This window comes from Carassius carassius, chromosome 33 (genome assembly GCF_963082965.1).
Source record: "Carassius carassius chromosome 33, fCarCar2.1, whole genome shotgun sequence".
NCBI lineage: Eukaryota > Metazoa > Chordata > Actinopteri > Cypriniformes > Cyprinidae > Carassius > Carassius carassius.
In genome coordinates, this window is record NC_081787.1 from 19,895,269 (window position 1) to 20,039,447 (window position 144,179).

General features: G+C 39.3%; 2 protein-coding genes across 2 annotated transcripts; one reads left to right on the forward strand and one right to left on the reverse strand.

The window, feature by feature from the left end:
* Positions 1-12,226: 12,226 nt before the first annotated feature.
* Positions 12,227-76,783, reverse strand: LOC132113932 (short transient receptor potential channel 3-like). The gene is made up of 13 exons (XM_059521991.1): positions 76,515-76,783; positions 62,367-63,132; positions 60,271-60,321; positions 56,154-56,339; positions 49,963-50,127; positions 41,989-42,205; positions 38,322-38,555; positions 37,884-38,148; positions 18,608-18,803; positions 17,147-17,356; positions 14,722-14,805; positions 14,516-14,591; positions 12,227-12,527 (listed from the first exon to the last, which is right to left on the reverse strand). Exons 1-13 carry the CDS (start codon positions 76,673-76,675, stop codon positions 12,376-12,378), a joined length of 2,763 nt encoding a protein of 920 aa, XP_059377974.1. The 5' UTR covers positions 76,676-76,783; the 3' UTR covers positions 12,227-12,375.
* A 45,304-nt stretch (positions 76,784-122,087) lies between these two features.
* On the forward strand, positions 122,088-124,258 carry LOC132114304 (Golgi-associated plant pathogenesis-related protein 1-like). Its single transcript, XM_059522415.1, has 5 exons — positions 122,088-122,216; positions 122,295-122,316; positions 123,061-123,270; positions 123,721-123,798; positions 123,936-124,258. The coding sequence occupies exons 2-5, from the start codon at positions 122,310-122,312 to the stop codon at positions 124,091-124,093; spliced, it is 453 nt and encodes a 150-aa protein (XP_059378398.1). The 5' UTR covers positions 122,088-122,216; positions 122,295-122,309; the 3' UTR covers positions 124,094-124,258.
* The last annotated feature ends 19,921 nt before the right edge of the window (positions 124,259-144,179 follow it).

The window sequence follows — 144,179 nt, forward strand, 5'->3', positions numbered from 1 at the left end:
AAAAAAGAGTGAATTACAGGGACAAGCACATCAGCATCATGTATTGCAATAAGTTTTTACTGATGGAATTGTTATTACAGATAATGGACTAATATTTTGGCCAAAAGCAACAGCTTAAAGTTAAAACATATTAATGGTGGATTTGTTTCTTACAAACACAGATTTTTGTTTCATAAGACATTAATTGATGGGATGTAGTCATGTGGATTACTTGTGGATTATTGTAATGTTTTTATCAACTGTTTGGACTTTCATTCTGATGGCACCCATTCACTGCAGAGGATCCCCTGGCAAACAAGTGTTGTAATGCTGTATTTTTCGAAATCTTTTAAAATAAAAATAAAAAAACACTACGTCTTGTGTTGTCTGAGGATGAGTAAATTGTTTTACTATTCCAGTAAACACCAAAATGCTCACAAGTTGTTTAAAATGTATATTTTCAGTGATATAAAAATGTTAGATTTCTAGGCCTCAGGGAGAACTTGCGAATGCCATGCAAATGCGGCACTATTTCAATAATTTTCAAACCTTCTGTTCACCGTGACTTGCATGTTTCAACAGTGAAAGGATGGATAAATGCAAACAATTTTATCTCTATGTAAATCTGTTCGTCATACTTGACACACAGGCCCTTCCTGGCTTCCGTCAGTCTTTGAGACGCTATTTTCAGTGATTAATCAAGAACAGGTTCTTCCTATCACCTGAAGTGCAATGTAACCATAACAAGCAAATTAAATTATATAGTAAAAGTCTAGTTGCACCCAGCAGCTGATTTGTCCTGAAAACATGAAAAGTGCTGAAATCTAATATTTATTTTCAGGTTCTGATTTAAGGCATTAAGGCAATTTAAAGTTAGACAGAACAACATGACAAGTCAAAAGAGACAAAAATAAAGACTTTTAGCTTATAAAAACACATGCTGCATAAGTTTTCCTGTTTAACTGCCCCAGTGACAGCTTTTTTGCCTTTTTTTCTGAGAGTGTACCTGGGACTTGTCACAGCACTTACTATCGTTGCTCTTAACCCAGCTCTTTTAGAGAACTACAGACTGGTATCCCTTCTACCTTCCACTGCAAAAACACTTGAATGAGTTGTGCTTAAGTCTCTGACTTTCTCAAACACAAAAACCTCCTGGACACCAACCAGTCTGGCATCAGAAGTGGCCATTCAACCAAGAATGCCTTGCCCTCGGTTGTTGAAGCCCTAAGTCTGGCAAGAACGGCTTCCAAATCTCAATACTTATCTTGCTGGATCTGTCCGCTGCTTTTGACACGATTAAACACCAGATCCTCCTGTCAACTTTATTGGCAAAGGGGAATCTCAGGAACTGCACTCCAGTGGTTTGAGTCTTACTTCAGAATTATGTGAGTTCTTCAAATGAACGGTGCATTATAGTGCCATCCCAAAGAGACACAAAGTCACTTTCAAGGACTTTTGGATTTACTGTTCCCTCCTGGTTGAATAACTTGCTCATCTCGATCCAAGCAGCTGAGTCCTTAACAATCTTTATCTTCTTGCTTATCTTTTTATTTATTATGAAAAAGAAAGAATCTTGCTACATGTAGGCTAACCAAGACTTTTTACAGTTGTAACATATTATTTCCTTTTTGTTGTTTTTGATTTATTATATTATAATTTTACTTATTTCCAAATCGCTTGGTACAAAAGTGTAAATGTAAAAATGTATGATGAAAGTGATCCACCAATATCTTCTATAACAGCAAATCATCAGGAAAAAAATAAAAATAAAAAACAAAAATGTATCATTTACAATAATTAAAAAACCCAGATTTAGCGTGAATAAAAATGAAATCCATAGTGAATTAGTCTTCTGGTAGGGCTTGATTACTAGACTGACATAAAAAAACTGACAAACATGAATCATAACTTTTATTATATTAATACAAGATAATACAGACAGAAGTTCATTTCAGCATACGTCCATGCAATCAGGTAAAGTAAAATATATGTTCATACAAGCATGCTCTCCTCCTTTCTTTCTTGTCTATTGTCACTGTTAGTTACACCACCCGAAAAAAGCATCCTTCAAACACTGAGTTCAGATAACAAAACACCTTTCAACACCCAGACTATCATGTTACAGTTCACCACTAGCACTCTGCTTTCTGGATCCTCATGAAATGTTTAAGTGCAAATTGTTTGGACAGTTTTAAATGAACTGGACTTCAGTCATATTTTAAAGTGATGCCCAGTCCTAACAATATAGCTCTTAACATTACTTACAGTATATACCAATGTTATTTATTAAGTTGTTAATATGATGTTTCCTTGAATGAATGTACAGGAATAAAACCATTAAATAGCATTCACTTGTAATGGATAAAAGAAGATAGCTATATTTCATGTAAATCATTAATGAGAAGTGCTGAACTCTGTAAAGGCCATCTGTGAGCAATTTTTCTACACCCACGCAAATCAAACAAACCTTCCGAGGTCTAAGCCACAAAGTTCAAAGTTCACTGATCACATACTCATTAAAATGCCAACAAGAAGCTTTCTATGCAAGCATGCAGTGCATTGCAGAACTGAACAAGATAAAGACATGAGCAGCCATTCACAAAGTAAAGAAACACAGAATTCTAAGACATTATACTCTATATAAGGGAGACTGGAGCTTAGTTGTCATAATTTTTACTCCAGTAATGTTTTTACGGAGAATGGTCAGAATTATGTAAAAAAAAATTAAAAGTTCAAATATCTATTTATAAACTCTATAGCAATTCTGTATTTTTTACAAGAGTTCACATCTTGCAGTACTGTTATTAATTTTTTTTGGCACAGAATATAAAAACTAAATAAACTTTTTTTATCTCACAATTCAGACTTTGTATCCTACAGTTAAGAAAAAAAGTCATAATTGTGAGAAAAAAAAGTCACAATTAGCCTACTTTTTTTATGTGACAGTGGAAATGAGCTTCCATATATTTCTCATTCCAGCTGAGAAGAGTTAATTTAAGTATGTCCAAAATTTTGTTTCTAAATATCATGAGCATCACAGAAAGGTAAACAATGTTAAACAAGGGCTGTAACACTAGTCTGGGTATTGAATTGTGGTTTGTAATCTGAACTCATTGTTTGACGCATGCTTCTTTGTGATGTGACAAAATAAAAATAAAGGTAGGGGATAACTTGTTTTGAATGGTTGGGTGTGTCATGAAACATACACATGCTATTCATGGAGATGAAAAAATAAAGCATACAACACAATAATAAAGGATTAGACATCCTTTAGGATGGGTAGCACTTCCATCAGACTCTTAGATTTGCTGGTGTTGTGTGATACATTAGTATTGTGTTACATACAGGGCTGGAAATGGGGAGGATTGGGGGACGTATAAACCGTCACGTCTGCAAACATAAAGAAGTTGTCCCGGCTAGTATGTGAGGATGCTGCAGCTGACGGACCGTTTATTGCCTTTTCTCACAGCAGCTGGAATATATGGCGGATTGTAATCCAGAAAGATCGAAACGACAATCATCAGTGACTGGAGATTCACTCATAGTCAAAACCAAAAGAATTTGTACTAAGAAGTGTCTAATGACTGAAATTAAAATATAGTATTCCAGATTTAAATGTGCATCTGATTACAGATACTTGGAATTAATTTGTACTAAAAAGATTTATTTCAAAGAGAACAAGTTGTAAGGAACTTTAATTTTCATTTTGGGTTACACAATAATTTTCTTCATGTGAAATTTGAATGGTGGGATGATTAGACTGTACATAAATCTACATGTAATGCTAAAAGGCTACACACTAAATACATGCAATGCCGATGTTTTTATAACATAAACAATTTGAAAACAAAGTAGAAGAATATAATAATTATTGCCATTGCTTGATGTGATATGAGCTAACTGATCGTTAGATTTAATCACCACTGATAGAGCAATTTATTGTAAGGTTTTTCCTCAGTTGATCAGAACAAAAGTGGCAGTTGTTACTTGTTCAGATATGTAGAATATGTGAATCCAAAGTGCAGTATCCACACAGTGAGGTGATTGACTGCCACACATTACACACAACAACCCACTCAGAGAAGATAATTACACAAATAGCTGCAATTGCAGGTTTTCAAACAGAGATGGCGACAAAGAGGCAATATTTACCGACCACAGCTTTAATAAAAGCATAGCTGTGGGATATTTAGCTGCACAGTGTCAACATTTTTAGATCGGCCATATGTGCAGCTAATGGAACTACTTCTGTATCAGTGCACGTCCTGCTCTTCACAAAACAGATTGTGAAAACAGACTGCAGTTTTTGTTCAGTGCTGCGTCATTCAAGCTCAGATCCTCTCATTATAACAAACAAAGTGTAGAGAACTGCATTATTTATAACAGAAGTTTGTGAGATCGCGATGAACTATGACTGACAGCTTTTTAATGATTATAATGGTTTGAGTTTGCAAATGTGATACTGATATTATACAAGAGTTTTATGCATTTTTTTAAATTTTATTTTATACAAAAGTTCATATTAAGTGACTTATATTTTAGGAACACTCTGTTTCATCAGAAACCCCTCGGCCATCCTGACATATACACTGAAAGCAAACTTATAGAGATCACAACTAGTTATATCGTGTAGCTCTTTCACAGACCAGAAATTTATGAGTTGGGGAGACCGGGGACAGTTGCAACAAGGGATGGTTGCAACAGGTCATTTTTCTCCAATCAGAAAGAAGCTAGAGTGATGACACTCACACTGCACATGCTCAGTTGGATGCCCCTCCCTTGCAGAGAAACATCAAGGAGATTCCTGAGCTGCTCCAGGATTTATTAAAAAAAACTGTTTTTGAGGTATGAAAGTATTTATTTTCTTGAGCTTTGTTTTTGTTAAAATGCTGTAATTGTTTTTTGTGATTCAGTTCAAACTTATATGGTTTAAATGAGTGATATGTTAACTTTAAGCTAATATGGTTAACATGTTTCAATGCCACCTTGTTTAGCTAGCACATGAGGTTTTATCATGGCTGACAGGTAAGGGGACAGTTGCAACAACTGTTGCAACTGTCCCCGTACAATGCATAAATATAAAAACAGACCACATAGCAGTATTTTTAACATTTTAAAAGTTCTTTCATAATTTTTGATTCATCTGCACACAAGTTTTTACTTAAATATAATATAGTTCATCAAGTTTATGTGTGTGTGCGCATGTGTGCAGATGTCTGTGGCCATGCTTTGGTGCAACTGTGTGTTTATGTGCAGAGGAGGACACAGTGAATAGTTTAATTACCTATAAATATACATATATTTATCTTTCTTTTCAGTATGCCCAGAGTGAGGAAGAGAGTCTCAGACAGAGGGGTCCCACTCCATATTTTGGAGAGAGCCTCTAACCTTATCAAGGATGAAGGCAGATCAGTCAGGGCAGTGGCGAGAGAGTTTGCCATGTGTCACACCACATTGTACAGGTTCCACAAAAAGAAAGGGAGACTGCAAGCAGAGGGACATGATAAGTTACCAAGTGTTGGCTACTGGAGCAGCAGGAGAGTGTTTACAGATGAACAGGAGAAGACCGTCAGGCAGTATTTACAAAAGGCAGCTGACCTATACTTTGGGTTATGTCCCAAAGAGGTAAGAAATTAGGGGAAGACTGTTTTATTAAGGGACATATTAATATGAGAGAGAAGTCTGAAAACAGAGAGGGAGGGAGAGGATAGAATTAGGCCTAAAGATAATATGATGGATAGTTTTTACATATTTAACACTTTTATTTCAGGTTAGGAGGTTTGCATATCAGCTGGCCACTCATTATGGGTGCAAATTTCCTGAGCAGTGGAGAGAGACTAGTATGGCTGGAGCAGATTGGTTTTCAGGATTTATGAAGAGGAACCCCAGTCTCTCAATTAGACGTCCACAAGCCACAAGCCTGTCAAGAGCATCCAGCTTTAACCAGGTGAATGTAGGAAAATTCTTTGACAATCTCAGCAAAGTTCTTGAGAAGCACAAGTTCTCTCCTCAGAACATTTGGAACGTCGATGAGACTGGCGTTACAACAGTCCAGACACCTGACAGGATTGTGGCCAGACGTGGGGAGAAGCAGGTAGGTGCTCTTACCTCAGCTGAGCGGGGCACACTGGTCACAATGGTTTGTGCAGGGAATGCAATTGGCAATACCATACCACCAATGTTCATTTTCCCACGGGTCCATTTCAAGTCCCACTTTATCCGAGATGGGCCGACTGGCTGTATAGGGACAGCCAATCGCACTGGATGGATGCAAGAGGCTGACTTTATTGTGTATTTAAAACACTTCCAGTTGCACACTCGTAGCTCCCCAGAGTGCAAAGTCCTGTTTATTTTGGACAATCACCCCTCACACCTTTCCATCGAGGGTGTCAACTTCTGCCGCAAAAATGGCATTGTGCTCCTGTCATTGCCTCCCCATTGCTCCCATAAAATGCAACCTCTTGACAGGACTGTCTACGGGCCATTAAAAAAAGCAGTAAATTCTGCCTGTGACTCCTGGATGAAAAGTCATCCTGGGATGACAATGACCATATATGACATCCCAGGCATTGTCAAGGAGTCTCTCCCTGTTTCAGCAACACCATCAAACGTGCAGGAGGGATTCCGCTGCACCGGTATCTGGCCATTCAAAAGGGACATTTTTAAAGACCATGAATTTTCCCCTTCTCTGGTCACTGATCGGCCTCTACTCCCTACCTCTGGGTCTCCTTCAGCTGCTCCTGCGGCCTCCACGTCTCCACCAATAGCTTCACCTGTTGCCACAGCCTATGCGTCTTCACCTGCTCATGTGCCTCCTTCAGCAGCTCCTGCGGCCTCCTCCTGGCCAGCAACAGCCTCACTTGCTCCTGAAGCCTCCACATCTCATCCGCCAGCCTCACCTGAAGCTTTCACGTCTCTTCCGCCAGCCTCACCTGCTTGCTTTTCTCCAGAGGCTATCCGGCCACATCCCAAAGCAGGGCCCAGAAAAATGACCACCAAAGGCAGAAAACGACGCTCCACTGCCATTCTGACTGACACTCCAGAAAAGATAGCATTGGAGATCGAGAAGAACAACATTTTTCTCAAGAAGGCAAAAAAAAGACTTGGAGAGAAAAAAGTTACAAAAAAAGGGGGAAAGAAGAGCAAAAAACTGAAGAACGTAATGCCTGAATCAGAATCAGAATCAGATGAATTCTGTATCGTTTGTCTCGAGAATTATTCAAAGTCGAGGGAAGTCTGGTTACAGTGCTGGAGCTGTAAATCCTGGGCACACAAGGATTGTACCCCTGGAGGTGATGTGTACACATGTCACAACTGTGACTCTGACTGAATCCAGAGTATTATATTATTGTTGATATTACAGTTTTGACAGTTGTTAAAATGAGAGTTATTGCTGTAAAGTTATCGTTAAAGTAGATGCAAGATGCAGTTATATTGTTGACATTACATTGTAAACCTTTGTTTTGCTAAAATGAAAAATGATAATAAAAAATATAGTTAAAGAAAATGTTTTACATGACAATAGGCTAAATAAAAGTTAATTGCCTCACAAATCGTTCCATTCTTCTTATTTTACTAAAAGCCTACTGTATTTGATATCATTTTGAATATTTTACATCTGCACATAAGGCCTATTCATCTAGAAAAATCTATAATTGTCATTAATCAAAGCTGATGAATAAATATTTGATAATATTCATTTAGCTAAAACTGACATATATTGTATTTGTAACATGTTGCAACCATCCCCAAACAGTGTTGCAATTGTCCCCGGGCACGGGGTCAGTTGCAACATCTGACTCCTTACATTCAAATGCAAATTGTGAAAAATGTAGATTCTGGAACAATCTTTAAATGGTTTAGACTATTAACAGACAGATGTAAGTATATTGTATAAAAAATTGGTTTGTCTAATCCAAACCATCTCCGAGTAACAGAGCCAAATGCAAAAAGTGTTGCAACTGTCTCCCCCTATTAAGAGTATTTTATTCAAATAAAATGAACTGATTTGCCTTTAAATAAATATACCATGATTTTGAAATTAGTTTTGAACATAGATATGTATAGCTAGATTCTAGCTGTTTCTATGGCACATTTTACTTAACATAAGTAACCAGTCTGCCATACTGGAACGGTCACAGCATGTCTAGTTAAACGCATGTATTAATATCTATCTGCAACAGACTTAAGCATACGATTTTGCTTAACTAAGACAATATAAAATTTACAATACAATGTTTTTTTATGTTTATTCTTTAATTATCGTGGGTTCCGTTTACTGTTATTATAATTTCTATATTTCCAGTGTTTTAATGCAAATCACCGAAATCACACTAGTTTGCAAAAATTAAATAAAGACATCAAACTATATTTCACATTTAATATTTAGGTTACACTTTATTTTAAGGTCTCCTTGTTACAGTGTAATTATATATTTAAGTACTGAGTAATATTAATTAACTACATGTACTTACTATAGGGTTATTAAGGTATAGACTAAGTGTTACATGCATGTAATTATGCATAATTGTTATAATAATAGTAAGTACATTTAAACATGTGTAACAAGGACACCTTAAAATAAAGTGTTGCCAATATTTATTTGAATATTTGTAATATTTAGTAGTTTCATTTAATATTTTTCTTTACACAAACTGTGAGTAAACTGTATATAGTAACTTTTTTTGTAAATGGTATTTTAGTGCTTTTGAAGGCTGTTGGTCAGTTTCCAGGGACGGGTCTAGTCAGGGACATGAATCGTCCCCAGAAAAGTGACTGAATGGTTGTAGCTTCAAACTTAAAAGTTGTGGAAGTTTGTAAGAAGTTGTGGCCTGTATAGAAATAAAAGAAATTCAAATGCTGGATTTCAAATGCCTCATATTTGTTGTGTCTGATAATGGCAAAATAATATAAAAAAATGATTTGCATTTCTTCAAATAGCACAGCTCTTTAGTCACTGACTTGTATTGTTTGCAGACCCTTTTGCCTATTTGATGTCACAACTGAACCATGGGACATCATGGATAACTTCTCCAGAATGTTCTGCTGCTATTCCTGAGGGTCAGACCATGACCATGTGAGGAGTTCAAAGAAACCGACTTTTGTATAAACCTCTCGCAAGAAGTGCATGACTTTAGTTATGAATTTGTAGTGTGTAGACATCAAAGCATTTGTTAAGAACACAGATGAATCTGCATTACATTTAGGATTGTGTAAAACTGTAGTAATGGCACATACTCTTTCTATTTGCCATTTATATCAGGACTGCCCAAGTTTAGGAGACTTAGATGACATACTTATATATCTCTCATTTTTGTATAAACAGCATTTCAGATGTTTCTTTGAAAATTCCTTAGGAGAAATATAAGTAGACACAAATGAGACTTGAGAAATATTTGATAGGGAAAAAAGAGTCAAAACTAAGAATGTGGTGGAAGAAACAATATCTCTTTATTGTCTTGCTCTCTATCAAGACTCCATTATAGGAATATTTTATTGCTCAGAGTTTGCTCTTTCTAAACTCAAGAGTTGTAATTCTCACGTATTTCTAATTTTAGTATCAACCGTGTCTCAGATGTTACTCCTAAAATTCCTTGGGAGACAAGTTTGAGAAGCAGGACACTCAAGCAAAAATCTCCATTCGATCTTAAAGTCAACTCATTTATGTCTAGGAGAAATATTTGAGATTTTACAGAGATCTCACTTTTGATTTTTCTCTCTTATGGGTGGTGAAGGATCCTGAAGAGCCTCCACATCCCGGTGAAAAGCCCTCATCATTACAATAGAGACAGCTTCTCAGATCTGGCTCCATTCTGATAACATTTATACTTTCTATGTTTCACTTGTAGACCTGTGTAATGTGCTCACAGTAAATGAATTACAACCCATATGTTTTCATGAATAGATTTTATATAGAAAACATAAAAAACGAATTTGGAGTCTTTCATTTCTATTGTACTACAGTAATATATTTATATATGTTGTAGTTACATTTCTCAGAATTCTCTCCAAAATCCTTTAATTGATAATTAGGCCTATATGAAAATGCATAGCTTAAACAACTAACAGAATAAAACAAAAATGCAAGCAAAAACAAGCTGACAAAACAAATATGAATTGCACATATTTTCTCTCTCTCTCTCACACACACACACACACACACACACACACACACACACACACACACACACACACACACACACACACATAATTTTTTTTCTGTAGTCCTGCTCTGATCGTACATATATACTGCCTACTTCTGCAGATATACTGTCTATCATGAAATATACCATCTACTGATTTTCATTGGGCTATACATATAGAAGAGAGCCTTGATTATTATTATTTTTTTTTATGATGGAGAGTTGCACTTTGTGAAATGAAATTGCGCCCTCTATGAACCAACCATTAATAATGACACACACACACACACACACACACACACACACGCACAAAAACCTGAACAGCTGAACAGCATTGATTCGCAACATTTAGGTTCAACCTAAAATTTAGTTTGAGCTTAGATTTTTACACAATACAAATGTATTTTAAATAAATAATGATCCACACAAGCCCATTTCTGCTCAGACATCACAAAATCTAATCAAAATCTAAAAGAATCAAAAGCACTTCTTAAAGGAATAATGCACAGATGAAAGCCGTTTGGACTGTTTTGATGGTTTTAGGTAATTTTTGAAGTTTTAAATTATGAATCACCATTGACGTTCACTGTAAGTAAAAGTTCAAATCTTCCTTTTGAATTTCACACAAGAAAATATAGGTTTATATACAATCATATATGTTTGGTAAATGATGATTTTTATTTTTTGGGCAAAATATTGCTTGAAATAAGATACAGGCAACAAGTCCTGAATGTAATAAACACAAAGCCAATAAACAACTAATTACCTTATATTCACAAAGTTGAAGTAATTGTAATAAAACAACACTTGAAGTAACTGTAACAGTGAATAATGCTATTAATAATAATTTGTCAGATGATGACAGCTGTGATGTACAGATAAATATTTACCCTGCATAGATTTGTGCTAGAAGCTCTCAGAAGGTTTTCTGGGCCACTAATATTTCATCTACTTTGTAGCTTTAAAGTTACACTATACAGTTTCCCAAGGAATGCTGGGAATGGATAAAGACAGGATGCAACAAACATCCATGCCTAAAGCTGGTTGACAAATACTGTACATTTTGCTTATTGAAATATTCATAATTAGCTCTAATTTATATAAAATGCATGATATTATATACACACAGATATGCACAACATAAAACAACTGAATTAAAAAAAACTGTAACAAATACAGCAATTAACATAGGACAAATTCAAAAATATCCTCCAGAATCTTTGATTATACAAACACTCCAAACATATTTCAGTGCTCTACAGGTACTGAAGGTGATGAACACTTGCATACTGAATACTGCACTTCCATTTATTATTAAAATAGGTGGAGGTAAAATATCCCACGAAATTAAAAATATTTAGGCCTAAACTCAAGATGTATGCATTTGAATTGCTTGTAATTTTCCATCCATTTGCATTTCACAAACAAACCAATGAAACGTAATGTGATGCATATTTGTTATACACAGAATAGACTACAGATTTCTGTAATGGTACTAATAAACTGAATGCATTTTTAAGTACAGTACAATCATTTGGTTTCATCAATAATCAATCAATAATAATCAATAAATCAATCAACCAAAAATAATTTGTTCCAGACTATATTTAACTTATATAACGTATTGAATATTGCTTATTCATACTTTTTTTAACTGAAGAAATGTGTTTCAGAATGAACAGATTTAAGCATGATTATTTAAATATTAAATGTTATTTATTAAATAGATGCAAAAAGTTAATAAATTATAAAAATTTAATAAATATTACATGCAGAACAGGGTTATTATAGTTAACAAAAACTGAAACTAAAATGAAAACCATTTTGTTACTTGAAATAAAATACAATTTAATGAAACACTGGGGGGAAACACTAGACTTATAAATAGTAAAATATGAAATAATAAAAAGTATAATAAAAATGACAAAAGCACACAACAAAATTAGTAAAACTAAAATTAGATAAAGTTTCATTTATGTATGACAGACAAATATGCATCACATTAAGTTTATTCATTTATTTCTCACACTCAAATAAAATACACAGCCAGCAAAAAATCGATCCATCAAAAAAAAAAAAAAAAAAAAAAAAAAACAACACAACAGAGTGAATGCACATTTTCACTTATATTTAACAGTAACTTAAAAGTATAACTATAATTTATGCCCTCATCTGCCATTGTTCAGACAAATCTGAAAACAATGGCAAATGTTCTGCATATTAAAGTGGAAATGTAATAGAATGACTTCACCCTTCATTGGCTTGGTGCGGATGGACAGGTCGTGGGGTTGAGTTTGTCACTGAGTTTCTGAATGAGGAGTGAGAGCTCTTCTGTAGCCTGAGATTTCTCCTCTAACAGTTCATATCGCAGACTGGAAATATCCTGCTTGATCTCCTTCAGCTCACCTTTAGATCACACACACAAATATATATATGAAAATATGAACACTGTCAAGAACCTTTAGGCGGGAAATGTGCATAATTGTCATGTAAATAAAAAAGGTCCTTAATAGGCTTCGTATTCTGTAAGCAAAATATACAACCCGAATTCCGGAAAAGTTGGGACGTTTTTTAAATTTTAATAAAATGAAAACTAAAAGACTTTCAAATCACATGAGCCAATATTTTATTCACAATAGAACATAGATAACATAGCAAATGTTTAAACTGAGAAAGTTTACAATTTTATGCACAAAATGAGCTCATTTCAATTTTGATTTCTGCTACAGGTCTCAAAATAGTTGGGACGGGGCATGTTTACCATGGTGTAGCATCTCCTTTTCTTTTCAAAACAGTTTGAAGATGTCTGGGCATTGAGGCTATGAGTTGCTGGAGTTTTGCTGTTGGAATTTGGTCCCATTCTTGCCTTATATAGATTTCCAGCTGCTGAAGAGTTCGTGGTCATCTTTGACGTATTTTTCGTTTAATGATGCGCCAAATGTTCTCTATAGGTGAAAGATCTGGACTGCAGGCAGGCCAGGTTAGCACCCGGACTCTTCTACGACGAAGCCATGCTGTTGTTATAGCTGCAGTATGTGGTTTTGCATTGTCCTGCTGAAATAAACAAGGACTTCCCTGAAATAGACGTTGTTTGGAGGGAAGCATATGTTGCTCTAAAACCTTTATATACCTTTCAGCATTCACAGAGCCTTCCAAAACATGCAAGCTGCCCATACCGTATGCCCTTATGCACCCCTATACCATCAGAGATACTGGCTTTTGAACTGAACGCTGATAATATGCTGGAAGGTCTCCCTCCTCTTTAGCCCGGAGGACACGGCGTCCGTGATTTCCAACAAGAATGTCAAATTTGGACTCGTCTGACCATAAAACACTATTCCACTTTGAAATAGTCCATTTTAAATGAGCCTTGGCCCACAGGACACGACGGCGCTTCTGGACCATGTTCACATATGGCTTCCTTTTTGCATGATAGAGCTTTAGTTGGCATCTGCTGATGGCACGGCGGATTGTGTTTACCGACAGTGGTTTCTGGAAGTATTCCTGGGCCCATTTAGTAATGTCATTGACACAATCATGTCGATGAGTGATGCAGTGTCGTCTGAGAGCCCGAAGACCACGGGCATCAAATAAAGGTCTCCGGCCTTGTCCCTTACGCACAGAGATTTCTCCAGTTTCTCTGAATCTTTTGATGATGTTATGCACTGTAGATGATGAGATTTGCAAAGCCTTTGCAATTTGACGTTGAGGAACATTGTTTTTAAAGTTTTCCACAATTTTTTTACGCAGTCTTTCACAGATTGGAGAGCCTCTGCCCATCTTTACTTCTGAGAGACTCTGCTTCTCTAAGACAAAGCTTTTATAGCTAATCATGTTACAGACCTGATATCAATTAACTTAATTAATCACTAGATGTTCTCCCAGCTGAATCTTTTCAAAACTGCTTGCTTTTTTAGCCATTTGTTGCCCCCGTGCCAACTTTTTTGAGACCTGTAGCAGGCATTAAATTTTAAATGAGCTAATTAAGTGGATAAAAGTGTAAAATTTCTCAGTTTAAACATTTGCTACGTTATCCATGTTCTATTGTGAATAAAATATTGGCTCATGTGATTTGAAATTCCTTTAGTTTTCATTTTATTAAAATTTAAAAAACGTCCCAACTTTTCCGGAATTCGGGTTGTACTTTTTTTAATCTTATTAATTATTTATTTATTTTTCTTTCAATTATGAGGTGCAATATGGACAGGTCTTTGTGATATTCAATCTTACATAAACTTTGAGAATTATTATAATATCCTAGTCATACTAGCTTTATCACAGAATCATTTTCTTTTCTTTTTTTATATCCAATTGATTGGTTTTATGGCAAATGTTCCCATTTATTGTTTTTAGCAGTTATATAAACAAGAAGCTCATTGGAAATCACACTTCACCTTCATTCACTTCATCATTTTCTTTGTCCACTTGTGCTTTCAGTACATAGCGTTTGATGAGACGCTTCATAATTTGCTGTGTGAGGGAATCAGACAAAATGACGATCAGAGAAATTGATAAGGGTGAAATCTGCAGTGACGATTCATCATATGAGTGAAAGAGAGAGAGAGAGAGAGAGAGAGAGAGAGAGATGATGAGGTCTTGCCTGATAGCGTGTGGGTTGATTTAGGATGCTGTTGAAGCTGTGAGAGTCCGGCATCCTCATGCTCGACTGGGGGAAGAGGTTCAGCTGTGAACATAGAGAAACTGATTGATTAGTATCTAACTACAGTTTTAAGTGTGTAAGTACACATTCAGAAATTGATAACATTTCAGAAGCAATTAAATGTAAAATAAAATTATCTATAACTTTTGGTCACCAGAGGGCGCCACAAACCACTGAAATCACTAAAGAATTTCTCAGCATTGCTGTTAGTGTTAACTAAACCATGGCAAAGTGTTTCCAGTAATTGAAATAAAACGGAAACAAAATTATATATATATATATATATATATATATATATATATATATATATAAAATTGTATTCAACAATAAAACTATAAAGAAATATTGAAAAAACAACAATGAACAAAAATGTCAAAAGCATGTAATGAATTTCCTCAAATTAATTAAAATGCAAGCTGTATATCACTATATACTATAATAGCACATACTGTAAATACTACTAAAAAATGCTCTGGTAATTCTCTAGCAGTAAATTATCCAGTTAAACACATTTCCGTTAACCATAAAACAATGCAATGAAGTTCAAAATGTAAAATACATGTTAAGCACCTGTAAAAAATCTATATAAAGAAATTATGAAAATCCCTTCATATTAATACAGTACATTGTGTAAACTAAAGTGCAGTTCAACAGTTCTTACTGTAAAGACAGGCTCAAACAACAGCCTGTGGTAGTTGTCGGAAAAACAAAAACTACAATCTGTTGCGATTATAATTGAATTCATAACAGCTTGAATGGCTCTGTTCATGAGTGAATGTTAAAAGAGCAGTCATGCAGGCAGTCTCTTCTGTGTCTTGTAGATGGGGGTCTATCTCTTCACGTGTTTTTGACAGTTTTTCAATTACGCAGCCCACAAGAGACGCTGGCCTGTTCAGAGTGAATAAGACGGAGGCCTCTGCCACAGATTAATCACAATAATGCAGTTACTCTTGTGGTTTTGTGGACATGTGCTCACGCTCACACAGGAGATGAAGTGACATTTGCCCTGAGGAAGCAATGATCATCTCTCACCTCTTCATCAGAGTTTGCTCCCCTCTGTTCCACACTGAAACAGCACTGATTCTCTCTGCAGGCTAAATAAGGACAAACACTATCCGTCTTTTTTTTGTGGAAATGCTAAAAAGCGGTGTGGCTTGGGAAATGTGGATAAGTAAATGACATAGGGAGGAATTATCTGGTCTTTATTGGATGGATAGATCATTGTGGCTTATTTTCACTGAAAAAAACAAAACAATCTTATTGAGAATGGAGGCTGAAAATTTATGGTGTTCAGTGAATTATCACACTGAGAGCAGGGCAGATGGGAGGAGATGTGCTTCATCCTTTAAAATCTGAATGGAAGGTGGAGAAATGTGTTAAGCTTTAGATTTCAGTGAGAGGAGGAAAGATATCATGCATCATTCAAGAGCTCTCTCTCTCTCTCTCTCTCTCTCACACACACACACACACACACACACACACACACACACACACATTAAAGTCTCTGGATGGAATTGAAATGGAATGTCTTTTAAATAAAAATTCAAACCATGAATCTGAATTGCATTAGCAATTCAAGAATGCAGAATTATAATTTAAATTTTAAAAAGTGGAATTAAAACAGAATACAAATGAAGTCTGTTATAGAAGTCTACTATAGAAATAAATCTTAGAAGTTGATTTATCAGTAATTTCATTTTTCACTATGACTTACCTTAAATACCAAATATGTTATTATACACAACATATGGGGTATTTCCAAAATCATTAGTTCATATTGATAATCATATTTAAAATGGCAGCTATAAAAAAGAATTTTTTTTTTTTAGAGAAACATATCATGGTATTTTGTATATTTAAATGTATTATTGTATATTATATAATGTGTTTGTAATTAGACTCATAAATTAATTGCGTACATATCTACTATTTGAGGATTAAAATGTAAAAACTATACGAAATTCTATAATTGTATAATGAAAATGTTTTATAAATTCAGTTTTAAAAATTGTACTAACTAGGAATTGACTAGGATTAAATATAACCATATTAACTGAACACACACACACACACACACACACACACACACACACACACACACACACACACACACACACATATATATATATATATATAGTTAGAGAGAGAGAGAGAGAGAGAGAGAGAGAGACTATTGTATATTGCTCTGTTGTGTTGAATTTTCATTGAATTCTAAATCAAAACATTCCTCTTCAACTTTCTGTGTATTTTTGCCAATTCAATTCAAATTCACACTCATAAACTGAAAAATGCCTTAAATTCAGTATCTTGTGCAACCCTGACACAAATCAGTACATACAAACACTAAACAGCAGCAGACACATACCCTGGACTTCGAGCTGTCCATGCCCAGCTCCACGTCTTTTTTCAGGTGGCGCCGGCGACACCGGAGCAGGTTGATCAGTCTCTTCATACACAGATAGAAAGACTTCGGACTGGGGATGATGCTGAATGGAGGCGGGAGAGTCTTGCCATTGTCAAAATATGAGAGCCAGAGTTTAGACCGAGCAAACTTCCACTCCACATCGGCATCATCCTGCGGGAAACAGAGTGTTAGATCCTGTATATAGCTATTAGAAATCATCATACTATAAGAAGCCGAGGCTTTGATATGACTAGGAATAAGGGTTAACCCTTATGTTGTGTTATGGTCATTTTGATCCAAAGACAATATTCTTTCTCCAGAAAATGCTACTTAATGTTATCATATTGGACTAAAAATGTACTGATTTTGTCCTGAGATTTTTCTCCACGTTGTTACTCTTGTGGTGTTCCCATTCAAAAATATAAATAAGTTTGATAATATAGCATAATGAGATATTTTAAAATGCCAGTCATTTTTGACTGGGAAAACTGAATTAAGTAAACGATTCTCAGCAGAGCATGGCAAGGGTTAAGCTGGGGTTCAGTGTATAAGAATTACATTTTTGGTCAGCAATAAATGCTAAATGCCTCCTCTCCAGAAATGTGAAGTATGGGCAATTTGCACAAGAATAATTGCGAGAGTCTAAACCCAGTCTGTGGTCCTCAAAGACTCTAAGAGTCCTTCTGAATGATTACAGTCATTTAAACAGCAGCATTAAAAGCTTCAGACATCATTTTCTCCCAGGGGACTATTGGAAACACAGATGACAAGTCTGATCTGATTTCAGATGTATTTTCACCAAAGACACCTTTAAGGGAAAAGTTCACCCAAATATGAAAATTTCAAAGATGTAGATGACTACAAAATAGGAGTACATTATCTATAATAACTCTTCCTCCAGAGAAAATGTCCATCCCCTGTTGTCTCTCACATCAAAATCCACTGACATTTTCGATTAGAAATTAAGCTCTGAGCACAAGTTTTGTTGGAAAGAAGAAAGAAGTCATTCATTCATATTAATTAGTCTGGGCAATCACTGCTTGACACCTGGAGTATATAAGCTCTGAACTCTTTCATTTTTTGCAGTCTACGACACTGACGTTCCCCTTCCATCCTCCCCACCACCACCAGGTTGGCCCTGTCCATCCGTGGGGGTAGGTTCTGCCTCGGCACTGATCTTCAGACAGGAGCCGCCGAATCTGCTTCCCCATAATTAGGACTAAGGACAGGGTCTATGCCAAGGAACTCTTCTATACAACTATACATGAATCATTGTAACTCACTACCATCTGTCAATACTTTGCAGAACAAATACAATGCAAAAGCTCAAAAGTGTGTACTTTTTCTTCACCAAAAGAGTACATACTTTAAGGGTGTAGTATATGTAGGCAAACTGGGATACTGTATTGGAAAATCACTCACCTCTATTTCCTGGTATGAGCTGTTTATCATGGCAATAAGCATGTTGAGCAGAACCACCACCATGGTAACATTATAGATCCCGAACAGCACGTAGCCAATGTTTTCGATAAATTTATGATCATATTTTAACACCACAGAAGACACCTCAGACAGCCCGAATATGGACCAAAAGAGAGTTTTAAAGCTTTCCTCAACCCTGTGAACAAAGACAAAAGGGAATGGAGTCTTAAATGTCGATGTGAAATACCCGTAACCCATTTTACATTTTTGTTTTAGTAATTTTTTTATGTATGTCTTTTGTCGATTATATATATATTTATAATTAATATATATATTATTCCATTCATATATAATTTCTATTTTATTTTAGGGTTATAATAAAACCCATTATATTAAATAATAAATTTTTATGCTGTTTTCTGAGCACAGAAAAATGTAGCTGATTACTGTTTGGAATAAAAGGATTTTAGATGGAAGAGTAGTTTGTGATATATGACATCGCCACCACAGCTGTTAAATTTATCTGGTCACCTTTATTTCCTACAAATACAAAAGCAACAGTTATTCTTTTTCCTGTCGGATTTTAATATTCTTCCACTATTTGGTATTGTGGCCATCCTCTTCGTCTGTTCTTCATTATTTTGCGAGCTTTCTTGCTGTTGGCTGAGTAGAAGTCAATGTTAATTTCATTGCTCTAATTAAGGAATGTAACAGGCTGGATTAGAGAATATTTAATTATGTGAAAATGAGCATTAGACTATGTGGAAAAAGCTGCTGCGCACTGAAATAAACATGATATTTATTTAATATGACAAATGTTTGTAAAGTCATGTAGCCTACACTCATGAACCTTTTTTTGCGTAAAGCTTTACCAGACTGAATTATGTTTTTAAACTTCATGTTTAGCTGCCTTTTTCTTTTCTTTTGCCTGTAGGATACCTTGAAAATTAATATTAGTTCAATAACTTACCGTTCCCCAAGTTTTTAGCTTTAAAATTGAATAGTGTTTAAGAATTAAAGTTATTTATTGACTCTGAGGTATGCTGATGTCTTTTTGTCACTGCTGTTGCCATGGTGAATCATAATTTCAGAGCTCTATTGATCATGGCTTTTCATAGTCGTGGTGCACGCCAGCGGCGTAGCCACGAGGGGGCCTGGGTGGGCCTTGGCCCCCTCATTTACATGTCCGGCCCCCTCAGATTTCCAATTGGTTAAAATAAAATAAATAAAATCAGAAAATGTTGATTTGTCAGTCTGATTGATAGATTCACCAATCAAAATGCTGTGCGGTAAAATGCGGCTGTTTTCAAATTTGATTTGATTAGCCTATGTCACGTGTTGTAGGCCTACTTAACTTACGCTGTCATCTTCGCTTGCGTGTTGATCATTAATATTTGGTGACAATGGCAACTGCCACGCAAAGTACGATATTACGCTTTTTCAAAAAAGCACAGAAAGATGAGCGAGAAGGAGAAAATGTGCCATCTACATCATCTGAGTCTGCTTCTGCCACAGCGAGTGAAGTGGCACCTGAGGCTTCTCAGGACACAGAAATGCCTATTGCATCACAGGAGTGTAGCGGTGAGACTTCCACGACACAGATCGGCATAATGCCCAATGATTTGTCTGCAATTGATGAACCGCCTTCACAACCAGTGATGAACACATTTCCTTACACTGAGTTTGCCGGAAAGAATCGTTGCTTTTCCCCAAAATGGTACAATGAGTTCACATGGCTTGAATATAGTTCAACAAATAATGCTGTGTTTTGCAAAGCATGTCGGCATTTTCCCGATCCATGTGCAGAAAAAGCATTCATCTGTGATGGATTCACAGACTGGAAACACCTCCGTAGGTCATGTATCAGACACCAAGCCAGCAAATCTCATTCCCTTTCCGTTTGTAAATATGAGGGATATAAAGCCACCCGTAAAACCCATGGTACTGTTTTAAACCAGCTCTTTCGGGATGACCGCACGTTTGTGGAGAAAAACCGCGAACAATGAATTGACATTGTTATGTTCTGTGCAAAACAAGGCATTGCTTTACGTGGCCACAAGGAAAATGAAGAGGCCTTAAATAAGGGCAATTTTTTGGAACTGTTTAGCTTAATTGCCAAGCATGACCCAAACGTGCAAAATCGTCTCAAGGAGATACCAAAAAACGCCAGACTAATGAGTGCAGAAATTCAGAACGAGTTACTTGAATGTGCAGCCTCGCTACTTCTACGAAAGATCAAGTCTGAGTTGCATGAGACGCCATACACCTACTACGCAATTATGGCAGATGAATGCAAGGACATTTCGAAACGCGAGCTTGTGGCTGTGTGTGTAAGATACGTTCATGCAGGCAAAGTTAAGGAGAGAGCGGTTGGATTAGTTGAAACGGGAGATATGAGTGCTAATGGAATTTCTGCTAAGATTTTGCAAGTAATTGAGCCATTACAGTTGGATCCATCTCTTTGCGTTGGCTTTGGCTTTGATGGGGCTTCTGTTATGTCAGGTAACAAGGGTGGGGTGCACTTGATTCTAAAGCGTACTTTTCCAAATGCCTTGTACGTGCATTGCAACTCGCACAGGCTGAATTTAGTTCTCTGCACCGCAACGAAGGTATCTGGCCATGTCGATACTTTTTTTGATACTGTGAACTCTTTGCACACTTTCAAGACTGGTGTGCACAGGCATGCCCGTTTTTTAGAGATCCAGAAGGAGCTTTATCCTCACAGAAGGTGTCTTGAACTTGAACGATCTACAGATACAAGGTGGAGCTCGAAATCTGGCTCCATCGGCAAAGTACTGACGTTGTTTGATGTAATTTTAGAAACGCTGGCGGAGTTCTCCGAAACAAGTGGCCAAAAGAAACTAGAAGCTGATTCACTCATGCATCAAATTCAGACAAAAAAAATTTGTATTTCTGGTGACATTTGGGAAACTATTTGAGACCAGCGATGTTGCTACCAGGGGTTTACAGAGCAGCACAATATCAGTCACCGACTGCCTATCGCTGATAAAAAATCTAAGGGACATGTATGTACAGCTCAGAGAAAATGTGCAAAATGATTTCGACAAAGTTTTAAAGTTGACTGATGAACTGATGGAAAAGAATTCCATTTCCAACTGGGATGTCACCAGCACCAGAGTAAGAAAGCTACCGGCTCGACTGAAAGAGTCTCTGGTTTCATGTAGTTTAGGCAAATCCACAGCCATAAAGGACAATTCTGATCTCAACAAACTATGGATTGATATTTTAGACCGACAAATCAATGAACTGAACAGCCGCTTTCAAGAGGATCAATGCGGATTAATGCGTGCAGCTGCTGCGTGTTTGCCCAGCTCTGAATTTTTTTCAAAAGGCGAGCTACTGAGGATGCCCTGCGAACACTATGGCGTTTCATTTGAAGAAGCCGAACTAAGCATTTTCTTTCAACTTATGTGCAGGAAAATAGACGATGGCCACTCTTTCTCTTCCCTCATGGAGGTTTTGGACACCTGCCCCTCTGATGTCTTCCCAAACATACATAAACTCTTAAAGATAATGGTCACACTGCCAATGACTTCTTGTAGTGTCGAAAGACTATTCTCAACAGTTGGAAGAGTCAAATCATCTTTGAGATCACACATGACAACTTCGCGTTTAAATAATCTTTCCCTGCTGTCTTTTGAACGAGAACTGGCGGATTCTTTGGACTATGATGACATCATTGACATTTTTAATAATCGCCCCCGTAGACTCCGCCTTGTCATGTAAAAGGTAATCCCATGGTTTAAATTATAGCCGCTGAGCTATATTGTATGCTGTTATACTGCTGAAACAGTGAAGTAAAAATGCTGCGACTTTATGCTGTATATATTCTGCTTTTCTTCGAACGTAAATTGTTTGATTTTGTGGACTGAGTATGATGACATCGTTCATCGTTGACAACATTTAATATTCGCCCTCATAGAGTAAAAGGTTATAATCACCTTGCTGTGTGCTGTTATGTCTGTTCTGCTGAAACGGTGAAGTAAATATGCTGTTTAAAATGTGTACAGGTGTTAAGCTGTTTTATTTATAGGTGTTTATATACATATATATATATATATATATATATATATATATATATATATAATGAAATGAGTTGCCCCCTCATTTTAAGCTGGGACCCCCCAAAAATCAAATTCTGGCTACGCCCCTGGTAAAATCAGTCAACCTACTCAGAGTTGATTAAACTAATAACCCCCCAAAAAACTTGAAGTTTCCCATCTCAGGAGTTATTTAACTCAAAGTTCAAGTTTCAACTCAGAGTTGGTTGAAGCTCCTTATTGAAACAGGCCCCTGATATGTCTGAGTGTGTCAGATAAGAGAGAAATACAAAATGTGCAGAGCGGTGGGTCCCCAGGACCGGTATTGAAATACACTGATCAAGACAATAAGATAAAATTTTCTGGAAAAACTAGATAAGGTAACTAGAGACTAGATAAGGAGAATGACTGCAATGCAAGTCTTCATTACATCTTTGGAGATCAGCTGTGAAAATGAATCTTCCACTCACACGGACGCAAGAATGATAGGATTGAGTAAACGACTCCAGACTTGTATTTTAGGAGTCTACTGTGAGCATGTCCAGTACACACACACACACACACACACACAAGTCAACTTGTAGGTTGACTTTTTTCATAACCTCTTACTTGCTATAAAACAATCCTCATCATGTTGGAGGTACTCTAGTGTGAAATGAGCTCCAGCATTTGACAGCCTCACATTTGATAGGACACCAAGACTTCATTTCACAGGACTGACACTTCCACTACAGTATCTCCGCCTGACAGACCACAGAGCCTTACTCTGAGTGGAGCTTTTGCATGTGGTATATCTGTGACCATGATCAAAAGTTTTTGCAGTGACATAAATGTGAGACCATCCATGTGTATGGTTGCTTTTCAACCAAGGGAGTGGGCTCTCTCATAACTCTCCCCAAAAACACTGCCACGAAAAAAGAATGGTATCAAAAAATCCTGCAAGAGTGACTTCTTCCAACGATCCATGAGCAATTTGGTTAAAGATACCTGTGCATTTCCAGCATGATGGAGCACCATGTCACAAAGCAAGACTGATAAAGAAGTGGCTTGAAGATCATTACATTGAAACATTGGATCTGTGGCCAGGCAACTCCCCAGATCTCAATGCCACAGAGAACTTGTGGTCAGTCCTCAAAAGGCGAGTGGACAAACAGAAACCCACAAATTGTGATCAACTCTGACTAATAAGGCAAGAATGGATTTTAACGTGCTGGAAATGTAGGTTCATGCCAAATCTTATAAACTATCTTTTAGGCAGCAGTTAGGGCAGTGTGGAGGATCCTATGATAGTTAATAATGAGATCAAGGTCATCAAGATAATTTATGAGCATCATCATTCCATAATCAGAGACTGGGATGTTTAGAGATAACCATATCGAATAACTCAGACGAGACTTGGAAAACCTTGTCCCAAAACTCATAAAACACGTGAATATAGGTCCACACATTATAATTACAGAGTGTACGAAATGGGGTAGGCAGGCATTTCTTTTCGTTGGGGATTAAATATTGTTTAGCTCTTCTGTTTTTATTAGTTTCAGTGGTTCTAGTTTCCCTGTTTCCTTGCCTTTGTGTTTTGATCCCTGGGGCCCGTTTCACAAAGGAGGTTAAGTGACAACTCTAAGTATGTTAACCCTGAAATGAGGGAAACTCTAGTTTTCTGTTTCAGAATGGGAGGTTTGTAAAACCCCGAGAAAGCAGGATAAGTCAAGCCTGTTTCTGAAAGAGAGCTAACTTATACTCAGAGTCAGATACCATGGTAACTTACTCTATGAACCTAACCTGGTCAGGAGCAGGTTTTCTTCGATAAACCCAGAGTTTCTTTCGGTCTCCTCCCCCTTTTTAAACACTTCAGTGATGCACGCTGGAAAAATGCTCTTGCACTAAGAGTTTTTTTTTAATCTTCTTCTTTTTCCTCAAGTTCAAATATAAAAAAAGAGGGGGGGGGGGACTAAATTAAGTGCATTTTACTTAAGTCAAATTATATGTCAGTGTGGTAATAAAAATAATCTTAATGCAAATGGGAAACAAGATTATTCTGAGTGTCTATTACAAATACTGTAGCTCCACCCTCCATCGACACATAAGGTTAAATACGACACATGTGAATAACAGCTTCAATGGTGTTGGCAGTAATGTTTTGAGCACGGAAAACTAGCTTGTAACGCGATTGATTGGGTTAGAAGGGTTTTTCTTGGTAAATAGACTATATAGAGGTGGTGTTGGAGCAGTGGATAAGACGCATGCCTTTGGTGTGAGAGACCCGGGTTCAAAACCACTGTGAGACACCAATGTGTCCCTGAGCAAGACACTTAACCCCTAGTTGCTCCAGAGGCGTGCGACCTCTGACATATATAGCAATTGTAAGTCGCTTTGGATAAAATCATCAGATAAATGTAAATATATCACGATTTTCACTGTACATTTTTTCTGTAAATAGGATCAGTCGCTAAGAAAGTATGTTAATTCCACTTAGTGTAAATAGCCACTTCATATTATTATTTTATATATATTTTTTGCCCATTACTTCTTGTAGTGTCGAAAGACTCTTCTCAACAGTTGGAAGACTGTTAATCTAATTAATCTAATGTTCTGCCAGTTTTCACCTGTGATATTATAACACTGATAAGAATTACATTTGTATCGAGTCTGAAGTATGCAGACGGCTTTTTGGCGGGAGCTGTTGCCATGGTGAATTGTAATATCGGCGCTCTATTGATAATGACTTTTTATAGTTGTGGTGCACGCGCTTAACTCAGAGTCAGTCAATTTAGAGTTGATTAAACCAACTCATTTCAGCTGTTCTGTAACCGAAAACTCAGAGTTTCCCATCTCAGGGTAAGTCAACTCAGAGTTCAAGTTTAAACTCAGAGTTGGTTGAACCTCCTTAGTGAAACAGGCCCCTGGACTGTCTCTCCTTGTTTATTAGTGTTTGCTGCCTGCCCTGACCTTCACCTGACTTGTGGATTACTCTTTTGTCTTTGCCCTGGATATACTGGATATTGTTCAGACACCTCCCTTCATTACAATAAGCCTTATGGATAAGTTAGCAGTGTATTAATTGATGGGCAGTATTTTTGGACATTATCGGAACAAACATTTTTTTTTTGTAAAAGTAATTGCTATAAAGTATTTAGAAATGTGTTGGTCAGGATGGACACTGCAACAGCGGACTATTCATTTTCTGAGGTTTTACTATTTAGTTTATCTTGATTGTTTTTTGTTGTTGTTTTATCAATAATAATTTAATAATTAGCGCAAGTATGTGTCCTATATAGTCTGATAGACCTGAAATTAATTCACCTGAATTAAGCTGTCTATAATCTTACTTTCTTCAAAAATTTTAAATAATAAAAAATGATATCTTTATATAGCTTTGACTGCTCAAACCCCTGCCCTTTTTCAAAATGCATTTGAATTATAATTAAAATGTGTACAAAACAGTAACAAATGCTGAAAGTAAGAAAATTCCTGTTTATTTTTTACACATCTGTCAGTCTGAGGTGTTGCCATAACGTGTTGCTATAGGTTGTGTGTGTTTTGTTTGACTGACTGATATTCCACAAACCTAGGCTCTCGAACCATTTATGGTTCTTTCAGTGAGTTGTTGAATGTAGATTTGTAATTCTGATGTGTTATGTAGTTCCTGCATATAGGCACAAGGGGGCAATTGGTGAATATAATCCTATTCAGTGTATGCAAAGGAATAAGAAAATAAAAAAAAGTAGAACTGCCGGTGCATTCCAACTGGGATATATCGCCCTCCAAGGGGCACTTCAGAGTGAAAACAATCATGGCCACCATATTGAAGGGTCATTCCAAACCGAAGTGCTCAAAACTGGCCACTTCAAATGGCCCTTCAGAATGAAGGATTTCAAAGGGTACAATTGATGGACATTTCGGGCTCCCATGATCCTTTGCACAGATTATTTGCATATTGTAAGTGAAAAACCTGATGGTGGAGGCCATAAAAGAGATGTCACCACCTAAGAATTGTGCTGAACTTGAAACAATTCTCTTCATGGTCAATAATCTTTCAAAGTTTGCACCAAGCCTTTCAGACATAAATGCACCTCTAAGACAGCGTGACAGTGAGTTTGTATGGGAGAAACAACATGATGCAGATTTCAAGATGAAAGACATGATTACAAGGGAGCCAGGACCTGTGTTAGCATTCTTCAACACAAGCAAAGACCTCACACTGCAAGTGGATGTCTCCAAATATGGATTAGGCGCAGTGTTGCTTCAGGAATGTAAACCACTCATATATGCCTCAAAGTCACTCACAGAGACGGAAATAAGCTATGCTCAGACCGTGAAAGAGCTCCTGGCTATCTTCTGGGGCTGCAAGAGATTTCATCAATATGTTTATGGATGGCACATAACAGTAGATTCCGATCATAATCCCCTTAAAGCAATCGTCAGAAAGCCACGAACTGCAGCACCACCAAGACTGCAAAGGATGATCTGGCAGTTACAAAAGTAGAGTTTCACCATTGTACACATTCCTGGAAAAGATATTCCAGTGACTGACACTGTTAAGAAAATCAATGCCTTGCACTTATCACAGCCTCAGTGAGAAGATGGATGTTCAAGTACATACTGTAATCACTGCTCTCCCCGTCAGTGATGCGATGCTCAGCAATATTCAAGAAGTAACAAAAAAAGATGCCCAAATGTCCACACTAAAAAGAGTGATTAAAGAAGGATGGCCTGCCGAAAGAAAGGGATGCCCTACAGCCATCCTAGAGTACTGAAATCATAGGGATGAGTTATTGGAGATGGGTGGTATAATCTTCAAGGGTGAAAAGATAATAATCCCCATGCAGCTGAGAGAAAAGTTGCTTAAACGCATTCATGCAGGACACATTGAGAAATCAAACAGTGAGCTAGAGACATTCTCTTCTGGCCTGGCATGTCCAAGCAGATCGCCAGCATGGTTGAACGGTGCTCCATCTGTCCTGAGCATTGTATGTCAAATGCAAAAGAACCACTCATTTCCCATCCTATACCAAACAGTGATGATTATAAAGTGGTGGTACATTACTACAGCTGTTACTTTGATTAGGAGAAGCACAAGAGCATCACAGCTGCTGCAGTGATCCTGAAACATGGTATCCCTGAAAAGGTTATCTCAGACAATGGGCCTCAATTCAGCTCAAAAGAGTTTGAAAACTTTGCTCATACTTGGGCCTTTGTGCACGTCACAAGCAGCCTGCATTACCCACAGAGCAATGGGCTCAGTGAGAAGGCAGTACAGATTGCAAAATCATTAATGGACAAAGCAAAAGCAGACAAAAAAAACCCATATATCAATCTAGGCGGATCGCTGCTCTAAGAAAATAAAAAAAAGATATTGTCACTACCATTGCTATAAATATGTTGTTATATTTTTGTTCTTATGTATGCTGATTGTTTCATGGCCTTAAGGATTTGCACAGCTGCAATATTTTGTTCATTGTCATAGTATGTCAAGCTTTCAAAGAAAGGGGATGTAATATTCAAGTTGTTGAATGTACATTTGTAATTCTGACGTGTTATGTAGTTCCTGCATATAGGCACTAACTTGCAGTGGGTGAATAGGATGTGATGCAGTGTATGCAAAGGAATAAGAGAATTAAAAAGTAGAACCACAATTGTTGAAGCTGATTCAGGAGTCTAGTCATCTTTTCACAAATCAGGGCCGTTACTGTTCACACTTTATGTTACCCTTGGGAGATATCATCAGGAAACATGGTGTTAGCTTTCACTGTTATGCTGATGATACTCAGCTCTATATTTCTTTGAGGCCGGCGAAACATACCAACAACGGAATCCATAGTCGATATAAAAAACTGGATGACGAGTAATTTCTTACGGCTAAATTTCTTACTCTGGCTTGCTTAGTTGGGGACACATCATTTACAGCGATATCGTTGACTTGATTGCAAATGATTGCACAGATACTATCTAAACTGAACTGAGCTTAATGATGACATCACTGAATTCAATGATGAACTGCCTTTAACTGTCATTTTGCATTATTGACACACTGTTTTCCTAATGAATGTTGTTGAGTTGCTTTGACACAATATTTTTTGTTTAAAGCGCTATATAAATAAATGTGGCTTGACTTGACAAATAATACATATGGGTAGAAACAAGGGAAAAATAGACTTTTTTTCATCAATAATCAAAGCTAGTTTGCTGATTTATAAAAAATACATATATTATAGCCTATATTATACCCTAAATACTATTTTAAAATAATTAATCAATGCCTGTTTTAATGTATAATGTATAATATGTATAATACAACAACCAATCATGATCTGACACAAGAAGTTCAAATTTCATTGGACAATCTGAAGTTGAGCAGTAATTTTCCGTTCTTATTCGTAATTGAGTTGAAAATTGGACAGACAAACTTCGTGGAACAATCTGGATCTGCGGTTTGTCTAATTTTATAAATCAAACTCCATCACTAAGAAAATGGATGCTAACTGACTACAAAGCACTGCACACAACCTTGCAGCACCAAAAGTCACATTAATGGAAAGTAGTGTTCAGTTCACTTTATGAGTGCACTATATGAGTACTTATGTACATTGATACATCAATGATACACCTTTGTGACGAGTGAGGTGGGGCCGAGGGACGTGGGAGCGAGGCCGGTGGAGTGATTGGAGATGAGCTACACCTGTTCAACCCACCGGTCTCGAGGCCCACGGAGGAGATGGAAGGATATAAAACTGGAGCGACGACAGTGAAGGAGGAGAGAGGACCAGGCCTGGACTTTATTTTAGGTTTTGGTTTTATTTTGTGCGCATCAGTCGTCCGTGAGGGGCTGGTGCGCTGTTTTGTGTTTATTTTGATTATTAAAGTTTCATGTTGATTGTCCGCCGGTTCCCGCCTCCTTCTTCCCGATAATTATAAAGTTTAATTCATTACAGTGGTGCCGAAGCCCGGGAAAAGGAGGGACGTGCTACTGAAGATCCCTCGCCGCTGTGGTGATTCCGCGGTGCCATCGAGCAGGCGAGGAGGATGCCGCCATGGACGCTCGAGGCGGTGGACTGGAGCGAGTTGCCGGGGACGGGCGAGCTCACTGCCGGCCGCCCGCGATGTGGAGGGACGGCTGCCGTCCGTGAGGGAGCGGAGGAGTCGGCGCTTTTCGCCATGGGGCCGGAGCCTGCTGCCTCCGTGAAGGTATCCGGAGGAGCAGGGAACGGGGGACTCCTGCCGGCTGCCCAAACCCAGAGGAGCCGTCGCCGTCCACCGGGCGGCGGAGGAGTGTCGTGCCATCCGCCGAGGGCCGTCCAGTGCCACCGCCAGGCACCGCGGAGGAGATCGCCCAGCTGGTGGAGGGCCGAGCAGCAGTGCGTCTGGGAACCAGAATTTTTTTTTTCTCTCCCCTCTCTCGTCTCTGTCGCTCCTCCTTCCATCTCCGTTTCTCTCGCCTCATCTGTCCTACCCCCAGGTTCCCGCAGGTCCCCGTGAGTGGTCCCCCCCGGAGGGAGGGGGGGGGGGGGGAGTGGAGCGCAGTCGACCCACCGGTCTCGAGGCCCACGGAGGAGATGGAAGGATATAAAACTGGAGCGACGACAGTGAAGGACGAGAGAGGACCAGGCCTGGACTTTATTTTAGGTTTTGGTTTTATTTTGTGCGCATCAGTCGTCCATGAGGGGCTGGTGCGCTGTTTTGTGTTTATTTTGATTATTAAAGTTTCATGTTGATTGTCCGCCGGTTCCCGCCTCCTTCTTCCCGATGATTATGAAGTTTAATTCATTACAACCTTTTACTATTTCATGAAACTATCATAGTTAATGAAGCCCAAGTGCAACCTACAGGCCTATTGTTGGAATATTATATTTAAAAAAATGATAATTACGAAGCATTATGAAATTTTCCTATGCTCATCAAACCTGCATTAATTTAATCAAAAATACAGAAAAACTTTAATATTGTGAAATATTATAAAAAATTTAAAAGAATGATTTTTTATTTTAATATACTTCAAATTATTGTTTATTTCTGTGATGCAAAGCTGAATTTTCACGAGTCATTACTCCAGCGTCACATGATCTTGAGAAAATGCTGATTTATTACAGTCTTGTAAACATTTATGCTGCTTTATTTATTTATTGGATCCTATTAATAATAATAATTGAAATAATAAAAATAAAGTTTTATTTTTTTAGCAGAAAATCTGAATATTACAAAGATTTCTGAAAGTGACACTGAAGACTGGAGTAATGATGCTAAACAAAAATCAGCTTTAAAAATCACAGGAATAAATGGCATTTTAAAACATATTCAAATAGAAAGCATTTATTTTAAATAGTAAACATATTTCACAATATTACTGCTTTTGTTGTATTTGGACGAGTGGACGAGACGCTGCGCATGACACGTGACGTGCTTTATCAAGGGCCCGACCCGACCCGGCCCGAGGACGGTGGCGGGAAATATTGGCCCGGCCCGGCCCGGCCCGTGGGTCGGGTCGGGTCGAGCCCGAGCTCGAGCTCGGGCAGAGAAACTAAGCTCTAATCTGGATTAAAACTCCAAGATGACATGGTCTAGGAAAGGTATAGCCATGCTGCAACGATAGTAGTGCTTCACAGTTTCAGCAGGTACATTTTCTCTGTGTGTCTGCCTTCCAGCAACACGTGGTTGACTGGTAGGCTGAACATCGACCTGAGCAGCCATCCTGATGGCTTGCTTGTAGATCTGGTTGAAGTCATCCTCAATTATCTCACAAAGCTCCTTGTAGATATTCTTGACCTCATCTACCATGCTAAATGCCTCCACGATGTCAACTGAGGTTTTTTGCAGCTTCACTGTGATGCCTGTAAGGTGGGACAAGACTTGATAGACGGTGAGGAAGGTCAGGATGAAACCGAAGTTTTGGAGCCCAGACAAGAGACTATAGGCCTCTGCTTTGTACTTGCCCTGCCATACAGTGGTGACATCTTGGCTGTAATCTTCTGTATGGAGACCAAGTGCAATGACTTCTAGAGCCTTAACAATGAAGACGAAGGCACTATAAAAGTGGCTGTATGCGTCATGTCTTTCTGCCCATCTTGTGCGACATATGTCAATCAGTGGTTTCCTCTGTCCCATAGAGTGTGCATCCTTATGTACAACCTCCATGAGTAGGTGTTCCCTCTTTGGGCTGTAGGTGAAGAATATGATGGTAGACTTCATCTTGTCAATCATGTTGCGCACAACTGGAAGAGCACAGGAGCGTGCAATGACAAGGTTCAGGCAATGCCAATTACAGTGCATGTACACTGCTTTAGGTGAGTCCTTCTTGATCAGAGCCTGGACACCAACATTTTCACTGCTCATGTTGCTGGCACCATCATACCCCTGGCCTCTGCAATCACCAATCTCTATGTTGAGGTGACTCAGCACATCTTTAATTGAGGTTGCAATGTGGCTGCCTGTGATTCGTGGCAGAGAGCAAATCTCCAGCAATTCCTCCCTTATATTAAGGTCTTTGTCAACAAACCTTACACACAATGGCATCAGCTCTACATTATGGGATGGGATGTCCCCTCATCAGCCATGACTGTATAGATCTGTGCATTTTTTACCTCGTCCACAATCTGGGCCTGAATTATTCTCTTTCCTATCATGTCAATCATCTGATTTTGGGTTTGGGGCGATAGGTAGGTGGCATTTCTGAGCTTTGGCCGTTCCATGTCCTGCTTCAGCTTCTCATCATGGTTTGCAAGTAGTTTCATCAGTGCCAAAAAAATTCCAGGATTGCCAGTAGAATTCTGCGTCTCAGATGTACCTCTAAGTGCAATGCACTGGCGACCACAGTATAGTACACTCTCTGCTACAGACTTGAGTACCGTATTTTCCGGACTATAAGTCACACTTTTTTTCATAATTTGGCTGGTCCTGTGACTTATAGTCAGGTGCGACTTATTTATCAAAATTAATTTGACATGAACCGAGAGAAATGAACCAAGAGAAATTAACTAAGAGAAAACATGACCGTCTACAGCCGTAAGAGGGCGCTCTATGCTGCTCAGGGCTCCTGTAGCCTACACTGAGCAGCATAGAGCGCCCTCTCGCGGCTGGAGACGGTAATGTTTTCTCTTGGTTCTTGGTTCTAAATAAATGCGGCTTATAGTCCAGTGCGACTTATATATGTTTTTTTCCTCATCATGACGTATTTTTGGACTGATGCGACTTATACTCAGGTGCGACTTATAGTCCGAAAAATACGGTATGTGCCTGTTTTCTTTGATATTGGCTTTCTTCTTACTGTCCATAAGGACAGAGATTTGGGTCTGAGGTTTTTCAACTGACTGGAGAAATTAAGTTTTTAGAAGGCTTGTTGTGGTTCCTGAGTAAATGGTATTTCTGGCCATCAGACATCTTACGCACACTCTCTAAGATTTCTTCAACCGATTTTGTGGCCTGAATCAAAAATCCTATATCATTAAATATCTCCTGACCTTCCATGACAGGGTGTGGGTCTTCTTGACCTTCCCTGAGCTGTTGCATTTCACCTTGCCCTTCTCTGAGCTGTCGCATTTCACCTTGCCTTTCTCTGAGCTGTCGCATTTCACCTTGCCCTTCTCTGAGCTGTCGCATTTCACCTTGCCCTTCTCTGAGCTGTCGCATTTCACTTTGCCCTTCTCTGAGCTGTCGCATTTCCCCTTGCCCTTCTCTGAGCTGTCGCATTTCACCTTGCCTTTCTCTGAGCTGTCGCATTTCACCTTGCCCTTCTCTGAGCTGTCGCATTTCACCTTGAACTTCCCTGAGCTGTCGCATTTCACCTTGCCCTCCTCTGAGCTATCGCATTTCACCTTGTCCTTCTCTGAGCTGTCGCATTCCACCTTGCCCTCCTCTGAGCTGTCGCATTTCACCTTGCCCTTCTCTGACCTGTCGCATTTCACCTTGCCCTTCTCTGAGCTGTCGCATTTCACCTTGCCCTTCCCTGAGCTGTCGCATTTCACCTTACCCTTCTCTGAGCTGTCGCATTTCACCTTGCCCTTCTCTGAGCTGTCGCATTTCACCTTGCCCTTCCCTGAGCTGTCGCATTTCACCTTGCCCTTCTCTGAGCTGTCGCATTTCACCTTGCCCTTCTCTGAGCTGTCGCATTTCACCTTGCCCTTCTCTGAGCTGTCGCATTTCACCTTGCCCTTCTCTGAGCTGTCGCATTTCACCTTGACCTTCCCTGAGCTGTTGCATTTCACCTTGCCCTCCTCTGAGCTGTCGCATTTCACCTTGACCTTCCCTGAGCTGTTGTGATTCATCTGTAAATGTACAGTATATGCATTGGTCAGTTATGTAGTATAAAGTGAATCCAACTGTTTCATTATCTGAAATACACCTGTATAGTTTACTTGCAAAGTTATATGTTCCTGTTATCCAGTAACAGTTGGCTTCATACTTTTTGGAAGACAAACAAGGTACTTTACATTTTTTTATTTTTATTTTTTATATTAATAACAAAACAACTATAGTTTCACATGCAATATATGTATGATTAGAAGCAGTTTAGCCTAGCCTATAACATAAATAAAAAATATTTTGGTGTTTTTATAATTTTGTGGTTTATAGATCTTAGATGGGAAATTCACTGTATATCAGGAACAACCTCAGCTACCTTCTGCTCCAGTGGGGTTGACGACTGTTAGTTATCAAATGTTATAGGTTATATAGTAAATATAACAACCTTACCCTGTTTACCAGTTTTTTTTTAAACATATGTTCAATATTCTGCGACAATGACGCTGCTGCTTGCTTTCTCTTCCGGCTCTCCTGCTCTTTTCGCCCCATACTCACTATTTGGTTGTACTGCCTGACATAAAAACAGTCAAACACCTTTTTTTGAAGCTTTGTCAATGACTAAACACTCCAGTTTCATTCATTAGATGTATGTAAATCCAACTTCAAATAGATTGGTGTAAAAAAATCTGAACATTTTAGTAACTAAGAAGAATTGTATTAGGTTTAGTAACAACATGTTTGTTATATTGTTTACATGGTACAATTTCTGGTTAGCCACGTTTTTTGTGCTTGACAAGTTTTATGATTTCAGTTCACTGCTTCTGATTTGATTCAATATTGACTCATTTGGATAAATATTAGGTAGGCTACATAAGATATAGGCATTCATTTTTTTAAAGAAAAAAAAAAAACTCACCTAATCAGTCCTATCAGCTGGTAATAATTTTTAGGTTACTGAAATATATTGCGTTTTATTATTATAACAACAACTGTATTTAATGATATGAGTAAAAATATAATAAATATGTAATATAATAGGCCTACAGATAATTAGCTAAATATTCTCTATAGCTCTTTTTTTCTAGCCAACTAACGTGCTACATATATGGTAATTACATGGTTTTCCTTAGGTAAATGTTATGTGATATAATTGTTCTCCAGCAGTTTATTGAACTCTTTGCGCATTGAAAAAAACTGATTGATCGATATGAGGAGGAATATACATTTCGGTAAGTAATGTATCTTTCAACATTGTTCATTCGTGTTTATTTACTATTAGCTAGAGATGATCCTGCCACTATCGGGATCTGTCACGTCACATTAACAAGCGCCAAAACTTATTGCTTGAATTTTCTAATAAAATTGACAGAATCTGAGAGCTGAGATTATTTTTTATAACATAAGTATCCTGCTCTGTCTTGTCTGACGGTCTCTATGTTGTCTTTGCTTTGCGATTTTACTGTGTGTGAGAAAATGGATGTGTGGCGTAAGAGCGTGTGGAAAGTGTCAATTCAGTGTGTCTCATGGTGAATGCGTGAGAGTTGGCAAGCATCATAAATCAATGAATCATTCCAGATAATTTACCTCAAGTGGTCTGCTTTAAAGTTCTCAGAGGAATAAGACACGCACGGAAGGAAAGGCATTTCCATTGGTTCCAGTCTGCCGGTATTGGCCAATCAAAAAAGTCGATATTGCACAGCCAATATCACTGAATTTCCCAATATGTTTTATTATTATTATTACGTTACGTTTATATGGCTATTATATTGTAAACTATTGAGTGGATAAAATACAGAAATCCTTTTAATAAAAAAAAAAATATACAATAACCCCCCCCCATCATTCAGAGGCGATGCTTCTTCACAGTTGCTTTGAAAAGTGTATTGCGAGAAGAACTCTCTCTGAACTGCATGCGCGGCACACACACACACACACACACACACACACACACACACACACACACACACACACACATCCAGCTACAATAATCATATTAATTTGAAACAGCAACCATATTTGTCACAAGCATTGATTAAAACAATGCTGACAATAATCACATTAAAAAAAAAAAAAACACGACTTAAATTTTCGAACCTTTGGCAAGGAGGGGGGGGGGGGGCGCATATATATTGCCACTATTTTACAACTCTCTGCATGTCCCTTGGAAGACTTTGACCCTAAAATATATACTAGGGATGCACCGAATATTCGGCCACCGAATATTTTCGGCCGAGAATGGCCCAAAAGTGCATTTTCGGTTTTCGGGCCGATAGACTTTTATCACCGAAACAACACGGCCGAAATGTTGTGATGACGCAAACAGAAACCGCGACCTGCACGTGCACCTGCATAGCGCAGACCACGAGCTCCCCGCGACATTCACTTCACACCAGAGGGTCTTAGAGAACATTCTCTCTATTCTTATTCCTTTATTCGCAGCACTAAAGCGTCTCCTAACAAAGAGATTGAGACGGACCACGAAGTGAGAACAAAGAAAGGTACAGTCTTATAGAGTCTGTTAGCACACGTCTCACTGAGATCTTTTCGGATCCTCTGCACTTCATCGCGAATGTGCTTGATCCGCGTTATAAAGACCATTACTTGGATGCGGAAATAAGGCAGCGCGCACGAGAAATGATCCAGGCCGCGCTGGGTGCGGAGAACCCGCGTGGAGACGGAGAAGCGCCAAGCGCAGGAGACTGAGATCAGAGCACAGAAAAAAAGACTCGTCTCTGTGCACCAGATGAGGGGCATGCACCCTCGGTGTCTGATGTGTTCAGTGGAATTCTGCAAGAAAGTGCCTCAAATAATAATAATACGTTGGCTATTTTGTTCTTAGGCTACTATATATGTGACATATTATTATATTATATATGTATATAATATAATATATATATTATATTATTATGACATATTATTTTTGCTAGATTTCTGCTTTAATTTGATAAAAATGTTTATTTATGCCCTGGCCCTATGTAAATACACTCTCTCAAATATTTCTCAAATGTCAGGCAGATGACAAGCTCAACTGCTCAACAGCTAGATGGTTATCTGTCTGAAGTCCCCATCCCCAGAAGTGATAACAGTCTTGCCTACTGGAGAAGTAATGCACTTTCTAGTCCTACAGAGAACAATTTCAAATGCACTTGACCTAAATGCACTTTGTTTTTATGAGAGAACAGTTCATTTTAAAACCTTTCTGCAGGCCAGTAGGCCTGTACATTATTATTTAATATACACATGAGGGGGATACATTTTTAGTTTTAATTTAATTTATACTGTGCATTGTTGCAATGTGCTTAATAAATATTTGCATAATTTGTAATTAAGTATTTTTGTTTTTTATAATTTATGTAATTGTAATTATCTTTGAAACTTTAATATTAATTTATGCAATTGCAATGTCTTCATTTTAGTAAAATTATTACACGGTCATAGCAATAAATGCAATGGTACTAATAATTGGCATAATTTCTTTCGGTGTTTCGGTTTCGGTTTTCGGCCTTGGTTTTCTCTTTTTCGGTTTTCGGTTTCGGCCAAGAATTTTCATTTCGGTGCATCCCTAATATATACCGTATTTTCCGGACTATAAGTCGCATTTTTTTTCATAGTTTGGCTGGTCCTGCGACTTATAGTCAGGTGCGACTTATTTATCAAAAATAATTTGACATGAACCAAGAGAAATTAATCAAGTTAAAACATTACCGTCTACAGCCGCGAGAGGGCTGTAGATGGTAATGTTTTCTCTTGATTCTTGGTTCTAAATGAATGCGACTTATAGTCCAGTGCGACTGTTTTTCCTCATCATGACGTATTTTTGGACCGATGCTACTTATACTCAGGTGCGACTTATAGTCCGAAAAATACGGTAAACCTGGTTAACTCAACTTGTGTATTTGAAAATATGTAGTTATGCACATCTCTAATTATACATATTTTAATATTTTCCTCAAAATACGTTGCAGTACGTGCATGTCACTCACGTGGTGAAGGCGGGGTTAACCTTTGCCCCCAGGTAGTAGGAGTAGAGGATGAACATGCCAATCATGAATGCGAGGAAGACCATGATGAAGAGGACCATGAACTTGAAGATGTCCTTCACCGTTCGTCCCAGTGAGATTTGCAATGGCCCGAAGCTCTCGTTGGCCGGCAGGATGTAGGCGATGCGAGAGAAGCTCAGGACCACAGCGATAGCGTACAGACCCTCAGAGATCAGCTGAGGATCCGATGGAACCCACTTGTCTCTCGCTAAAAGAACAGGAAATTACACGTGTAGAAAGGAAGTATCAGGTAGTTAGCTGCCTCTGAATGACTTAATATTAGCTAAACTATAGTTTATCCACAGGTGTCCAGTGTTATTTCACTATCACTGATATACCTTTATCATTTTGAATCTTAGCAGTGCTCAGATTCTCTCTCACCGTATGTGAAATATTTGATGTCCGGTGGCAGCATGACCATTGAGAGGTCTGGAGCGTCGATCTTCTCATCCACATACTTCTGGGCTTTCATGGCCTGCAGGAAGGCGAAAAAACGTGCGGTGAATGCTGCAATGAAGATGGAGAGCATCCCGAAATCCAGCACATTCCAGAGCTGCATGACATATTCCCTCGGACCCTCCGTCCAGAGCTCCTTACACTCCGACCACATCATTCCTGCAGAAAACAGAGGCGTTCTGATGGTCAACACAGCAGGAGCTTATACCAGTATTGTATGTTATCTGGTTGAAAACAGAAATAAGCTTATTTCTTATTTTTAATATATAATTCTAAATTGGCATATTGATTAAAGGAATTTCGCGATTTCAAATTGTAAATGTATAATTTATTTACTAAAAACCTATAAAATGTTACAAATTCTGGAGTGAACTCATGTGTTTTCATATGAGATATATAAGGACAAAAGGGATGAGGAAGAGATAATGAGATAGAGAATTAGACAAATCAAAGAGCCTGAGGAGAACACAGTCTGATAGGAAAATTATGATGGAGCCTCAGCGAATGCTGTTAAAATGATGAAGTATATTTGAATTATATTTTTAATTTTAAGTTAGAAAGATACCAAAGGAAATCCAAGTAATGAAAATACTTCACTCAATTCACTCACACTGAAAGCATGGTGGGATTTAAAGGAAATTTTAATCTCCAAGACTAAATGTTTTATTTCAGCAGAAACCATACGAATCAGTGAGAACAGCAGCAGGAGGTTGTGTTGAAGGGAGAAGGTCAGGGGTTCAGGTTCAGAGAGTCATACTGAGCCCTCAACCATCACCACAATATAATGAACCTTCCCACACACAGTTCCCCAATGTTACACTTATATAAGCACTGTAATCACTGTAATGTGTCTGGACACACATTCTAAACACATAGTTTAAAAACATTCTATAAACACATTTTCTGAACTCTTATTCTGATTGCACACTTGGAATGAACATTCCGAACAGATTTTGAATGCACTATGAACAAACATTCTAAAAACACACTATGATTGGACCCTATTTTAACGATCTAAATGCAAAGTGTAAAGCGCATGTCGCAGGTGCACTCAGTGCGTGTCCAAATCCACTTTTGCTATTTTAACCGCGGAAAAACAGTTGGTGCGCCCGGGCGCATGGTCTAAACGGGTTGTCCCTATTCTCTTAATGAGTAATGTTTTTTGGGCGTAACGTGCAATAAACCAATCAGAGTCTCATTTTCAATTCGCTTTAATAGCCAGTTGCGCTAATGCCATGACGGATGTGCTATTTACACAGCGGAATTTGGCAAAGGCAAAGACAGAACACGTCTCCGAGATGAAACGGAGCTGCTCGTGTGCGAGCAAATAGATAGCCTAATTCTGATATATAATTAGACTACAAAAAAATCTTATGTATTGAAATTCTTTAATTTTTTATATTTGGCATGTTTGTGTGCTGCTGTGCATCCCTGTGTTTAATAAGCAGCGTGTACGCTCTTTAAATAACAAAAAAAAAAAAAACATTGCGCCAGACTTTAGACCAGGTTTGAGTAGGTCTATGGCGCAGTCTATTTTCAGCTCCTTAAAATAGAAATGTGCCTGAACACGCCTCTTTTTTAGACCAGCACACCCATGGGCGCAAAAATGAGCGCAAATGCATTTGCTAATTAAACGACGTGGCGCTGGACTGGAAAATGCGAACAGCGTCGGACTGAAACTAGCAAACACACTTGCGCTGCACCTTGCGTCGCATTGCGCCGGGTGTATTATAGGGCCCTAAGAATTCACATTCTGAAAACACAGTATGAGCAAACATTCTGAAGGCACATGCCCTTTATTATGTTACACATCACCTCATTGATTAACAATAAACAATGTTTAAATGACTAGACTTAAAATAAAGGTTTTAAAATGTTTCTTAAACTAAAAAAGTAATTATCCATAAGCTTAGCAGAAAAAAAATAATAATAATAATTTTAAGCTTAGCGTACATTACATGACTCAAAGCTTACAGTGTGTACTTGATTTTTTTTTTTTTTAAGTCACACTTCTAATGGACTTCACACATATTTGATGGTTTTGAACACAAGCACATTTAGGATGCCTTTTGCACTCTAATATTTCAAAGGTGTTGTCACTGACTGAAAACCCGTCTATCTGTCACTATCCAGGTGGAAGCCAAGCAACACTTCTGGATTTTTGCACCATGTAAGCAAACTCTAAAGCAAAGTCACATGGTGTCATGAATTATTAAAAGACATTGCAGCAATAGCACATCATATTTGGTGACGCTGACTCAATGTTCAACTCAATTTCAAACCTAGAAGAAAAAAATAATACAAAAAAGCAAAACAAAATAAAAACTATTAATCACCTCTTAAAATGAAAAATAACAGATGCAAACATCACATGGCATGCAACATGTATCAGCGTCATCTAATGCGTTTCCCCAGCATCTTGCCCCATTTGAAACAGTGAAACATTTTCATACATCAAATGTAATGTGGTGCACTCAGCGTGTGTGAACCCTCTGAACCACAAACAGAATGGGAAAATGTTCTAAACCCAATATAATCTGCGGTTCACCCTCTCAGTGATGCATTGCCTGCAAAAAGCCTTTCATTAGAGCCTTTCTCAATGCGACAGTGATGAATGAACATGCCTCATTTTAAATGATTCAAGAATAAAATGCTGAATGGTGATTGTTTGCTTGTTTTGTGGGCTTTTTATTTATTTATTTATTTTTTGAGTTCCTTGAAACGTCCTCAGAGATAAGCTTCAGTCTAGTTCAGGTATCACTGTTTCCAAAAATAACTAACTAAATAAATAAAACGTCACATGTGCTTTCAACATTGATAAGATCATTTCTTGAGCAGCAAAAGAGCATATCAGAATGATTTCTGAAGCATCATGTGAGAGTAATGAAGCTGAAAATTCAGCTTTGGTCACAGAAGTAAATTACATTTGAAAATATATTTATACAGAAAACAGTTACTTAATAAAAATGTACAATTTTAGTAAACTCCTTTTTTGTACATTTCACTGTGACACATACAAAAAAAGAAATTGTGATATATACAGTAATGTTTTAGCACTCTACTTGCGGGTAATAGTATTTTGTCAATGGAAAAACTACTGTAATGCTACTGAAAACTGTTATAAACATCACTACTTTCAGAAAGTTACTACCCAGCACTAAAACAAAAAAAAAAAATGGAAATGAGTGTTTAAGAAACCACATTTCCATTCAGTGCAGAGAACACTGGCTCTAATCCACTCAAACTCTTTATCGGTCTCATCAGGTCGAATCATTGACAGGTTCATTGATCATCCTGCTTTTGGTCCTGAAGTGAGGAACTCTATTTCTGACAGTGCAGGGAACAAACCTTTTAGTCTCTTGAATAAATGTCCCATGCTACTAAACACTGGCAATTTTATACATGAAAGAACAACCACAAATGAGATCTCTTCAGTCTCTCAATTGCTTCTCCTTGACAGTAATGAAATGAAATTCTCATCAAATATCTATAGCAAATCTCTTTTGGTCTAAATGCTAGTTGTACAAAGGGATCATATAGTACTGAGATCATATAAATTAAATAATACTGATTGCAAATGTTGGTGCATTACCTGCTACCCAGATCATGATTAGTATTTCTGTCCAGGAGAATTGTGTGGTCTTGACTCTGAAGATCTGGAGTGGGTAGTCAGTGACTGTGACGTTGGGAAGGGTGGTGATGCCTTCAAACCGATCGGACGCGTTGAACACCAGCAGACACAGGAAGATGATAAAAGAGGCCGCATGAGCTACAAACTTCATAAAAGGACTGCGCAATATTTTACCAAGCTGAAAAAAAAGAAGGAAAAATAAAAACACAAATGGAAAAGGTCAACAAATATGTTCAATAACAAGCACAAACTCATTATACTGGAAAATAAATTGAAACATTTACTTTGAAACAATTTTCACTAAGCAATTGCTAGTTAATTGCACAAATAATGACAAGGAATTGGCAAGTAACACAATTAATTAAATGTGAAATTTGAAATAGAAAGACTCTAATAATATTTGTTTGTTTTCTTTTAAACTTTAAAAAAAAAATTTACAGCGTAGTTTTGCATGAATCTTAAACATGGTAGATGATAGCAGTTATTTTATTATTAGAGATACTATTATAGTTTTTATAAATATTTTAAATCAGTTTTCATATTTATATTTTCTATTTTAATTTTAAAGTTTTAGTAATTTTTGTTGTTATGTTTTTTCAATATAATGCATGTCTCTATAGTTTTTAATTAATCCTTATTTCAGTTTTATTTTGAGCTATGTTTGCACATCTAGTTAAACTAAATTAATATAAAAATTGTTGCCTTGGCAAACACAATATACATATTATACATATAATTTATATAATATATAATATATATATAGATTTATTTTTAGTTAATGTTTTTTTTATTTCAAGTAACACAAAAAGTTTTTAATGGTTTTGTGAAAAATTTACTAGACAGAAAAATAAAGACTGTGATAGCACCAATCCAAAAGTAGCTGTGTATTCCAACAAAATAAGTTTTTTTTTTTGTAATTTATAAATTGCAATTGTGTCACCATATTACCAGGGTAATTATAGCTTACTGAAGCTAAAACCATAAAAATAAAAACCTTTTGTCAAGGAAATAGTTCTAATTTTTCATTTAGTTTAACCTGATGTACTAAATAACTAACTTAAAATTACTAACTTCAGTTTACTAACTTTTTTGTATTAATTATATATTATATTATATATTAATTTTTATTATTTTTTTTTTAAATAGTCTTAATTTAAATTGTATTTTTAGGTAACTATAGCAACAAATGTGACTTCACAAAGATCACATATTCAAAGAAAAATATTACTTAAAGTATATTAATAAAAATAGGTATGTCTAAACTGGTACTGTACCCAGACATGTTTTTATAATTTTTAATGATTGTGTGGTTTTAGAATTTTACATTTTGAATTTTTAAAAACCGTAGCTTCACCAGAATGGTATGAAACTTGGTGACTTTTGTGTCACCTTTAAGAGCCAGTTGCACTCGTGCCATGCTGGATTTGCTATTTACATGGCGGAATTTGGCAAAGCCAAAGACAGAACGCGTTTCCGAGATGAAACGGAGCTGCTTGTGTGCGAGCAAATAGATAGCCTAATTCTGATACATGCGATGACTATACATTATGACATGTAGGCATATATATAGAATATCATCAAAAAGTTGATTTATTTCACTAATTCCATTCAAAAAGTTAAATTTGTATATTGTATTTATTCATTACACACAAACTGATATATTTCAAATGTTTATTTCTTTGATGATTATAACTGACAACTAAGGAAAATCCCAAATTCAGTATCTCAGAAAATCTGAATATTGTGAAAAGGTTCGATATTGAAGACACCTGGTGCCACACTCTAATCAGCTAATTAACTCAAAACACCTGCAAAGCCTTTAAATGGTCTCTCAGTCTAGTTCTGTAGGCTACACAATCATGGGGAAGACTGCTGAATTGACAGTTGTCCAAAAGTCGGCCATTGACACCTTGCACAAGGACGGCAAGACACAAAAGATCATTGCAAAAGAGGTTGGCTGTTCACAGAGCTCTGTGTCCAAGCACATTAATAGAGAGGCGAAGGGGAGGAAAAGATGTGGTAGACAAAAAGTGTACAAGCAATAGGGATAACCGCACCCTGGAAAGGATTGTGAAACAAAACCCGTTCAAAAATGTGAGGGAGATTCACAAAGAGTGGACTGCAGCTGGAGTCAGTGCTTCTAGAATCGCTACACACAGACGTATGCAAGACATGGGTTTCAGCTGTCGGATTCCTTGTGTCAAGTCACTCTTAAACAACAGACAGCGTCAGAAGCATCTCGCTTCAAAATGGACTGGGCTGCTGCTGAATGGTCCAAAGTTATGTGCTCTAATGAAAGTACATTTTGCATTTCCTTTGGATATCAGGGTCCCAGAGTCTGGAAGAAGAGAGGAGAGGCACACAATCCATGTTGCTTGAGGTCCAGTGTAAAGTTTCCACAGTCAGTGATGGTTTGGGGTGCCATGTCATCTATTAGTGTTGGTCCACTGTGTTTTCTGAGGTCCAAGGTCAACACAGCCGTATTCCAGGCAGTTTTAGAGCACTTCATGCTTCCTGCTGCTGACCAACTTTATGGAGATGCAGATTTCATTTTCCAACAGGACTTGGCTCCTGCACACAGTGCCAAAGCTACCAGTACCTGGTTTAAGGACCGTGGTATAGAGCTGAATATCTTTGCCCGACCCCACGGGTTCGGTCGGGTTCGGGTTTAATTTATATCATCTTGCAAGGAGTCGGGTCGGGCTCGGGCTCCGGTTTGCGAGATAAACGCAAAAAAATGTAATGTGTTTTGATTAGCACGAGAAAGATGCGAAAATGTATGCTGAGTAGGTTACGTTTTGGTTCAACCAGCAACTAAAGTAAAGTGTGGAAAAGTTTTGACCATGTTTATAATAAGAATAATGAGTGAATAATGACGCACCATCAGTGAGAGCAGGAACGCAATGAAGCCATCTACAGTGGATTCAATTATTTTCCTCCACAAAAACATAGGCTTAGCCTAATCTCTGTGAGTAAAGGTTTTTCAAATGATAAATAAATATTCATTGAGTCTTAAATGCATAATGTGGACAGAGTATATACGCTAATGTTGGCATTATTCTTTTATTAAATGTCAGCTGCTAGTAAGCAAATACGGCTGAGCCTTTATTTTAATTTCGTTATTGTTATAACATGTTCAAGCAAAAACTGTGGCAAAATTATCATTCAAATGCTATTTTTCTTAATTGCATTAACACTCACAGTAAGACACTTAAGATTGCATTTTCATTCAATGTCCCGCAATGAATGTAGCAAAATTCAATGTGCACATTGAAAATGCATTCCGAGCCGATCACGTCTCCGCCCCCTTCCGCCATGTCAATCACTATGGGAACAAGGCGGAGCTTGCAGACGGTCAAGAGACTCAATACTCAAGAAGAGGATTCAAGTGAGAGAACATGGACAAGACAGTTGGTCCGTGTACGTTTTGATCATTTCGGTTTATGGCTTTAATATTTCATTCGCACTTGTGGGCAGAGCTGAAACGCTGCTTTCATCTGATTGGTCGAATCGCTCCACCTTCAGCTCGGTCTTTTCATTCTTTCAGGCAGAATAAGAGTCAGTGCGAGTCAAGCACTGTAATGTCTCAAACCACCGCTCACTGTTAATTAGCATAATATTTCAATCAGATGTAGCTGGGCACATAATTCGTGCTGCTGAGACCTGCAAATTATTTCTAGGTTATAGTATTGTATGAATATTGTCCCACTGATAAATACAGTTCAAATAGTTCTGTCTCTTTGGATAAAAGTGAAGTGGAAATAAAAATCAATAATAGACTGAACAGTTCCATGTCTGTAACATTTACCACTCTCATCTTTTAAGTCATAAGGCACTAGGTATGTGTGTGTGACATTAATAAATAATTGTGAAAATTAATATAGTTACATTTCTTAAATAAATTAGTAATATTCGTTTTATTACATACTAAATTGAATGATGTTTCCCTTTTTAGTCTTCTTTGTTAGGCTTGAGAAAGACAACATATATTTACCGTGTTTTCCGGACTATAAGTCGAACTTCTTTTCATAGTTTGGCTGGTCCTGCGACTTACAGTCAGGTGCGACTTATTTATCAAAATTAATTTGACCTGAACCAAGAGAAATTAACCAAGATCTACAGCCTACAGCCGCGAGAGGGCGCTCTATGCTGCTCAGTGCTCTTGTAGACTACCCCAGAGCGCCCTATCGCGGCTGGAGACGGTAATGTTTTCTCTTGGTTCTGAATAAATGCGACTTAGTCCAGTGCGACTTATATATGTTTTTTTTCCTCGTCATGACATATTTTTGGACTGATGCAACTTATACTTAGGTGTGACTTATAGTCCGAAAAATACTGTTAACCAGTTTTGGTCATCCTACTTTAAAAAAGTAATTAGTTACAGTTACAAACTACTTCTCCCAAAATGTAATTGAGTTAGTAACTCAGTTACCACATTGTAAAAGTAATTAGTTACTCAGCAAAGTAACTGTGACATTATTTTTTATGTTCTACAACGCTATTACGTCCTTTAACATCTTTAATATATAAGATGTTTATATTAACTGATTGAAGAATAAAAACACTATGTATTTTAGAAAATGCTGTATTTATTTGAATTCAATAGATTGCAGTCTGCCATATGATATGCATAGAAATAAAAACATATAAAAAATAAATATTGAAAATAAAATTCAAGTGCAAAATGAAGACAAACAAATTTTAACTTGGGTAAAAAGAAACAAAGGGAAACCTGGCCATTAGTGCAAATCTCTGTAACTGTATATTAGGCCTAACATTACTGCATAATAAACAGAACACTATCTAACTCTTAAATATTCAGTACAGTAACATGTTAGCATGTGTTGATGTGAGGTGGTTCATAAGATTTGAGTTGCTTGAGGCAGAGGTGGATAAAGTCTTTTTTCCTGGGCATAGCGTGCATGTTACAGAAACATTCTTGCCTTTAATTTCAATAAAAGAGAAGTAGTGCCAGTACTTCCAGTTCGAGAACGCTATTATCGCTGACGCTGTCTTGTGTTTAGTGGTTGTCAGAGCTTGCAGTAATGATGTCCAATTCGTGAACGAATTATTCGATTTAACCGGTTCTTCTCAGTGAATCGGTTGAACCATTTCACCAAATCGAACTAAATCGTTTAAAACTGTTCGCGTCTCCAATAAGCATTAATCCATAAATGACTTAAACTATTAACTTTTTTTTTTTTATAAATAATTAATTTACTCAAACAGTACACTGACTGAACTGCTGTGAAGAGAGAACTGAAGATGAACACCGAGCAGAGCCAGATGATGAACAAACACGCCCACTGCTAAGAATCGGTTGCTTCGGTTTTCAGATCATCAGTACACTGAACCGAGAACTGTTTCTGTCGGACGCGTCAGATTTGAGAACCGATGAGCTGATTCTCGTTCTCGAGTCAAGAACCGGTTTCATCGTTTTTTTGAACCGGTTTATTGAATCGAACCGTCCGAAAGAACCGGTTTGCGGAAAAGAACCGAACTTCCCATCACTAGCGGATTTGCAATGGCGTCATCATCCCCACTCCTGCTCTCTCAAGGCAGCTGATGTGTAGCCAAAAGCATGACACCTCGCGCTTTATTTTACAACCAAATTGTAGTAACGCGACACTTTATATTCTCAGTAAAGATAACGGCGTTGCAAAGATGGGAAAAGTAATTAATTAGATTACTCCGTTACTGAAACTTAAACTCAGTTAGTAACGGCGTTATACTTAAATGCCGTTGCTCACAACACTGCTGGTAACATTATTATTATTATTTATTATGTGAGTAATTGACACAGACTAGAACTTTAATGTTTCACCAAATTCAGCTCAGATCTTCAGACTCGTCTGACTCGCATTGCTGTATAACTGGCCAGACTTACCTTGCCAAAAAATCCTATTTAATCTTATTTCATAAATGTAACTATATTTATTTCCACTTCACTGTTATCCAAGGAGACAGAACTATTTGTTTTTATCAGTAGGACAATATTTATACAATACTATAACTTAGAAATAATTTAAGGGGGTCTCTTGCAAGTCACAGCAGCACGAATTATGTGATTGAAATATTATGCTAATTAACAGTGAGCGGTGGTTTCAGACATTACAGTGCTTGACTCGCACTGACTCTTATTCTTTCTAAAAGAATGAAAAGAACGAGCTGAAGGTTGAGCGATTCGACCAATCAGATGAAAGCAGCGTTTCAGCTCCGCCCACAAGTGCGGATGAAATATTGAAGCCATAAACCGAAATGATCAAAACGTACACGGACCAACTGTCTTGTCCATGTTCTCTCACTTGAATCCTCTTCTTAAGTATTGAGTCTCTTGACCTTCTCCAAGCCCCGCCTTGTTCCCGTAGTGATTGACATGGCGGAAGGGGGCGGAGACGTGATCAACTCGGAATGCATTTTCAATGTGCACATTGAATTTTGCTACATTCATTGCGGGACATTGAATGAAAATGCAATCGTAAGTGTCTTGACTGTGAGTGTTATTGCAATTAAGAAAAATAGCATTTGAATTTTAATTTTGCAACTTATAAAGCGTTAAAATTAGTATTCATTTTACATATTAAAACTAGTGTGTGAAATGGCAAATTAAAATTATGTAATTTAATTTTCATTTTCATTTTGCACCATATGTTGCACAAATGTATTGGAAAATGTAAATGTAAATACAGAAATGCATTGCCATTTTACATATTGCATTGTCATTTTGCCAAATTGAAAATTCCAAATTGAATATTGCTACCCATATGCTTCCATACTACCTTAGTTATGAATAAATTATGTTAAAACATGTATAAATTACTCATTCTTGACACAAGGAAAAAGAGCTTGTGTGTGCGCACATTTGAATAATGTCGGGCTGTAAAATGGTTCGGGCTTTTAAAAAGCTGTCAATCAAAATGTACTTGTCGGGTTCGAGCCGAAACCTGTCGGGCTCGGGTCCTGTCGGGCCTAACTTTTAAGGCCCGATTACAGCTCTACCGTGGTCTCCCTGTTCTTAATTGGCCAGCAAACTCGCCCTTAATCCCATAGAAAATCTGTGGGGTATTGGGAAGAGGTGATATGTCTGACCCAACAATGCAGAAGAGCTGAAGGCCACTATCAGAGCAACCTGGGCTCTTATAACACCTGAGCAGTGCCACAGACTGATCGACTCCATATATAACCATATAGCCAAATTAAGTCATAAGACTGAAAAAAGAGGTTAAAATCAGATCAGACCCAGAAAGATTAAGCTCTGACAAAACATTTCTTTTAATTTTTGTTAGATTTTTATATAATTTTAATGTTTTGTGTAACAAAGTTCTTTCTGTGTTCAGGTTTGAATGTAGTAATAATAATGCAAAAAAAAAAAAAAAAAACTACACTTCAAATCAACATTTAAAAAAACAAAAAAATAAATCTTTACAAAAAGTAGTCTTTGAGAATGCCTTAATATACATTTAATCCCACAACCTAATAAAAGTAAACAATTATGTATAAAAACAACTAGGGAAGTCACAAGCCTCTCTATGGAGTCCTATACAGGAATCTAGTGGTTACACCTTGACATTACAGGTTTTTTTGCTCTCACCAGGAGGTGCTATTCTTTCTAAAAATTTTGATTTTAAAGGCCTAGTCTCTATTTTAATCTGAACTACTGCATTAATTAAAAAAAATTGTAAAAAATTAGAAAAAAATACTATTTTCAGTTGAATTTTTTGTATCATAATTATTGCATAAATATTTATTAGTGACATGAAATTCTCTCAAAATACAAAAGAAAAAAAGAAAAAAAGATATTATTGAACAAAAATAAATTAGATTGATTTTAACTGAAGAAAAAAAAGTTACATTTCAGGTGTCCGGTCACTTTTGACCGTGAAGACCATGAGTGTCTCTCAAATGAGGAGCGCACAAGGGTTAAATGTGACTTACCTTACTGCACGGGGCAAACCAATACCCCACAGCTAGCAGAGGGAGTCCCAGAGCCACCACCAAAACCACCAGACACTTGACTGCAGTGGTTTGCTCCCGAAGACCAGACAGATTCTCATACCAAATGGTCAGCAACTGCTGCTGACAGTTTGGATGAGCCACAAACTGAAGAAACAGAGACAGATTCCTGGTTTTATTAATTTGAGGTAGTAAGTATTTTGGTAGCACTTTACTTGATGCCTGCATATATAATGCATATTTATTTATAATGTACATTGCAGGGTATTATATATTTTCATGTAAAATTAGAACTAAAGTTAAAATGCATTATAATATGAAAATACTGAAATTGGTTGTTTGTGTTTTGAGGCTGTATACTTTTGTGGCAATGAATAGATAAGCATTATAATGTACTTTCTGTGTTTACAATAATTCATGAGCTCAAACAATGCATTATAATGTGCATTATTTACAAGGCACGAGTAATGCATTAAATGCACATGTAACTATAATATATATATATATATATATATATATATATATATATATATATATATATATATATATATATATATATATATATATACTGTAAAAGCTTGAAATTCATTTATAATATTTCCTACTTTCTCTAAATAAACTTTTCATTATTTGAAATAAAATAAAAAACTCTTCCCTTATTTTATTTCAGCTAGTTGCAAAGAAAACATTTCTCACTAGTTTCTCTAATTAGTTTAACTTGATGTACTTCAACTAATAAAAAAAATAAAAAAACGCATTAAAAAAAACCTTATAAAAAGACAAAAACCATACCAAAAGTCAAATGAAATGGCTGAAATGGCACCCATTTTTTTTTTTTAAGAAAATTGTTTTACCTGTAAGAGGGTTAATGAGAAGTTTTAGAACCAAAGTTCACCAAAACCCTCTCGTTTCAATGCCAGTGTCAGAGAATTCAACACGTTTTTTTTGTGGGCCATGCACCTTCCGCGTGCCTGCCGTTCTCTATTAAGGTAGTAGGTTAATTAATTTGAGTCCTGAGAGAATAACAGGTGTTAATTTCATAGTTGTCCTATAAACCCCTAACTGCCGTAAATTATGACGCTCAGAAAAAATTACTTGAAAATACATCCACATAATTATATGTAAGAATCTGAACTCAGGATGAGAGAACAACTATGAATAACAGACCACAATTTGAGAGAGAGAGAGAGAGAGAGAGAGAGAGAGAGAGAGAGAGAGGGAGAGAACGACATATCTTAGAACAGGGACAATCAGATTTAGTACTTGTGGTTTCATTTAATCCATATTTAGAAGTGGGGAACCATCAGGGCCCTCTAGGTCTTCAGAGAGTTGTTGTGTAAATGAATAGGCAAAGCACATAAAAAGTTTCCCATTTGTGTCTGAAAACGTTGTTGTCATGCCCTTGGACTGTTTTGTGTGTGTTTCCCTCCCTTCCCTTGTGTGTGTTTCCCTCCCTCCCGTCCCTGGTTCCTCCATCCTTCATCACTACCCTTGACTCTGCCCATACCCACAACCCCCCGACAACATTAAATAATGTTGTAATCACAAGAAGAAAAGTGGACATGTCAACATTTTAGAAACATTATACGTTTTAGAAGACATTATAAAAAATACTGTAATATACTGTATGCATGAATAATCTTAGACAGTAGTTAGTTTTTGAGGTTGTACAGCAGTCTAAATAAGGAGATAAATGAAGTGACGTACTGGACAAAAGTGATGTGCACTGCATGAGAGAAATGTTGAGAGAACCAGAAGCTGTTCCTCAAGGACGTAAAGGGCTTCTCTGGGGCAGTTTGAGTCATGATTGCATTGTGAGTTGGTTGGCATCACCAGCAGACAGATATAAAGCTGTGCACCCTGATCAGATTGGAGCTTCGCCAGGCTGTTGAGGAAGCTCATGCGTGTAACCTGAGAGGAAGATCCTTCAGGAACCTGTTCATGGGTCTGTCACCTCTGCTTGGATTGCCTCCAAGTAACATTTACTCATCAGCAGAAAAGCCAAACTCCAGTGGCTGTTCTCGACAAAACCAACGGATCTCATGAATACCAGAAGACAGTGAATGATCTCAGACCATCTACCAAAATCAAAACCATGCTACATGACCTTGCTGTGACATTATTCAGGAAACTGCAGCAGTAGTAGTTAAAGCACAACATTTAAGGTAATAGGAGTGAAAATTTTAGAAGATTTTTACAGAAAGATAAATTAAATATAAATTATTTTTATTAATTTTTTAATGTAAATTGAATGATAGCACATAAATATTAAAACACCAATATGTATTATTTTAATAAATTATTATTAATGTAATGTTTAAATATTACCTCTATATCTACATTTGTATATTATGCAATACTATTTTAAAATATTATATACATTTATGTACGGTTGATAGGGTGTTTTGTGTAAACATTTCAGAAACTAAGTATATTTTTATAAGAAATATTTATAAAAAAAATATTTTTATTAGAAACAATAAATCTGAATTATATATAATCAGTTATTATTTCTATAATGTGTGAATTGTACAGCTAATATTTCTATATTTGAGTATTATATATATAATAATATTTTAAAATATCCTTCACTTTACATATGGTTGCTAGGATGATTTGGTTGGTTGTTAGAGTGATTTGGGTGGTTGCTAGGATATTGTAAAGTGGTTGCTAGGGTGTCATGTTTGGTTGCTAGGTCGCTGCTTACTATCTCTAAATAAAAATCACAAGCCTCTCCTTGATAATACAAATAAAATATTAACATATTTTTAAATGTATTACCATTAAATACTGTTTAAATTATTAAAGAATATTTGAATTTATATCTAAGTGATCTCCATTCAAATATTTGTATGATACTATTTAAAATGATTATATATGTTTACATTTCATATTTTATTAATTTAATATGGTTATTAGAGTGTTTTTTTATGGTTGCTAGGGTGTTTAAGTGGTTGCTAAGGTGTTCTGGTGGTCACACAGCCCTCTTTTAAGCTCTGTTATGGGTTTAATATCCATTCACCAATGAGATTTATTATGCATTCTTGCTTTCATAAATCTTTTTTCCTTGTGTGTGTCATGGTAGCTGTGTCCAAAATTCAGCACTTCCTCAGCACAGTCTCAGACATTTAGACTTTAGCAGACAACAGGTTTCTCTACAAGAGAGTGAAAGACGTGTTTGACGCTGATAGTTGTGCTGCAATGAGCCGGTTTGTTTCTGCAGGCCACACTCATTCACTCAGTGCAGAGGATCAGATGGTTCTTGCTGTAGCTCTAGGGCAGCTCTTTACTAATGACAGGACAGAACAGGCCGCCGCGGGCCACAGATCCTGCACTCATGATGATCGTGGAGAAGACAGGCACAGTTTAGTGAATTACAATAATGTCTGTGATGCTTCTCTGGGGATTTCTATTTAGGCTCAGTTAGACAGAGTGCCAGAATTAAGTGTGATGCTGCCTGATTGAATGCAACACAATATACGTGCGAGAACAAATCATTGTGATGTAAAATAATAAGATGACATTTTATCCTAATATAACACTCTGATGTTATATTACAATGCAGTATTTGAAATATATTACAATGTAAAATTGATATTACATATAATAATATTTAATATATTATTAAAAAACTTTCTATGTGATCTATACATAGGCTACTATTGGAATATATATCATCATGGTAGTACTGGTAGTGTTTTTGTTGTTTATTATACTGTAATAAACAACTGCAGTCTGTATACTGTAGTCACCTAAAGTGTGCAGATAATACATTAATGTAGATTAGGAAAGTTGTGTCCTAACATTTATGTAACTTCATACCCCCTTCCCCCACACACACGTTTCAATTCAGTTCAATTTTAAGTAGTGTTTTATTGCCATTATTGAATATTAATAACAAAACAACTATATATCTCAAAAATAATATAAAAAGGAACTGTTTCAAAAGCTAATAAAATGCATGATTAGGCCTTAACAAACAAATATAATAAATATTGAAATATGTATCTTTTTGGTCCACGCCATTGTTTTTATAACCAAGCATGCCAGAAAGAAAGACATAGAATGAGAATAAAATTAGCAAAATGTGAAATGTGCAAAATGCCCATAGTTATTGCACATAATAACACTCAGGCCCTTATGTAAAAACTGCAACCGGCCTACTGTGGTTTGCTTTGAAGAATGTATTGACTGCAATATGCTTGAACCAAACAAATATTTCTTGTTTGAAGTGACAATATAAGCAGCCAGCTGAGCCATTCACATCTCTGAAAGTAAACAATCGCCCACCGCATGACTTTTAATCTAACTGGCTGCACTGCTCACGCATGAAAAAGCACACAGCAACCGCTGAATTAATCATCGTAATGTGGACGGTTGACTCTAAACTCATTTCCTAACACAACCCAGAGCCTCACACTCCACGTCCTCCTGGGAGCGTTTAGGGCTCTTGAAATCTCATCTTTAAATGACACTTTATGTCAGGGTGGCTGCGTGACGCTCGAGCTGTAAGCCTGATTAACGCTTCGTCGGATTGCATCCCTGACAGTGTGTTTGTGTGTTTGAGAGAAATGGACGACGTGTTTGTCTGGTGATTAAACAAAACTAAGTTGGCATAAAGGATTATTCACACTTTTACAATAAAATACATGTGATTAATTGCGGTCCTCTTTACCTGCTTCTCTCTGCTTCTTGTCATTCCATTCCCAGTGAAAATCCAAAGCATCCTTCACCCAAATATCCCAGTCAATGTAAATCTAAGCAGCTTTAACAAATGCCAATCCCCAGCAATCCTAAATAACGTTTTAGCATAAGCTTTTCATAAACACTAATCACAAGGTGATTTTATAACTACAGCTCCAGCTACAACTCCAGCGATGCATACTGTGGTCAGCTGTGTTGTTAGTATGAAAGCATGAGATTCTATATTCATATTGATAATTAGCCTTGTTTTCTTGTGTACCTGTAAAATAAATAATCTAAAAAACAATTGTGCACAGATGAGCTACTGCAGCAGAATAAACGAAAAAATTTATAAAATAGCAACAACAACAAAAATATCATAGGTTTGGAATAATTAAGATTTTTTTTTGTTTTTGATAAAAGTCTCTTTTCCTCACCAAAGCTGCAATTATTTTTATAAAAAAAATGTGAAATATAATTTCAATTTTAATACATATAATCTATATTAGAATAATTTTCTACTTAAATATTTGTGTTATTAATTCCTGTGATGGCAAGCCTGGATTCTGAGCATTTAAACAAAATAAGAATTTGTAAAGAAAAATGTTTGAATATTTAAATATAAGCCAAGATGAGACTGGTTTTCCTTTGCTAAACAAAGGAAACTTTGCTTCCTTTGCTCCTATAAACAAAACGTGGTTCTCACGAAATATGGTTCTATGCCTATTATTAATTATTAATCTATTATTATTAATCTTATTATGGTTTATCTTTACATTACAAACACATACTTTTCTTATACAAATGCTTCAATTTGCTTCAGAAGGCCTTTATTAACCTCCCAGAGCTGTTTGCGACACTTTTTATGATGTATGGATGCAGTTTATTGTACTTCTATCGGACTACTGCAGTTGTTCCCAATCCTGGTCCTGGAGAACCCCCGACATTGCACGTTTTGGTGTGTCTCTCTTATCTGACACACACATTTATGGTCTTGGAGTCATCACCAATGAGCTGATGAGTTGAATCAGGTGTGTTGGAATAGGGAGACATCTCAAATGTGCAGTGTTGGGGTTCTCCAGGACCAGGAATGGGAACCACTGGACTACTGAATATAACCACCCATTCACTGCCATTATAAAGCTTGGAAGAGCCAGGATATATATATATATATATTTTTTTTAATATAACTCTGATTGTATTCATCAAAAAGAAGTCACATACACCTAGGATGGCTTGAGGTTGAGTAAATCATGGGGTAATAGTTTTATTTTTGGGTGAACTGTCCCTTTCATTTTTTCCCCAGTTATTTTAAACTCTAATAATATTTCACAGCATAAATAAAATAAAAAAATGCCTTGGTGAGGCTTAAAAATAAAAATAAAACGTTTGACTAGTGTTTGACAACATAAATAATCATATTTTTCTTGTTTTCCAAACAAAACTTCCCTAAAAGTGCAGTGTAACCCCATCATTAGAGAGACACTTGCCTTCTTAACCTCGTATTTAATTGCCAGTTTGACTCGACTGAGCAGGGAGCGATGATGCTGGCCTTCCTCGAGCTCGGCGGATATATCTCCATTCAAGATGGCCTCCACCTCCTCCGTGTCCCTGCACAGATCCAAAACGCCAACCACAAAGTCTTTACACTGCATAGACAGCTTCCTGTAGTCGTTCTGTAGAGAAGGAGAGAAAGAGCAGAGAAGGTTTGTTTGAACACTGTAAAACAGGAGCTCACGGTCTACAGGGGCCTTTCAGGTGAAACGGTTGTCAGGCTTGAACAACCACTGCAACGTCTGACTCAAGGGCATCAGCAGGAGATGGAGTCTTTGCCAGAATCCATCAGACTCCAAACACAACACCATTCAGCCCTAATAGTTATCGTGGAAAGAGAACATTTTGCAAAGATCTGCCAGTTTTCCAAAGGGGAGTTTATGATTGTAATGATTGTGATATTTACAGAACCACTGCAATTATCTTTGGTTCTGGCGAAAGCAATATTCTGTTCTGTTCCTAGAAAACATATTTGTCCTTGAATAGGAAATCTTTCAGGTCACTGGCTGCTCTCCTGTTTGGTATCGAAACATTACTGTCATTACACAACAAACATTTTTAGCTGGTGAGCGACAAAGCCTGATTTGATCCCAACAACATTTGTGCATTTGTATTATTTTAATTTCATTAGATAACAAGATAGCAAATCAAGTATCTGGATCTGCAGGTGTCAAATGCTGCAGGATCTTTTCTCTGCATTAACATCAAAATGTTCTTCATCATGTTTGAAGTGTTAGTGTGTTCAGTTGATGATTTTCAGTGGATGTATGTTCACACATATTACACAGATGTCCACGGAGAGGAATCACTGGTGTGGAGAATTACATTAATCATCAAAATAATCCACTAACCAAAAACAAACACTTAACGTTGTCACTTGAAGGCTTCAGTCCATCAGTTAATCTTGTGAAGTGAAAAGTTGCATGTTTCTATGTAATAAATCAATGATCGACTGAGTCCTCTATCCAGAATATTACTTTCTTCAGTGGAAAAAGTTGCCTTGTCCGAATCAGAAAGAGAAATATGCACAGATGAAGCACAGTTTACAAGCCAAAACATTTTTGAACAAATGTGTTGCTGGATTTTATATGAGAGGACAGCAGGATGTGGACTTTTCTAGGGAGCGTTATTATAGATTATGGACTCATATTTTGGCCAGAATTATCAGTTTGAAGTAAAAATGAAAGTAAAAACAAATTGATTTTGTTTCTTACAAACACGCAGCTTTTCGGGTCCACTTTAAATATTTTACATTGTTAGAAAACTCTCTGTAGCAGAAAAGAGCATACATAATCGTAAAATGCATCACAACAACAGAAAATGGTAAGCTATAGTCAACATGAAATCAAAATTCTCCCTATATTTGCTTCTGTAACACTGGGCTCAATGTAAATGACTTAGAGATACATATTATTTCACAGTAAGAATTAATATTTCATTAAAATCCAATAAATTAAATAATATCTTAAATTGTTATTATGATTATTTATTTCTTTATTTCTTAATTTTTTTTTAGTTAAAATCATAAATCAAGTCTGTTCAACAAATGGTCACCATCAGGGTTTTGAGAGGCAAAACTCTAACATGCAACAACCAGTTTTCAGAATATAAGTCAATTTTTGATGTCCCATTCTATATTTTTTCTATTTAAATAACCAGCCTTAGGTAAAATGGGTTGTGATTGTAATTTCATGTTGACTTTACTGAAACTTTTAAGAGAAATTAAGAAATTAAGTTACACACGCAAAGCTCATTTTAAGAAAATTATTCAATAACAGCATGCCAAACCATTTTTACAACTATGAAAAACAAAGAAGTGATGGAGCCTTAACTCTAAACTATTTCCAAAAGCAACAGAACTCTAGAAGAAGATCCTGGTTATTGATTCACTTGACATGATGTGAATCATCCTGGGTCATTCTTTGACTGACTTCTTGACTGAACTGAATAAATAAACCATAACACCACCCACATGAAAAAATACTATAGTAATTTATTGTAAATACTGTAGTGCTTTTGAACCAACTATAGTAAAGTGTATTATACTACATATACCGGTATTATACTATTTACAACACTTTTTAATTAATGCTACAGCATACTGTAGTAATTAACTATAGATAACTGATAAACTGTAACATATACTATAGTATAAACTTTAGTTTTTACTATAGTGAACTGCAGTGTATTGTAGTATAATATAAAATATAAACTTAGTACAGTATTGGGTAAAGCAATTTGGTTATATTACCACAGAAATTATAGAATTACCACAATAAATTAATTCAAGTACTTTACTATAGTATGGTTCAAAAACACTATAGTATTGTTTCATGTTGTAATAATTCCTTCAGTGAAAGTGAAAGTCGTGACATTTGCCAAGTATGGTTACCCATACTCAGAATTAGAGCTCTGCATTTAACCCATCCAAGTGCACACACACAGCAGTGAGAAGTGAACACACACCCGGAGCAGTGGGCAGCTATAGATCCAGCAACTGGAGAACAACTGGGGGTTCAGTGTCTTGCTCAAGGCACTTCAGCCATGGGTACTGAGGGTGGAAGAGAGCACTGTTCATTCACTCCCTTCCACCTCCAACTTCTGCCAGCACGAGACTCAAACCAGCAATCCTTCTGGGTAACTAGCCCAGCTCTCTAACCATTAGGCCACAGCTGCCCCTTTACCATGAGGAAAAGTCAATACCTCACTTGTTAACCTCAGATACACTCAACTCTTGATGCCAAATGGTTCTTTGCTTCATCTAAAAACATTATTGACAGTATTGAATAAGCATAATCAAACAGAGCATGGTCCTCCACAGGGTTCACTTGATAGTCATCAGGTAGACGTCATATCAGTGTGATCTCCCAGCATGCATTGCTGCTGAGGTTCTGTTTAAAACAGTACATGCTGTGTGCTTTATTGTTCTCTGTGGGAGAATATTATACCTTCTCATACCACCAGGATGTGAACAAACCTCTTGTCAGCATGAGAAAAGCAATGTTACTGAGCATATGCTACAGTATATGAGAATCAGACACTAGGCATTATGACGGCTATCATCGCAAGTATGATGGATGTACAATAGTTGCATGTGATTATTTGCTCAATAAGACAAAATGTAAAAATATACACCAAGAACTTAGCAATATTTAGGTGAATCTCACAGAAATGTCCAGGTCAAATTTCACTCCAAAATCAAAAATACATAACATTTTATAATTAAGATATTATAACTAACTATGGTATATAACTAAATCAAATTATATAATATAATTTTGTAAAGAAAATGGAGTCTGATTCTATATTTTAACTTTATTTTTCATGCAGCAGCAAATTGTGTATATGTATACACTCTGAATATTATATTTAAAATAACTGAATATATATATATATATATATATATATATATATATATATATATATATATATATATATATATATATATATTCTCATATATTAAAATTAGCATAAAGTTATCTGACTTTTATGATGATTTAAATAAAATTACAGATACTAACATGATGTATTAATATATATTTTTTTAATATTACAACAACAGAGATTTGCATTACAGTAAGGAGGTGTGTTTAGCTGCAAGAAATTGTCACAATGCAAAAAATTAAAAATGTAAATAATAATAATAAATCTTATGGTTCTACAAAATGTCTTAATTTTCCTAATACAAAATATATTATTTTTAATTTCATTTGAAGAATTGAGTTTTGTGAGATTCATACATTTATGCAGTATTATATATTTTTTTATTTGTGCATAAGTGAACTTTCAAAGCATAAATGAGTTTGCATGAGAGTGCAGCTTAATAAAAAACAACAAATGATTCATTCTTAAATAAAAGGATCTTGAACAGAGCTGAAGAGAGAGATCAGTTTATCTGAAGTCAATCTTTGGCTCTGCACTTCTGCGGCTGCAAAAACTGATAGCAATTCAGCAATTCGATTGTCCAGACAAGCAGACAGGCCGGCCTTGACATAAAAGCTGAATCAGCAAGCATGACAAGTTATTGAATATTATGTAGTCAAACATATTTACCAGAAAGAAGCCATTGTGCTGCGACGTCTCTTTATTACGGTTCTTTTTATCCTGTTGACGGCAGCAGCACACACAAACAGACACACACGTAGCAGAAGTTAAAATGCAGTTAAATGGAGATAAATGTTAAGATAAGTGATGCAAATGTAGGACGAACTCTGATTCTTTGAGAGTTTGGGATGGAGAATGAAATTTAACGACAACAACAAAAATGCAATAATATGCAGCTTGTAACTGGCCACATTCACACTCCAGGTTCATTTGGAATAAGACAAATTAAAATGACTCAGTCCAGAAAGGGCTTTGAATTATTTACATATTGAATCTGATTAAAATGACAAATATTTTGTGAATATTTTTGACTGATTCATCATAACCAACTCAAAAGAGTCGTTTGTTTACAAATCAGACATCACGGTTCATGCTGTGTCACTTTAAAGATGTGATTAATGTAACAAGATAAAATGATAAATTACACAAAATGTTTATTTATCACAGTACGACTACTATAAAATTTTTGTTTTTATTATTATTTTTTTTTTGTGAAGTGAAATAATTAAGATTAACCCTTTAACTGTCACCCCCCATTTTTAAAATAGGCATTAAAGTGCACTATCCAAACTAAAATTGCTGTAATTTATGAACACTTTGGAATATAAACATAAGGTTGGTCTCTTTTTAAAGAAGAAAATTAGCAGATTTTGGAGAATTGAAGTATCAAAAAGCTATAGAAGTTTAAATGTACTGTAAATAATATGCGCTATATTAATTTTATTTTATTTTATTTATTATATTTTACATAACAGGTTTTACTCTAAAATTGGTATAAAATTAAAGCCTTGTGTCTGAATAAGTTATGTTATAAATTTGAAGTTGATATGAAAAAAATTGAGGTTCCTGTGAGATTTTATTTAGGGCGTCATACCACACACAGCCACTGGGAGTCATCAAAACTATTTTGAATTTTTCTTAACGATTTTTTCTCTAGATTTCTCTGTGAATTTGACTTCTATCTCAAAATTTTTGCAAAGATTATAAAAAGTTTTGGTTCTAGAAGGCCGTAATGCATTATGTTTTATGACACTTGACCCTGCCCACTAAGGGGGAGGTGACCACCATTAGATTTTAAAGTACCATTTCCATGGTAAAGCAATATCCGATTTCAAAATGGTTTTCACAGGATGAATCTTGGGCTTCTAAGCTTTCAAATGATATATGATTTATGATGATTACTAAAAGATTTTATAGAGAAAAAGACAACAACAAAAAAGAGTGCCAAGCGTCCCACAAGTGGGACGGTGACAGTTAAAATTTGCTCCCTAAACTAAGCAGTGCACACATGGCCAGTAAAAACTATTCTGCAATATATTTAAAGGAAAATAAATCTGCTGTAGAGTCAAAACATTTACAAATACATTTAAATAAAAAGTGTTTAAAGAAAAAAAAACATATGGGGCAAACTTAAAAATACAATTACAGCCTAGTCTCACAAATGATTTTAAGATCATTTTGTAAATCTTTTTGAATGATTCATCAAAACCAAGTAATTGTTTCATGAATCAGACATGTGTTTATTGCTTCATCACTTCAAAGATGTGATTACGCAATCTGAGAAAAATTTATGACAAAACTGCATTTTTACATTTTTTTCTCGACTGGATTTTACATTGTGGCATCGGGTGTGAATCAGGACTCCTGTTTTATTTTTATATGGAATGCAGTACAATAATTTATTTAATTCATTTGCTCTTATATTTTAAAGTGGTTAAGATTCTAAAAACTTTGTATATGTGGTCAATATGTTTGATGTCAGTTTGTGAATCTTTTTGACTGATTCATCAAAACCGACTCATAAGAGTCATTTGTTCGTGAATCAGATATCACAGTTTGCACATGCATTATTTCTATATGCACTTTAATCATTTAGTGGATTAATTCGCTCTTATATTTAAAAGTGGTTGCGACTCCCAAAATTTGCAGTGTGCATGTGGCCAATAAAAACCCTTATGCAAATCAAATTAAAACATTCAAAAGACATGTTATTAAAACAAAAACAAATGCATGGTAATCCAGTTCCACAATGGTGGCCATACTACCTTAAATTCTTTTTCGATGTTGGCGAGTTTGACGAGTTCGTTGCTCAGCTCCAGCGCGGTCAGTACTGGGTCTTCGCTGGACAGAGAGAGATACGCTGGACTGGCCAGTCCACGATACGCATTTATCCTGGACCGCGAGTGGCTGAATGAGTCCTTCCGCTGCTTCTCTGTGCAGTCAGCGCATTTGCAGAAGTAGTCGTGTGGTCTCTCGATCCTGGCGCCCTTCATCAGCAGCATGTGCACCACCTCGTATTTCTGGCAGTGGGCGGCCAGGATGATAGGCGTGATATCGGGCGAGAAACGTGTGCCGTCCTCGTCGTACGAGTAAAAGTCGTCGTCTTGCAACTCGCAGGGGCTGCGGGTGAGTCGTTCGCCGCCCGCAAAAGACGGATGTCCCAGCAGGGCCTCTACAATACGCACGTAACCTTTAGAAATGGCCAGCAGGAGTGCATCCCCGACACGGGCCAGGTTGTCTCTCCGCAGGAGCAGCTCGGTGACTTCCAGGTGTTCATTGCCAACGGCCAACTGTAGGCCGTTCTGTCCCATGTAGTCGACGCAGTTCACATTGAGCGTGGGTGATTCTTCCAGCATTTTCCGGACCACTGGGATGTTGCCGTACTCTGCCGCATCCAAAAAGCGTTCTTCCTCTGCCGTGAGGCTGCTGCCACGGTTGTTGAACATGAACGCTGGTCCACGAATTGCCTGTCGCCGGCCCTTTTCTCGTGGTAGGGTCATCCTGCGATGGGGGAAAGTATCCAAAGATTTCCTGCAATTGAAAAAGAAGGATTTTTACCTTGTGAACATTAGTCAAGCTCATCCAAGGGTAAGTGAATTTCTATGCACTTGGCTGCCTGATTATATCTCACGCCTTTGACAAATATCCAACAAGTTGACTTTCTCACTGAGAGCTGACAAGTGGTGTATCATCAGGCATGTGATCCCACAGGGACGTAAAGGTGTTTCGGGACGGATGGTCCTGCTGAAGGTGAGATCACCCTCTGGCTTTTAATAGCTTTTTAATGAAACACAACAGATGCCATATTCAGACAGGTGAGTGTCTTGTTTGAGTGACGTCTGTACTCAACTAAAGCTGACTCACATTTAGTGAGTCAATGGATAATACATTTAACAATGTTAATATATAATATAAGAAAATCTTGAGATGCACAATTACTCAATTAGCATTGTTAAAAACTTTTTCGTGCCAAAACAGAGATAGACAGCATTGCGACTAATATAACACACTTAATACTAGCATCTTGTTTGTTGAGCTGTTGTATTAAATCAATTCATTTGCGATCGCGCTGGCATTCGGGAAAGCAACACTCTTATATTAGGCTACTTAACTAATATTTTTGCCCCCATATCTTGCATTATGTTGTATTCTGATAGCCTTCATCCGGCACAGAAAAAAAATCTCATAATGTGTTTTTTTTTTATTTTGCAAAGGTAAAAAATGTCAGCTCGCACATCATTAAAACAGTTAGGACATTAGTACACGATATATATCGCACATTGCTCGCTCATTTACTTTCTCCTTGCTAAGCTGTCATCGCAGTGTGGTTAATTATTGCACACATTTACCACAGCCACGAGTTGGCCAGCGGTTCTCAATTCCAGTCACTGCGCCCCCTGCTCTGCACATTTTGTATGTTCCTCTTTTTGCTTCAGACGTTTATTCTATTCGAACGTAAGTGCCCTGCGAAGTGGACATCACAGGATATTCCCCCATGATTCCAGTAAGAAGTGAACATATATATCCCATTCAAAGTGCACTGTAGTGTGCGAGATGTGAATTTAAATTGTATTTATTTACTGAGGTATATTTTGTCACATTTTGAATGTTCTGAAGTGAAGTAAACATATTTACCCTGCTCAGGGAGTAGGGAGCAATGAACACTGTGTTGGGACCATGTCAACGGGAACACAGTTCATGGATGGAGATCACTTCTAACGAGTTTATTATTTGAATTAGGTGTGTTAAAGAGAAACAGAGCTGAGTAGCGCGAGGACTGGAATGGTGAGCGTGATTTCACCAGTTACAACATGTTCATGGATCAACATCCTCATTGTTCCTGGAACAACATTCCAATTAACCAATCAGGATTGAGGGATAACTTTTCAGGAAATATCTGTTTTAGGCTTACGATCAGGGTTAGGTGCGTCTACACCCATCATTTCACACTGTTTTTAGGAATAAATTATGGGTAGGGTTAGGTTTACCCACATGGAAAGAACTTATATGTGGATATATGCGCATATATGAAACCTATAATATATATGCTGCATATATGCGCATATATGCTGCTTATATGCGTATATATGCCACATATAGGTAAAACTGAGGTGCATATATGTGCATATACAGGAAATATATGTATTGCTTCTTCATATCCACATATAAGCCCTATACACACAAGATATGTCTTCTATATAGCTAATGGCAGGATCTGGTCATTTTGTAGCTCATATCATGATACATACATGATGTCTAGCTCATATTTTCTATTATCAAGGCAAAAAATAAGAATTAACGAAAAAAATTATGCAAGAACTTATGTATGTGCGAACACGTGAAATTGGTATCACATGTAATTGGCATGTTATGGAATTTAACTATGGCAATATATTAACATGATATATTAACTATGATGTCTAAACGTTTTCGAGAAACATTTACAAGGTCAACTCTTTCTTGTATGAAGATAGAGGAAAAGAAGGAAATGTATGACAAAATGGTTTTTAATTTTACTATTATAGGTGAACATATAGGTGCATATATACGTGCATATATGTACCTATATAGGTATATGTATGCACATATATATGTGTACATATATGTGTACATATGTGTACATACAGTACAGACCAAAAGTTTGGACACACCTTCTCATTCAAAGAGTTTTCTTTATTTTCGTGACTATGAAAATTGTAGAGTCACACTGAAGGCATCAAGGGCTATTTGACCAAGAAGGAGAGTGATGGGGTGCTGCGCTAGATGACCTGGCCTCCACAGTCACCGGACCTGAACCCAATCGAGATGGTTCTCTTACGAGAGCTCTCTCGTACTGCGTCTTAGCTAAGACGCTACGGGAAAAGTCTCTTTTCACGAAATACTGAAGCAAAAAATTATCCTTAATTTTGTATTTTTGTAAAGCGCATTTGCAGCAGTACACAGCCTTAGGCGAGACGGCTCGTTCGCTCATTGGCTTGTTCTGCGGCAACTGCACAGCCTATCGAGCGCAGGCTGATGCAACATCAGACCAATAAGGGCGCTTCGCGCCCTTCTTGCCACTTCCCGCCGAAACAGGTGTGGCCCAACCTATAAAAGGAGCTCGAAAAGGCTGACTCACCTGATTTTTCGTCTCTTCAGCGAAGCTCACGCATCGCTGGATCACGAGGAAGCAAGCGCCGTCTGGAAGAGCATATCAGCAGGACGAGCCATCCTGAAGCCGCTGGCATCGCCGCCTTCCACTGCCGTTCCTGCTGCGCTATCCGGCGCCCATATCCTTTACATCCTTGTTCTGTTATATCCTGTGCGGTGTTCGCCCTGCGACGCACATTCACAAAAGAGCTGCGTCTTTTTAAAGATGCCCTCATGCGGCTCGTGCAGAGCCCCGCTCAGCGAAGGAGATCGTCACGTCATCTGCGTCTCCTGTCTGGGTGAGGACCATGCAGCGCTCGCGCTCGCTGACGGCGGATGCCCTCATTGCGAGTTGATGCCTATGGTGACTCTGAGGACTCGCCTGGCATCCTTCTCGAAGCCTGCATCATCCGCTGCGCCGCAGCGCCGTAAGAAGCGCCACTCGCAGCGACTACCAGAACCACCTCCAGCTCGGCCGAGCTCGCCGGTTCCCTCCGCTTCGCCGGTCTCCCCTGCATCGCTTCCCGATGCTCAGCGTCCGCTGCTTGCCGACGCGTCATCTGAGGAAGTGGATCTCAGGCCCGCGTCGGAGGAAGAAGACACGTGCTCTCTGCTTGCTTTGGGCAGTGAGGGTTGGGCGAGCTCCGTGGATCTCGCGCCCGCTGCTCAGAGGCCCAGCAGACGGGGGGATATCTATAAGGAGCTGATGCGTGTACTCTCGTTGGCCGCGGCGAGCCTCGGCCTCGAGTGGTCTGCACCAGCGCCCCCTTCACGTTCCCGGCTGGATGGTAGCTATCTTCCGGATGAGCGCTCTTCCTCAAGCTCAAAGCACGCCCCTTTTCTTCCTGAGCTTCACGAAGAAGTGGCGAAGGCTTGGGACGCTCCATTCTCGGCGAGAATCCGCTCATCTGTTTCGCCAGCATTCTCCACACTGGACGGTGCTAAGAACAGAGGCTACCTGTCACTTCCGCCGGTGGAACAGGCTATAGCAGCGCACCTTTGCCCGCCCTCTGCTGGACGGCGGACTAAGGCGGCGTTACCATCCAAAGCCTGCCGCATGACGTCATAGCTGCTCGCACGGATATTCTCTGCTGCTGGGCAGGCTGCGTCTGCGTTACACACTATGGCTACGCTACAGATCTTCCAGGGCGATCTTCTCCGCAAGCTGGATGAGATGGGACCTGAAGCGATCTGTCTCGCGGATCTGAGGAGTGCTTCGGATCTCTCCCTCCGCGCTACTAAGTCCGCTGCACAGGCCATGGGACGGGTTATGGCTTCCGCTACGGTGGCTGAGAGGCATTTGTGGCTGTCGCTTTCTGACATCAAGGAGTCTGAGTGCGCTGCGTTCCTTGACGCGCCGCTAACTCCTGCCGGCCTCTTCGGATCTTCCGTCAACGAGTTTGTGGAGAGATTCGCAGAGGACCAGAAAGCTTCGCAGGCGTTCAAGCACTTCTTGCCGAAGCGCTCCAGTTCTGCAGCTAGCCGCTCTAGACCGGCCCCACAGAGCTCTCAGTCGCGCCCACCGCCTCCTGCTGCATCATCGCGACAGCGTCAGCAACGCAGCTCGGGACCCCGTTCTCGCTCTTCAAGCCGTCGCCCCGTGCCGCGGGAGCCGCGGCAGAGGATTGCGGTGAAGCCAGAAGCCCCGAGAGCACCCTAGCACTGCTGGGAAAGCGCCGGTGTTCGAGTTCCGCTGCGGCCGAGCTCTCACCCAAGCGCGCCGCTGTTGCAGTTCCAACAGTTGTGACTGCCTCAGTGTCTTCTGCAATGCGCAAGCCTGCACGAGTGCCCGCTTGCCTGCACACAAAAGCCGTTATCACGGCTACCCAGATGTTTCACAAAAAGAGTGTGCTTTCTGGTGTTCCGGCCACGACCGATGGTGCTATAAATGTTGTGACGATGCCCACTCCTCAGTGCCCATCTCCACATGTAAGCACAGCCCTGCACACAGGGCCTGCGCCCATAATGTCGACTCAAGTCGGTCGCGCACACTGCATAGTAAACGTGCCCACCCCTCAGTGCCCACAATTACTATGTCACACGCGCCATGTGGTTTCTGTAAAAACGAAACCCGTGCACGCTCGTCCGGCCACGGCCGATGGTGCTATAAATGCAGTGACGATGCCCACTACCCAGTGCCCATCTCCACATGTAAGCACAGCCCTGCACACAGGGCTAGCGCACATAAGATCGACACGGATCGGTAAAAACGAGGCCCGTGCACGTACATTCTGCACAGGCAGACAGCGAGTTGAAAGTGGTAAAAGTGCACACATGCAGCCCACGGTTACTCGCAGATATATCGAGTCCCACGGGACCCGCTCAGCCTCCCTCCAGTCGGTTAAGCGCCGGAACGGGGTCGAGAAAGAGCGATCTGCCCGCTGTGATCAGCGCGCTCCCTGCCTCAGATGCGCAGCGCACTCGAGCACCGCCGTTGCCCAGTCAACAGAGCGCGTTTCGCATCCAGCCCTTAGCCATTCATGCAGATGCATGGTCAGCGCTTCCAGGGGTTTCGGATTGGGTGCTAGGCATTATAAAGGGAGGCTACTCGCTACAGTTTTCTCGACGCCCACCGCGCTTTTCAGCGCGTCGAAACTACGGTCAAAACAGAAGTAGCACACATACTTCGGGCCGAAATATCAAAACTGTTGAGCAAAGGGGCTGTAGAGCCTGTGTCTCAAGCTCAAAGCGAGGGGGGGCTGTACAGCAGATACTTTCTGGTGCCCAAGAGAGACGGGGGTCTCAGGCCCATACTGGATCTAAGACAGCTGAACAAGGCATTGATGAAACGCAGTTTCAAAATGCTCACGACCAGGAAGCTCCTCGCGCAGATTCGCAGAGGGGACTGGTTCATGTCAATAGATCTGAAGGACGCGTATTTTCAAATACAGATAGCGTCAAACCACAGGCGATATTTGAGATTCGCCTTCGAGGGCCAGGCATACCAGTTTGCAGTCCTGCCATTCGGCTTGTCCGTAGCTCCTCGTACGTTTACGAGGTGCATGGATGCAGCGCTCGCTCCTCTCAGACTCAGAGGCATACGAGTGCTGAATTATTTGGATGACTGGCTGGTTCTGGCCCAATCACGAGCGGAGCTCGTGGACCACAGGGCCATTTTACTCGATCACCTCGAGAAGCTCGGCCTCAGTGTCAATTGGGCGAAGAGTTCGCTGAACCCCAGTCAGACGATCCTGTTTCTGGGTATAGTTCTGAACTCGTGTTCCATGATGGCGCGGCTGTCACCACAGCGCGCGATGGGCATTCAGCGCGCAGCGAGTTCTTTCCGCTGCGGCGCGACCGTGTCGCTCAAACACTGTCAAAAGATGCTGGGTCTCATGGCCTCAGCATCTCCGGTTCTGCGGCTGGGCCTGCTCCGCATGCGCCCCCTGCAATTCTGGCTGAAGGCTCGGGTGCCGCGCAGAGCGTGGGCGTCTGGCCGGCTGTATTTCAAGGTCGATCAGAGCTGTGTTGCGGCTCTAGCACCTTGGACAGCGAACGGCTGGTACCGATCAGGTGTAAGCCTGGGGACTTCCCCAAGTGTGAAAATGGTGTCGACGGACGCCTCCACTTCGGGATGGGGAGCGCTGCTCGAAGGCAGACCGTCCTTTGGTCTATGGTCAGAACGGGAAAAGCTCCATCATATCAACTGCCTGAAAATGCTGGCAGTGGAGAACGCGCTGACGCGCTTTTGTCCCCATATCAAGGATCACCACGTCGTAGTCCGTTCGGACAACATGTCCGTAGTGTCCTACATAAATCGCCAGGGCGGTCTCGGGTCCCGAAACCTGTGCAGGCTGACGGAACGCCTCCTGATTTGGGCTCAGCGCAACGTGCGCTCGCTGAGAGCAGTGCATGTGCCTGGGCTGCAGAATCTGGGTCCAGACAGGCTGTCCAGAGGCAATGTTCCTAAGGGCGAATGGTCTCTACACCCGCAAACAGTCCGGCTGTTGTGGGAGAGATTTGGCATGGCGGAGGTGGACCTCTTTGCGTCCCACGAAAACGATCACTGCCCCACATTCTTTTCCAAGAACGAAAGTGCGCTGTCACGGAGATGGCCGTGCTGACCACTTTATGCGTTCCCTCCCGTCTCCCTCCTTCCGCAGGTGATAGAACGGGTGAGAGAAACGAGGTGTTCAATACTGCTTGTAGCACCTCTTTGGAAGAACCAACCATGGTTCCCAGATTTGATGCAGTTAGCAGATGTGGCCCCGTGGCCGGTACCGTTGAGGAGAGACCTCCTCTCGCAGGCCAGGGGCTCGATTTGGCACCCTCAACCGGAGTTGTGGTCCCTCCATGTATGGGCACTCAACGGTTACCCGCTGATCTCGCAGTGGGAGTGCTAAATACCATCACTCAGGCTAGAGCTCCGTCGACACGACGTCTGTATGCCTCGAAGTGGTCGGTGTTCTCCAGCTGGTGCACAGCTCGAGGTTATTCACCCCTTAGTTGTGAGGTGACGGAGGTCCTCTCCTTCCTTCAGGAGCTGTTGGATAAGGGCAGAGCCCCATCCACGCTCAAAGTTTATGTGGCTGCCATCGCGGCATTCTCTGAAACGGCGTCCGGTCAGTCAATAGGAAGGAATGATTTAGTCATCCGGTTCCTCAGAGGAGCTAGGAGGCTGAATCCTCCCAGACCTCAGTCAGTCCCTATGTGGGACCTCGCGGCGGTTTTGGAGGCCTTTAAGGGTCCCCCTTTTGAGCCTATCCAATCGATTAGCCTTCCGGTGAGCCAGTCGTGCTTGGAGTTTGGGCCCAATGACTCAAGAGTCATACTCAAACCTAGGCACGGTTATGTGCCGAAATCCCTCAACACGCCGTTTCGGGCTCAGGTTATTGCCCTGTCTGCCCTGCCGGTGTCAGGGGAGGATGGAGACTCGAGTCTTCTTTGCCCTGTCAGGGTTTTAAGAGCTTATGTGTCTCACTCTGCTGCCTTTCGGCAGACAGAGCAGCTATTTGTCTCGTTCGGTGGACGTTCCAAGGGAATGGCTGTTTCGAGACAGACTCTATCCAGATGGATAGTTGACGCCATAGCGTTAGCTTACGCTTCCAGGGGCCTTCAGTGCCCGTTGGGCGTCAGAGCACACTCCACAAGAGGCGTTGCCTCGTCGTGGGCGTGGTCTACTGGGATCTCCTTGCAGGATATATGTATGGCGGCAGGTTGGGCCTCGCCGTCTACATTTATCAGGTTCTATAACCTGGAGGTTCCCGCCTTGCAAGCAAGGCTGCTGTCGGTATAGACGAATCAGGGCCCTGAGGGGAATTCTGAGTTCACGAGCGCTATGCGCTGCCGACTGTTATATGGGCAGTATTGCGTAAGACCCGCATTGCCACATTGGTCAGGCCTTGCCTCGGCTGTGTGATGTCATATTGCCGCATCTACGGATGCTGCTAGATATGGGATGGAGGGCTTTCCCCCTTTCTGTCCTGGACTCTCTGTGAGTCCCTCAGGTGACTGTGCACTGTAAATCCTGGGCGTTGCTTCAGGTTTATTGGTGTGTGATCCCTGCGCGCACGGCGTTTTACATTGGGTTCCCGTAGCGTCTTAGCTAAGACGCAGTACGAGAGAGCTCTCGTAAGAGAACGTACTCGGTTACTAAACGTAACCTCGGTTCTCTCTAGAAGAGCGAACGATTACTGCGTTCTCTGCCGTGCGTACGATTCACTCTGGTACGCTTCGGCGATGAAATAAATCAGGTGAGTCAGCCTTTTCGAGCTCATTTTATAGGTTGGGCCACACCCGTTTCGGCGGGAAGTGGCAAGAAGGGCGCGAAGCGCCCTTATTGGTCTGATGTTGCATCAGCCTGCGCTCGCAGGGCGAACACCGCACAGGATATAACAGAACAAGGATGTAAAGGATATGGGCGCCGGATAGCGCAGCAGGAACGGCAGTGGAAGGCGGCGATGCCAGCGGCTTCAGGATGGCTCGTCCTGCTGATATGCTCTTCCAGACGGCGCTTGCTTCCTCGTGATCCAGCGATGCGTGAGCTTCGCTGAAGAGATGAAAAATCAGGTGAGTCAGCCTTTTCGAGCTCCTTTTATAGGTTGGGCCACACCTGTTTCGGCGGGAAGTGGCAAGAAGGGCGCGAAGCGCCCTTATTGGTCTGATGTTGCATCAGCCTGCGCTCGATAGGCTGTGCAGTTGCCGCAGAACAAGCCAATGAGCGAACGAGCCGTCTCGCCTAAGGCTGTGTACTGCTGCAAATGCGCTTTACAAAAATACAAAATTAAGGATAATTTTTTGCTTCAGTATTTCGTGAAAAGAGACTTTTCCCGTAGCGTCTTAGCTAAGACGCAGTACTCGTTCGCTCTTCTAGAGAGAACTGAGGTTACGTTTAGTAACCGAGTACGTTTAGGGGTGAGCTGAACCGCAGACAGAAGGCAAAAGGGCCAACAAGTGCTAAGCATCTCTCGGGGAACTCCTTCAAGACTGTTGGAAGACCATTTCAGGTGACTACCTCTTGAAGCTCATCAAGAGAATGCCAAGAGTGTGCAAAGCAGTAATCAAAGCAAAAGGTGGCTACTTTGAAGAACCTAGAATATGACATATTTTCAGTTGTTTCACACTTTTTTGTTATGTATATATAATTCCACATGCGTTAATTCATAGTTTTGATGCCTTCAGTGTGAATCTACAATTTTCATAGTCATGAAAATAAAGAAAACTCTTTGAATGAGAAGGTGTGTCCAAACTTTTGGTCTGTACTGTATATGTGTATATATATGTGTACATATATGGACATATAATATAGGAAAATGGCCAATTTTATATATGTCACATATATTAAAAACCCATATCAAAACCTATATTGAAACATATATGTTTATATAGGTTTTTTCCATGTGGGTAGGGCTAGGGATTGGGTTTAGTCTATATTTTTGGACAGTAATGCTAATCCAGGTTCAACAAAAGACGTTGAGCCAGGAAAATGTCTTTTGCAAAGTAACGGTGACCGGACTGGAATAGATAACTGCACGTAGCCTAGGCGATTTCTCTTTAAAAGCCTTTCTGTCCTTCTAGGCAAATGGCTTTTGGACATGTTTAGAATCACCAGTAAATTGCCACACCAGCATCAGTAACAATGCTGCTATCATCATATTATCCTCGTTCTGCTCGAGATTCTGGCGCCGCTTTAAAACGTACGTGTGTCCCGCATCCCGAGGCATAACATCAATGTAAATAAATGAGCAATTTGTTCCGCTTTAAATTCAAAATAAAATATTGCAGCAAATACAGTTTATTTACTTTTCAAATGATGTCTTATTCATTATTTTATAAGTAAATCCTGTGGGCCGGATTGGACACCTCTGTGGGCTGTTATTGGCCCGCGGCGCAATTTAGTACTGCGTTTGATACTGTTGATCACACTATCTTGGTTTCTCATCTTAAGAAATATCTAGGAATCCAAGAAGTGGCTCTTCAATGGTTGAAGTTGTATTTATCAAACAGAAGCTTTGCAGTAAATGTTGGGGAATTTTTATCGTCTTCTGCTCCTCTCACCTGTGGTGTCCCACATGGGTCTATTCTTGCTCCACTACTTTTCTCTTTATATATGCTCCCTTTGGGGTCCATTTTAAAGAAGAATAATGTTTCAGTTCACTGTTACGCAGACGATACGCAGATCTATTTACCATTACAACAGAAAAATAAGAATTCTCTAACTCCTATTTTAGAATGTTTTAAATGATATAAAAGCCTTGATGTTCTTAAATTTCATAAACCTTAATGAAAATAAAACAGAGATTATTATTTTTGGACCGAGTGAGAGTGTTAATCTTGGCCTTCTGGTCTCGTATAATAAAATGGTGGTGAAAAATATGGATGTTTTATTTGAAAAAGTTTTAAATTTGATAAGCAAATAAATGCTGTCATTAAATCCAGCTTTTTTCACTTGAGACTTCTGGCTAAAGTTAAGTTATTTCTCTCTTTTAAAGATCTTGAGAAAGATCTAGATCTAGAGCAGTTAAAAATTCATTTCTTATCTCAGGCTTTTAATTCAAATGGGCATTGAAAAGTGTCACTGAACTTTTTGTTTTTACTCTGAATTTATTGTTGTATGTTGATGTTTTTCATTCTTTCTTTCCTTGGGCAGCATCTGTTAATTAATGAGTGCATTATAGGTGAAATAAACAGATTAGTAAATAAGGTTTGTGAGAATGAGTTTGTTTAAGGGCTGAATTTAAAGTCTGACGCGAGATGGACCCGGTCTCCACTGCAGGATTTACTTGAGCAGGGAAATTCATTTCACACAGCCCGGGTCTCTGGAGCTTCAGAAGCCCACATCACCAGAGGCCACAGAGGAGGGGAAGCATTCAACTCGAAACTCTCCATGCAAGTCACTTCTACCATGCCAATTCATTAAACGCAAAGAGCTCAGCCTCCCCTAAAACCCCTGGACTCTAGCGTACACAGAACATGACTTGAATCTGCTCTGGACTGAGGTATGAATTAATGAAGTTAAACTTCCTACTGCATATGCAGTAAACAATTTTTTTTTTAAACTCTCTTGCAGCTGAGATTTGTTTACATTTTATTGATTTTGCAGAAGCTTTTATCCTGCATTCAATGTATTTATTTCACCAGTAATCCCTGAGAATGTTTTTTTTTACAAAATAAAATAATTGTAATTTATTTTGTTATTTTAACGTTTAACAGGGGACATATAATGTGGAAAACCTTTTACTGAATTAGTTTTCTAAAAAAAAAAATAATAATAAAAAAAAAATTAATATGGTCTACAAAACGTTTCAGCATTCATATAAAAGTGTTTAAGCTCATAACCCAGCTAGCAATTTTTTGGTTCCAAGAACGTTCATAGAATGTTAGTTTCTTATTCCCGGAATGTTCCCAGAATATGGACTTTTCAAGGTTTGTATCTGGTTAGCCAGGAATTTATGGAATTGGCTATTTCTTTATGGAAGGTTTACAGAACTTTAGGAGAATGTTCAGTATCAAAATCTTGAATGGTCACATTGGCTAATCAATGGTCCTGTTTGATATACATATATCATTCTCTAATTACTAAAGTGACCAGAAATTTCTTGTTGGGTTAAAAACACATTCATAGATGTGTGGATGAGGAAGCAGAAAATGTATGCTGAAGCTATTTCTACTCCTCTCATTAAAACACCTTCTCCATTATCATGAAAAATGGATCGATTGGCATGAATTTTGCAGTTCGTTGTTAATCAGGTGCAAACGTGAGAGTTTAAACATGCTTAAAATGTGAAAACCTGCCTGTGACGTATGTACACGTTCATCATAGCACAGCAATTCTTCACAAAGACATGCATAATCAAGAAGACTGAGAGGCTATCTGTCATTCTGCAGGCCGCAGCTCTATTTATTCAGAAAGAACATTGTGTCTTTGAAATGCAGACAACTGAGGGTATTTCAAAGTCTGGACAGCATGTGCACAGCACATCCACCACTAATGAGATGCATCAGTCACACAAATGGTCGTTTTGACTGAGTGATGTATTGAAAGACCATTTCCAGTTCTGAATTAATTATCATGTATATCCTGAAATGCAGTGTCAGCATTGAGGGTATAAATCAAGATGTGAATTGACAGGCATTGTACTTCTTCATTAGTAGACGCATTATACTAGATTTTCACCCATGTACTTAACTTTACAATATTTGTGCTACAGACATGACAGTACCTCAAACCATGGTCTATACTTTTCTTATTGATTAGACTTGTGATTTTTGCCTGATGGATGAACAAATGTGTGAAAAAAACCCCAATATAAATTATTTTAATCACAAAAAATTTAACGTATATATGTATAAATAATTTCCAAATACAGCTTGCATTTAATTTGATCTACTAAAATAACCAAACTGAAATAAAAATGAAAAAAAATTTTTTTGGAAAAATATTTTAAAAACAAACATGAACTACTAAACACGAAAAAAAAGAAAACACTGCAAAAGAAAACACTTTTTCGTGAGAAAATAATTGTAATTTATTTTGTTATTTTAACGTTCAGCAGTGGGCATATCATGTGGAAATGCTTTGAAGACAGAGCATTCTTTTTATGGTGGAAATGACATTTGACACATTTTTGGAAGAAAATGGCCAAGCTAGCTTGCATTTTATGTGCAATATAAATTATTTTTACCTAGATTTTTTTTCTGTCCCACCTCCCCCCTCCACCCTAAACACTTTACAGATTGATAAACTTTATAAAAAAAATTATATATATATATATATTTATATATATATATAATTTATTAATAAATACTTTTCCAAATAATGACGTCCTCAAATGCCTTCAAGGGAGATTTTTGTCAAATTTAGCTCTCATATGGAGACAAATTTATCGCCACAGGTAAACCCACAAATGAATAATCAGTGGAGAAATGACCTTCCACTAGGTGTCGCTTTAAGGTTCATATCGCAGCTTAGATTAAAAAATATCAAGAAACTGTATTTTAGGTCGTTTAGAATTGCAATAGCATTTCTGCATCGAGTTAATAATGACAAATGTTGCAGAGACAGGTTCAACAGGGCTAAGCTATTTCAACAGGAACAATGAAATACATATTTAATGTAGCCTATTTTATTATTATTATTATTATTATTATTATTATTAATAATCAAACTTAAGAAATAACTATGAAACTTTAAATGTTAAGCTTGATATGTTACCGAAATCTAATACTTTTCATTTCATTAAAAGTATTTAATATGCTTTTTTACGCGTTACGTTTCATTTCACTGCTTTATCACTGAGATCAAAGACATTAGTGTGAGTTTGTAGAGTTGTATGGACACTCACGTGTTGTGCCGGTAATATCCCGATAAATCGCTGACCGTCTCGACGGATTTCAGGTGATGTGCGTCCACACCGCCGTTCTCCTCTTTCCAGCACTGCTCATCTTCATCCTCAGAAAACGACACTCTTTTCTGGTACTTGGATTCTCTGCCTTTCATGGACATCCAGACAGCGGCTGTGAGAGCTGCTCCGGGACTCCAGCGCTGCTCACTGCAGGTGAAGCTCTGACTCCAGCATCAGGATCAGTGTGTGTGTGTGTGTGTGTGTGTGTGTGTGTGTGTGTGATAAGAACAGCAGATGAGAGGAGAATCCAGCAGCCCTGCCCACATCCAGCAGTCCTCATTAAACAAGTCAAGCAGAGGTCACAGGGTAGTCATGTGTGCTAAATTATTTTTTATTTTGTACGAGTTCACTATTAGAGAATAACATTTTTAGAAATAAAATTTCAGAAATAACTGACAAAATTGTAGCGTTTTGAAACAAACACAATTATTAAATTACTATTATTTTTAATACTATACTTTATTTAAAATAATATGGATTTTTTGTAGCCTTACATATACATACATACATACACATACACATATATATATATATATATATTGCATACATTTTAAATATTTTATATCATTATATTTCACATCATATTTTATATAGTTTGCTTAACAAATTTATTAGACCACCACCCCACAATGTAAGGTTTGTGCCACAGCTGCCCTAAATTAGCAGTATTGGTGATAGCCAAAATATTTGTTATTACCCTAATAAATGATAATAACATTTTTAGTTTTAAACAAGTTTTTGACAGATTCTTAAAATATTAGTTTTCTCTTTATTATTATAGGGGGTCTAAATATTTAAGCACACACATGCACACACACACTCACACACATGCACACACACACTCACACACACACACACACACACACACACACAAATATATATTTAATATGAAATAAAAAAATAAAAAAATATTTTTGTTACTTTAAATTTACACAAATAGAAGTAAAATAAAATATGAAATACCGTTTTATTTCCAGTAGATGCCAAAACAAAATGCTCCAGAACCTGCACCTTCCCCAGCTCCACCTGTATTTATCTGCTCCGTGGTAATTATGTACAGGGGTTTTTTCCTAAATGGCTGCAGCATGTCTGTGGATGTTCTGACAGTAGCAAATCTCAGTACTTGTTCTGCCACAGCATGGCAGAAATATATAAACAGAAAGTACTAAAAATGACTCAAACACAACAAAATTACAAAAACTTTTAACGTGTGTGTGTGTATATATATTTATACACATACATATACATATGAGCGAGAGAGGGAGAGAGAGAGAGAGAGAGAGACAGAGAGAGAGAGAGGGAGAGAGAGAGAGAGAGAGAGAGAGAGAGTTCTATTGCAAATGTTTTAGTAAAAAAAAACAAAAACAAAAAACATGTATGATGTTTATGTGTGTCCTGTGTGTCCTCAGATGTCTTTTGATTTAATGGAAAAACACACAAAGAAATTGATTATATAAAAGAAAGCCTGTGGACATCTTGATCAATAGCAGCGTTGACAGACAATTACCGGTGAAAAGGTTGGTTGGCTGTGTAGTTTGACAAGCCTCTTCATATGAATTTGATTAACAAAAGGGCAAAGGTCAAGCCAATCAATAATTGTTTTAGTGATGTTTCAATTAAATGAGGTGGTTTGCTTTCTGACTTTGAAAAGAATACAACATGGAAAACTGCTTGGTGCTATTCTATATACAGTCCTCAGAAGTGCTCTTCAAACAAAATTAGTTTTGGGAATTACAGATAATCATAATTAGTTGTCTAAATTTGGATAAAGCTTGTCAACAGAGTAAATTCAGCATCTGTCATTGGCATATAAAAATCATTTGGGAAAAGATTGACCTAATTTAGTCCCAATCCAAAGTTATATTTAAAATAAAAATAATAACCTTTAAGATATTTTCACTACAGATTTCCTCTGCAGACCTACATGAGTGCAATGTTTATCACAAGATGATCTGTTTTCAAATGTCATGTCACATTTACTGGCCTTTTCACATTTATCTCAATGAAACCAGAGCAGTACTATAGAAGAAGCCCTCTTGTGAACACAGGGAATGTCATTTGTTGCTTGTGACTCAGAAGCGGAACTTTACAGAAATGAAAAGCTCTTGGCTCTTTATAAGCTATTCTCCATCATGACAGCCAAAGGATGGGCACTTATTCTCATGATCAAAGCATCATCCAGATGTTTTCTTCTAAGAACAGAAGCACATTTAATGCCCTGCTCTATTATCGGTCACTTGTATTGAGTAGAAGACACGGAGAAGCCAGGAGCACTTAAGCAGAATTGAATAGGTGTTCAGTCAATATGAAGCACAGTGAGTGGCCTCGTTCACAGACCTACAGGTATCAATGTTGAGTGGAAAACAAAAGGACCCCAAGTGAAATGGACATTCAGAAAGACCAGAAATTATTTTGAAAGATTGAGCTTTTAATATTTAAAAAGCCTCAAAGGAAAGATCAAGTCAGAACTTAGTTAAAGACAGAAACCAAAGTCAAATTGATTCATATATATATATATATATATATATATATATATATATATATATATATATATATATATACATATATATATATATATATATATATATATATATACACACACACACACATCAAGGCAGCTATTCTCACATTTCCAGGATTCTCAGAAGAGGGCAAACTTTGTGTGTCTGTGTGTTGTTCTCATTTGCTCCAGTAGCAAAAGAAAAATCTACACCAGCATTTCTATGACTTTAAAAAAGTTGCATCCCAAATGATCCACTATACAGAATGCACTTATACACTACGTACTTATACACCAAGTACTCAATAGTGTAGTGTTTAAAATTATAGGGTTAATTTGTGGTTGTGCCATTTCCATGGTACAGGTGAGTTTGGCGGATGGTGAAATGGACAGCCCTTAGGGAAGGTGTTGAATTATTCCACCTGAACAGCACAGGATTATCCAGATCAGAGGCTCCTGGGGCAGAAGAGAATGATTGAGAGACCTATCTGTCAAGACGGACTAACCTGCCCTGTGCCCTGTCACTATTTTGTGTTGTGATTTGGATTTTAGAGATATACAGTAATCAGTGCGCTTCATGGGTGAATGCACATCTCAGCTTCTCTAGAAGAGAACTTAATTGTAGTGTGTAATCTGTAATGTTGTATTAAATGTCACTTACACATCATTTACAGTACACACCAGATTCTACAAATATAGAGTCATTTGGACCAGTGATGCACTTTATCTGCTTAAAATATTTAATAGTAATTGCATACATCTCCCTTGATGCAAAAATGTATACATGACAACTACTGGGATAAAAGAGTCTTATACAGTTCATAGAATTTACACACACACAGACTACTTTCAAAAATTCAAAATTTTGTTTTCTACATTGATAATAATAGGTAATCTTTATGACTGATTGATTACTGAAGGCTCATGTGACCCTGCAGACTGGATTAATGACGCTGAAAATTCAGCTTTGCATCACAGGAATTACTTTTTAAATCGTCAAATAGAATATAGTTAATTTTAATTCTTTAAAAATGTTAAAATTTTCTTAAAAAAATACATTTGAAAATTTTTGCAAGATATCTCACTGGTCAGATAACTTTCATCGGCAGTGTGATTTTATTTTTATTGTATAATGATATTCATATTCAATATTAAATTATATTAATATACAGCCATTACACATTACACAAGTCTTAATATACACATTTATAATCTATTTATCTCTATTTATATTTATTACATATGTAATTGCCATTTCGTTTGATTCCATAGTCATAGACTGTCCACAGTAAAGTTATTTAAAGGATTCATGGACAATGTCTTGGAAGATCTGATCCCACAAATATGAATCTCAGTTTACAAATATGGTTTTAAGCACCATCTCACTTTAAAGGGCTCACATGATGTTGCTACAAATAACATTATTTTGTGTATTTGGTGAAATGAAATGTGTTTATGTGGTTTAAGGTTCAAAAACACATTATTTTCCACATACTGTACATTATTGTTGTTCCTCTATATCCCGCCTTTCTGAAATGCATTGTTTTTTACAAAGCTCATCGTCTGAAAAGCGAGTTGTGCTTTGATTGTCCATCTATCCAGTGCATTGTGATTTGCCGATTTTGCATTGCATCGCACCACATAAACGTAAGACCATGACTGCATTTGTTGTTTGTCGTTCCTCGTATCACAAGCGTTACTCTACACTGCTCAAAACTCGTGTTTGAATCGTCAGTGGCAAATCCTTTACATATGTAAACCTACTTACAGACTGTGAGTCAGAAGTGCTGGCATTGTAGTCTTCTCTCCCTGAAATCAGGAAACAGTCATCCATAAAACGTGCTGCACACATCTAAATTGTTGGGTGGAACTGTTCTGGAACAGTGTTGTAAATACAACTTAACCACTGATTTCTAGTGGTGTCCTCTTTAGGAAGGCCAGAGAAAGTAGTTTGGCTTCCACAACAAAACACAGCGTCTGTCTCCACGACATGGCAGCAGCAACAATACTACAGTGAGAATCAAAGTTATGCTTCTTTCTTTGCGTGAACATTTGGGCGGCGTTATGCAAATCTTCCCACATCGTGAAGTAGACATGTGGAGGCGTGTTAGAACGAGCCATTTTAGGGGTGTGTGTTTGTCTTAAGTTTTATAAAGAAATCTCTTTGGGTTTGAGAATTTAGTCTTTGCAACGTTAGGGATCTTATCTATTCATGAAAAGCTTGAAACACTCCAAAGAGAGAGGAAAACTTAAAATTGACCACTTTAATCTATCTACTCATGACAAATATTTTATTGAATTTCAGAATTGAATTATTAAATTGATTTAGACTCTCTATCTCAAGCCTTTAATTTTTTGTGTGTGGTTCAAACTGAGTCTGATAAATCTATAATTCTGCTAAGCATTTGACATCTAACAGATATGGATTGGTTCAGACACCGTTTAAGGTGGGGTTTTTTTTGTGCTTATGCGGTTCCCAAATCTGGAGAATATAAGGATATCCTGACCACTCTTTCCTGCATAATGAATGTGAACTGTGAATGCTCCAAAATTACAAAATAAACATCATTAAAGTGCTATAAAAGTGACTTTTATTAGGTCTTCTGATGTCATATGGTAAGCTTTTGTGAGGAATGAATGAATCAAAAGTAGTTATTCACTGATAATCTTCCCCTGCACTTTTTACTGCAGGCGACAAAACAATTGAATCAGATCTAACCTTCAGCAAGGGCAGTGCAAGACAAATGTTAGGCCATGTATCCAGCGGGACAGGCTGATGCCATCAATTGTGTATATAGTCCTCCTGCCAGAGTCAGACGTGTGGGATTCTTGCCCTGTGGCATCAGTCCAGTGAAATATTCTTGTGCAAATCTGAAGAATCAGAGCAGTGGCGATGACACAAATGTCGAAGATATGGGTGATTTGTTAACAAAAAGTTACTGCTGGCATTCTACGCAGGTGTTATTACAGGCTTTGGCAGTTAACCTCAGATTTTTTTAAGAGAGATAAATTATGGTTGGGTAAAAAAATTGCAAAGTCTGGGACTCAACCTTGGCAATGAAGTTAATCATTCTTTGGCAGCATATATCTAATGTTGTTGCAGATGTTGTTGCATTTAAATAAAAACAACCGAACTCAAACAAATAATAATATCAGTGTTTTCAACATCAGTATTTTCCATTTCAGATCATTTACCTACTCCTTGGAGGTTGTTTGCAGTTTGACACGTTTTCTTAGACTTCTGTCCAGAGTGCGTCATCACATTCTGTAGAGATGAACACTATTAGATCATATCTCCCTGAGGAAACACAATATGAATTGCTTTCATTTCCCAAGTCACATTAAATTAGATTAAATGGCTCCTAGACTTTTGTTGTGCACCAGCAAGAGTGAAACACTTGCTTTGCTGTTTGGCAAAAGGATATGACTATATTATGTCACAATTAAATATTACATGATCACAACCATTCTTGTGTCAGCTACTGTAAATTGTCATATTTAATTTATTGAAATTTACAGATTTATAAATTATTTATGAGCAGAAGAACAAATGTCTTTTTTATGTTTCAGAATGAGGCTTAATAACTTTTTTTTTTACCAGATTTTGTCCAAACACCACCTGAATAAAGGAGCATGCACATAAATAACTGCAGAAACTCATAAAACAACATTTTATATTTTAAGTACTAAACATACTGCGAAACAGGTCATGCATCTGCAGATTACTTTTCAGCAGTCACTTTATTCAAGTATCCTTCTTACCTCGTGAGTCTTTTTGAAAGATTGATTATGAACTGCAACTCAAATTAATTTATGAATTGGACTACACTTGTTGCGCAGTTATGCTGTTGATTCACTAATAAGCTCATAAGAATCATTTGTTTGTGAATTGTATTACTATAATCACACTGTATTTGTTTGTGTTTGCTTTTTTATACCTTTGTATTTAGCTTTGTCTAACCTTTGTCATTTTATCCAAACACATTCAATCAAATCTCCAAGATCATAACTTTGGTGAAATTCTTATGCAATGGCACTGTAAATTCAGTGCAGGAAGCAGCTACTGAGTGAGTAACATTGCACTTTAGTTCCCTATCTGTCGGTCACTACGAGTTATGTCGAACGACATATGGGGTCTCACTTGGGAGGCCAATCATCTCTGAATTTAAGAGAAAACGCCACTGAAAATTGGCTAGTGGATTAACACACCTGAGCCACTCCCCGTGCCACGGGTATAAATAGGGCGACAGGTGCATCCACTCATTAGATTTTTGCTTCGGAGCCGAGTGGTTGTATGAAAGCTGTTATAGCCTACTCCACAAAGCCATTCATCTGCGGTGTCGGGAAGCTGTTCTGGTTGGCGGTACGGCGCAAACAGCGGTGTCCCTTTCAGCGATTCCCCTGGGCGCTTCAACTAAGAGAGCAGATTTCCTAAAAGCGCAAATCGCGGACGATTTGCGTCTTTTTAAAGACGCCGTTTCGTCCGCGTCCTTCTGGTTGCGGTCGTTTCCTGTTCTCTGACAACGGCCACGTTCGTTGTCTTCCGTGTCTGGGCATTCAGCACGCTGAAGGCGCGTTCGTGGATGGTTCATGCACGCACTGCATGTGTGACCATGGCAACGCTGCGATCGCGTCTCTCCCTCCCTCTCTCTGGCCTTCTCCAGCAGCGATGTACTCACCCTTTGGCCCCTTCGGTACCAAGGTCAGTGAATTTGCGCTGGGGCTTTGGGAAGGTTACGACCTTAAGCGTAGCTTTTGTGGCACGCCAGGGCTTGTCGACAATTGCAGCGCCACAGGGTTGTGACGGTGTTCAGGTTGTGGCGTTTTCCATAGGACCCCATATGTCGTTCGACATAACTCGTAGTGACCGACAGATAGGGAACGTCTCGGTTACGTACGTAACCCTCGTTCCCTGATGGAGGGAACGGAGACGTTATGTCCCCATGCCACAACCTTGCAAATGAATGCAAATATATTTAAGAAGAAAAGAATATATCATTTTCATTTGTAATCCGTCTCTGTAACTCATCCCTGCAAATTTAAAAACATTTTGGCTCACGGCTGCAGAACCTCAGAACCTCACAGACTGCAGCATATCTTTTATCACTTTTAACAAGTTGACCTGAAAAAGCTTTTAACAGGTTGATCTGACACAGCAGGTGCTACTTCTTCTGTGCTTGGATGCAGGCTATTGCAATAAAGACATGCGGACCACCACCACCTATAATGCTGATCGATTTCAGCTCAATTCTTGGTGCCAATTCCACCCAGAAAAAAGACATATATATTATCTTAAACATTTTACATATTACATTATTTTGTCTTCACACAGGCTACATAATTGTAGTTGAGCTACTCTGAAATAGCAACTTTCTAAACTACTGTATATGATACAGCTACAGTAATACAGATTCACATTGAGCAGGATAAATCAACATTGAATTTATAGAAAGAACATCTCTTTAATTTTACACTTGCCTTAAAAAACACAGTTGTCAGCAGTAGGAGCCTCTTGCATGAATGTGACATTTTTCTTGTAACAATTTTGGCAATATTTCAACCAGAGTGATTGACTGCCTGCAGAATTTTCAAAAGGCTACAGAACAGGTTTTGCTGTTGACGTGACACTGAGCAAAAGCCTCATCCTCTGTTATTTGAATCATTCATTTCCGTATGAAGACAGGCCTGAAAAGCATTTTCAGCATTATGAATGATGCTTCAGTAAACAACTTTACAGAATTTGCAGGCCACAAATGTCAATTTCTAAACATTTCAGGCAATATACACCATCAAATCTCTACATATTTCATGTCAAAATAAAAAAAAGGCATTTTAAATTGCATCCATTTGTATTACAAAGTAATACAATCTAATAATAATACAAATTACTATTATCTGTTATTTACATGTGAATTCAAATGTATGAACATAAGTTAAATGTTGTGATGTGATGTGTAGTGGCTTACCCTCAGAAAGCCTCAAGACCTAATCCTTTATTGGTTGATTGATCGTCTCTGTGGGGTGAGAAACTTGATCCCCTAGCTAGAATTCATTTTTAATTTGCTTTGCTTGTATGACGCAGGAAACCAAAAAAATACCATTAAATAAATGTAACGCTGAGCAAGGGAGCATTTCATAGAGGAAGAGAGAGAGAGACAGTAAATATATCCTCGGAAACACTTGCCCATCAAGGACATGTCCCTGCGGCAGACACAGTCATTAAGAGCTTTCACACGGAGAGCAGGACAAACTCATCTCACAGTGCTATAATCCGCTAATTCGCCACTGATGATTGTTCAACAGAATTGTGAATATCATATATTTTACTGAAATTTAAGGAACCTTCTGAGAAGGAAAAAGACTAAAAGGTTCCCTCATAAGTGCTTTGTGGTGTATGATGGTTTGGTGCTCAAATGGGCTTTAAACCTGTAACCTAATACTGATTAATCAAACATTCAAGTAATTACTTTAAAAGCAGTACATTTACCAGAAAGATGCATCACCTCATTTAGTTAAAAGGTCAATTAATCTGAAAATGAACATTCTGTCACAATTAACCCATCACGTTCTTCATGTCTTGGTGTATTTAGTGAAACACAAAAAGGGATATTTTGCATCATGCAAAGGTTTTCAGTAACAAATGAAATACACCCTATATTGACAGTTGGCCAGTCATTTATTCTGCAAATTAAAGTGTCTGATAATTTAGTAGAGTTAATGAGAAAAAGTAGTATTGAGCTGGCCATGTGATCTCAGCATGGCAGCCTCCAACTTGCTTCTCAAATAAAACAGCTTTTGACTATAACTGTCATGGGTTCAACATTTTAAACTTTTCCAAAATTATTAATTTCTTAGAGTAAAACTTGTTAAAGAATACAAAGTACTGCTTCTTTAAAATCATTTGATGAAACCTCTCCAAGAGTTATTTCATTTCAACATTAATCAAGTAAATCTCCTCCCAGTTAAGAAAATTTCTTAGCGGTACAATACAATCTGATGTATGAATATATGAATAAGTAGTGTTTGTAATATGCAAAGTAGTCTAGCAATATGTATAAATTAAGTGCATCATGTATAGTGCTATCAACTAATATAGTGCTATCAATAAATTATGATTGGTATGAACGTGCTTTAATGTAAAACTTTTTTAATGAGTTAAAACAGAACAAACAAACGAACATTGAACTGTTTCTAAAATAAGAGTTTTTATCATATTGTGAGTATATGACTTAACTCATAATTATGACTTTAAAAGTCAAAATTATTATATAAAAATAAGAAATGATAACATACTAAGTCATAATCATGAGATGAATACAAAATTGTGACAGTCAATTATGAGACAAAAAAAAAAAAAAAAGACATACTGTCAGGGACCAGTCAAGCCCTGTCCAATCCATTCCACAACGATCACTCTCCCCTGAGTATTAATCACCCACACATGCTCTCCATCAGCAACCTCGTCACAGATCACTATAAAGCACTCACCACAGCCCCAGTTCGATGTCAAGCCTCCAACAGGAACAGACCACATGCATACCACAGTTACCCAACAAACACTAAAAACAAAGCAGCAGTGCAGTCATACTGATGTACATTCGTCTTCAACCAAGGTACTGGAAACCCCTGGATGTGTAGTTACACCTGCTGAACATAACACAAAGATGATCTACATTACACTCATAAAAACACATGACAACCTCCCATCATACATACCGAGAGAGATTTCCAATGTAGCAAAACTGTCAAGTGTATTTTAACTGTGAGGTGCCAACACTTGAAAAGGACCAGACTTGGGATTTCACTCATAAGACATTTATTTTGATCAGTTGATGTAGCAATGTAGTAGGATCAGATGTAACAGGTGAAAACCTTTAAATAAATAAAAGAAAAAGAAAACACAAATATTTTAAATAATCAGGTATTTTCCTAACACAGGAAAGGTCAAATGCATTTTACAGGCAACACAGGTTGGTCTTTTACTCTGCATTTTACAAGCAACACTATACCAATCTAAGCATTTGGTCTTATCAGTTATCAGTTTCTTTTTTTTAAACCATGCAGTATTAATTGCTTTTAAACTTCACCTGTAACATTAACACATTTACCACATTAAATACCAAACAGATAAAACAGACATAGGATTCAAACGAGAATCTGTGAAACAAGAGTCCACGTGAGCTTACCGATAGCCCGTCATAATAATAATAATAAAAAAAAGTCCCAGTTCCTCACAGTGAAAGAATTTGTGCCTCTGCCGACCTCTCTTCCCGTTGTACCCCAATCAAATGACTAATGCGCCTGACTGTGCGCTCTCTGGTGCAGGCTCAACCAGGTGATTTTAATTGGGGAAATTAGAAGCTCGCGCCTGGTTCAGTGTTTCAAATACACCGAGCACACAGGGGAGGCAGCATTCAGGAGAAAGAAAATGACACGTTGAACCACAACTACAGAAATGTACACGGAAGAAAGCCACACCTCCACCGGGTTAGCGCGACAAAAACGCATGGTCGTTTACCACACAAGACCACGGCTGCTAGCATGCTGATGAACATGAGACAACAAATAAAGCCTCTTTATAAAAAATAAATCCTTTTTCAGAATTGGGAAACTAACCTGAAAAAGACCTACTTGCTAAAACACAACAGGGAGATGCACCAAACCCTATCCTTTGTCCATGACTTTCCACAAAGGTCTAGTACCAAAGGATTATGCATCTTGAGTAATCAAACCATTCCCTATTTAATAGGATCAAGATGATAGGTTCATAGGATTTAAACCATTTTAACCAATGACAAAGGAATAGGAACACTGATAGGTTCACAGGCTGGCATGACATCAACCAATCATTCCTGGGCTATACCTTACCCTGCTACACTTTGAAACACTAACCTCTGTGTCTTTGTTCTGCTGCCCCCAGGATTCCTGAGCTTTCACCTGTTACCTGAAGTCCAATGATCTCCCGAGTCTCCTGTGTTTCCTCTGAGCTCGCTCAATAGTTTCCGCTTCTGAAGAAGAAAGGGATAAGTATTAGTGAACTGTGATTGTGTGGCAATGACATATCTGCCAAGGACGTACTCACCTGCTTTCAGCCCCGCACTGAGTGATCTGCACCAAACCCGCACCTGAAATCACTGACTACTAACCTTGCACTTGTGAATGTGTAAATAAACTCTGTGTTGGATTCACTTATCTCTGCCTCTCGTTAATCTCCTGACAGAAGGCTTGACGAATACCGCTATGAATCCAACGCAGCCCGAAGACAGTGCTTCTGCAAACACCGCTCCCACGCTGGTGTACATTGTCAACACAGTCTCGTGACCAGCGCCCTTCTCTGGCCGGGCGGAGGATTGCAACGAGTTCCTATTGCAATGCTCGCTCGCCCTTGAACAACACGCCCACCAATAACCCACAGAAAGATCCAAGATCTCATTCATCATTCTGCAGTTATCCGGGGCTGTGTTAAGATGGGCTGAAGCGCTGTGGTTCCAAGAGACTGCGGTCACCTCGTCAGTAAGAATTTCATCAGCCATTTTAAGGAAGTGTTTGGGGGTCCTGTAGATGACTCTTCTGACAGTGACCAACTAATAAAATTATGTCAAGAGGCTCCGGTCCCATCCGGAGATCTTCCTCCTCCGATATCTCTCATGTTAAGCCCAGAAGAGGCTCCTGATCTCCTGTTAAGCCCAGAAGAGGCTCCCGATCTCCTGTTAAGCCCCAAAGAGGATCCCGATCTCCTTTTAAGCCTAGAAGAGGCTCCCAAACTATCAGATTCCCTGGTCTCATTTCCTCCACTGGTTTAAGCCAGTCCCCTGGATTCGTCGGCCCTGCTGTTGTCGTCCAGCTTTTCAGCTCTGCCTCTGCCGCTAGCTCCTTGCAGATCATCAGCTTCGCCTTAGGCTTCCCCTCCAGCAGCTCAGGATTGTGCTCAGGAGTCCCCTGCTGCACTTCGGCCCTCCAGTCCCATGTCTCAACCTTGGCCTGTCAACCCGCTGGCTCTGTGCCGGCTCTGCATTCCTTTGGCTCCACCGACATTTTAAATAGGAAATAGGGGAGGGGGTTATCTTAAATTGTGTGGTTGTCTGTTGTATTGTATTGTTGTTAGCTGTGTATTGATAATTGTATATTGTTTGTTGAGCCTTTTGTCTAAAGACAATTTTCTACCCCTGTGGGGATAGACAATAAAGCTTTTTTTGAATTTGAATTTGTCTCCTCTGGGCTCCCTTGTTCATCAAGACAAACCTCGGTCGGTCGTCACTCAGATTCCGCCATGGACTTCTGGATCTCCGGCTTCGCCTCGATCCTCCACCCCTTCAGCTTCACCAGGTTCCTCCTTCATGGTGTTGGCCTCCTCAATATTCTCCAGGCTCCACGTCCTCATGGCAGACCCCCACGATGTCAGAGGGTAAGGTTTGCTGGTGCGGACCCTGGAGGGGGGGGGGGGGGGTAGTGCCAGGGACCAGTCAAGCCCGGTCCAATCCATCCCACAACGATCACTCTCCCCTGAGTATTAATCACCCACACCTGCTCACCACCAGCAACCTCATCACAGAGCACTATAAAGCACTCACCAAAGCCCCAGTTCACCTGCTTTCAGCACTGAGTGATCTGCACCGAACCCGCACCTGAAATCACCGACTACTTACCTTGCACTTGTGAATTTGTAAATAAACTCTATGTTGGATTCACTTACTTCTGCCTCTCGTTAATCTCATGACACATACGAAGTCAATTATGAGATAAAAATAAATGATGGCAAAAAGGCAATGAGATGAAGTCACAATAGTGATTTTAAAATGTAATTATGGCATACTGACTCAATCATGACAAAAACATCATAATTTGATAAAAAGTTTAAAATATGAGATACTGTAGACAAAAATTACTATCTGTAGCATACTTTTTACTTAGCATCTCATAATTAAGACTTAAATATATCAAAATTTTGACTTGGAAAAAAATGAAATGACTGGAGATTTGGAGAGTGGAGATGGAGAGTTCTTATAATGTTTATCATTGGTAAATCTCTATTTGATATTTGGCATTTTTCTCAGCACAGACATAAATATCAGAAACAGGTCAAGGACAATTATCCTTTAAATCAACGCTACATTCAGTGCTTCTCACTCATTCTCTTTCCCTCCCTTCCTGTCACTCTAAAATAAAGAAAAGCCCACTCTCGCTCTTGTAAACGCTCTAAATAAATCTCATCAATAGGCAATCAACTCTTCCAGCCTTGCGGTGCATCCTTTTAATGAGTGGGGCGGAATCTCTGAAGAACAACAACGTTCAAATATATTCAGCTATATTCATAGTTTGAATATAGCTGAATATATTTGAACGTTGTTGTTCTTCAGAGATTCCTTGTTCTTCAGAGATTCCTCATCAGGATCATCAGCTTATTTCATATCACCTTAAGATTAATTTTTTTCAGAAGGTCCTGACATGTTGTAACACAATATAAGCTGACATATGAATTTATGTAAAAGAAGTTTATTAATATTCATGTATTCAGTGTGTAATGTTGATTTATGTCATACTATTGATAAATTGATGAATATGTGATGCATGCAGAATTAAATAAATAGTGATTTAGTCTCGCATTCATTATGTTGTATATTCTCTTTGCTATGCTAATGCAGACATGTGCTCTTTCTCTTGCCGTCAGCTTTGAACTGACATGCACATGTGTGTTAAGATCAGACAGGTTTCAAAGTGCTCCTTTTCTACCAGACAGCTTTGATTTTTAAACAAGAGCCACATTTAAAAACAGCATTGACTGAAAGTCTCCAAGTGAGTCAAGCTGCGGCACAAGTGCACTCACTTTCCAACACACACACTATATGAACAATGTTTGTTTGAGGGGAACAAATGAGTCTCAGAAGCATCAGATGGAGCAGTTACAGATGGTCTGGAGCTGTTACACAAAATATACCAACTCTAGTTTTCAAAAGTGGAAAGCTATCGATGATGAGAAAAGAACATGGAGAATATTGTCTTATAGTAAGAATATGAAAAAAAAACCATGCTTTGGTAAATTGTAATTATGACTTTAAATGTAGGAATTATGAGATACTAAGTCAAAATTGACATACAAATACATAATTATGACATCAAAAGTTCAAAAGACACAACAAGTCAAAACTGAGATAATATATATATATATATATATATATATATATATATATATATATATATATATATATATTTTTTTTTTTTTTTTTAATTATGAGATTGCACATTGTAATTGACTTAAAAAAAATCCAAATTATGACAAAAAAAGCAAAAATGACCCAAATGACAAAAATGATTAATAACTTAGATTTTTTTATTTCAGAATTATGAAAACTTAAAAGTATATCATAATTTGGACTTTTAAAGTCATGATGTGACTTTATCTCATTTTCAACTAAGTCATAATATTGATTTTTTTTATGTAAAAAATTTTTTAATCCCATAATTTTGATTTAGTATGTCTTAAATGTGCTTTTTAAAAATTGCAATTATGAATTAGTAGGTCATAGTTTAAAATGTTTATTTTAAGCTTTTATTATGGTCTATTAATTAGCCTAAATAAAATGAAATATATTTTAAATTTAAAATGCATTCCAGCAAAAATTGCAGTCAGCATAATCAAAGCTTGATTTGAATGTTGAGCATTTACAGTAGGCTATTTACAAAAGTATTCAGAACGTTAAGTAAAGAGATTGAAATGGAGCACAAAAAAAAGGATTTTAAACTAATATAAAATATAACCAATAAAAAGAGTCAAATAATAATAACAATCATAATATACAAATATTACTTGGAAAAGACGATCAGTTAATAGACAAAACTATAGAGAAGATAAAAAATATTTTTTTTATATATATATTATGCATTTTAGGTTACATTTATTCATGATAAATTTCATTTGAATGCTGACTATCACACATAATAAAGTCCAGTAGCCAAGGCATATGGTTATTATAATCATTTAATAATAAAATATGTTCTATAATAAATTATATAATATTTTCTTAAATCAAAATAAAATATTATTGAATACATCTCTGATAATCCCGGGTTGCTATGGTCACGCAGGTTTGTTTGCATTAAACTTGTGGCCACTAGAAAACATCGTTCATTCAACACAAGAACTCATGAACACGACAAAGATGTCGTTACCTCGACAAAATTATCTCATGGCAATGACTTAATATGACATTCCCACAAGTTATTATGTCATGGCCATGACAAAACTAGTGAACCGACCATGGCACCGTATATATGTGACCGCACATTGAGTATTTTTTATGAATATACAGGGAACAAAATGTACTTTTTTCAGATATGCATTTTATGTTTTGACATAGCCTAAAAATTGCAAAACCAGATCAGAGAACATGTTGTAAATAAAAGTGCAGAACATTTTAAAAGTTTTGTTTTACAAAAACTTGTTTTACAGGTGCTGGTCATATAATTAGAATATCATCAAAAAGTTGATTTATTTCACTAATTCCATTCAAAAAGTGAAACGTGTATATTATATTTATTCATTACACACAGACCGATATATTTCAAATGATTATTTATTTTAATTTTGATGTTTATAACTGACAACTAAGGAAAATCCCAAATTCAGTATCTCAGAAAATTAGAATAATGTGAAAAGGTTCAATATTAAAGACACCTGATGCCTCTAATTAGTTAATTAACTCAAAACACCTGCAAAGCCTTTAAATGGTCTCTCAGTCTAGTTCTGTAGGCTACATAAACATGGGAAAGACTGCTGAATTGACAGTTGTCCAAAAGATGACAATTGACACCTTGCACAAGGAGGGCAAGACACAAAAGGTCATTGCAAAAGAGGCTGGCTGTTCACAGAGCTCTGTGTCCAAGCACATTAATAGAGAGGCGAAGGGAAGGAAAAGATGTGGTAGAAAAAAGTGTACAAGCAATAAGGATAACCGCACCCTGGAGGGGACTGTGAAACAAAACCCATTCAAAAAATGTGGGGGAGATTCACAAAGAGTGGACTGCAGCTGGAGTCAGTGCTTCAAGAACCACTACACACAGACGTATGCAAGACATGGGTTTCAGCTGTCGCATTCTTGTGTCAAGCCACTCTTGAACAACAGACAGCGTCAGAAGCGTCTCGCTTCAAAAAGGACTGGACTGCTGCTGAGTGGTCCAAAGTTATGTGCTCTGATGAAAGTAAATTTTGCATTTCCTTTGGATATCAGGGTCCCAGAGTCTGGAGGAAGAGAGGAAAGGCACACAATCCACATTGCTTGAGGTCCAGTGTAAAGTTTCCACAGTCAGTGATGGTTTGGGGTGCCATGTCATCTGCTGGTGTTGGTCCACTGTGTTTTCTGAGGTCCAAGGTCAACACAGCTGTATACCAGGAAGTTTTAGAGCACTTCATGCTTCCTGCTGCTGACCAACTTTATGGAGATGCAGATTTCATTTTCCAACAGGACTTGGCACCTGCACACAGTGCCAAAGCTACCAGTACCTGGTTTAAGGACCATGGTATCCCTGTTCTTAATTGGCCAGCAAACTCGCCTGACCTTAACCCTATAGACAATCTAGGTGTATTGTGAAGAGGAAGATGCGATATGCCAGACCCAACAATGCAGGAGAGCTGAAGGCCATTATCAGAGCAACCTAGGCTCTCATAACACCTGAACAGTGCCACAGACTGATCGAGTCCATGCCACGCCGCATTGCTGCAGTAATTCAGGCAAAAAGAGCCCCAACTAAGTATTGAGTGCTGTACATGTTCATACGTTTCATGTTCATACTTTTCAGTTGGCCAAGATTTCTAAAAATCCTTTCTTTGTATTGGTCTCACGTTATATTCTAATTTTCTGAGATACTGAATTTGTGATTTTCCTTAGTTTTCAGTTATAATCATCAAAATTAAAAGAAATAAACATTTGAAATATATCCGTCTGTGTGTAATGAATGAATATAATATAGAAGTTTCACTTTTTTAATTGGAATTAATTAAATAAATCAACTTTTTGATGATATTCTAATTATATGACCAGCACCTGTATATGACAGATATTGTGAAGTTTGGCCTTTCCTCCCTCGTGTAATGTCAATACAAAATATCAATAACATCCTAGCAACAGTCCTTTATGAGACACTTTGGTGTTGATATAAACAGTAAAAGAACAAGGTTGAGCTAAGGCTTTTGAAAAACAATTTGAAAAACTAAATTAGACAAGAAAAGAATGATTGACTAGAGATAATGCATGTCTTCCTACTCACCCATCTGGCAGACTGACTGATTGACTGAGAACAGGATATTGTCTTGTCAAATGCAAACAGGTGCCTAATGAAAATTAATGCTCATTGAGGTATAAAATTATAGGAGGGAGGGAGATAAAAGTTGGCACTGCAGATGCAAATCAAGGTTCAGAGGAGCATGTTGTGTACAGTCAGGATGGGAGATCTTTCTCTTGAGCCTCTTTCTTGAAACATCAGCAGAATGGATTTCTATGTAAACCATCCATTAAACCAAAGTAAACTGAAGCATTGGAAAATGTGTGAAAATGTGTAATGAATTATAAAACCCATTAAAAAAATGACATCCAATCTTGATGTGACAATGCAAAAATTCTTTACAGTTTACAGCTTTTCCAATTTTCAAACTGAAAATATATTTTGCTTTAATCCCTTTTAGATGGGATAGATAGAGACTGACTTAAAATTAAAATTGCCCAAATTATATTAGGAAATATAAATAGCCAAAACTGATTGTGTTCACATCAGTATAAAACAGTCTCTACATCTGACAGACAGGACATCTACGCTCCACTGTGTGTTTTCTTGTAAAGTAATAGAGAGAGAGAAAAAAAGAGGTCTCATCCCACTCACCCCAGTGTCTAATCAAACAAAGACATCGTCCTCTGGACTGTGACTGTCTTTGTTAACGAGAATGAAAGTCGAGTCTAAAAGCAAGCGTCTCTCTCTCTGCCTGTGTTTATCTCAGTAATAGGCTCATGTCTTCCTCACTGTCATTATCTGTGGCTTATAAAGGAATGTGTTCCAACTTCCTATCCACTCGCATATAGAAAATACAATCTTCAGTTAAGAGCTATTGAACATGCCCTTATTTTACACATATACTGTATGTGTGTGTTTGTGTGTGTGTGTGCTCTTGTTTTTTTGACATATCAGGACACAACTCTGTATAATGACATGGGTATGACACAGGTATTACAAGGAGAGGGTGACTTATGAGGACATAACCCATGTCCCCATTTTTCAAAACGCTTATAAATCATACAGAATGAGTTTTTTTGAGAAAGTAAAAATGCACAATGTTTCCTGTGAGGGTTAGGCTTAGGTTTAGGGTTGGTGTAGGGCCATAGAATATACAGTTTGTACAGTATAAAAAAACATTACACCTATGGGATGAACCCACTTTTCACAAAAACAAACTTGTGTTTGTATATATATATATATATATATATATATATATATATATATATACAGTACAGACCAAAAGTTTGGACACACCCTCTCATTCAAAGAGTTTTCTTTATTTTCATGACTATGAAAATTGTAGAGTCACACTGAAGGCATCAAGGGCTATTTGACCAAACTTTGACTCTCATTCTGAAGACAGAAGGCTGAATGCTGGTTTCACTGCATGTGCTTTTAAGCTGGTCTCAGGCATCACCCGCCTATGACGTCTTGCCCATCCATTGGTCTGATTACACACATGATTCAGAGCCGGTCTCGCTGAAGGCATTCCCCAAAGTGTTCCTCAAGTTCCTGAAGAGGAAGTTAATACCATGCCACAGTCACGTTTATCGGTTTTGGCAAAACCTGAACACTCTTTTTATCGCCACCTGAACCACTGGTCATGTTTCAGTGCTTCTCCTCCAACATTGAAGTGTTTACTAAATGCGTAGGTTACAGATTTTTTTTTTTTATCATCACTCTGCGGCTTTAGGCTCAGTGTCCGTTCGCATATGTTTGCACACCACACCAGGGATATTTAATCAGCTCAAGACAGAGAGGATGCCAAAGGAAATGAAAAATATCTGGAACTGGAAAAGGTTTTGCATTTTAATGCACTCTCCTCATACTGTAGCTACACATATCATGTGAAGTAACCTACAACATACAATACTGAATTTTGTTGTAGAAACTAAATAACAGTGTTTTACCTGTTATCCGTCACCCCATCCCGTATATGGGACGCCTACGTTTACTTCACTATATTACAATTAAATCCTAATCTAATAATGACAAACTGTATTTTGTTTGAAAGGTCTAAGACTCCTAAATAGATATTTTACCAATCTTTTTTTTGTAAAAAGTATGTAGGAAAAGTAATAGATTAATTTGTGCCAAGAGTGCACCTCAAAGAGTGCACCTGTCTAATTTTCTCTTTTATCACACCTGCTCTGAATAAACTAAATAAATAATTCAAGCAATGTAATTAGAAATAAATCTTCTGTGTTTTAATAGACTAAGCTTTAAAATGTCTTTCACTTTAGAAATTCATGATCAGTTTATAGCCTGATAATAATTTTCTTTACTTTTTACAACCTGTATTTATTTATTTATTTATTTATTACTAATGAATGTGTATAAATTATATTGCTGTGAGGCACATTAATCAGATTATTTTTCAACTACAATAATCTCAGGGAATAAAATGGGTGAATTTTCTTCATAAATTTGTTTGTGCGAATCTCACTTGTCTCACTTGTCTGGCTCATATAATAATAATAATAATAATAATAATTTAAAGATAAACACTTTGAAAAAAATATATTTGTAGTCTATAGGGCCATTTAGATTACTAAAAGCAAATGCAACACACACACACACACACAAACATATATATATATATATATATATATATATATATATATATATATAAACACACACATATTGCATTCGTAATTAAAAATCGTAATCTTTATTTCATAATAAAGATAAATAAAAATACATGGCACATGCAGTGTGTTCTTGTCTTTGTTTAATTTAGTTTAATATTTAAAAATATGAAAACTGAAATAAAAAAAAGGTTATAATACACACACACACACACACACACACACACACACACACACACACACACACACATATATATATATATATATATATATATATATATAAAACTTTTCTAGTTCTTTTAGATTTTGATTTCAGTTTTAATGAAAACAAAATTGTGCGTCAAGTTCATTGACTAACTAGCTGGAAAGATTCATTTGACATGTTCCACAAATAATCAACAAATTAAAAAGTTGAAAATTACAATGAAGATTATAATGGATGCTTATTGTTCAGTATGGTTTAAATAGTATAAAATACGTAGAAGCATTATAGCATCAATAACCCTAAAATCTAATTGTTTGATAGGCACATTGTCCAGGATGTTGATCCAAACCATGGACCTTTATGGTCTGGCTGTGGTAGCTGATGGTGATGTGCTGCCTCTCAGTGGTCACTCTTCATATGATCATTATAGGACAGTACAAACAGACTACTTCTATTTCAAAGAGTTTCCGTCATAAAAATCTTTGGAGAAACTGCCAGCTGTCACGAAGACTTCAAGGGAGTGGTGAGAAAGGAATTACTTTATCAGTTCAGTAGAATTTCTCTTTTTATAAATCTCTAGTTACCGAGATAAGATGCAAATCTGTAACATAAATAGATACAGATCACACATACCAGAAATATGGCATCTGAAAAGACCAAACAAACAAAAAAAAAAGCCTATCAGACCAGGTGGAACAACAGCATACAGTACTGTGCAAAGGTTTTAGACCACTAGTATTTTCACCAATAAAAAATGGTTTTAAGTCAGTTATTTCTATCTTTTGATGTAGTATGTCAGTAGGAAATATCAGTTTACATTTCCAAACATTATTTTTGCCATTAATTGTAATAATACAGTGAGATTTTTGTTTGCACAGGAGTCTGACAGCAGCCAGTGCTCCACACAGAGATTTGATCTCATCATCATCAGTCTGTCTGGAAAAACATGAAGAAACCGAACAAACTGAGACAGAATCAACCCAGAAGAACTGTAGTTATGTCTCCAAGACGCTTCAAGAAACCTAACTGCAAACCTACCTGTAAACACTGCACTAGTGCGCCTGGGACAAAAGCTTTTTTTAACACATAGTGTGGTCACACCAAATGTTGATTTAATTTAGTTAAGTTAATAGAAGTTAATTAATAAAATCTATGTATGGCATTATTTTTCAACTAGATGGATGTACTGTTACTTCCTCTACAGTCATAAATCTGGGTGTTATATTAGACAGCAACTTGTCTTTTGAAAATCATGTTTCTCATGTTACAAAAACAGCAGTCTTCCATCTTAGAAACATTGCCAAGCTACGGAACATGTTAAATGTTTCTGATGCAGAAAAGCTAGTTCATGCATTCATGACCTCTAGACTGGACTATTGTAACACACTTCTTGGTGGTTGTCCTGCATCTTCAATAAACAAGCTACAGGTAGTCCAAAATGCAGCGGCTAGAGTCCTTACCAGGTCAAGAAAATATGATCATATTACCCCAATTTTCCAGTCTCTGCACTGGCTACCTATTAAGTTCCGTATCAGTTACAAATTATCATTACTTACCTATAAAGGGGCAGTCACAGTAGCCTTTGAACGTGCAAAATTATTTCGGACGCCGCTGCGAATATGGGCTGGAGCAAGATATAACGGTTTCCCCTCAGTTATCACAACATGGATTAATCTGTGCTTGTACTGTGTCTTTTGCGACGGCGTCGAAAGCGTCTTATTATATTGTACTCTCTGTCTCTCTCTCTCTATAAATATATACACACTAAACAAGAAAAAAATTATAGAACGTGTACTCATTCAAATGTACCATCTGTTCCTGTTTCAATTGACACTGCGAACCATGCAGCTTCTTTTTTAATTATCTTTTAAATATGTATTATATAAAATAGGATGCTGCGCTACAGCTAAAATTAGCACTTCCTTCATTTTTTTATTTCTGTACAGAGAGGTCACGCAGTGTCGTATCGATCATCTACTGGTCACACGACTTCCCGTGATGCGAATTCGCAGGTCAGAGTTCACCAAACTTGAACTTTCGAACGCAGCGAAATGCGACATTTTTCACATGAGCCTGCGTTTCCGGTCTGACGCATTCGCATGCGTATGAATGGAAGTCAATGGAACAAAAAGTGTAGTGTGACTGCCCCTTAAGGCCCTAAATAGTTTAGCTCCTGCGTACCTAACTAGCCTTAAGGCCCGTTCACACCAAGCATGATAACTATAAAGATAACAATAAATATATAGTTCTAAAAATCGTTTTCAATATTAAAGAATAGCGGAGTCCACACTACAACTATAACGATAAAGGCACAGAGAAACGATATCGTTAAAATCACTTTCAGAACGATTTTTTTTTCTTCTGATGAACGATAAAAACATTGCCAACCAATCAGAATCAATCCTGCTGTATAATGAGCTCGAGAATTTAAAGTAGCAGACGGGCGTCCGTTTAGAAAACACAGACAATATAGTTCGCTGGTGTGGACGCCAATATCGTTATCTTTATAGTTATCGTTCTTGGTGTGAACAGGCCTTTATATCTGTCATGGATTTGGTTTTCCTTCTCTTCTTCCCCCTCCTCTGCTGGTTATTTTGCTACACTCACACACCTCTTCATCTGTTTCTCATTATCTCTCCTCTGTCTCGCTAATAGATTCACACCTGTTCTCTCTTTTCCCTAATCATCATGGCTATTTCTAGTTCCCCATTTTTGTGCTCTCTGCTTGATTATTTCGTTTGCTGTAGATGCAGAAGCTTCACAATCATCTTGTGCCAGTCCTGTCCTGCCGTGTCAGGTCCTACCCTGCCTCTCGTGCTCCAGTCTCAGGTCAGATCTAACGGTGCTCTGAGTTAACCTGTTGCTCTGCTCTCTGTACAGTCCTGCTGTTGCTGACAAGTACCCTGGACAGTTACCAGACCTGCCACCTGACGTAATCTCGTAAGGGAGAGAGGAGGTCAGCGAACGCCTATCTCCGCACGCTGCCCGAGCGCCGGCCCATTTACCGATGAGAACTTTCTGTTTGCTCATTTACGTTAAAGACTGTGTTCACTGTTTGGGTACCGGCTCATCCCCTGCTTTTGTTGTTTATTCCGAAGACTTGTTTTGTTGCAACACTACTCTATTAAAGGAGCTTAATTTTGCATAACCGCTTTTGGGTCCTCATCTTTCCATATCACAGAATAATCAAGCCAAGAATGGACCCAGCGAGTGCAAGCCCGATTCAGACTGCTGTTGAGCTGCAAGGAGCCATGCTCGGAAGACATGACACGGAGCTAGCCACTGCTCGGCACGCGGTTGATTCCCTGGCCGCCCAGCTCTCGGATTTGTCCACGCAGGTTCACCAACTTAAGGCTGGCTCTCCTGCTTCCAGGGGGTAGGAATCCCCAGAGCCCAGAGTCAACAACCCTCCTTGTTACGCCGGTGAGCCCTCACAGTGTAGGTCGTTTCTCACCCAATGTGAACTTGTCTTCTCTCTCCAACCAGTGACCTACGCTAGAGAGCGAGCTCGGGTCGCTTACGTCATCTCGCTCCAGACTGGACGTGCCCGCGAGTGGGGAACTGCTGCTTGGGAGGCTGAGGTCGAGTACATCGCTAGCTTTGACTACTTCGATGAGGAGATGATTCGCGGTATTTGACCGTTCGGCCTGCGGAGAAGAGGCGTCTCGCATCTTGTCCACTCTTCATCAGGGCAGACGCTCAGTCGTTGATTATTCCATTGAGTTTTGCACCCTCTCGACCACTTGTGGGTGGAATGAGCCGGCACTTGTGGCACGTTTCCTTGAGGGACTCAGTTCCAGCATCAAGGACGAGGTCCTCGCCCATTATCTGCCGACTCGCCTCGACCTCCTCATTGATCTGGCCATACATACAGAGAAGAGGTTTGATCTCCGCCGCCGCTCTAGGGTCATGGGTTTCACCGCTCGTTCCGCCGCCGCACCTGTCTCTTCTCCCCAACCCACTCAGCCTGAACCAGAGCCCATGCAGTTAGGTGGACTGCGTATTTCCGCCAAGGAGAGGGAACGTCGCATCATTCATCGTCTCTGCATGTATTGTGGCGCAGCCAACCACTTCGTGGCAACATGTCCAGTAAAAGCAAGCGCTCGTCAGTAGGTGAGGGATTACTGGCGAGCGCTACTTCTATCTCTCCTTCAAAGTCGTGCACTGTCATTCCTGTTATCCTGCAGTGGTCTGGTTCGTCAGTTTCTTGTAATGCCTTAATAGACTCTGGGGCTGAGGGGAATTTCCTAGATGAGTCCTGGGCCCACAAGCAAGGTATTCCTTTGAGGAAGCGTGAGGAGGCCACTCCTCTTGTTGCCCTAGATGGTAGTTCACTACCCAGGGTTCATCTTCAGTCTGCTCCCTTATTTCTCACTGTCTCTGGTAATCACCACAAAACCCTTTCCTTTTTAGTTTTCCGTTCCCCCTTTGCCCCTATAGTTCTAGGACACCCCTGGTTAGTGTCACGGTTCAATCATTCAATCTCTCTCTCTCGTCTAGCATGCTGTTGTGTGTGTGTGTGTCTGTGGGCGTGGTCACTGATCAGCGATGATCAGCAGCGCCAGCTGGTTTCAGTAACCTGTGTTTCATGTTGTCAGATCGCTGTTCTCCCTGGTGTGTTCCTGTACCTGTTCCCGTGTCTGTAGTCTTCTGCTGGAGTCCCCTTGTTGTCGTCATTCTTCCCTGGATCTTCACTCAGCACTGGATCACCGAGCACCGTCACGAGGATTATTCACACACCGGGATTCATTCGAGGGATCATCACTGGACTGAGCACCACCATCTGTTGTCCACCGTAGTCCCTGCGTCACCATTCCTCTCTGCCTTGTGTCCGCCCGCCTGTGCTGCTGTGCTACTTTGTCATTTCTGATCTTTGTGCCATATTATAATAAACTACGCCTTGCATTTACAACCCGAATTCCGGAAAAGTTGGGATGTTTTTTAAATTTTAATAAAATGAAAACTAAAGGAATTTCAAATAACATGAGCCAATATTTTATTCACAATAGAACATAGATAACGTAGCAAATGTTTAAACTGAGAAATTTTACACTTTTATCCACTTAATTAGCTCATTTAAAATTTTATGCCTCCTACAGGTCTCAAAAAAGTTGGCAGCTAGTTCATGCATTCATGACCTCTAGACTGGACTATTGTAACACACTTCTTGGTGGTTGTCCTGCATCTTCAATAAACAAGCTACAGGTAGTCCAAAATGCAGCGGCTAGAGTCCTTACCAGGTCAAGAAAATATGATCATATTACCCCAATTTTCCAGTCTCTGCACTGGCTACCTATTAAGTTCCGTATCAGTTACAAATTATCATTACTTACCTATAAAGGGGCAGTCACAGTAGCCTTTGAACGTGCAAAATTATTTCGGACGCCGCTGCGAATATGGGCTGGAGCAAGATATAACGGTTTCCCCTCAGTTATCACAACATGGATTAATCTGTGCTTGTACTGTGTCTTTTGCGACGGCGTCGAAAGCGTCTTATTATATTGTACTCTCTGTCTCTCTCTCTCTATAAATATATACACACTAAACAAGAAAAAAATTATAGAACGTGTACTCATTCAAATGTACCATCTGTTCCTGTTTCAATTGACACTGCGAACCATGCAGCTTCTTTTTTAATTATCTTTTAAATATGTATTATATAAAATAGGATGCTGCGCTACAGCTAAAATTAGCACTTCCTTCATTTTTTTATTTCTGTACAGAGAGGTCACGCAGTGTCGTATCGATCATCTACTGGTCACACGACTTCCCGTGATGCGAATTCGCAGGTCAGAGTTCACCAAACTTGAACTTTCGAACGCAGCGAAATGCGACATTTTTCACATGAGCCTGCGTTTCCGGTCTGACGCATTCGCATGCGTATGAATGGAAGTCAATGGAACAAAAAGTGTAGTGTGACTGCCCCTTAAGGCCCTAAATAGTTTAGCTCCTGCGTACCTAACTAGCCTTAAGGCCCGTTCACACCAAGCATGATAACTATAAAGATAACAATAAATATATAGTTCTAAAAATCGTTTTCAATATTAAAGAATAGCGGAGTCCACACTACAACTATAACGATAAAGGCACAGAGAAACGATATCGTTAAAATCACTTTCAGAACGATTTTTTTTTCTTCTGATGAACGATAAAAACATTGCCAACCAATCAGAATCAATCCTGCTGTATAATGAGCTCGAGAATTTAAAGTAGCAGACGGGCGTCCGTTTAGAAAACACAGACAATATAGTTCGCTGGTGTGGACGCCAATATCGTTATCTTTATAGTTATCGTTCTTGGTGTGAACAGGCCTTTATATCTGTCATGGATTTGGTTTTCCTTCTCTTCTTCCCCCTCCTCTGCTGGTTATTTTGCTACACTCACACACCTCTTCATCTGTTTCTCATTATCTCTCCTCTGTCTCGCTAATAGATTCACACCTGTTCTCTCTTTTCCCTAATCATCATGGCTATTTCTAGTTCCCCATTTTTGTGCTCTCTGCTTGATTATTTCGTTTGCTGTAGATGCAGAAGCTTCACAATCATCTTGTGCCAGTCCTGTCCTGCCGTGTCAGGTCCTACCCTGCCTCTCGTGCTCCAGTCTCAGGTCAGATCTAACGGTGCTCTGAGTTAACCTGTTGCTCTGCTCTCTGTACAGTCCTGCTGTTGCTGACAAGTACCCTGGACAGTTACCAGACCTGCCACCTGACGTAATCTCGTAAGGGAGAGAGGAGGTCAGCGAACGCCTATCTCCGCACGCTGCCCGAGCGCCGGCCCATTTACCGATGAGAACTTTCTGTTTGCTCATTTACGTTAAAGACTGTGTTCACTGTTTGGGTACCGGCTCATCCCCTGCTTTTGTTGTTTATTCCGAAGACTTGTTTTGTTGCAACACTACTCTATTAAAGGAGCTTAATTTTGCATAACCGCTTTTGGGTCCTCATCTTTCCATATCACAGAATAATCAAGCCAAGAATGGACCCAGCGAGTGCAAGCCCGATTCAGACTGCTGTTGAGCTGCAAGGAGCCATGCTCGGAAGACATGACACGGAGCTAGCCACTGCTCGGCACGCGGTTGATTCCCTGGCCGCCCAGCTCTCGGATTTGTCCACGCAGGTTCACCAACTTAAGGCTGGCTCTCCTGCTTCCAGGGGGTAGGAATCCCCAGAGCCCAGAGTCAACAACCCTCCTTGTTACGCCGGTGAGCCCTCACAGTGTAGGTCGTTTCTCACCCAATGTGAACTTGTCTTCTCTCTCCAACCAGTGACCTACGCTAGAGAGCGAGCTCGGGTCGCTTACGTCATCTCGCTCCAGACTGGACGTGCCCGCGAGTGGGGAACTGCTGCTTGGGAGGCTGAGGTCGAGTACATCGCTAGCTTTGACTACTTCGATGAGGAGATGATTCGCGGTATTTGACCGTTCGGCCTGCGGAGAAGAGGCGTCTCGCATCTTGTCCACTCTTCATCAGGGCAGACGCTCAGTCGTTGATTATTCCATTGAGTTTTGCACCCTCTCGACCACTTGTGGGTGGAATGAGCCGGCACTTGTGGCACGTTTCCTTGAGGGACTCAGTTCCAGCATCAAGGACGAGGTCCTCGCCCATTATCTGCCGACTCGCCTCGACCTCCTCATTGATCTGGCCATACATACAGAGAAGAGGTTTGATCTCCGCCGCCGCTCTAGGGTCATGGGTTTCACCGCTCGTTCCGCCGCCGCACCTGTCTCTTCTCCCCAACCCACTCAGCCTGAACCAGAGCCCATGCAGTTAGGTGGACTGCGTATTTCCGCCAAGGAGAGGGAACGTCGCATCATTCATCGTCTCTGCATGTATTGTGGCGCAGCCAACCACTTCGTGGCAACATGTCCAGTAAAAGCAAGCGCTCGTCAGTAGGTGAGGGATTACTGGCGAGCGCTACTTCTATCTCTCCTTCAAAGTCGTGCACTGTCATTCCTGTTATCCTGCAGTGGTCTGGTTCGTCAGTTTCTTGTAATGCCTTAATAGACTCTGGGGCTGAGGGGAATTTCCTAGATGAGTCCTGGGCCCACAAGCAAGGTATTCCTTTGAGGAAGCGTGAGGAGGCCACTCCTCTTGTTGCCCTAGATGGTAGTTCACTACCCAGGGTTCATCTTCAGTCTGCTCCCTTATTTCTCACTGTCTCTGGTAATCACCACAAAACCCTTTCCTTTTTAGTTTTCCGTTCCCCCTTTGCCCCTATAGTTCTAGGACACCCCTGGTTAGTGTCACGGTTCAATCATTCAATCTCTCTCTCTCGTCTAGCATGCTGTTGTGTGTGTGTGTGTCTGTGGGCGTGGTCACTGATCAGCGATGATCAGCAGCGCCAGCTGGTTTCAGTAACCTGTGTTTCATGTTGTCAGATCGCTGTTCTCCCTGGTGTGTTCCTGTACCTGTTCCCGTGTCTGTAGTCTTCTGCTGGAGTCCCCTTGTTGTCGTCATTCTTCCCTGGATCTTCACTCAGCACTGGATCACCGAGCACCGTCACGAGGATTATTCACACACCGGGATTCATTCGAGGGATCATCACTGGACTGAGCACCACCATCTGTTGTCCACCGTAGTCCCTGCGTCACCATTCCTCTCTGCCTTGTGTCCGCCCGCCTGTGCTGCTGTGCTACTTTGTCATTTCTGATCTTTGTGCCATATTATAATAAACTACGCCTTGCATTTACAACCCGAATTCCGGAAAAGTTGGGATGTTTTTTAAATTTTAATAAAATGAAAACTAAAGGAATTTCAAATAACATGAGCCAATATTTTATTCACAATAGAACATAGATAACGTAGCAAATGTTTAAACTGAGAAATTTTACACTTTTATCCACTTAATTAGCTCATTTAAAATTTAATGCCTCCTACAGGTCTCAAAAAAGTTGGCACGGGGGCAAGAAATGGCTAAAAAAGCAAGCAGTTTTGTAAAGATTCAGCTGGGAGAACATCTAGTGATTAATTAAGTTAATTGATATCAGGTCTGTAACATGATTAGCTATAAAAGCTTTGTCTTAGAGAAGCAGAGTCTCTCAGAAGTAAAGATGGGCAGAGGCTCTCCAATCTGTGAAAGACTGCGTAAAAAAAATTGTGGAAAACTTTAAAAACAATGTTCCTCAACGTCAAATTGCAAAGGCTTTGCAAATCTCATCATCTACAGTGCATAACATCATCAAAAGATTCAGAGAAACTGGAGAAATCTCTGTGCGTAAGGGACAAGGCCGGAGACCTTTATTGGATGCCCGTGGTCTTCGGGCTCTCAGACGACACTGCATCACTCATCGGCATGATTGTGTCAATGACATTACTAAATGGGCCCAGGAATACTTTCAGAAACCACTGTCGGTAAACACAATCCGCCGTGCCATCAGCAGATGCCAACTAAAGCTCTATCATGCAAAAAGGAAGCCATATGTGAACATGGTCCAGAAGCGCCGTCGTGTCCTGTGGGCCAAGGCTCATTTAAAATTGACTATTTCAAAGTGGAATAGTGTTTTATGGTCAGACGAGTCCAAATTTGACATTCTTGTTGGAAATCACGGACGCCGTGTCCTCCGGGCTAAAGAGGAGGGAGACCTTCCAGCATGTTATCAGCGTTCAGTTCAAAAGCCAGCATCTCTGATGGTATGGGGGTGCATACGTGCATACGGTATGGGCAGCTTGCATGTTTTGGAAGGCTCTGTGAATGCTGAAAGGTATATAAAGGTTTTAGAGCAACATATGCTTCCCTCCAAACAACGTCTATTTCAGGGAAGGCCTTGTTTATTTCAGCAGGACAATGCAAAACCACATACTGCAGCTATAACAACAGCATGGCTTCGTCGTAGAAGAGTCCGGGTGCTAACCTGGCCTGCCTGCAGTCCAGATCTTTCACCTATAGAGAACATTTGGCGCATCATTAAACGAAAAATACGTCAAAGACGACCACAAACTCTTCAGCAGCTGGAAATCTATATAAGGCAAGAATGGGACCAAATTCCAACAGCAAAACTCCAGCAACTCATAGCCTCAATGCCCAGACGTCTTCAAACTGTTTTGAAAAGAAAAGGAGATGCTACACCATGGTAAACATGCCCCATCCCAACTATTTTGAGACCTGTAGCAGAAATCAAAATTGAAATGAGCTCATTTTGTGCATAAAATTGTAAACTTTCTCAGTTTAAACATTTGCTATGTTATCTATGTTCTATTGTGAATAAAATATTGGCTCATGTGATTTGAAAGTCTTTTAGTTTTCATTTTATTCAAATTTAAAAAACGTCCCAACTTTTCCGGAATTCGGGTTGTACATCCTGTTTCTGTCTTACGTGAGAGAACGATCTGACCCATCATGGATGTAGCAGGCGCTACAACGTGGGACGAGTTGGCGGCTCGAAGCATCGCTAGGATGGACACCCAAGAGGAGAACATCTCTCTCACAGGAAGGGCGGTCCAAGCACTTGTGACGCAGGTGTCCGAGCTCACCCAACAGATACAACAGCTAAGAGTTTCCACTGCGCCACCCACACCGCCAACTCCGCCCCCCTCTACCAGAGCTGCAGCCGCGGCGAGAACCGAGACTGCCGACACCAGAGGATATTCAGGTGAACCAGAGTTTTGCAGAGCTTTTCTGACCCGATGTTCTATGCACTTTGCATTACAGCCTCAGACGTTTAATCAGGAACGATCCAAAGTGGCGTTTGTGCTGACGCTACTATCCGGCAGGGCGGCTCTCTGGGGAACGGCGGTGTGGGAGAATCAAGACCCATGCTGCGCCTCGTTCCAGGCACTCTCCGAGGAGATGAGGAGGGTTTTCGATCGGGCGGTGGCAGGTAGGGAGGCGGCCAGACTACTCGCCGATCTCCGCCAAGGTCACGGTTCGGTGTCGGAATATTCCATTCAGTTCCGCACCCTGGCTGCAGAGTGCCGATGGAACGAGGAGGCGCAGTGGGACAGATTCCTGCATGGGTTGGCTGACCGTATTCAGAGAGAAATTTATATGCTGGACCTTCCCACTAGTCTCAATGGACTGATCGAGTTAGCACTTCGAGTGGATGCTCGGCTGAGCAGAATGGGCCGGTTCCAACAAGACCATCCGTTTCGCGGCACAGAGATCAGACACTCTGAGAACCTGGATACGGTCAGTCCCCTTTACGACCCGCAGCCCATGCAGGTGGGTAGAGCTCGGCTTTCCCGGGAGGAGAGAGAACGGCGGAGATCCCAAGGACTGTGCCTTTACTGCGGGAGGGCGGGCCACTTCATCCACTCATGCCCGTTAAAAGGATCAAGCCCGGTAGTAACTATGAGGCTACTATCGGGTGGGATCTCCACCGAGAAGACCTCATCCTCACCATCATCATCTACTCTCCTTCCGGTAAGACTAAGGTGGGCAACCCACACACACGACACCCAGGCCTTACTGGATTCTGGGGCAGAGGGTAACTTTATGGATTTAGAACTGGCTCACCATCTTCACATTCCTACCACTCCCTTCACGTACAAGATATCTGTCAATGCTCTCAATGGACAACAACTTCCCAGCATTTCACACGCCACAGAACCCATTACTCTCATCACCTCTGGCAACCACACCGAGACTATAACATTCCTCCTCATGAACTCACCCCTGGCACCTATCGTACTTGGTCATCCTTGGTTCACTCAGCACAATCCAAGAATCAATTGGGGGCACAATTCTGTATCCATGTGGAGTAATTTGTGTCATGAGTCATGTCTAGTGTCTGCGTGTTCGTCTGTACCTGTGTCTGTTTTTCAGGAGAAGGCAGTGAATTAATCTAACGTGCCCGAAGAGTACCAGGCCTGAAAGAAGTGTTCAGTAAGTCTCGGGCTGCTTCTCTTCCTCCACATCGTCCCTATGACTGTGCCATAGACTTAGTACCAGGTGAGTCTCCACCTAAGGGCAAGTTATATTCACTTTCTGTTCCAGAGAGGGAGACTATGGAGAAATATATTTCTGATTCTCTAGCATCCAAATTCATTAGACCTTCCTCATCTCCAGCGGGGGCGGGGTTCTTTTTTGTGGGGAAGAAGGATGGGTCTCTGCGACCGTGCATTGATTATCGAGGGTTGAACAACATCACGGTAAAGAATACTTATCCTTTGCCGTTGATGTCTTCAGCTTTCGAACGATTACAGGGAGCATCCATCTTCACAAAATTGGATTTACGTAACGCTTATAATTTGGTTCGCATAAGGAAGGGAGATGAATGGAAGACCGCATTTAATACCCCGAGGGGGCACTTTGAATACTTGGTTATGCCCTTCGGGCTATCCAACTCGCCCGCGGTCTTCCAAGCACTCGTCAATGACGTGCTGAGAGATATGGTTGATCAATTCATATATGTTTACCTGGATGACATATTGATCTTTTCCTCCTCTCTCCAGGAACACGTTCAGCACGTCAGACGAGTGCTTCAGAGGTTGCTAGAAAATGGGCTTTTTGTCAAGGCGGAGAAATGCGTTTTTCATGCACAGTCCGTCCCCTTTTTAGGGTACATCGTCTCGTCTGAGGGAGTGCGTATGGATCCTGACAAGGTTAAGGCTGTGATAGATTGGCTAAGTCCAGATTCCCGTAAGGCCCTACAGAGGTTTCTGGGATTCGCCAATTTTTATCGACGTTTTATTCGTAACTTCAGCCAACTAGTCGCTCCTCTGACTGCCTTGACCTCCCCCAGAACGACGTTCAGGTGGTCTGATACAGCGGAAGCTGTATTTGCCAAACTCAAGAGCCGCTTCGTTTCGGCTCCCATCCTCGTTGCCCCTGATCCATCATGTCAGTTCGTGGTGGAGGTCGACACGTCAGAGGTGGGGGTAGGAGCAGTTCTTTCCCAACGTTCTGCCACAGACGATAAGATTCACCCTTACGCGTTTTTTTCTCGTCGTTTATCACCTGCCGAACGTAATTATGACATTGGTAACAGAGAGTTGTTGGCAATCAAGTTAGAACTGGAGGAATGGTGGCACTGGTTAGAAGGGTCAGGGGTACCTTTTATCATTTGGACCGATCACAAGAACCTAGAATATATTAGAACCGCTAAAAGACTCAACTCTAGGCAGTCTTGGTGGGCACTTTTTTTCGGACGTTTTGACTTTTCTCTTTCGTACCGCCCGGGTTCCAAGAACATCAAACCCGATTCTTTATCTCGTATTTTTGACCATTCCGAACGCCCGTCCACTCCCGAGTGTATTTTACCCGAGACATTAGTGGTCTCCACTCTCAGATGGGAGGTCGAATCAAAGGTCATGAAGGCCTTAGAAGGGGTAACGCCTCCGCCCGATTGCCCACCGAACCGGTTATTCGTGCCTGAGGAGTATTGGTCTGAAGTCATTCAGTGGGGTCATTGCTCCAGTATAGCGTGTCATCCAGGAGTAAATCGCACCAGTTTTTTGGTTAAGCAACGATTCTGGTGGCCCTTAATGGCTCCTGACATCCGCAGTATTGTTTTGGCTTGTTCGGTTTGCGCCACTGGTAAGACTTCCAACCGACCCCCTGATGGGTTACTCCAACCGCTGTCAGTCCCTTCGAGACCCTGGTCCCACATTGCGCTAGATTTTATTACCGCCCTCCCAGGGCAAGACTGTTGTTTTGACGGTCGTGGACCGGTTCTCGAAGGCGGCTCATTTTATCGCCTTGCCCAAATTACCTTCAGCCAACCTTCACGTCTTTCGTTTACATGGCCTCCCGATGGACGTGGTTTCCGACAGGGGTCCCCAATTTGTGTCCAAATTTTGGCAAGAATTTTGTAGATTATTGGGGGCGACTGTTAGTCTCTCTTCAGGGTTTCATCCCCAAAGCAATGGTCAAACTGAGAGGGCCAACCAAGATCTGGAGAGAGTGTTGCGATGTTTGGTTTCCAAGAATCCTTCCTCTTGGAGCCAACAACTTTCTATGGTGGAGTACGCCCACAATTCATTACCAGTGTCATCCACGGGCCTTACTGCGTTTGAATGTAGTTTAGGTTACCAGCCACCAGTTTTTGCCAGTACGGAATCCGAAGTCACGGTCCCCTCCACTCACGCCTTCGTCCAGAGGTGTCACCACACTTGGACTAGAGCCCGTGAGACTCTTCTCCAAGTGGGGGCGCGCGCCAAGGCCGATCGCCACTGGTCAAAGCCTCCCGTATACGTCGTTGGTCAAAAGGTGTGGCTTTCTACTAAGAACATTCCTCTCCGCTCCGTGTCTAATAAACTTGCTCCCAAATTCATTGGCCCATTTCCTGTCACCAAGATCATTAGTCCGGTGGCAGTCCGCCTCAAACTTCCTCCTACGTACAGGAGAATTCATCCCGACTTCCATGTTTCTAAAATTAAACCCGTGTTTTGGGCACCCATTAATCCGCCTGTCCCGGTTCCTCCCCCGCCGCGTCTCGTAGATGGGGAACCTACTTATTTGGTTAATCGGATTCTGGACTCGAGAAGGAGGGGACGCGGATTCCAGTACCTGGTGGACTGGGAGGGTTACGGTCCGGAGGAGAGAAGTTGGGTTCCTGCTAGAGACATTCTGGATCACTCTCTGATCGATGATTACAATCGTCAGGTAAGTCTGTCTGGGAACGCCAGGAGGCGTTCTTAGGGGAGGGGGTACTGTCACTGTTCCTTCATTCACTCTCTCTCTCTCGTCTAGCATGCTGTTGTGTGTGTGTGTGTCTGTGGGTGTGGTCATTGATCAGCGATGTTCAGCAGCACCAGCTGGTTTCAATTGTTTGTTCCCTTTATAAGTTCAGTAACCTGTGTTTCATGTTGTTAGATCGTTGTTCTCCCTGGTGTGTTCCTGTACCTGTTCCCGTGTCTGTAGTCTTCTGCTGGAGTCCCCTTGTTGTCATCGTTCTTCCCTGGATCTTCACTCAGCACTGGATCACCGAGCACTGTCACAAGGATTATTCACGCACCGGGATTCATTCGAGGGATCATCACTGGACTGAGCACCACCATCCGTTGTCCACCGTAGTCCCTGCGTCACCATTCCTCTCTGCCTTGTGTCTGCCCGCCTGTGCTGCTGTGCTACTTTGTCATTTCTGATCTTTGTGCCATATTATAATAAACTACGCCTTGCATTTACATCCTGTTTCTGTCTTACGTAACAGTTAGTTAAACACAATCCTCACATTAACTGGTCTAATAATAACATCCTCTCTTGGAACCTGTCATGTCGAATGTTTATTGTCTGCTAATCCCCCTGTTTCCTCTGAGTCTGTGTTTCAGGAGGAGCCGGGCGATTTGACCGGGGTGCCAGAGGAATATCATGACTTGAGGGCGGTTTTCAGTCGTTCACGGGCCACTTCTCTCCCACCTCACCGGCCGTACGATTGTAGTACAGAACTTTTACCCGGGACCACGCCCCCTCGCGGTAGATTTTTCTCCTTGTCCGCGCGCGAACGTAAGGCATTAGAGGAATCCGAGTCTCTTAATGCCGGTACCATTGTCCCTTCCTCCTCGCCAGCAGGTGCGGGTTTTTTCTTTGTTAAGAAGAAAGACGGGTCTTTACGTCCCTGTATCGATTATCGTGTGCTCAATGACGTGACTGTTAAGAATCGCTACCCCTAACCGCTCATGGCATCCGCTTTTGATTTGCTTCAGGGGGCTAGATTTTTCACTAAATTGGATCTTCGTAATGCGTATCATCTCATTCGTATTAGGGTATTGGATGAATGGAAGACTGCGTTTAATACACCGTTAGGGCACTTCGAATATCGGGTGCTTCCGTTCGGACTCGTGAACGCCCCGGCTGTATTCCAGACGTTAATCAACGACGTTCTAAGAGACATGCTCAATATCTTTGTTTTTGTGTATCTTTACGATATATTGATTTTCTCTCCATCTCTCGGGGTACACATACAGCAGGTGCGTCGAGTCCTTCAACGCCTTCTTGAGAATCGCCTGTTTGTAAAGGCTGAGAAATGCACTTTTCACGCACCCTCCGTCACCTTCCTCAGTTCCGTGATCGCCGTTGATGGCGTTAGTATGGACCCTGCGAAGGTTCGGGCGGTTTCCGAGTGGCCAATCCCTGACTCTCGTGTCGCGCTCCAGCGGTTTTTGGGTTTTTCAAATTTTTATCGACATTTTATACGTAACTTCAGTCAAGTAGCGGCTCCCCTTACAGCTTTAACATCTGTCAAGTCATATTTTAAGTGGTCAGAGTCCACTCAGAAGGCATTTGATCACTTAAAGTCTCTTTTTACCTCGGCTCCTATTCTCGTGACCCCTGATAGCTCTAAACAGTCTACTGTTGAAGTCGACGCGTCAGAGGTGGGAGTGGGAGCCATCCTCTCCCAACGCTTGTCCAACAATAAGTTGCACCCCTGTGCTTTTTTTCCCCACCGTCTCCCACCTGCGGAGCGCAACTATGACGTAGGCAATCGTGAGCTGCTGGCCATACGTTTGGCCTTGGGAGAGTGGCGTCAGTGGTTAGAGGGTGCTACCTTACTGTTTATTGTGTGGACGGATCACCGTAACCTAGAGTACATTCGCTCCGCTAAGCGGCTTAACGCACATCAGGCTCGCTGGGCTCTATTTTTCGCCGGTTTCGATTTCTCGATCTCTTATCGCCCTGGGTCTAAAAACGTGAAGGCCGATGCCCTCTCCCGCCTCTTTGATTCCTCAGACTCACCATCCACCTCCGAGGGAATAATCTCTCCCTCTCGAGTTGTTGGTGCAGGTTGTCTGGGGAATAGAGAGGGTGGTAAAACGCGCCCTGTCTCGCTCCATCGCTCCGCGCAACGTCCCCAGGAACCTCCTTTTAGTTCCCGTTACGGCACGCTTAGCAGTTCTTCAGTGGGCTCATTCCTCCAAATTGACCGCCCATCCCGGCGATCGGGGCACGCTTTCCACTATTCGCCAGCGCTTCTGGTGGCCCACTCTTGACCGTGACTCGCGACATTTCATTGCTTCATGTACGGTCTGCGTGCAGACTAAATCTAGCAGTTCTCCGCCAGCGGGTCTCTTAAGACCACTACCTACTCCGTCTCGTCCTTGGTCTCACATAGCCCTTGATTTTATTACTGGCTTACCCCCGTCAGCAGGTAATACTGTCATTCTGACTATAGTGGATCGATTTTCAAAAGCCGCGCACTTTATACCTCTTCCTAAACTTCCTTCGGCCAAGGAGGTGGCTCAGGTTTTGGTCAATCACGTATTTAAGATACACCGTCTTCCCACTGACATCGTTTCGGACAGGGGCCCTCAATTCGCGTCCCAATTCTGGAAAGAATTTTGTCGCCTCATTGGTGCGTCTGTCAGCCTTTCCTCTGGATTTCATCCCCAGACTAACGGCCAGGCTGAACGCACCAATCAGATCGTTGGCCGCCTTCTACGCAGCTTAGCCTTTCGTAGCCCATCGTCTTGGTCAGAGCAATTACCATAGGCAGAATATGCCCATAATTCTTTACCTACGTCCGCAACCGGTTTATCCCCGTTTAACTCTTGACTTGGTTATCAGCCTCCTTTATTCTCCTCACAGAATGCTGATTCCAATGTCCCTTCAGTGGCTGCGTTCATCAATTGCTGTAAGCGCACCTGGAGAAGAGTTAGATCCGCGCTTTGTCGCACAAAGATCCGTACTTGAAAGTACGCCAATAAGCATCGTATCAGAGGGCCTAAGTATCATTGTGGTCAGAGAGTGCGGCTATCCACCCAAAATTTACCTCTCCTGACTCCTTCCTGCAAACTGGCCCCCCGCTTTATCGGGCCTTATCAAATTTCTAAGATCATTAGTCCTGTCGCAATCAAATTGAAACTCCCTCCCAATCTTCGTAGCATCCATCCGGTTTTTCATATTTCCTGCATTAAATTGTTCGTACGCGTGCCTTCTCCTACTCCTCCATCTGTCCCTGTTCGTGTCGAGGATGCCCCCATTTACACAGTGCGTAAACTCCTAGATATGTGTCGTCGTGGTCGGGGCCACCAGTTTCTCGTTGACTGGGAGGGTTACGGTCCTGAGGAGAGAAGTTGGATCCCCTCCCGGGACGTTCTGGACCGCTCTCTCATCAATGAATTCCTCTGCACTCGCCAGGTTCCTCCCTTGGGAGCGCCAGGGGGCGCTCCTTAGGGGAGGGGCACTGTCATGGATTCGGTTTTCCTTCTCTTCTTCCCCCTCCTCTGCTGGTTATTTTGCTACACTCACACACCTCTTCAGCTGTTTCTCATTATCTCTCCTCTGTCTCGCTAATAGATTCACACCTGTTCTCTCTTTTCCCTAATCATCCTGGCTATTTCTAGTTCCCCGTTTTTGTGCTCTCTGCTTGATTATTTAATTTGCTGTAGATGCAGAAGCTTCACAATCATCTTGTGCCTGTCCTGCCATGTCGGGTCCTACCCTGCCTCTCGTGCTCCAGTCTCAGGTCAGATCTAACGGTGCTCTGAGTTAACCTGTTGCTCTGCTCTCTGTCCAGTCCTGCTGTTGCTGACAAGTACTCTGGACAGTTACCAGACCTGCATACCTGACGTAATCTCGTAAGGGAGAGAGGAGGTCAGCGAATGCCTATCTCCGCACGCTGCCCGAGCGCCGGCCCGTTTACCGTTGAGAACTTTCTGTGTGCTGATTTACGTTAGAGACTGTGTTCACTGTTTGGGTACCGGCTCATCGGTTGCTTTTGTTGTGTAATCCGAAGATTTGTTTTGTTGCAACGCTACTCTATTAAAGGAGCTTAATTTTGCATAACCGCTTTTGGGTCCTCATCTTTCCATATCACAATACCACTCTACATCCCATCACGCTCCCTCATGTCTCAAAACACTGGACTTTTGGTAATTCCTAGGATAACAAAATCCACTAAAGGAGGTAGAGCTTTTTCTATAGGATTTACATCCCGTGGTAACTAGGATTTACACAAGCTCCAGTCTGGATCCAGAACACCTGAGAAGAGATGATGTCAACCCCTCAAAGGACCTCAGATGACGCTAACTCTAAAACATACAGAACTACCAAATATTGCTACTTACTATGAAATCAGATTGTAAATGCTGTTAATGATGTTCATCATCTGGTTGACTATGTTTTGTATTAATTTTTCTGAAAATTCCTGTCATATGCACATAAACTGACAGTCACCACTTATAAGCTATTAGTAAATATTGTAGAAACTTAATTTTCTGTTGCTTTGCAGTGATCTGTAATGTAAAAAACGCTATACAAATAAACTTGAATTATTTTTGACAGCATCCTCACTTTACAGCATTTTTACACAATTACAGTACATAGCTTTGCAGGTTTCTTAAAGCGTTTTGGAGACATTGCCACATTCTGTCTCAGTTTGTTCGGTTTCTTCATGTTATTCCAGAAAGACTGATGATGATGAGATCAGATCTCTGTGTGGAGCACTGGCTGTTGTCAGACTCTTGTGCAAACAAATATCTCACTGGATTATCACATTTAATGGCAAAAATAATGTTTGGAAATGTAAACTGATATTTACAACTGATACTACAGCAAAAGATATGAATAGCTGACTTAAAACCATTTTTTTTGTTGGTGGAACCAGTGGCCTAAGACTTTTGCACAGTACTCTATATCAGTCAACTGCAACAACATAATAACTGTTCTTGGTTTGCGTCCAACTCGATGGCACCTGCACCACTGTGTCCTCTTACATCTGCTCATATTCACAGTAATACATTCCTGTTCGTTAAAGGACATGAGCTAATCTAGAATGTCATTGCCGTCAGGTTTGTCAGATATCCAAAAATACATGCAGTTAGATCTCATTTCAGAAAGTGTTGTTTTTAATCTTATAAATGCAAACTTGGAAGAAATATCAAATATCAGAAATATCAGCTTATACTTCTTGACTGTTAAGAGAACTGATCAGAAATAAGAGAGAGAGGGAGAAAAAAAATAAACCCTTAACGTGCTTTGCAAGTAGAAAAATAAAAAATGCCTTTATAAAACACAAATAAATGCAGTTTGAAAATGAGTTTTTACATGCTCAGGTTTTCAGACAGGCATAAACTGTAGAAATACATCAGTGGAACATGCATCACAAGAGAAAATAAGATGACCTTTTTTTCCACTTGAGAAAGCAATATAATGAATACAGGACTCATTTGAAGTAAAAAATGTCTTAATTATGGATTTGCAGCTTTCCACTTCACAAGATGTTAAGTGATGAACTGGAGTCATATGGATTATTGTGATGTTTTTATCAGTTGTTTGGACTCTCATTCTGATGGCACCTATTCACTGCAGAGGATCCATTGCTGACGAGTGATGTAATGCTACATTTCTCCAAATCTGTTCTGAGGAAGAAACAAACTCAGCTCGGATGGCCTGAGGGTGAATAAATTTTTAGCGCTTTTCTATCATTACTAATTTTGGGTGAACTATTTCTTCAATGCAAACATATGTCTCTTACAGTTTCCACAATACCATGTACTCAGATTTAACACTGAACACAGAAGGAGGTGATTATGACAAAAAATAAAAAAATAAATAAACCTTACAGATAGCCGTTTTTGATCAGGCAGTAATGTGATGCACTCTGACCCTGAAGGAACGGTAAGACACTCTTAACTTGGTAAATAGTAAATTGACACCAGTGTTCATCAAACAAAACTGTTAAGGATGAGAGTTCAAAGAACAGGGAACCAACACGTTGCAGATCTCATCAGTAAAATGGTTTGTTGTTTAGCTTGTTTTTAACTATGGGGGCTTCCGTTTCACCTTCTGCAGATAAAAAGGCACCATGTTATTTGACAGTTCTAAGATAACACACCTTACCTCCAGCTCTTGCACTGTAATCAGAGACATTCCAGTCATTGTTTAGGATATTGGTTGTTTCAAAAAACAAAGTTACAGTGTTCTTTATCACGTAAAGCCATCTGTTTTCCAATGTATCGGCCAGAGTATACAAAAAAAAACATGTTGCTGAGTATTTTAGGCAGCAATAATTTGCACGCATTAAAGTTTCTTTCATTGCATGTTAGTACGAACAAATACTCAAACAAACATTACTCTTAATTGTTTACATTCTCTAATTATTAAAGGAATGGTTTGCTTAAATATAAAAATTACTCACCCTCAGGCCATCCAAGATGTAGATGAGTTTTGTTTCTTCATCAGAACAGATTTAAAGAAATGTAGCACTGCATCACTTGCTCACCAATTGATCCTCTGCAGTGAATAGGTGCCTTCAGAATGAGAGTCCAAACAACTGATAAAAAAATCACAATTATCTACAAGCAATCTAAATCACGACTCCAATCTATTAATTAATGTCTTGTGAAGTTCTCAAGTGAAAAAATAATATTGTCTGAATCAGGAGAGAAATATGCAAACATCAAAAAGTTTTTACAAGCAAAAACAGCCCTAAACAAATATGTGTGCATTCTGATGTTAGAGAACAACAGGGGACCGACTGAAGGAAGTGTTATTATGGATTATGGACTCGTATTTTGGCCAGAAGCAATGATTTTAAATTTAAACGTCTTGATGGAGTGTTTATTACAAACACACAGTTTTTTGCTTCACAGGATACTGTTGGACTGGAGTCGTGTAGTTTACTTGTGGATTATTGTGATGTTTTTATCAGCTTTTTACTCTCATTCTGACGGCACCCATTAACTGCAGAGCATCCATCTTGGAAGACCTGAGGGTGAGTACGTTTCAGTAAATTTTTATTTTTAGGTGAACTATTGCTTTAATAAGGAATGATCATTATTGCGTAAACAATTAAAGAATACTTATAAGCTAATCTGAAAGAGATCACATGGAAACACTTCCTCAAAAGTATTGTAAAATAAAACGTTGCAATTGAACATATAACTACATAACTGATATAATCTTGTTTTGGTCATTTTTCAGTTTATTGTATATTTATCTATGTTTCTGCATTTCACCTCTGGTCTAGCTTGTTTACTAATCTAAATTATTTAAACGTGCAGTATGGAATTTTTGGCCACCAGGGGTCACTCAATCATATATCAATAATAACATGAGACGTACTTTGATGACGTCGGGAAAGAGCGTAGGCTCATGGGAGTTGTTGTTCATTGGAACACGTGCTCTGTCGCTCCCCACATTCCTCACTCATTTTAACTGAGGCCGGCAACACACTGGATGCGTGGCGCAAGCGTCTCACCTGCGTGGCGTGTCAGTTTTTAATTCGGCTCCCATGTTAATAGGTTAGAGCTTGCAGACTGCCTGCGTGAGACGCGTGTCTCAGGCCCGGCTCGAGCCGCGCAGAAAACGTGTACATGCTAGAAATAGAACCGACGCCTATTTTTCACGCGACACGCACGCGTGTTGGAAGTGTTTCCAGGCAAAATATAATAGGAAAATATGTTTATATGTAATTTTGTACACAAATACATATTAATTCATGACATTTTGATGTTTGAAAGTCTACAGGTTGACATAAATTCAGATACAAATGTAATTAAATAATTATCGATTTTCAAATATAACACCTGTCAAACATAAGTCTATTTTGCCGTCAATACTGTTGATGGTGTCCTTTATCAGTAGGCTTTATATTTATGTTCAACATGAAGTATAGATATTGTTGTCATGAAGACAAGAGCCTGGTCTGTCAGCGGTCTCCCTCTATGTCACCTACAGCAGCAGCAGCGCGCCACGCTTCTGGCACGCAGCAGAGACGCCACGCAGCCAGTGTGTCACCGGCCTTAGTATTTTGACAATCACGTATTTTCGAACGGAGAGATATATGAATTATCAGACCCCTATCAAATCAATATTCCATCTAGCTAGTAGTAATATATGTTAAAAAAAACACGGTTGCCTTTCGTTAATAATTATAATTAGGCTACGTTTATACTATGATATCGAACAAAATAGTGAACTGCATTTGAAGCTACTTTATCCAGCTAGATATAGAACACATGTAGATTTACATTATACTCTACATGAGAGCTAGTCCGTCTGCGTTTTACACAAGACATCATCGTTTCACAAAATATACGGATAGATACAGTTAGCTGAATGGATGCATACCTGTTTATTAGAATGCAAGCATCTCTCTGTAGTTTCAGCTTGTCACGAAGCTCTCTCTATCTTGGAAATGCAACTCCAATATTTACCCGTGTCTCGTTTCTTCTTCGTCCCAAAACCTTCTCGGGTCATTTATTTCACCCGTACGTTTGCGCTTCACAGAATGTGCAGGCAAAGCATAATCATGATCCATAACTAAGTTATTGATTGAGGTATAAATACGAACATAAATATAAAATATAATAGTCTCGATCAAGGCTAGCTACTACTTTTTCTTCTTCGTCTCGTCTTTGCTTCTGTTCACCTTTGTATTTGGCGGTTCCGCAGGAAGTTAGATAAACTAGAGGGGTCAAAGTTTATATGACGCCATAGACGGGCAACAAAACGGAAATAAAGAAACGTGCCGTGTCTTCTAATTAAACTATAATTTTCTCTGGATTTTAAAGTTCGTGGAAACTGTCGGGATAATGTAAGTACACAACAAAAAAATATATATAACATAGATATAGTGATATCTGCTATTTTTAAAGCAGAAAAATTACATATTGCGCCTTTAAGTGCGCCCCCAGAATATCGTTGGCTTAATGAAAAATTGTTGGTGATGCTTCTGATTTGCACAACAGCATTTGCAAAACAAATAAAATATTATAGTTATCACGATTGTGGAGTTTTGCTCTCAGTGTGTTGACATCTGTGTGTGTCTGACTGACAATTCAACTCAAAGACACTCATGCCAAGTATTAATTGAATTTACTAAAAAAATTTAAATGTATGTTAATTGTAAATTGTAAATTTATTTTAGCTACATTTAAATACATTTCGTTGACTAACTTTCAAATAAATAAATAAATAATAAATAAATTATATATATACATATATACATACATTTTAATGTAGCTAAAATAATTTGTTTGCGATTACTTTTGTCAGTTTAGAAGCAGCTCACACACACAAACACACACACAACTGTTCACCCATATCTCTGCAAACCAGTGTGTCTACTTTTCATTCAGTGTTCCATGGAAGGAAGTTAATTAAACCATGAGGGTTTGTTTCATAAATTATATTTCCTTTTATTTAACCCCTGCGGACTTGAATGTCGAGTTTAAAGTCTATGTAAAAATTGTAAGTTAAAAGTGCTTTCCTCACAGGTCCCAGAACAGAAATTATATCTGCCACCTAATAAACATGTGTCTTTTGAGTTCTTGCCCATTTTACTAGTTAATGGGAGCAAATTGTAAAGCCACTTGTGTGACTAGAATGCCTTTTATTTACCAGCTATTATTTTAACAGGCAATTAACTTCAGAGAAATGTGATTTTAACCCAAAAACTAAAACAACCGATGTCTAAAATTCAAATCTGAGTCTTACTGAAATAAACAGGGGATATTTGTGACATACAGGACAATATATATATAAGAGTAACAAATAGGAATGATCCGAAATCTAATAAAATGGCATTTATGTATTATCCTACAGCTAAACAGCTTGAGAAAAGTGAAATAGTAAATTTATTGTGCTAATGAGAAAGAATTATAAGTGAAAATATTACAAATGAGAAACATTGGGGCATTAACTACTAATAAAATAAATATTAAACAAAAGTCTGCCAAATGTATAAACGCAACTCCAAATAACTGTAAAAAGAAGCAAATCTTTAGTTTAGAGACTGATGAAGAATACTTTTAATTATATTTTCTTTTTTGTTGAACACTGCATTGCAATGTATCCTACTTTTTTTCATAAGTCTTTCACATTTATCTCTAATCAACAGGTATCCTACACTCTCTCTTACTTTTTTGCTCTCTTTTATGCACGCACATGCATGCACACACACACACACACACACACACACACACACACACACACACACACACACACACACACACACACACACACACACAGTAAACAGTAAACTATTTCAAAAACTTGAGCCAAGATTCTAGGAAATCAAACTGATGGACATTACTTTCGCTCCTCAACTAGTGGGACCAGTTTCACCTTCAGATTAAATGAAAAGGAGGGAGGAGGAGGCGGAGGAGGAGATAACGGCAAAAGTATATATACACACCATCTGTGCCCAGAGCTTTAAACTACCATCTGAAGCCAGAGTGGGTACACAACATCCTTACAGCTCAAAGAGAAGGTGAAATCCCACATTTAGATTATAAAATGAAATGATAGCTATAATGTGAATATTAATATCTATCCTTGTTCTTTACAGCTTACTTTGGAAGCAATGGCAGGTGGGTCTTGTGTGCTATGTGCAATATGCATTTCTGTATTAATTTCAAGCAGGATTTTTAATTTAGAAAGTTTTCAAAATGCTGATTTAATGCCAAAAACAAAACTAAAGTGACTGGATAAATCTATATTCTGGACAGATCTTCATTCAGTCATCTTAGGGTTTAAAAGTTTATTCTGTAATATTACAGTTTATTCTGTAATATTATCAGTTTGACTACACTGACACTATTTAAAGCAGCTCTACAAAAGACAATAGTGTCATTGTCTAGCTCGGTTTCTATACCTGAATTGAATTTGATTCATAATTAATGAACTCCGTAATATCAACACTGTTTTGAATCAAGTTAATTGAATCAGTGCTGAGCCAAATCACACTACTGCTTACTGTAGAGCTGCTTTTTGCTGAATTGTGAAATTTGCACTATTTGTGAACTAAACTGAATCAACACTGAATCTACTTGAGCTCAATATAGACCCTATTAGCTTCCTTAGAGCTGCTTATAGAGTTAAACAGAGGTTGTAAAGAAAACCACTCAGCAACTTTGCAAACCTTTTTTATTTTCTTCTGTATCGCTGTGAAGCTGCTGCTACAATCTGTATTGTATAAAGCGATACAAGTGTGATTTGATTTGACCTTCTGTAAATTTGCTGGAAAGTTTGGGCAATTTTGCAACTTTATGTATTTGTTTTAGAGTTTTAGTCTATGAATAAAGGGCTGGTGGTGTTCGTATGATTCTCCACAGATGAAAGCTTTAAACAGGAGTTCCTGGAGGCCCATAACCAATACAGGAAGCAGCATCAAGCCTCAGAGCTGACGTACAATGACGAGCTGTGCACTGCTGCTCAAAAGTGGGCGGATCATATGCTGAGCAAAAGATCATTGGGCCACAGTGACACAGAGGATGGGGAGAATGTGTTTTATTCCTTCAGTTCTGAGAAAAAGACACCCACAGGTAAAATCTGCAGCTTAATAATTACGTAAAGCGTCTTTAAATGGATTAAAATGTGGCAAAGTATAGACTCAGTGGGCTTCATTCACAAAAATAAAAAATAAAAAAAACACCCAATTCACATCACATTGTTATACACATATGAATTTGTGAAAATCTGAAAAATATGAAAGCGCCCGCTTTCCCAAGGCTAGTCATTTGCATGAAACACACCCAAACGAAAGTTAGTTTAGTACGAAAGTTATTAGTGAATCATGATTCGTTTGTACACAGGTTTTATGCACAGATTACTGTCATAGTGAATAAGACCCAGTAAACTGAGATCTTATATAGTCATACAAAATTTTATATTTACATGAATTTACATATATATATATTTTTTTTTTAAGTACAATTGTGGATGCAGCACTGAGCACATCACACTGAAGATATTTCTTGTTTTGTATATCTTAGGGAAGCAGGCTGTAGACAGTTGGTACAGTGAGATCAAGGATTACAACTTTACCACATCAGGACATCAGCCCAAAACAGGTAATGATCATTTCGGGAATAAATAGTTTCATTTGAATATGACATTACAAAGATGTAATGAGTTGACATTTCTTATTATTGTCTTACTCTAATTCTGTCTAGTTGTATATATAAATACACATTTTATATATTTGCAGGGCATTTCACTCAGGTCGTGTGGAAATCATCCAAAGAGCTCGGAGTAGGTCTGGCTACTGATGGAAACACAGTTTTTGTCGTGGGCCAGTACAGACCTGCTGGAAATATAACCAACGCTGGTTTCTATGAGGAAAATGTTCTTCCTAAAACTGAATGATTGTTTTCTTTCCTCAATGAATTTGTCCATTGCTAAATGTTTATATGATTTAGCAGATGCTTTTAAATCAAAGTGACTTACGTCACCATAACCATTTTAAATGTAATACATGGATCAAATCCTGTGTGTGTTAATAAAGTAATGGATCTTTGCATCATAAGCAAATGTGCATTTATTTATACAAAAATTGACATCATGATTTCACATTATGAACACAAAACACTTAAACTGCCAAACAAATACCAAAAGAAGCAACAACCCTTCCTGTGAATTGTAAGACAAATTTCTAAGGTTTCTAAATTCTCAACATAATTAACACAATTTTCTACGTGCCTTCTGTTGTCCGACTGATAGTTTATGTATTTATTTATTTTAGCTTGTCAAAGGTCTTTTGGTGAATTTGTAAAGGCTCCACATTCAAGTTGTGAAATCTTTATTAGCAATTACACTTACAGACAAACACGTACTGGACTTTTTTAAATAATCCTGTTTCTGTTGTGACTGCTAGTATCAGATCATTAGGCTTTTGAAGAAAGTTTATTTGTTCATTTCTCATTCATATACAGTACAGACCAAAAGTTTGGAAACATTACTATTTTTAATGTTTTTGAAAGAAGTTTCTTCTGCTCATCAAGCCTGCATTTATTTGATCAAAAATACAGAAAAACAGTAATATTGTGAAATATTATTACAACTTAAAATAATAGTTTTCTATTTGAATATACTTTAAAAAAAAAAATATTCCTGTGATGCAAAGCTGAATTTTCAGCATCATTACTCCAGTGTCACATCCAGTCTATCACATGATCATTTAGAAATCATTCTAATATTCTGATTTATTATGAGTGTCGGAAACAGTTCTGCTGTCTAATATATTTGATGAATAAAAGGTTAAAAAGAACTGCATTTATTCAAAATAAAATAAAAAATTCTAATAATATATTTTCTTTACTATCACTTTGTATCAATTATTAACACATCCTTGCTGAATAAAAGTATTGATTTTATAAAAAAAAAAAAAGAAAGAAAAAAAATTACTGACCCCAAATTACTGACCAGTAGTGTATATTGTTATTACAAAATATTCATATTTTAAAAACATAACTTCTTTTTTTTTTTTTTACTTTTTATTCATCAAAGTATCCTAAAAAATTATCACATGTACTGAAAAAATATTAAGCAGCAGAACTGTTTCCAACTTTGATTATGAATCATCATATTAGAATAATTTCTAAAGGATCATGTGATGATGATCCTAAAAATTAAGCTTTGCATCACAGAAATAAATGATAATTTAAAGTATAATAAATTTAAAAACAATTATTTTAAATTGTAATAATATATCACAATATTACATTTTTTCTGTATTTTTGATCAAATAAATGCAGGCTTGATGAACAGAAGAAACTTCTTTCAAAAACATTAAAAATAGTAATGTTTCCAAACTTTTGGTCTGTACTGTACATACTGCATTGCATTTTATGGTTTATACGTTTTTATGGTGGGCCAGAAAATAGTCAAAGGATAATTTAAGAAATTAATTAATGAAAAATAGAACTAGGATTGCATGTGACAGACTGTGCTTCATGTCTAATGTATTTAGGTTTGTTTGAAATATCACAGTTCTGTTGATAACGTATACTAAATAACATAACAGGAGATATCAGGAGACAATAACAGGAGAGTTTCAAAGTGGCTTATTGGAACTCTAATGTCACATGCAAACTTTTTTTTTCCAACCACATGACAAGCTGACACAGTTGTCAGCATTTAAAGGCATAATTGCTGCTTTTTGCAGTGCAAATTTTGTTTGTGATGAAAACAACAGTATATTTCCTGACTGCGACTATGGAAAGCCGTTACAACATATAATCTATAAACCGTACTAGTATCTTTTTTTCATATTACTAGTACTTATTTTTTAGATACTAGTATCTTTTCCATTAAGTACTAGTGCTTATTCTTTAACTACTAGTGTCTTTTGTAAAGTTACTAGTACCTATTCATTAGATACTAGTACTTAATCATTAGATAGTATTTAATCCAATAGTGACTAGTATTATACTCTCCTTGTTAACAAAAAATAGAACTAGTAGCCTACTTATTCTTTAGTTACTATTAACTTTTTAGACCAGAGATATACTGAACTTAATAGATGCTAGTACTTTATAAATGTGCATTTCTGTCCAGTATGGTAATTGTATGTTGAATATTAATGAGCCAGCAAAATATAGGAAAGAGATTAAACAGGAAACTGAAACAAGGAGATGGGTGTACTTTTTTTTTTTTTTTTTTTTTTGAGAAAATCAAATAGAAAAGAAACAATTAATTTTACACAAGCACATAGAAAACTTATTTTTGTCAGTTTTGTAAACACCATAATTTCTAAACATAGTAGCCTAATGTGTTTGTTGGTCTGTGACTGACCTCTGGTGGCAGGATGGAGATAAGACACCAATTTTATCAGCTGTTATTTTCCTATTTTTCCTCCAGTAAAAACAATATCATACCAAGGCTGTATGTTTTATTTATTCATTTATGCATATAGTACTGGTGCTACAGGTACTGAATGTTTTTGCATTAATATTCTGTACAAGGCACAGTGGTGCTGCAGACACTGAATGTTTTTACATTAATGTAATGTACAGGAAACACTTGTGCTGCAGACCCTGGATGTTTTTACATTCATTTCCTGTATAGGGCACCCAAAATCCAAACCTTTTCAGACAAACATTTTCTTTATTTGAAAAGAAGGCCAAAAGGTTTTAATAAATAATAATAATAATAATAATAATAATAATAATAAATAAAACACCAGGTTTGCAGTACTTGTAGGGCTGCACAATTTGGGCAAAAAAATAATAATTTGCTTTTTTTATGGTTTAAAATTACTACATTGCAGGGTTTCAAAAACCAGAGCGGGTGATTTTTATCACTGTATTTCAAAAGGAAACCTACTGTATTTAGAAAATGTTCGATTTCATTTCGCATGTGCTTGATAATGCAGCGTTTGTGAACTCACCTCTGCTTTGCAGCCGTTACCGGAGAAACCCTTACCTCTCGCGCTCTTAGCGCCTCCTGCTGGCAGAAAATGAACTCGCGGAGTGTCGCCAACAATTGAGCTATTGGAAACACTGCATTGCCAGGCTAAAATAAACCCAAATTGAGCTAGGCATTACAGTTTTTTTCAATTGTTTACACGCAATTTTGAAAACAGAGTTCTTTTTGTCAAAATATAATCACAATTATCCAAACACCACAATCAATTAGCAAAATTCCTAGATTGTTTGCAAAATGACACACTTCAGTCAAAACATATACACATATTTGTGAAAATGCTATTTGTTTTCATTTAACCAACACAGTCATCAATGATCATACACTATTGCAGCCAGTTTCACACTGCTGTGATAAATAAAAAACACATTTGAAAAAAACAAAAATAGATTTTTGGCCAGACATTCTTACTGTATGTAAGAGATAATTTAGGTGACAAAAATAGTGAGAAACTCACAACATTATTCATGATTTGTTTTGAGATATAACGGAGAATGTAGACAAATACTGTAGGCCTACTATAACCTTACCAAGCACTGCACAACACTTGATGCTGCAGACTGAATATTTCAAGTATTTATTTCAATACTTACAGTATTTCTTACCATAATCAGTTACAGTAATCAACCAACAATGATATCAATTACTGTAAACAAATAAAATCTATAGACAAATAAAAATTACTGCATGAATTACAGTACATACACTTTGACTCTGAAGAAAAGTAAAGTAAAAGTAAACAGAAATGAAAGAAAACTACTGTAAAAGCAACAAGAACACTGTAACTATCCGTCTCTCCGTCTGGCTGGATCAGGCCATAAGATTTCATCCACATCACTGGCTATGTCTTCATTGGCAAGGCACCGTTGGAAGAATCGCCTTGTGTGACGAATCCACCCCTGCACTGAAGCTGCTTCAATAAGATCACATGCCTGTTCCATGGCCTGAATGAGGGGCAAACGGTCATAAGGCCGCAGGTCATATACCTTCCACCGCCACGCTGGAAAAATTATTCTATAGGATTCAGGAAGGGGGAGTATGGGGGAAGGTATAAAACTTCAAAATCAGGGTGATCATGGAACCAGATCTGGACCAGAGCAGCCCGATGAAATGAGACATTGTGCCAAACGACAATGTACCGCATCTGGTCCACTTGGTGTAATGCTGTGACAATCTCATGCAATCGGTCAAGAAATGCAAGTATCAGATTTGCATTATAGGGTCCCAGATTTGCATGGTGGTGGAGGACCCCATTTTGTGTGATAGCAGCACAAAGGGTGATGTTACCCCCTCACTGCCCTGGCACATTGGTGATTGCCCTGTGCCCAATTACATTTCTCCCTCTTCTTCTTGTTTTTGCAAGGTTAAATCCAGCCTCATCCACATATATAAATTCATGTTGAATTTCAGCAGCATCCATTTGCAAGACTCTCTGAAACACATTAAAGAAAATAGGATGCTATTCAATATCTATAGCACAGTATTTTTTTGTGACAGAACATTATGAGCAGTGCATGATACCACACCATAGTCAGATGAACAATGCATACCTCCACATTGTGCAGATGTTTCACTCTCTCTGAATTTCTGTCAAATGGTACCCGATACAGTTGCTTCATGTATATTTGATTTTTCTTTAGGATTCGACCTAATGTTGACAGAGAGACTCGTTGGATGTTATTGAAAATATTGTCATCATTGATGATATTGGCTTGGATTTCTCGTAGCCTGATACAATTATTGGCCAAAACCATGTTCACAATGGCGGCCTCTTTTGCACGACTAAACATAGGGCCCCTTCCACTTTGGTGTCCTCGACCCTCAATCCTATGTAAAAAAAAAATTTATTTCTTTTTTTATTTATTTATTTTTTTATTTTTTTATTTATTTATTTATTTATTTTTTTATATATATATATATATATGCAGCCTACTGTCAAATGTCACAGTAAACAATATTGATTATACAAGCTTCAGTTTCAATGTATACTGTGTGGTTAGTGTAACATCCTGACTGTTACTGTATGTCCCAAAAGTGACACCATAGCCCTCAGGCAAGTCTCGCATCCCGCGAGATTAGAGAGAGCAAGGGTAATAAAAGCACGTAGTGAAGAAAGCTCAGTGTCGGTTCCAATTATATCCTCCTATGGATCGGGGGAAAAGGGCGCGACATTTTCAACACATGGACACTAACAGATGACGACGCGAAGAAACTACAAACATACTATGATAAGTACACCGCGTACCTCACACCAAAGTCTAACCCGATATATGCAAGATATCGTTTCCATGAGAAAACACAAGGTGATGGGGAAACTTTTGAACATTTTGTCACGGAACTGAAGCTGTTAGTTAAGGACTGTGGATACCCCAACAACGATGAGATGGGGCAAGACCGCATTGTTTTCGCTACAAATTCACCGCGAGTGCGGGAGAAGTTGCTCAGCCACGGCGCGGAGCTAACGCTAGACCAAGCCATCGACATCGCGCGATCTCATGAGATAGCAAAAGTCCAACTCAAAGAGATGGTTGGAAGCAAATACCCCAATAACGACACTGTACATGCCATAGCCCGAAAACCGGAACACAGATCAGCGCGCACGAGTCACAAAGCCAGGCCGAAAGAGTCCGCCACAGCACAAAGAGAATGTGATAGATGCGGCGGCCTGCACACGACTAAAGACGGCGCCTGTCCAGCTAAAGGCAAGTAATGCATGAAATGCAAAAAATTCAATCACTTTGCAAAGGCCTGTAAGTCAAAACTACACACAAACACCCACACGAGAAAAGTGATTCACACGATGGATGAAGACACTGAAGATGAGCAGGTAGAACTTTTTATTGATGGACTCACAAGTGAAAACACAGGAAAATGTAACGAACAAGCTTACGCTGAAATTGAAATCGGGACTCAAAGTTAAATTTAAAATCGACACTGGCGCACAGACCAATGCAATTCCAGTACAGATATTTGAAAGGCTGTTCAGAGGCACTGCCATAAAACCAACCACTCAAAAAATCTCAGGATATGGCGGTGAGTTCCTGAAAGTGAAAGGCACCTGTCATCTAAAGTGCAAGTATAAAAACACCTCCATTGTGCTCGAATTCTACATAGTGGACACCAAAGCACCTCCCATCCTAGGGATGAGAGCTAGCCTAGACCTTAAGTTAATCAAGCTGATACTAACTGTGGCTGAGGAAGAAGCGAAACCATGCACAGATACAGACAGCCTCCTTAAAGAATACACAGACGTATTCCAGGACATAGGAGAGTTTCCAGGGGAGTGCAACCTCCATGTTGACCCACACGCCACACCAGTAGTGTACCCACCACGAAGAGTACCGATCGCTCTGCGAGACAGACTGAAAAAAAGAGTTTGACAAGATGGAAGAGAGAAACATAATTTGCAAAGTGACAGCCCACAGAATGGGTTAATGCCCTTTTTGTTGTAGAAAAACCCCAGACTGGCAAGCTGAGGATCTGCCTGGACCCCAGAGACATCAACAAGGCGATAAAAAGGCCACACTACCCCTTACCGACTTTAGAGGATGTCACCACAAAGCTCGCCAGAGCGAAGTACTTCAGCGTCCTCGACGCCAGATCAGGCTATTGGGCCATAAAGCTGAGTACAACGTCATCCCTGCTAACAACATTTAACACCCCATTCGGCAGATACAGGTTCCTGAGGCTGCCATTCGGAATCAATTCAGCTCAAGACGAATTCCAAAGGCGCGTCGACGAGACATATGAGGGCCTCACAGGTGTAGCTGCCATCATCGACGACGTACTCGTTTTCAGCAAGACAAAGCTTGAACACGACAACAACCTCAGGGCCATGCTGAAACGCACAAGAGAAAGAGGGGTAAGGCTAAATCCTGATAAATGCCAAATATGTGTATCAGAGGTCAGACACTTTGGCCACTCGCTCTCGTGAGAAGGTGTCAAGCCAGACCCAGCGAAGGTGAAAGCGATACAAGACATGCAACCACCCACAAGTAGAGGAGAGTTAGAAACCATTCTCGGGATGGTTAACCATCTGGCCAGATTCGCACCACGCCTCTCCGAGATAAAACGCACCACTACGACAACTGCTGAAGCAGGACAGTGAGTTTTTATGGGACAAAAACCACGACAAGGCATTCACGCAGACGAAAAAATTTATAACAGACCACCCTGTGCTCGCATACTTCGACCCACAAAAAGAACTGAGACTCCAAGTAGACGCCTCAAAATGTGGCCTCGGCGCTGTCATGCTCCAGGACGAAAAACCCATTGCCTACGCTTCCAAGTCACTGAACAGCACCGAAGTGAATTATGCTCAGATAGAGAAGGAACTTTATGCAGTTTTATTCGGCTGTAAGCGTTTTCACAAATACATGTACGGCCGGAGAGTGATTGTAGAATCCGACCACAAACCTCTGGAAGCTATCCTCCAAAAACCGCTGGCTGCAGCACCACCGCGGCTACAGAGGATGATACTACAGCTCCAGAAATATAACATACACATCATCCACCGGCCCGGAAAGGACATCCCAGTGGCCGATACATTGTCCCGAAAATCCATGGAGCACCAAGACAGCAGCCTTATGGAGAACATGGAAGCACAGGTACACACACTCATAAGCACTGTCCCAGTGAGCGACAGGAAGCTACTGGAGATCAAGGACGCAACAGCACAGGATGCACAGCTTACTGCGCTCAGAAGAGCCACAACGGATGGCCAGACGAAAGGAGGAAATGCCCACCCAGCATCCAAGAATATTGGAACCACCGAGATGAGATCTCCGAGATGGAAGGAATACTTTTCAAAGGTGAGAAAATCATAGTTCCCCTGAGCCTCAGAGGAGACATGATCCAGCACGCAGGACACATGGGCATGGAGAAAAGCAAACACAGAGCACGAGACCTCCTGTTCTGGCCCGGGATGGGCAAACAAATAGAAGCAACGGTAGAACAGTGCAGTATAGGCCAGGAACGACGTGATGCTAACCCCAAGGTACCACTGTGGTCCCATGACATACCCGAGAGACCATGGCAAGTGATAGGCAGACCTCTTCACATGGAACGCTCAAAACTTCATTGTCATTGTAGACTACTACAGTAGATTCTTTGAAATGGAGCAGCTCACAAATACCACCTCACTTGCAGTAATCGCCAAACTCAAGTCCGTGTTCGCTCATCACGGCATTGCAGAGACAGTCATCAGTGACAACGGACCATGCTACAGCTCTGAGGAGTTCCGCCGTTTCGCAAATGCATGGGACTTCACCCACACCACCACAAGTCCGCGTTACCCCCAGAGCAACGGCCTTGCTGAAAAGGCCTCCAGACAGCAAAGCGCATCCTGGACAAAGCAAAAGCTGGAAACACAGACCCCTACCTCGCTCTGCTGGAGTACAGGAACACTCCAGTTGACAACCTTCAGTCACCGGCCCAGCTTCTGATGAGCCGACGACTGCGTTCCATACTCCCAGCGACCAGTAGGCATCTGCAGCAATAGGTAGCACCTTAAAGAGCTGTCCAAAACAGACGAAAGGCATGTCAACCCCGCCAACAAGCATACTTCAACAGAGGCACCAAGCTACTGCCTCACCTACCTGCCGGCACACCCATTCGTTTCCGTCAGGAAGATGGCTCTTGGAGACCTGCAACGCTAACACAACATGCACACACACACAGGAGATACCACATCCAGACAGAAGATGGACAGACTCTACGGTGCAACCGTTGGCACCTCCGTGACAGCAGAGATGCTCAAGACACCAAAGACACACGGCAAGCAGACACACACCAATAACACACAGCCACCACACCCCGAACCTGCGGACCATCCGCAACCAACAATCCAACAAAAGCCCAATTACACAACAAGGTTTGGCCGCATCTCCAGGCCAAGAAAAATCCTTGACCTATAATGTAAAGGGTGTAGGCGGATCACTGCCTAAATAAATAAATAAATAAAAATCTGAATTTTGTAAAGTTGTACTTAAGCTGTTGTTGTCTCTTGTAAAAAAAAAGAAAGAAAGAAAGATGGAAACGAGAAAGGTGTTTCCAAGTTTTAATATCTGTTACTTACCTTCTACCTCTGAAACACTGTGGAATCAGTTTAACTGCCTGTTCTGTTTTTCTTACACAACTAGTTCACCTTTAAGTTACTTGAATCAAATGGGAAATGAAAACATTATTTCTGACTTAAAAACTAATGACTTATTGGTGCACATGTCGTTTGTCATTTAACTGCTACCTGGTACCTGTTTACATCACAGCAATGACGCTAACGACTACATACTGTATTTGTCAGACCGTTTATATGTGCACTCAGCACAATTGTTACGTTCGCAGAATTAATGTTGTGTGTGCTTGGGTAATGCCATTTTTTTTTTCTTGAGAAGGGAGATGTAACATCCTGACTGTTACTGTATGTCCCAAAAGTGACACCGTAGTCCTCGGGCAAGTCTCGCATCCCGCGAGTTTAGAGAGAGCAAGGGTAATAAAAGCACGTAGTGAAGAAAGCTAAGTGTCGGTTCCAATTATTACGTCCATAATATAGTTTAGCCAGTGAGCAAACATTACAGTTAGCTTACCGGTTTTCTCGATGAAATGTCCGAATTACTGACGCAACAGCATTTCTGCTGAGATTTGGTTGAACTCTTTGTCCAGCTTCCGTCAGTGTCAGTCCATGGTTGATAACATGTTCAATAAGTGTTGCATGGATTTCTTGAGTCAAATTTGGTCCTCGTCTTCTTTGTTCAGGTTCTATCACCTCTTCAAGTCCTTCTCTACCTCTTCCTCTACCTAGGTATCTTCCTCTACCTCCTTCTCCTCTTCCTCCTTCTCCTCTTCCTCTACCTTCTTCTCCTCTACCTATGCCTCTTCCTCTACCTCCTTCTCCTCTACCTATGCCTCTTCCTCTACCTCCTTCTCCTCTTCCTCTACCTTCTTCTCCTCTACCTATGCCTCTTCCTCTACCTCCTTCTCTTCCTCTACCTTCTTCTCCTCTACCTATGCCTCTTCCTCTACCTCCTTCTCCTTCTCCTCTTCCTCTACCTCTACCTCTACCTCTTCCGCCTTCATCTCCTCTTTGAGCCCCCCCTCTCATTCTCACTCTTCTTCTTCTTCTAACTCCTTCCATTTTTGTTGAAGACAGGTGAACTCACCTGCTGCCTTTTATAGCACACCTGAGTGCTGCGTTTTCAAATTAGCACATGTGTGCTTCCACACCTGGTAGATGTGTTTATCCAATTCGTTCATTAGTGTGGTAATTGGCAATCCGGTGCTTTGTAATTACAAGGAAGTAACCTCACAATCCTTATCTCTGTCTAAGGTGTGAAAATGTGTGTAGAGTTTTACAAATCACTGTGTGTAATGTTTTGCAAAAAGGGTGAAGCAGACATTGTGTGTAATGTTGTGCAAATCTGTGGAGGTGTTTTGCTCATTGGAGTAAAATTTTGCTAATTGTGTGGAATATTTAATTTTAGTGTGTAAACAATCATAAAAAACTGTAAAGCTACAAATCTTGTTAATTTTAAATCACTTTTACACACAAATAATAACTATCAAAAAGAAAATATTTATTAAAAAACAAGAGAAAAGTAAAAAGTAACATGTAAGTAGAAATGCAGAAAAGGTTGGCATTAACAGCTACAGAGATCATACAGCATTGAACATTTGTTGAATATAACTTAATTGGATCAAATAGGACTGTTAAATTTTATACATTTTATAAAAATATACAAAAACACTATTATACAATAAATTTATAATTAGTTAGGTTCTTTACCAACTATTCTGGCATGACAGTACACAAACCACAACATTAACATTGGTATTATAACATTTAACAGATGTGTGTGTGTGTGTGTGTGTGTGTGTGTGTGTGAAAGAATGTGAGCATGTGTATGAATGTGCATGTGCGTGCAAACTCCATTTCTTCTAAACAACACAGAATAAGCATTTATCTTTGTTTTTACAAATTATACACTTACAGTTTGTTTCATAGTCCATGAATACAGATCATACATCACTGTCAATTTTCATGATCTCTTTAGCATATTTGATTTTGATCATAATTGATGTAGTCATGAAGAAGCCCCATCAGCACAGCATGTGACATCTTCTACATCATCTAGGGCATTGTCCTCCTTTAAAACCACTGCTGCATCAGTTTAGGGGAAAGGACGTTCTCTTCTTTGACCAGTATTCATCCAGTCACCGCCTGTTCTTCATCAGTGGCCTAAAAAGAGAAAAACATTTGAAAAAATAAAACATTTAATTAAACTATCCATTTTCAGAGAGGTGTATTCACATCTGTAAGGACAGGTAAATAATTTGTTTTATAGGTTCAACACTTTGTGAGGTTGTTTAATGTCTCGGTCCACCACAACGCTCCAGAGTGCTATAATGGCACTAGTGTGAGGGCATGTGATATTGTTTGAATAAATATTGCTTTCAGAAAGCTACTTTACTGAAACATTAAAACAGACATGACATTCACATACCTCACAAATTTTCACGTACTAGGTTAGTTCACCAAATAATAAAAATGGTCATAATTTATAATTTCCACATGTTGTTCCAGACCCACACAAACTCTGCTCATTTTTGGAACACAAATAAATATATTTAATTTTCTCTTAATTTGTGTCCTCCATTGCTAGTCTGGGAGACCAATATTTTATTTTGAACATACATGTTTGCTGAGGCTTGAAAATACTGACCATCTAGACTATAAATGGATTAACAAATATTATGTGAAAATTACAAATATTCATTCGTGTTGTAGACAGACATAAGTCTTACAGGTTAGGAATGACATGAGGGCAAGTCAATTATTTTTTGTGTGAACTATTCCTTTAAGAGGGAAGACCAAGAATGATGACCCTTCAAATCAGACAACTCCAAAGATGGTTTGAGTTCTGCAATGAAAAAAAAAAAACGGACATCAAATGGTTTTAATGAAATGAGCACGTAATCACACTGTTGTTGCATCAAAAAGTGAAGTAAACAGACAGGAGACAATAGAAACATTGATTTTCTAAAAATAACTTACATAAATCTCAAAAGAATGATGCTCTCCTATGTGTCTGGCTTTCAACATCTACAAAAATTTAAAAAAAAAAAAAAATTACTCTTCGTGAAAAAACAACAACAACTGATAACATGAAATTAAGTTTACTTGCCTTAAACTATCTTTCCCTCTCTTCAGAAGAAGCTGAGAAAACCTCCTCCTCACACAAGCAGACTTCTGTCCCCTTAACTCCAGTTAGTTTGAGTTCTGCAAAGAGGGACATCAATGGTTTCAATAAAATATGAACATATAATCACACTGTTTATGCATCAAAATGTGAAGTAAACAGGCAGGACACAACAGAAACATTAATTTTCATCAGTCTCAGAAGAATTAAGTTATCTTGTCTCTGGATTTCAACATCTACAAAACAAACATTATTTTAGTCTTAGTAAAAATAAAGATAACTTGACAGATTTCTGACGTTTACTCGCCTTAAACAGTCTGTCCCTCTCTTCTGAAGAAGCTGAGCACACCTCCTCCTCCCCAGACAAACAGCTTCTGTGTCTTTAACTCTCGGTGCAGACACAGTGAAGACATGAGCTGAACAATTACCACTTCAACAGCCTCAAAATAATTATGCTAGTCTTTACTACACAATGCCGTTTCCTTTAGGAGACTAACGTACATTCAGTTTAATGCAGATAATGTCAAATATTATGTAAATGACATAAGACACTCACGGACGTTATATTAAAAGTAACATTACCGCTTCCATTCAGTAACATTAAAGGGGGCCGTTAAGACCTCCGTTTCTGAGGCGAAAACCGCGTCCTCTTATTTTTCTATATAACGTTAAGCTCCTTTGTTTCTGCCTTTCAAAAAACCTTCCGCCTTTCATACAACCAGATAAACAGTAAATGATAACTTGACATTTTGAATCTTTATTTACCATAATGTCTGTCACTCGCTTCTCGCACGCTGAAAAAAAATGGTGGCTGCTCGTACTGGAGACGTACAATCTTAACGTGACATGCGTGCTCTCTTTCATGTCCGAAGCATTCTTTAGAAATGTTGGCCCATATTGATAGGATAGCATCTTGCAGTTGATGGAGATTTGTGGGATGCACATCCAGGGCACGACGCTCCCATTCCACCACATCCCAAAGATGCTCTATTGGGTTGAAATCTGGTGACTGTGGGGGCCATTTTAGTACAGTGAACTCATTGTCATGTTCAAGAAACCAATTTGGACTGATTCGAGCTTTGTGACCTGGTGTATTATCCTGCTGGAAGTAGCCATCAGAGGATGGGTACATGGTGGTCATAAAGGGATGGACATGGTCAGAAGCAATGCTCAGGTAGGCCGTGGCATTTAAACGATGCCCAATTGGCACTAAGGGGCCTAAAGTGTGCCAAGAAAACATCCCCCACACCATTACACCACCCCCACCAGCCTGCACAGTGGTAACAAGGCATGATGGATCCATGTTCTCATTCGGTTTACGTCAAATTCTGACTCTACCATCTGAATGTCTCAACAGAAATCGAGACTCATCTGACCAGGCAACATTTTTCCAGTCTTCAACTGTCCAGTTTTGGTGAGCTTGTGCAAATTTAGCCTCTTTTTCCTATTTGTAGTGGAGATGAGAGGTACCCGGTGGGGTCTTCTGCTGTTGTAGCCCATCCGCCTCAACGTTGTGCGTGTTGTGTGCTTTGCTGCATACCTCGGTTATTTCAGTCACAGTTGCTCTTCAATCAGCTTGAATCAGTCGACCCATTCTCCTCTGACCTCTAGCATCAACAAGGCATATTGGCCCACAGGACTGCCGCATACTGGATGTTTTTCCCTTTTCCCACCATTCTTTGTAAACCCTAGAAATGGTTGTGCGTGAAAATCCCAGTAACTGAGCAGATTGTGAAATATTCAGATTGGCCAGTTTGGCACCAACAACCATGCCATGCTCAAAATTGCTTAAATCACCTTTCTTTCCCATGCTGACATTCAGTTTGGAGTTCAGGAGATTGTCTTGACCAGGACCACAGCCCTAAATGCATTGAAGCAACTGCCATGTGATTGGTTGATTAGATAATTGCATTAATGAGATATTGAACAGGTGTTCCTAATAATCCTTTAGGTGAGAGTGTGTGTGTGTGTGTGTATGTATATATATATATATATATATATATAAACTAATAATGATTATGGTTGTTATTTCTAAATAAAAACATTAAACAAAATTAGGAATAGTGTTATTACAAAAGCAATATTTCACTATAATATACAAAATTGGGTATTTAAGAATAAATAATATAGCTGCAATTAAAAAAAATAAAAATAAAAAAATAATACACTTCTTTACCCTGGAGAAGACCGTAAGGAATTGCACATTTTTACCTTAAAATTCGTAATTATTGTTGCCATTTTACTCAAATTAGTGTTTTGTGAGCAATGAGTACTCAATTTTTAATTAATACTCGTCGCCAGAGGGCGCCCTCGTGCATAAACTCCACAAGTGAGACAGGGTAGCTGCAGCCGAAAGGTAGGGGCGTGCCAAAAGGTTTCTCATTGGTGAAAGGAGTTTTACTGTGCTGGCCAATCAGCAGTAAATATACATTTACGTAATTTCCTTAGACAAGGTGGCGGCGATAAGGCGTGAGGTAATTATTCATCGTTTATACGTTTATCTATACTTTATATACCACAAATATGTATATTAAGATAAGTTTGTTACAATATGATCATAATTTTTCCTTTGCGTTATATCTTGCAGCTTTAGTAATTAGTTTATTGTTGTTGACAGACATATGTACAGTGAGACAAAACGATGACCGCATCGACGGCGAATCCTTCAGAGATGATAGTTTATATCTGCGTCCTTTTTGTACAATAGAGTACAGAAAACATCCTGTAAGTATAATAATTGTTCCTCTGTTGCAACTGTACTATGATCAATTCACAATCTGAAGACGATTAGACAAAATAAAAAAATAAAAACTCTAATTTAGAGTTTGTTTCTACATTTCTGCCAGGTGTCCAACTAATGCAGTGTATATTCAAGCTGCCAACACACTGTTTTTGAAGAACCCTTTTCAGAGAAATATAGAAAGAAATGACTGTGTAAGTTACATTGTTTTTAAACCATTGATTTATCTCTATCAACATAATCACACACAATATTGTAATAACAAGATGTTGTAATCTTTATTTGCTGGAAAATGACAATCAGTCAAGTTTGTGTTTTGAGCACATCTGACACATCCCCAAACCTGAAATGTAAAGCAGAACGTGCTCCACTTGCAGGTTATTGTAGAATATGTAAGCACACTGCCATATGCATAATTTATTTTTGCACTGTTAATCAATTTTACATTTTCACTTAGTGCAGGTTAATGTAGGAAAGATACTGTACTAAAGATATTTAAATCCTTTTTGTATGTACTCCACTTCTTCACTGCCTGACCATCATCTTAATGTTTATGCAGTTCAATGTTTTTATTATTTTTTATATCTAAAACACCTTGTTCAGTAAGTATTTAGATGTTTTTCATATCTGTCATGGTCTACGCATGATCTGTTTCTGTTGTTCTGATGAAGGAAGCTTGTGTTGGGGAGGATTCAGTGTCTGTTGAGGCACATGTGAATATGCTACAAAGTGTGTATCAGAAACACATCCAGACACTTCGACTGTCAAAGACCACACGACAGGAAGATGCTGAGAAAGCACGGAAGGAATGTCTGTGGAGGATGTACTCAAAAAATACACATACTTCAGGACACCTGCTGGACTGAGTATATTAAAGATAAAAAACTCATCAACTGTAAAATATCGTGTTTCAAATCTTTTCAGGTAGTATTTTATTCTTCTGCACCTTTTTAGCCCATCTGTCAATAGTTTTAGAAAACAATGTAAGATTTATCAGTCTATACAAGAACATGAAATGCATCGTATTGTGAACCTTATACATTAGCTTCTGATCAGAATCAAAATGAGCTTTATTGCCAGGTATGTTCACACATACGAGGAATTTGTTTTCGTGACAGAGCTCCGCAGTGCAACATAACAGCGACAGAACAAAAAACACAATAAGGAATAAAAAATACAAAAAAATACAAATAGGTGGGTAAGGATTGACAATATACAAATTGACAATGTATGGCAGGTATATTAAAATGAGCATTTATGTATGTACATGTATATTATGTGGAAAAATTTTAACTGTACGCTAAGTATGTGTGTTTGGATAAATAAGTGTATGTGTATATAAATATAAATATAAGTAGTATAGTGTGTTCCATGTATGTACATGTATATTATGTGCAAAAGATTTACGTGTACGCTAAGTATGTGTGTTGGATAAAAAGTGTAGTGTATATAAATATAAATAGTGTAGTGTGTCCCACAGTTATTATCAGCTGTTCATAAGATGGATTGCCTGAGGGAAGAAACTGTTCCTGTGTCTGGTCGTTCTGGCGCTCAGTGCTCTGTAGCGTCGACCAGATGGCAACAGTTCAAAGAGGGAGTGTGCTGGATGTGAGGGGTCCAGAGTGATTTTAACAGCCCTTTTGCTCACTCTGGATAAGTACAGTTCTTGAATAGATGGGAGGGTTGTACCGATAATTCGCTCAGCAGTCCGGACTACCCTCTGTAGTCTTCTGAGGTCAGATTTAGAAGCTGAGCTGAACCAGACAGTTACTGAAGTGCAGAGGATGGATTCGATGATGGTGGAGTAGAACTGTTTCAGCAGCTCCTGTGGCAGGTTAAACTTCCTCAGCTGGCGAAGGAAGTACAACCTCTGCTGGGCCTTTTTCACAATGGAGTCAATGTGAATGTCCCACTTCAGGTCCTGAGAGATAGTGGTGCCCAGGAACCTGAATGACTCCACTGCAGTCACAGTGCTGTTCATGATGGTGAGTGGGGGGAGTGCAGGGGGGTTTCTCCTGAAGTCCACGATCATCTCCACTGTTTTGAGCGTGTTAAGCTCCAGGTTGTTGAGACTGCACCAGACAGCCAGCTCTTTAACCTCCTGTCTGTAAGCAGACTCGTCACCGTCCTGAATGAGGCCGATGAGTGTGGTGTCATCTGCAAACTTCAGGAGCTTGACAGAGGGGTCCTTAGATGTGCAGTCATTAGTGTACAGGGAGAAAAGCAGTGGGGAGAGAACACAGCCCTGGGGAGCTCCGGTGCTGATTGTACGGGTGCTGGATGTGTATTTTCCCAGTCTCACTAGCTGCTGCCTGTCTGTCAGGAAGCTGTTGATCCACTGACAGACGGAGGTGGGCACGGAGAGCTGAGTTAGTTTGGGCAGGAGGAGGTTTGGCATGATCGTGTTGAAGGCAGAGCTGAAGTCCACAAACAGGATCCTCACATAGGTTCCCGGTCTGTCTAGGTGTTGCAGAACATAATGCAGTCCGATGTTTACTGCATCGTCCACAGACCTGTTTGCTCGGTAGGCAAACTGAAGAGGATCTAGCATGGGTCCAGTGATGTCCTTCAGGTGGGCCAGCACCAGTTTTTCAAATGACTTCATGACTACAGACGTTAGAGCCACAGGCCTGTAGTCATTTAGTCCTGTAATTTTGGGTTTCTTGGGGATGGGGATGATGGTGGAGCGTTTGAAGCATGAAGGGACTTCGCACAGCTCCAGTGATCTGTTGAAGATCTGTGTGAAGATGGGGGCCAGCTGGTCAGCACAGGATTTCAGACAGGCTGGTGTAACACAATCTGGGCCTGGTGCTTTTTTCCTTTTCTGCTTCCTGAAGACCTGGCGCACCGCATCTTCGCTGATCTGTATTGCAGGTGTGGGGGAGAGGGGGAGCGCTTGATTGGAGAGGTGTTCAGGGTGGGTTGCAGGAGTTGTGAGTGGTGTGAACAGTTGTTTGGAGAGGCATTCAGGGTTGGTTGCAGGAGTTGTGAATGGTGAGAGCGGTTGATTGGAGAGGTGATCAGGATGGTATGCAGGAGCTGTGAATGGTGTGAACGTTTGTTTGGAGAGGCATTCAGGGTTGGTTGCAGGACTTGTGAATGGTGTGAATGGTTGTGTGGGGAGGTGTTCAGGGCAGGTGATGGGTGTTCTTTCAAACCTGCAGTAAAACTCGTTCAGATCGTCTGCCAGTCGTTGATTTTCCACAGTGCTGGGGGGTGGTGTCTTGTAATTGGTGATCTTCTTTAGACTTTTCCACACTGATGCGGAGTCGTTCGAAGTGAACTGAGTCCTTATTTTTTCAGAATAATTCCTCTTTGCCACTTTGATCTCCTTTTCCAGTGTGTATTTAGCCTGTTTATACAAGACATTGTCCCCCTTCCTGTAAGCATCTTCTTTGGCCTGACGGAGCTGTCTGAGTTTTGCAGTGAACCACGGTTTGTCATTGTTGTAATTTAGTTGAGTCTTGGTAGGAATACACATATCCTCACAGAAACTGATATATGATGTTACGGTCTCTGTGAGTTCGTCCAGATCGGTGGCAGCAGCTTCAAAAACACTCCAGTCAGTGAGGTCAAAACAAGATTGTAAATCCTGTTCTGCTTCATTAGTCCATCTTTTTACAGTCCTTAATACAGGTTTAGCTGATTTTAGTTTCTGCCTGTAGGTCGGTATAAGATGAACCAGAAGGTGATCAGAACGTCCCAAAGCTGCTCGTGGAACAGAGTGAAATGCATCCTTTATTGTTGTGTAACAGTGATCCAATATATTACTGTCTCTTGTGGGACAAGTAACATGCTGTCTGTATTTTGGCAGTTCACGGGAGAGATTGGCTTTATTAAAGTCCCCAAGAATGATTAAAACAGAGTCTGGGTGTTGTTGTTCTGTCTCTGTGATCTGCTCAGCGAGTTTCTGTAAAGCTGAGCTCACGTGCGCTTGAGGAGGGATGTAAACACTAACCAGAATGAACGAATGAAACTCCCGCGGCGAATAGAACGGCTTGCAGTTAATGAAGAGTGTTTCGAGATTTGAGCAGCACGTCTTCTTTAACACAGTTACATCTGTACACCACCGTTCATTGATGTAAAAGCATGTCCCGCCGCCGCGCGATTTCCCCGTTGATTCTGCGTCGCGATCCGCTCTAAACAGCTGAAAGCCCGGCAGATGGAGCGCGCTGTCCGGTATGGTGTCATTCAGCCAAGTTTCCGTGAAACACAGAGCAGCAGAGTGAGAGAAATCTTTATTTGTCCGAGAGAGCAGAAGCAGTTCGTCCGTTTTGTTGGGTAGAGAGCGGAGATTTGCCAGATGGATGCTAGGGAACGGCGTTCGAAATCTGCGTTTTCTGAGTCTCACGAGCGCTCCCGCTCGCTTTCCCCGTCTGCGCGTCCTCTTGAAGCGTGTGATCAGCGCAGCCGCTCCACCGACAAGAATGTCCAGCAAAACATCAGAATAGTCGAAAACCGGTGAAATATCGGGAGATGTGTGTTGCCGAATATCCAGCAATTCGTCCCTGGTGAAACTGATTGCAGGAATATAACTAAAGACAGGACAAACTAGCAAAAACACAAAAACAACTGCAGAGCACGTCACGGAGGCAGCCATCCTGTATCGGCGCCACTCGTCTAGATTGTTTCTGCAGTTCTGCAGTGTATGTAGCTACACCGTCTGAGCCAAAGAGGATGGAACGGAATCTGATGAATCTGAAAAGTGTTTTCTTTTTTTTTCTCGTTATTATTATTATTGTTGTTATTCTTTTTATTTATTTATTTTATGAAAGGGGGACCCGGCTACACCTTTCCTACCATACACCTGATGGATACTGACTGTTAAATGGTAATCATAGGAGGAGGGCTCAGTGTGGTGACAGAAGATGGAACAGATGTGTGTCAGTGCACCAGCCTTGATGAAGCCTTCATAATAGCCTTCTGTGTGTATTTTGCTTTCAACATAGCATATCCACCACACCTGAGAAAGACACTGACTTTCCTTCAGAGGCACATTGTCAACATTAGAAGATGGAGACAAGCACTGTCAGTAACTTTACTCTGAATGATTTGCCTCTTGTATTAGATCTTCATGCCTTGACTGTACCATTGC

Excerpts from the sequence above, each read along its gene's own strand:
- LOC132114304 (XM_059522415.1), top strand. Across the intron at positions 123,271-123,720 it reads TGAGAAAAAGACACCCACAG|GGAAGCAGGCTGTAGACAGT; the intron begins GTAAAATCTGCA and ends TGTATATCTTAG. Across the intron at positions 123,799-123,935 it reads AGGACATCAGCCCAAAACAG|GGCATTTCACTCAGGTCGTG; the intron begins GTAATGATCATT and ends ATATATTTGCAG.
- LOC132113932 (XM_059521991.1), bottom strand. The coding sequence starts at position 76,675 with ATGTCCATGAAAGGCAGAGAATCCAAGTACCAGAAAAGAGTGTCGTTT. Across the intron at positions 63,133-76,514 it reads GGATATTACCGGCACAACAC|GAAATCTTTGGATACTTTCC; the intron begins GTGAGTGTCCAT and ends TTTCAATTGCAG. Across the intron at positions 38,556-41,988 it reads AATCATGATCTGGGTAGCAG|GAATGATGTGGTCGGAGTGT; the intron begins GTAATGCACCAA and ends TGTTTTCTGCAG.